The sequence below is a fragment of the Calypte anna genome, chromosome 7 (genome assembly GCF_003957555.1).
Source record: "Calypte anna isolate BGI_N300 chromosome 7, bCalAnn1_v1.p, whole genome shotgun sequence".
Lineage (NCBI taxonomy): Eukaryota > Metazoa > Chordata > Aves > Apodiformes > Trochilidae > Calypte > Calypte anna.
In genome coordinates this window covers 38,350,983-38,491,807 of record NC_044253.1, presented here as the reverse complement: position 1 = coordinate 38,491,807, position 140,825 = coordinate 38,350,983, and the positions used below count along the sequence as shown (strand labels likewise).

The 140,825-nt window shown below is 40.4% G+C and overlaps 1 protein-coding gene across 1 annotated transcript; it reads left to right on the top strand.

Moving 5' to 3' along the window:
- The first annotated feature begins 39,147 nt into the window (after window positions 1-39,147).
- COL5A2 (collagen type V alpha 2 chain) lies at window positions 39,148-135,476 on the top strand. The gene is made up of 54 exons (XM_030454370.1): window positions 39,148-39,743; window positions 83,391-83,615; window positions 84,992-85,005; window positions 86,559-86,591; window positions 87,259-87,291; window positions 88,463-88,516; window positions 92,065-92,175; window positions 93,187-93,264; window positions 95,310-95,354; window positions 95,898-95,951; window positions 96,590-96,643; window positions 98,143-98,196; window positions 100,218-100,271; window positions 101,055-101,108; window positions 101,708-101,752; window positions 103,641-103,694; window positions 104,546-104,590; window positions 107,187-107,240; window positions 108,630-108,728; window positions 109,171-109,215; window positions 109,322-109,420; window positions 110,217-110,270; window positions 111,304-111,411; window positions 112,059-112,112; window positions 112,605-112,703; window positions 113,391-113,444; window positions 113,869-113,967; window positions 114,077-114,130; window positions 114,224-114,277; window positions 114,584-114,637; window positions 115,190-115,243; window positions 115,577-115,621; window positions 116,675-116,773; window positions 117,595-117,702; window positions 117,827-117,880; window positions 119,531-119,584; window positions 119,702-119,755; window positions 120,772-120,825; window positions 121,624-121,731; window positions 121,840-121,893; window positions 122,102-122,155; window positions 123,762-123,923; window positions 124,026-124,133; window positions 125,273-125,380; window positions 125,538-125,591; window positions 125,908-126,015; window positions 126,130-126,183; window positions 127,493-127,600; window positions 128,454-128,507; window positions 129,076-129,183; window positions 129,810-130,101; window positions 130,867-131,054; window positions 133,401-133,625; window positions 134,442-135,476. The coding sequence occupies exons 1-54, from the start codon at window positions 39,641-39,643 to the stop codon at window positions 134,586-134,588; spliced, it is 4,491 nt and encodes a 1,496-aa protein (XP_030310230.1). The 5' UTR covers window positions 39,148-39,640; the 3' UTR covers window positions 134,589-135,476.
- Window positions 135,477-140,825: the final 5,349 nt, after the last annotated feature.

The window sequence follows — 140,825 nt, the reverse complement described above, 5'->3', positions numbered from 1 at the left end:
AAAAACTTGAGTGACATCTCCTGAAGTAGCTGGGGTACCTAAAAAAGATCTTGCCTTCTCTGTTAAGAGGAGGTGAAACCTCATCTGTAACACTGACTGGCCAAAGTCTTCTTCATTTTATTAGTTGTGTCATGTTGATGCCTGCTTCCCTGCACACACATTCAAAATCCTCAACACTTTTCTGCATTTTTTCCTGTAAAATACAAGGCCCTGCATAGTTCTGGAATTTTTAATTTTTAATTAATAAAAAAAACCAACAACAAAACAAAGAAAAAAACCCTCTAACAACCAACCACAAGTACAACTCTCCCTCCCCAAGCATTCACATAATGTTCTTCCATTCATGGAACTTGCAGAGCTTGTTACTGTTCCCATGTTTTGAAAGGAAGCAGGGTTACCCAAAGTGTTCCCTTTGGATACAGGCTTGAGGGGTTTCTTGCAATTGAGTTTCACCCGTGTACCCACAGATTTTTTAAGCTGTGTGAAACTGGGATTCTTAAGGTAACAGAAACCTCTCTGTCTGAAACCTTCAAATTCTAGAAATACCAAAATCCCAAGTGCAGATTAGAAAAAAAAAATAGAGAGAAAAAAGAAACATCTGTTAGGTTAGCATACTGTCTGCGCTGGCACAAAGATGCAATAGTAAAAAGCCATTTTTTTCCAAGCCTGTTCTTGCAAATAATATTATTACAACAGTCTGCTGGCTGCAGGGTGCCTTATGGGAATGAGAGCACAGTGCAAAGCATTTTGATGCACAGAACAGCTACACTTTGGAAGTAGTTCTCTGTTGGCTGATAGCATGAGAGAAAAGTGAGGCTGGCTTGCAATGGTGGTAGGTTTGGGCAGCTTTCAGAGGCAGACTTGATCTAACAGAACCAAGCAGAGTGTAAAAGTTTAGCTCATTAGCTAAGACACACTCGCTGTGCTCTTTTGTAGTTGTGTTCTTCACAGCATTGGGAGAAGTCATTGGGTTCCAGTGGAGCATCCCTTCTGGCTTTAATATTCCTGGTAGCAACAGGTTGTGTCCTGCAAGAAAACACTTTTCAAATGTGCAGGTATTGGCTGTAGCAAAGCCCCAAACCCTGCTGGGCTTACTGATAGAGATGGGGCTGTGTGCCCCATTGCCCCAGTTTATTCTGGGCTGGTAACCAAAATCCTGGCAGAGGATGGGGCACGTAGAGGTTGTGGCTGTGCAAGGAAGGTAATGTCCTGGCAGGCACAGTCTGAGAGCCAACTCTTGTGCTTCTCTAGGATGCAAGCTCTGCAGATCCTGGCAAAGATGGTTCTAATGCTGTTCTCACAGAAATAGTGGGCTCCCTATTTTAGTAGCAGCTAGCATTATTTTGAGATATCACAGCCAATACCAGTTTGGAAAAAGTACATTAAAAAAAAAACAAACCAAAAACCCACCCAACCAACCACCACAATCCTCCCAACCAAACTATGATTATTTGTCTCTATCACTTTTTTTTTCTGTTGCCCTTAAGTATGGCTTTGATGCTTTTACTTTTTCCTTTCCTCTGGTCAAACTCTGATGTGGTGTGGTGCTGAACAGGAGGTGCTGATTTATCTTAGTGTCAAACCAGTGCTACTTCAGTGAGCTGCGGAGGTGAATCTTTGCCCCAGTGTAAGGTGGCTCTGCTGGCACCAGATGTCAGTGTTGGTCTGTGCGAATAAGGGGAAGGGACCTCTGAGTGTCCCCTCTGCACCAGAAGCTGAGCAGTCAGCTCAAAATGGTGAGGGCCTGGTGATGAGCTGATGTTGCCTACAGCAGAACTGTGTAGGAAAAGTGCTCTTGAAATGCAATCGCTGCAATAGATTTCTGAACCAAACTCGGATCAGAAAGTGGTGTCTGGCCTTGTAGAACACTGGGAGCAGAAAGAGAAACAGAGGTGTTTTCTGTGCTCTTCCAAACATGATAATCCTCAAACTTTGACAAGTTTCTCTTTAGTTATTCACTGCTTTGATTCCAGTAATGAAACAAGCTAAAATGCGTGCTATTTTTTTAAAATGAATCTTTATTTAAAGAGAAAAATCATATTAATATATGGCTTATTTTTAATTAACAATCTACAGTTATTGTAGGATTCAACAAGAAGACTTCTATGTGTTCCCATGTCTGTAATTGTCTGTAATAGCCTTTAATGACAATGCTCTTTCTGAACAGACATTGCACTCAGATTGCTGCTACCATTATATATTTCTTATCCCCAGAATGATCACAAACCTGTTCAGTATTATTCAATACTGGGTTTATGATTTCAGTAGATTGGCTTCCAACAGGCACTTGATACTCATAAGGGACATTTGGACAGCTGCTTGGGGTTGCCATGATCTAAACAAACCAATGGCTGAAAATTTGCAGCTTACTGAAAATTTTAATTTCTTTTAGATGTAGGGAAAACATCCCATTTTTTTTTTTTTTTACTAAAATAATCGCATTTCATTGTTATGTAAGTGAAGCAATTCAACTTTTTAGAAGGAATTCAATTAAAAAAGGAGCTGACTAGCTATGAAATCATTAGGCAACTTTTTTTATCTAGAGCAAACAGGAGAGAGAGCTCTCTCAGTTTACATCATTTGGAGACTTCCTGACTGCTTTCCATTTGTCTTGCTGAAAGTGATGAAAAATCTTTGTCCCCTGTGGTCTGAATAATTTGTTGGGATGAACTTTTACTTAAAGAAGCTGAGAAGGTTTGAGACTCATGTTTGGAAGCAGGTTCCCCCAAGAGCCTTTCTAGGGTTGAAAGCCTCTCCATTAGAATCCAAATCAGAGTAAGGCCTTCCAAAATCCAAATTTTCTTCAGATGTCAATATTGATCAATGAACTTCAGAAGACTCTTAAAAAGGCACAGTGTGTACTGTGTATATATATAAAATCCTAGGCAAAGTGGATGGAGTATGGGGGAGGGTGTGAAGGAAATGTTTCAAATACTTTTTACAAACTTCCAGTATTTTTCCTCACCCCACTTCCCACCCATCTTATCTTCCATTCAACTGAAATTATATTAATCATTCCCCAGTGTGGGAGTATTTATATTTGTAAATGAAAGTTGGATTAGGTCCTTGGAGGAGGGAGAATGTGAAGAAAAGCAAAGTAGTAACTTTAGCTTAGTGGTACTGGAAAAAAAATTCTCTTTGGAAAGAGGGAATAGCAAGAGGGAAAGAATTGGAACATTGCTTTAATTGAAAAGAATGCTAAGCTAATGTTTATGTTAGAATACATTACTGGGAAGAAAAATGAAGAGAAAGTAGGAAAGTATGAAAAAATATCTAGACCACAAAGTCAAAATAGATTAAATTTTAAGAGAATGTAGAATGGAACCTGAAACTTCCTGTTATTCTCCTGTGTTAGATTTGTAATAGAAATAAGATGATCTTAGCAAGAAAATGTATTTCTTCGTCATTTCTGACTTTTCTAATATTAACTTGGAAAACCATCATAATGAATAGTGAAAACAAGATCTCCATAGGCCCTAACTACATGCTTTGCTGGTTTTGTTGGTATTTTTGTTGAAGCAATTCTAATCCATATTATCTCTGATACAATTGTAGCTTGAAGTTTGTGGAAAAGTTGCTTTTCCCCTAGTTGAGAATGGAGTAGAGGGAATTCCATACCTCAATAGCAGATCTGGACACAGAGCAAACCTTATGGCTGAAGGATATGAAAGAATGGGAACTCTAGAGAACTCTGGGGCTCTAGAAATTAAAAAAAAAATAATTAAAAAGAAAATAAAAATCATTACCTGATGCTGTTTGATACTGAGCCCCTAAAAGGAAGGTCTTGAGTTATGACAGACTTGGTTTCTTGGAGGTGACTTTTTGTGATGATATCTATCAGGTCTTTTCTATTTGGTTTGTGACGTGGGAATTTCAGCAAACTTGAGCTTTTGGGGAAATACCAGGATTTTGTACCTTTTTGTGGGGAGGGTAGAAAAAATACCTTCATGCAAAAAAGGATTGAACAAGTGTGTAGTATGCTATGGACATAGTCACATCAGTGACAGTGCAGTTTGTCTTGCATTCAGAAGCCTGATTTCCTGATGGCAAAGTACAAAGTGTTTTCTCAGTTAGAGAGATTGTTTCTGGGTGTTTAATCCTGCCACACTCCATTTCACAGAACAAATTTAATGACTTTCCTATCAGTGAAGATGTTTTCTCTGATTCCCTTTCTCAAATGAGACTCTTGGTTGGAATATGCAGTCTATGAATGAGAGAGGGTCCAGGTAGTAGTACTGACTCTTTGGAAGTTATCTTTCATACAGTGTTTCATAAACAAGTTCTGTGTCAAGAATGTAAAGACTTTATTTATTATATTAAGCAATTAACACTACAGCATTAAAAACTTGGTTCTGGCAAAGCTGGTCCTGGTGTTCAAAGAGAATTTTCTGGTAACTCATAAACTTAGAGTGCAATGCAATAATAACTGATCTGCTTTGATACCACTAAAATCTTGCAACTTTTTAAAATTTTCCTTTAAGGTGTCAGCAAAAATATTGCAACTCAGAAAAAAATATAAGCATTCCTATTTCTGTCAGGAATTAGAATGCTCCATCTCATCTTTCCCATAGTGGAAATAGATGTATGACCTTCCCAAGGTGTCTGCACTGAATGTTTGCTAACATGATCTGACTTCTGAGCCTGTCCTGGAGAACCTGATGTTTCCTGTTCACTTCCCCATGTACGGAATTGCCTTTTTCTGATTGATGGTTCTGGTGCTTTCTGCTTACTTTAAATTAGCATTCCTTTTAATTGCTCTTCATTTCCTCTTTCACTTGTAGTTCAAGGGCTTCTGCTGAAATTTTGAAATTTTGTCTCAGCTAAGTGTTGTTAATAAAGGAAATTAAAATAAGCTAGAAACTTTACATTTAGGATTACTGATAAAGTTTTACATCCACTTGAAATGGTTGATGGTTCAATCCCTTTCTGATTTTTCAACTAATGTGTTTCTAGCTCACCTACATCACTTTGCCACCAGTTATGTTCAACTTGACCCCTTTTTTATTTGCAGCAAGCTCTCTGCTTTTCCTGAAGCCTGTCATTAGGAAAGCTTTCTCTTTCAAGGAAAAACCAATACCAATAAAACAAATGAGACCCCCAAACCCCAAGCTCTACCTGCTGGCTACCCTTATAATTCTTGTCAACCCAGAGACACCTTCAAGTACCTCACAGTAGTTAACCAAGGGATGAACTCCAACTTTATATTGCTTATTACCTTGTAGTTCTGTGGTATGCAGTCTCATCTCTTGCACACACTTTTTCTTACTGTTTTCTATCCTCACCACAATGATGTTCTGAATTCATCTTTTACTCATTCTTTTAAGCCCTCCTGCAAAATAAAATGAAGTTATGCCTTCTTTAAGCATATTCTGACAGAGGTAACATAAAATATATGAAAGCTGTAATAACCTGGTTAACAAATGGAAATAATGATCTACTTTAGAAATATGTAGGAGCCAAAAAGTAGCCACAACCTATATTACAGCTTATTATCCTTGAAGAATTACAACCTGTTAGTACATTCCTAGCCATGTCATAAACCTGCAAATTAAATACTCCATTTACTCAAATTTTCCTGCTTTGGGGGTCGTAAGGCTGACTGATGTTATGGGAATGATATTTTAATAATGCTTTGAGAGATGAGGTAATACTTTGATCACTGAAAGAAATTGTCTTCTGTAAGGGTTTTTTTTTTTTATTTGCTAAAAAAATAAAACCCTGAAGAGCTCTCATTTCTGTGGGTTTTTTTGTGTACTTTATCCAAGGAAAAAAGGGCAGTGAAGAATTTATTTTGTCAGCCTGTAATTCAACAACACTGATCCAAATCCTATAGAAGTTTAGGAACTTTCTAGCTATTTCTGTACATTTTTGTGTCAGGTTAAAATAAGAAATATCCTTTTGCTTTTCAAGCTAGTGAACAACTCATCTGTCAGCTCATAAATCTATTTACCAGTGGAAGCTGGACAGAAGAATGCCCCTTTACAGGTGTGCTGGTGTCTAGGACTTTCACACACGTTCTCTCTTTCTGTGTGTACCTAATGACTGAGCAAGACTCAGCTTTCCAAAGGGGAGGGCTAATGACTCTCTGGTTCCCCATTTTTTCCTCAGGGAGCAGACAGAGATCTTCCTCATTTCCTAGGGTTGCCCAGCCTAGTGTCCTCCTAAAAAGACAAGAATCAGAAGCATGTTTTAGGACACTTCTTTCTCACATTTCCTCCTTTCCTGGGCTTTGTGCTTTGTTTTCCTTGCACTGGATTTACTCCAAATTCTTCATCGTCAGCACAGAGTTTTTACTTAAGCCTTACATCTGTTAAGAGAATTTATTTGTGTGCTGCAGACTGCTACCATGATTAATATTTCCCATCCTGGTGTGGACAGTTGATGCAAAACACAGGATAATATTTTCAAAACTGCACATTTCTAACTAAAATCCTATTAGTCATCTTTTCTAGACAGAAATGAAGGGCCATGTCTGCACTCAAAGTGAGGTTACTTAAAAAGCAGACAGAAAATAGCATGTAGGTTTACAGCCTTTTCAGAGAATGCATTGATATATATATATAGCTCTAAAAAAAATTTCCAGGGTGTGGGGTTTTTTTTTTCTTTTCTGGAAGAAAAGACAGCTGTTGAAGTTCAAACATTAGCCACAGCACTAGTCATGTTTTCCAGGTTGGCTTCCTAGATGAACTGTGGCTTCCAGTCTGTTCTATCTCTGGGATTCCTCTTCTATTGCATCAACAGCTGGCCTTGTGATTTGAGACAGCTCTGTGATTAGTTTCCCTCTTTAAAATACATACACCATTAGCATTAAAAGGTGGTGACACATGTCATACAAAGGCAAAAAAAAAAAAAAATCATTGTGGCTGTAAAATGCTGCCTCTGCTTCAATGGGTAAAGATGAAGTTTTAGTCCTGGGATGTTATAGAGCCCAGTCATAACTTATCCTTGGTTTTATTTTTTTTTCTTACATCTGACAACAGTGAGTGACAAGCCAGGCCAAGCAGCCAGCTAGCAACATGGGAAGCAATGTCAAGCTTGGTGACATTTAGGGTGGCTATTGTGGCCCAGCCCTCCCTTTAGCAACACCTGAAAAATGTTACAGAGGTCAGAGAAGTGCAAGCAAATAATCATTCTTGTTCTTTCTGCTTATAAATGATAAATGAGCCATATGTTGCATAAAACTGAGTTTTGAGCAGGAAAATCATAGTGAATTTGGGGCAGATAGGAATGTGACAAAATCAGCTGAAAGAAGGTGACTTCACAGAATTACACTCTTCATCACTTTGGATCCAGACTTCTGTGTTTATGAGCTGGAACCACCAGGCTGCAGGGGTTTTAGGTCAGCCTTAGATCACTCATACATCAAAAAAGCATTGAGGTCCTATATTTCCATTGCCTTTCTCAATTAATCATTTACATTTTTTTCTTAGGTAATTTTATATGGCACCAGGGCTATTTAATGTCATGTCATTTCTTCTAGTTCTGGTTGGTGTCAGGATTTCTTTGGTGTGCAGTTCCCTGTCCTCCAGGTGTGATTAGCAGAGCTGCCAGAGCTGTGTCTCTACTGAAGTGGCTGTTCTGCACACCAAGTGTAAGGGCTCAAAGACCTGGAGTTCTGCATGGCTTAGAAACAGCCTGAATTGGGTGAAATTCTAAGTTTCTAGGAATACAGGTGAAGAAAACCTGCCTCTGCCAGGCAGATTAAATGCTTACATTTTAAATTATGGAAGAGGAAAGTATTAGTTTCCAAAGTTTTGCAATTTAATTTAATTGCATTTTAGCATACTGTATCATTAAGTTAAATCATTGAGAGCCTTAGAGGTAGATTATTTTTTATTGGCTTAATTTAAAATTAATAATATATTAAATGAAATGACAAATTCTTGCATTCAACCTAGTTCAGGCTGATCCATAACCCAAAGTGGAAAGAGTAGCTTATGATTTCATGAGATTTTATATTCTACATTTTAAATTTAATTTTCAGTCCTGCATGTCTGTCACTTCAAGCAGTATGAGGTATTTGCAACTTCTACAGGATGAAAGGGGTCAGTGAACTCTGAGTACGCACACCTAACACTACTTACACTCCTTAGCAAGGAACACCCACTCCAAACCCTGTCATTCAGAGAGGGATGTCCAAAGCTGCCTGCAAACACCCACAGAACATGAGTCCCAGACACTAAATCTAGATATTTTCCTCAACAAGAATGCATGTGAATAAATCAGTTAATAGTAACTAAAAGCTTAGTGCTCACAAACTCTCACATCACTGATGTTACTGCAGTGTCTTCCTTCCCTGTCCCTGCTGCATTCTCAAAGGATCCCACGTCCAGCAGGGACTTACTGCTGTAGCCACTAATGTCTGCAAGAATTTCTTAACTTAAGACATCTCTGTAGCTGCAGTCATGGCAAAGTCTTTTGTATTGTGCTCCCCTGAGAGTGCCTCTTATTGGGATTCTTGGAAAATAAATCAGTGACTGTTTCAGCCCACGTTCTAGAGAGTGGATGACCTCTGTATCCCTTTGGATAGCTCTGTAGTGACTCACAAGTCTTGGCCAATCCTGGCTTGCTGGACATTTTTCCATTCCCTTTAACTTCAGAACAGTGGTTTTTCTGCAGTTCAGCTGTCAGAACACAAGGGAATTTTATTTAGCACAAATTAATTTTTCTTCTTACAGGGCTCTTCGTGTGGCAATTTATTTTGTTTTTCCTGTTAGGAATTTCTGTTTTACACAGTGGCAAAGTCAGTGAGGTACCTCCTGGCCATCCCCAGGCTGTGCACTGTCACCTTTGTCTGGCACTCCCTGGCTTGCTCCCATTTTCAGCCTGTTTTAATTTATCAGTTTGCACAGATTTTATTGTGGAAAAGAAATTTGGCCCTGCTCACGTGTGAAACTATTAGATCACAAAATGCCTGTGTCACAGAGTGGGAAGACAGCAATCTGACTGCAAAAAAGAGAACAGTCTGAGTAGTCTACACAGCCAGGACATGAGATTTTTAAGGGTAGAGAAAACTCCCAGGAATATAGTAGACATAAGATGGAGAGTGATTTCTCACATGGTATTTCCAATAATAACCCTGAATGGAAAACCAGCTCCAGAAAATTATGGTTTGTTTCATGTGCTACCTGAGTGCAGATAACAAGACTAAGCTGTGGGGCTGAGAACTGAAAAAATAATTTCTCAAGCCAAGAGTTTCACAGGGAGAGCTGTTCCATGGGGGTTGTGGGGCCATCCCTACCAGATCCTATCATTAGGAAGCCAAACCATCAGCATTGACTCTCCTCATTTTGGGGAGGAAATAAATGTCAGTGTTAGCCTTTTATGAGACTGCTTTGTCCCATCTATCCTGTATCAAGTTCCTGTTCAAAGCTTCCATAAACTCTGTCTCAGTATTAAATACCTTATAAGTTTCTCTAACAAAGCACATTATTTCTTGTAGAAACAGAATCTTGTGGTGGTTGATAATCTATAACAATTTATTTGTGTTTTTCAAAATTTTTGCGTTCTTATAACTTTCACACTTTGCCAGATAAAAAAGAAAAATCATTAGTTGAGATTTAGAATCATAGAATTGTTAAATCCAGGTTATTAAAGATATTTATCATCTTAAGATTTATATAAGATGCCTAAGGGCAGATTGTGAGGACAATAAAATCCTGTTTGTTGAATGTTTTGGGGTTTTTTCCCCCTCTGGAAGAGTTTCTAATATAAGAAATATCCATTTTAGTTTTGTTCTGGTTTTGAACACAGCCTGAGTGCTGGTGTGTTATGTGTAGTTTTTAATATCATATTGGAACAGGGCAGTTTATCAAGAGATTTGATCAACTGGGCAAGAAGGAGCTATTTTACTGAAAAAAGCTGGACTTGATTGAGTCTTGATCTGCAGTCTTTATTCTGAAGGAGAGATTAATGCAGTAAGTAGAAGAAGTATTTTGCAGTTCTAATCTTATTCCTATAATATTTGACTCCATCAGAGTGTGCAATAGAAATAGAGGCACAGTCACTGATGCTTCATACTGCTGGAGTGGCTCAGACTCCATTTCTCTGAAGGGTTACCTGCCTCATGTTGCTGAAGTTAAATCTGCACCCCCTCTCCTTTATTTTTTTTTTTTTTTTCTTTACCAGTTAAATATTTAACAAATGTTTGCTATATAGCTTCACTGAGTGACTCCAAGGGCACTGCTGCCTTTCTGTATTTATGGTTCCTGCTGCATTCTGACAGCTCTCACTTCCGTGGGGTGGGTGAAAGTCACTGACTGGGAGGACTGGAAAACAAAAACAGCTCTCAAGGGTGGCTACAAACAAATATCTGAACACTGTCTTAAAAATAAAAAGCTGTCTTCCATATCACAGCCTGCACTGAATTTCACGTGTCCTACTATTAAATGAGGCTTTTTATGCTAAGTCCCACCCTGTTAAAATCTGCTATTTTTTAAACAGTAGAGGAGCTGCAGTTACTTGATTTTATCCATTTTTTTTTTTTTTCTGAATGGGTTAATTTTCTGTAACTAACCTATGCCTGCATGGTGTGTCTTAAGAATAATCAACAATGCTAGGAAAGTTTTAAAAGATACAGCAACCCACTGTAGCAAGATTTTAATAAAAAAGGTGGCTTGACATCTGCAACCAATTAAATTTCTGAGATTACTTTGCGTGAGAGCCAAGGAATGGTGTTCACTTGTTAGCAAAAAAAGAAACCTCCGTGGCTGCTGTGAATCATCAAGGCTGTGAAGAGGTTAACTCACAAAGCAGGGGGGTGAGATGATGAAGAGGTTTTGCCAGGCTCTGCAGGAGCTCTTCCACAAGCAGTTAGAAGGAGAAACTTTCTGCACTGTAGTGCAACTTTATGTCAGCTGGAGGTTTGCTGTGGGTGAGTTGTAGCCTTCACCTACATCTTGAAGAGATAATCCTTGAATGTTCTGCCTCTGGGCTCCTAAGTATCCCAAATCTTAAAGAAATCATCAAAGGGAAGCAACAGTCAAGTAGAGGAGTTGAACTCTTTCTGTTCTTGAGCAGTGATTAAACCAGCTTCATTGCTGATGTACTTTGCTGGCCTTAAACACAATCAAACAAAAGACAAAACCAGCACCTGAACATCTATCCACATTTTTTAGATGTTTACCTTAATAAAGTTCATTTCTGACAGAATGAGGATCTGCAGTTTCAAACCTCAGCTGCATAATCTTTTTTCAGACAGAGACCCAGACTGATGGGTAGTAACCATGGCAATAAGAAATTTCTAAAACCTCTCCTTTTATCTTGCTGAAATAGCCATAAAGAGCTTTTCTGAAAGATTCTGCCTTTTTGTCTCATTTCCATTTATATGGACCACTTGGCAAACAACACCAAATCCCTTAGATTTCAGAAATCTAGAGGAATGTGGGTGATGTTGCCTACAACATGTTAAGATGTTGTAACTGAGAATATCAGTTCTGTCCTCATCTGTCTTCATTCTGAACCAACAGAAGGTTAGAAATGGGCAGTTCTTAAGGTCTCCTGTTTGTCAGACTTTGAAGCTTATTTTGTAAAGTAGGGGTAAAAGTTGAGGGGAAATGCCAGCTGATGTTTTGGATGTTTTTTAGAAAGTGAGTTATCTTTTTAATCAAGAAGGATTAAAACTTGAGGACTTCAACTGTGAGAGAGGACAGCATAGAAATCTGAACTGTAGCACTGGATTTCTCCCTTCTCCATAGGCTTGTATATATGTGGGAGTATTTGTGGAAACACACTGATCATAAATAGTACTAAGCCTTTAATTTTTAAGATTTTTTTTTTCTGCTGGAGTCATAAAAGACCAGGATTTCTTGTGGTGGATAAGAGACCACTCCAATTTTTAAAATTTATTTTGAACATCTCTGAAATTGTTTTCCCACCCCCCTCTTCCCCACGGTACTCAGCTCTGTCCCAGAGATCCTAATCCAGCTGCTATGGCACTGTGGGATCATACAGTGTAACAAATTATAGCCAGGGGGATTAAATTTGTAAACTTCTTCCTTACTCTGCATTAAAACTGACTGGAGATGTCAGTTCCCACTGTTCAACAGAGTGGTTTTACAGCAAGGACAGGTTCCCCCAGGCACTTGGTTAGACAGGCTTTTTCTTTACACAAAATCCTGTAAGGGCTTGTTAAATCACTGAGTTTTGGTTTTATGTGTTTTGGGTTTTTTTTCTCATTCAAGGTTTTGGAAATAGAGGCTCTTGCAGGACAACACTTGAAGCTTGTGAATCGGGGCCGTGACACACATAAAAAGAAACCCCCCAGATTGACTCACCATGCCTCTGGGTATTCTGAAAGAACACTAAGGCATAAGTGGTAAAAATGGTATGTGATCCATAGGTAGTAACAGTTGTTGTGGATATGCCAACATTGAGCAGATTTTTGAAACAATGATGTAAAAACCCTCTTGTGTTTGAGCTTCTGTGTAGCACTGCTGAGCTGCATTACCTAATGTACATTATTTTCCAAGTGGGATTTTCTGTTTCAAATTGACACAGCTATTTATATACAATTTTGTAGGTTATAAAGAGACAAGTGGACATTTTACATGAGCAATATCTGAGAATGGTTGTGTTTTATTCATTCTGAAAGCAGTAAAGCTTGCACAAATTGTTTGCATTCACCTTTGAAGTCTGTCTTTTTAACATCTTGAATTCTTCTGTGGCTTTTTGGCTTGGTGACAAAGATGCTGTCTTGAATGATAAAAGAATGGTAGCAACTACACTTGAGTCCAGCTGCTCTGAGGAATCCAAGTTTTGGTATATGGTCCTTATGGCTTCCAGAGAAACTGTAGTTTAAAATTAATAAGAATGAAGGAGTCTCATTTGTAACATCATTGAGAGAGGACTATGAAGCTTGAAACTTGTGCCTGCTAGGAAGTTGGTAGAGATGGACTCTTATGAATTAGTTCTATATTTATTCTACAGAAAATTCCAAACCTATTGCTCATGAAATTTGAATTCATGTTCTTTTATTCCCTCTCTCCCTCACTCTGGAGTTGTAACCAACAGGCACTTGAAGCATTGCAGAAATCACTGTGGGATGGATGATTTTCCATGCTGCACAGATGTGTAGTTTTTTTTCCTTAGCTGTGATTCTCATCAGGGAGTTTGGACTCTTTACTAAATTTTGTAGCAGAGGTAAAAAGGGAGAAGGCTTTTGAAAAGGAAGCCATCTGAGTTTAAACCAACTAATAAATGGGAAAGAGGAGAGCAACTTTCTTGCCTTTTTTTTAAAAAGTATTTTTTCACTTAACCATATTTGTTAGGCCATTGCCTAACATCATTTTGCATTCTCTAACATAGCAATTCATGGGAAAATCCTTTCAAATGCTCTAGAAATCAGATTTGATTTGGGGAAATTTTATTCATAAAAATCATGGGTTTGGATTTTTGGGGGGAAATAGATTACTTGTGTTTCCAAAGCACTTCTGAATTCCACTGGGTTTTATGAGGAAGCTTTTCACAGCTGTAGGGTGAGGAATTCCTGTTCAAATTCAGCTGAACACTGAACTCCTTTGCTATGAACACTTCCCAGAGAAGCTGTGGGTATTGGGAAGGGGCTGTGTGGCTCCCTGCCTGCTTGTGCAGTGACTGCCTCACCAGGAATGCAGCTTTGTTTGTGGCTTCTAAAAGCATTCCAGATGAGAATGTGGAGGGAATTGGGATGAAGGATCTAGAACAATTCAGAGAACTGCAGATGGCACCCAGTATGAAGGAACTTGTAAGGGGAGGCATAGAAAAACATACCAAACCCAGCAACAAAATGGCTCCAAACTGCCTGAAATGCTGACATAATTGTTCTGCACTTTTACTAAAGAAAGAAATACAACCCCTCTCACCAAATGCCTTCAGATCTGAAGTTCTGCAGTGCTGCAAAACTGCTGTTTTTTAATGTGAATCTGAATGCTCACAGTGGCCAAATTTTGTATTCCCCCATGCCAGACCTTTAATAAACTTACAGGTAAACAAAATGCACTTCCTAAAAGACTGAGGCACAAAAGCTTTTTTTTTTGATTGAGTTAAAAAAGCAACAAATTTGCCTGAAGTGAGGGTTCCAGTTTCAATGGTTTTGAACAAGAAACAACTTACTTCTTTGAACATCCCTGGAAAAGTGAAATTCAATAGATACTTAAAAATATATTTTTTGAGGGTAGAAAAGTTTAACAAATACTCCACCCCTGGCAGGACGAGGAGGATGCATCCTGCCAAATGAGAAACGTGGAGACCACAGAGGGAAACACAGTGGCAAAGGGTGCCCAAGAAGCAGTGCTTCCCCCACCCCACTGCTTGGTAGGGCAATGGGAGCTGCTGTAGCCTTGTAATACTTTGTCCTGTGTGAAATCTGCTGACAACCAACTTTATAGCCATCAGAAGAAAGAGTTTAAAAAAGGCGTTTTGTGAAATGACTTCAGTTCCCTGCTTCTATACGAGGTCTCAGCAATTTAACCCTGGGAGCTGAGCTGCAGATGATGTGCCTTTGATGTCAGGTGTTGAAAACCCATCTGGGCTTTCCTCCCAGTTTGCTCTGAGGCCTGGCACGTGTTTCCAGGTATCCTCTGGAGGTGAGTAAAAAGGTCACCTTTCCCTCAGCTGCATGGAGCATGGCTTTGGTATGCCAGACAAAGACCTAACTGTGTGTTATGTAGTGGGAATCACGGGGAAGGAAATGAATCCTGTGGATGTGGCTCCCCTTCTGCTGGCTCTCAGCAGCAGGTCCAGGTTGCTGCTGTGCAGAAGCTCTCCAGCTGTTACCACTTTGCAGAAGCATCATCCTGGAGGTCTTAGGGCCTGGTGGAGGGGAAGCTTAAAGGTTTTCTCAGGTCTGGAGCTCTGCTTTATAAAACCAGTAGGAAAAGTCAGTCATCCAGGATCAAGTGAAAGAAGTAATGAAGAAACTGCAACAAGATCAACAAAATGGTGCAGCATCTGCCTGCCTGGTCCTTTCTTGCTACTCCTCCCTTCCCCTTCTGAACTCCTGGAAGCAGTCAGTGCTTTTGGGCTTTGTTCAGTTTGTACAATTGCTGCACTGCTTCTCATGTTCTGATGACCCCTCCAAGAAAAAAAAACAAACCACAAAACATAACTGCTAGAAATGAAGAAGCTCAATTGCCTCCACTCAGGAGTGGAGTGTAAAGGTGAAGGCTAGAAAGGACTTTCAGAATTTCCATCCTGACCTCTTAATGCTTTGTCTGAAACTGTATCTGACTTTTCCTTCAGCAGGCTGGGCAGCAGCTGACTTATGAGATGTGCACTTCTCATCTAAAGCTGTGCTGCAGTAGTGAGCATGTAGGACAGGGTTTGCTTTGGTGATGCAATTATAAAAAAGCAGTGCCTGGAAGCAATTTCAGGAGTCCCTGCAACATGTTCTGTACTCTATAAAGGCTTTCTGATTTGGGAAGTATTTTCTGCTCCATCAGTCTTAACCCCTTGGTAGCACTTGACATGCTATGTTCAGTGATGTGAACTAACAGTGTGTTTGTCAAGTAGGACATAAGGGTAAGAAATAATATAGATACTGGTCAGAGATACTGGTGTTCCAGGAATGGGAGGAAAACTTATAGGATCTAAGTATCATACTGCAGGTTAGAATTCCTAAATGTATTTTTTTAGTTGCTGCTGTATATACTGTATGTATATATGTATGGCGAGAACTGGAACCTAAAGTATGGACTTCATGCTTTAGACACATTTTTCATGAGTATTGAACTGGATTTGCAGTCTACAAAATGTTTATATTTAAATGGTTAACACTTTCAAGAGAAAATTTTCTTTCTAGAAAGCTTTTGTGTAAGTTGAAAATGTCTTGCTGATTTTACCACCTGTACACCACATGTACACATGATCACCACGTGTACAAAAACAAGATGACAGATCACTTGTTTTGGAAAAAGAAAAGTGACCTGGAGAAAATAGCCACAGTTTGTGAAAAGGTATTTTCTATTTTCTAGATTCAAAGTGTTTTGGTTTGGTTTTTTGCTTCCTTTCCATTGGGAAAGAAGTGATACATCTCTCAGTGATTCATTTCACCAGCTCAAGGGGTTTTACAGACTTCTTGGAGCAGAAGGGCTGCCTGACAGAGATGTGTAAAGCAGCATTTGTGAGCAGCTTGTGGCCAGCTCTAGCTGCAAACTTCCTGCTGTGCCCAGGGATGCCACCTCTTGTTACAAGACTGAAAGTAATGGATGCTTTCTTCAATGCTTTGGTTTCTAAATTGCATTTTTAATCCAAACAAAAGATGCACCTTGCTTGGAGTAGCTAAGGAGATTGTCATTCTTAGCTACATGTGGCCAGACCTGCTCCAGAACTAATTGAAACTACTTGCCTTGTAGCTTTTTAAGAAAGGCAAAGTGTTGGGTGTGTGGCTGTTGTGTGAATTGTGCCAGCTGAGGAGATGATTGGTGATGGCTCAGGTGCCCCTGATGTTTTGGGGACATCCCCAGCACTTGTCCCAAGCCAAGTCCCTTGTCCTTGCAGTCACTGAGCTGTGGCTTGTTTCTGCTTTCAGGTATAACTTGGATTTAAATGGACAACACCTGCTATTGCTTTTTCTTCATCCCTATATTCAACTCATGAATTGCAGTGCTGCTTCACTGAGAGGAGGATTGCAGGCAGGGGGGGTGGGGAAGGGAAGGCAGCTGAAGGCAGTGGGAATGGCTCCCACTGCTGGATAATCCACTTGGAGGAGGGAAATCTTTCTTCATTGAGGCTTTGGCTGCCCGTGTCATTGGATAGATTGTCTTCAGCTTGAAAAGCAGAAGGCAGAAACCCACTGGGTTGCAGGATATATGAGTAGAAAACATACACATCTGGAGGAATGTCCCTTAATTTAGTTCACAATCTCTGCTCAGCAGCAAAGGGGGAGAGCGGGTGCTTTCTGCAAGCTAACACCCACTCCTGACATGCCTTTTGTTGCAATCTGAGAAGCTCATGAAATAACCATTTACTGTGTAGCAGGTTTCCATGTGAACTGGAAGAATAACTCGGCTTCGCCCTTACAGCTATTACTTTAATCCAGTTTCAAAGCTGAGCGGCATAAAGGTCTATGTTTAGTCTCCCACAAGTAAGAAATCAGCTCACTAGTCTTACTGCAAGCTCTCATCTTTTCCAAGTAATCCTGAGTGAAGCAAAAGATGTGCTTGAGCAGTGGAAATGACAAGAGCTCATGCTGTGTGTTGGCTGTGACCTGAATTTGCAGAGGAGTCATCTGGGCACACACACAGAGCTGAACATCCCTTCACGTGCCCATGATAAAGCAGGATCCCAGAAGGAATCAGTATCCCCAGGGTCCTTGCTGCCTGCCTAGAGGGATGTGTCTAACCCTACAGGAGTAAAGGCTAAGGACTGAAGTTTAAAGTGGATTCCTTTCATGAAATGTGCCCTGTGGTATCTACTAACTCCTCTATTTGCACACCACTAAAGCACCTCGCTGGGCTGTATTTAATTAGAATTTTTTTTTCTTGCCAATATTGAACCAGTGATTTTTGATCTTTTTGGTACTGGTTTGTTTTGACTTAATAACTACATTTAGGTGTTCAGGCATTTTAGAATTAAAATTCTCTAGAAGTTAAAAGAAACAATAATTCTTTAGGATATTATTTATTTGAAGGTAGTAATGAGATTTGCTATATGGTTGTGAAAAGAGTTTTAGATGATTGGAATCACAACTGCATTGTGTCTTGATAGTTCTGGAACAAAACTGGGATATTTATCTGTCATCTTAGAGAGGTGGGAGTTTTACACATACCTCCTTTGGGTACAAATAAGTCTGCAGAGACCAAAGCAGATGAAAATCAGTTTAATGTCCTTTAATACCTCTAGTGTCTGATGCTCAAGTTCTCCAGCTGCTTTCCAGAAAAGGAGGGCTGCTAACTGCAGTGCCCTGGCCCCATTCCAGCAGGGAACTCCATCTGCAGAACTCCCTCCCACGGTGACAGAGGGGTAACACTCCTGCCTAAATAAAGCATCCACCCAGAGCCTCCAGGATCTCCCCTGAGTGTGTGAGGACAATATGCACAGGTTCAGTGGCTTCATGGCTCTATCTAAGCTTTATGGTGACAGCACAGCAGCTTCTGGTTTGTGTTACATCATGACATGGATGTTTGACCCCCCCAAAACATTCTGAAGTGTTGAATTATTTTTTTTTCCTCCTTATCTTAGAGTGGGCCTCTCCTTAGAACTCGATGAGGAATTGGCTGTATACATGCCTGAGGGATAATGGGTCAACAGGTATTTTGGTGCTGGAGAAAATTTTTGCTCTCAAGTTCAGTACTGAAGAGGAATTTTTTTTTTTTTTTTTTGTGACACTGTATAGAAATATCAACTGCAATATGAAATATTTGACTTTTATGAGCTGTCAAACTCTGTGAGAGAAAGCAGAGAAGTCCTGGCATCTCTAAGCCTGAGGGTACTGAAAGGGGAGGGAAGCTTCTCTCTTCATCCAAGACCAGGATTTTGGTTTTGCAGCAGACTGCTACCTTTGCAGACATGCTTTAAAGAAGCAGTTTGTGTCATTTTACCTACATAAAATTCTATATTACTGATTCTCATGCCAAACCCAAGGTGTGTGTCTCCAGCAGGCTGTGCCTGAGCATCTTCTTCAGGACTGAATCTCTGCTTCACTTTGCTGCCTCTAAACTGTCTCCTTTGACCAGGGGAGAATAAGAAGCTATACAGCAGCCCTCTAGGAAATCTTTATGAGTTTCAGAAAGTTCTCCAGTGATGTTTTTCTCAGTAAAAGGAGAGAGAGGGGCTTACTGTGACACAGGCACCTGGGCTGAAAGGCACTTGCAGAGGGTTGTGTGAGCCATTGTTAACCCAACAGGATGCGTATCCTGGGCCAACCTTTTCATGTTTGATGGCTGCTACACAAAGCAGAGAATTTAACCCAGTTAGTCCTGAGCATTTGGTGTTAGGTATATGGTACCTTCAGGCATTTTCTGATACACAAATAAGTATAAATATAATAAAATTTAATGCTGAAAATATATTTGAAGTTACTGCTCAGAGGTCTGTTTCTGCTGTAGTAGGACTCTAACAGAATTACAGAACAAACACCACGCTAGTATTCCTACTGTTTTTGCCCAGACTGAATATAAGTGAGGGAAAAATAAAGTTCTTAAACTTTAATTTCTAATAGATAATGTTTTCCCATTTTTGGAAGGTTTAAGGAAGCAGTCGCTCTTTAGAAGCTATGTTTGTGAACAGATATCTTTGGCAAAAATGTGCCTCATCTATGTTGATATTCTCATTCTGTTGTGAAAGTGGGCAAAGAATAACTGATGATGATTTGAAATTCCCTTAATAATAAACCAGTTATTCAGTCTGTATTTTTGCCCTAGATTTATGTTTGGAATCACCACCAGACCCCTGCAGAATGCAATCATTGACAAACTCTTTCTAGTTGTCTTGGAAATGGGCTGGTTTGAAACCTGGGCACCTCAGATTGAAGGAGGATTTATGGCTTTCCCAGTGGCAGGATTTCACCCTTGGATTATGCTGTGAGCTCCCACTCAAGAGATGTCTGAAAGCTTCAGTGATTTCTTTTTATGTCCTGGGAAATAAGAAGTCATTTCAGGCTTATGTCAGAATCCATCTAAGTGGGTATGGAAGCAGGCAAGTTCTCAAATCACTTTAAATTAAAAATCAGGCCACTGATAGTTGTGTTCCCTGTGAGCTGCCTCCACGTCTCAGGATCCAAATATAGCTTTGAAATCTGTGGCCGCAAGGAAGGATTAGTACCATCCTCTGATAAATATGATTAAATAGAATCATCTATTTGAAGTTCCTCTGGAATTTGCCACTCCTGTATTTGTACACCTTTAGCTACTCCCGAAGTAAAGTGAAGAAAATGATTCTTGAGATTCATATTTGCAAGCTGCTTTTCTAAGAACCAATGGCTCTTTGATGGATTTGGAAAAAGAAAAAGGATGCTGTGCCTTTTTCTGTGTTTTATCATATCACCAATAAATAAAATATTACAGCATTTCATCAATAAACCTGAAGAAACTCAGTGCTATAATGCCATAGAAGAACAGGCAGTTGGATGAGCAGTTTATATTTTCAGTAGTAAAGTAAAATAAGAGGAAAATGAATGGGAAGAGTAGGTAGGTTGAATTTACACTGGCAGTATAATAGCAAAACGATTGAGGATTAAAGGGATTTTCTCAAGATGGGTAGGCCTCAGGTTTTTATTTTTTTAAATCAGATGTAATATTTGTGAGACATGTCAGGTTGATAATGCAAAAATATAAAATTTATCTGTGTTGAGAACAGACTTGGTACAGACAGGTGTAGCTCATGCTGCTCATTTACTCATCCTAATTCAGAAAGACAACTTTAAAGCATGTTTCAGCCCCCGGGGCATCTTTTGATGGATAGTTATGACAGTTTATGTACTAATGACACTTGTTCTCTAGAAAATAATTCTGAAAACATAGATCACCTATGTAGTCATCCTGCAGTTTAACTTGCAGTCTTTGTTGGAGAGGATTACATTTGGATTAGAAGCCTACCAGTCAATAAATTAACATTTCATTATCAAATCTCTGAATCCTCTTGTCTCCCTGAAGTTGCTTTAAGGACAAGAACAACCCTGTTGTTCTGATTGTGCCCAGGGTATGAAAATCAAAATCTGGTCTAAGGTTTTGATTATCACAGGATGAAAATCCTTTGCTATTTGAAGCAGGCAGAGTTGTTCCTTCCCGTGTCACTTTTTTCTTCTGAGGAATTACAGACAAATTGTGCAATATTTGCTGTATAATTTTACTATCATCTCCTACATTGCTTCACAGTCAAGTTGCAGTTGTGGGTATGTTGGTGATGCAAGTTTAGAGTCATCTATATTTAGTGCAGTGGTTTTGAGAATAGCATTGCTTTCTTTTTTTTTTTTCTTTTTTTTTGCATATTTCTCTCTGGACAGGCAGAGCTTGAGGCAGGACTGGGCTTTGGAACAGGATTGTGCAGAAGGCAGAGGTTGCTGAATGGAAGTTTCATTTTTAGCACATCCAATGGCACCAGGTCTGTGAGTTCTGCAGGCACAGCTGTATTTTTTTAAGCACTACAGAACATTTGTAGAGGACCAAATACAAGGATTTTAGTGCCACTGATTATACTGGCAGGGAGGTCTTATTAGTACCTTAACTAAGATCCATTCTTAGTCTTCTCCTTAAATAATTTTTAGGCTCAAAGCAGAAATAAAAAGTGCTTCAAAGCTCTGTTAAATGACTTCTGCATTCTCTTGAGTCACATCCTGCCTTTTTCCTAAGGAGAATGAACATGAGAGGCAGTAGGTTTTGTGCCAGCAATTGTATGTTTAATGTGAAACATTTGGCTGTAGCAGAGCTCATTTTCTTGCTCATGCTGATTTTGCAGATTGGGAACTCCAGTTATTTCACTGGCACTAGTAGTAATTTCATCTTGGACACCAAAGCTGTGTTCATACAGGGTAAACCACCACCTTCCAAAGGCAGTAACAGTGCATTTGGGAAAAAAGAAAAGTTTTTCATTATCTGCTCTAGACAGAGATATCCATAATTTTTTGCACTAGACTATGGTAGCTGAGCAGGATAGTGTGATTCCCTTAATGTCTGGATGTAGGAGGTTGTTATCAAAATACAGCTAAAAGCAAATCATAATGGGCATTGGTAGCAAGTCACAACAGTTACTGTGAGGTTCTGCAGGAGCTAGACAGACAGAAATAAAATTTAAAGGTATATATTTTTGTGTCTCTGCATATTGTTCTGCAAACAGCTTTTTTCTTTTTCTCTTTTTTTCTTTTTTTCTCTTTATTTCTTTTTTTTCTTCTTTTTTTCCCTTTCTCCTCCTTTCTCCTCCTTTCTCCTCCTTTCTCCTCCTTTCTCCTCCTTTCTCCTCCTTTCTCCTCCTTTCTCCTCCTTTCTCCTCCTTTCTCCTCCTTTCTCCTCCTTTCTCCTCCTTTCTCCTCCTTTCTCCTCCTTTCTCCTCCTTTCTCCTCCTTTCTCCTCCTTTCTCCTCCTTTCTCCTCCTTTCTCCTCCTTTCTCCTCCTTTCTCCTCCTTTCTCCTCCTTTCTCCTCCTTTCTCCTCCTTTCTCCTCCTTTCTCCTCCTTTCTCCTCCTTTCTCCTCCTTTCTCCTCCTTTCTCCTCCTTTCTCCTCCTTTCTCCTCTCCTGTTTTAGGGAATTTGTTGAGAGGTGCCTTTTCTTAAAGGTCAGGGGATCCTCCCTTATTTTAGGAAAATTGCTAATTGCTCAGAAAAGTCTGTTCAGGAGGAGTGCAGGAGAAACATCCAGCAGAGTGCCCAGCACAGGGCAGCTGTGACTCTGCTCTGCTTCCCTTCTTGCTCTCCACCTCCTCCAGAGAAGGGGTCTGTGCCCAGCTGGTTGTTCCAAATCTCACCTTCCAGTCAGCGTACTGTTCAGGTTTTGGTCACCTGAATGATTATTTTATCTGTTCCTATTACTATTTTATCAACAGCCTGTCATTTAGTCATAAATTATATGACACATATATGACACCCATAATTTTTTGTTGTCCCTCTGATGAGTTTTAGTTATAAACCATACTGAAAGGAGAAAAGGGAGGAGGTTGATAAGGTCTCATAGTAATTACAGAAAAGCTTGAAACAAATGTTAGGCTTCTACAGGACCCTAATCATGGAACCAGGGAATGGTTTGGGTTGGAAGGGACCTTAAAGATCATCAAGATCCAACCTCCCTGCATGGGCAGGGACACCTCCCACTGGGCCAGGTTGCACTTAAAGGATAACAAAAAGACTGGAATTCAGAATAAATAATCTGTCTCCTAGTTAAAAAGATTTACTCTTATATTACAAATAAGCTGGTGCATAAATATCATCATTGCCTGGGATAGCTTTGAACGTCCATTTAATTTTCTTTTTAAAACTTGTATGAGATTTGTGTTTTGCCTGTGTTTTCTCAGCAAAGGTATTTTACCAATTAGGCTGTGAAATGTAACCACCACACCCAGTTTAAAACATTGCATGTATTTTTTCAGTCAAGCAGCATGCCAAAGTACCTATTCCAATTTCTTCTTTTTTTGAATAGGTCTCAGAAAATCTCATTTTTAAGACAAAGCAAATTTCATGAAGCAGCAGTTGCACTGATTCTTGGAAACGTATTAAAAAGATAGGGAAAAAGTGAATGAGCTTTGTCTCCCCAGGACACTGGAAAGAAAGGCTATTTTTTAATAAAGCTTTATGCCCTTATAACTGGGGCCACTTTCAAAATACAGTTCTTCATCCCTTCTCTGTTTCTTTTTCAATTCCTTCACTCGGACATAGTTGTGGAGAAGCATAACCACCCTGAAATACCAGACTGCTTGGGCAGGAACAGAAATGATGACAGAAGCAACTATTTTGGGGAATGAAAACTGCTAATCCATGTCATTGTAAAAACATATGGAACTCAATAATGGATTTATTTATTTTTCTTTTTTTGTACACTGAAATGAATATGTCTAATTGCTCACTTCTGATTGACTCTGAGCTTAATTTTAGGGACTCAGCACTTCTTAGGAATCTGTGCTACCCCCTAAACAGGGCACTTAAATCTGAGCTGTGAAGTCAGTTTTGCTGTGTCTGTCTCAAGTAGAGTTGCAATTAGAAATAAAATGTTTCCTGAGGCAGAAAGAATATCTGTATGACCCAGATGAACTCTCTTGGTCTTACTTTCTGCAATGCCAACCAAGAAGCATCATTACATGATCTACAGCTGCTCAACAAGGTCTCATTCTGCACCAGAGGTAGGATCTTGATTGAATGGGAAACCTGGGCACAGAAAAGGACAGACTGCTGGTTACCATCCCCCAGTTGCTCTGTAGAACTACTGTTTTGTTAGGAAAGGAATATTGAGGTGTTGGTGAATTACTGTAAATTTCCATATGACTTGCCTCAGGTTCTGCAGTTGGCTCAAGGTAGTTTCTAGCTGCTTTTTTTCCTTCTCTCAGCTTCAAACCCTCATTTGATATTACTTCAAGACTGGACTAAATGAAGGATGTTTGTTATTAGACTATGAGTGTATAGCAGAGTTTTCAATATGTCCTTTTGGAATTTTATTTTGTTGAGTGAGCTAAAATACACATTTGTAAAATTATTTTTAAAACAAGGGGGAAACCAGATTCATTTCCTCCATTCATCTTTGCTATGCCAAACTTGAAGATAAGAAAGGAACAGACTCTGAGTGGAAGGCCTAACACCTAAACAGGTCTGTTTCTTTGTAGCTCTGTTATTACAGTTTCCTTTCCAGTCTAGATGGCAATTTAAGGTTTGGGATTTTTAAAAAATATTTAAAAAAAATTTTTTTACTGCTTTAATGGTGTCTGAGTATATCCCTTCCTTTTCTTCCATTTGCAGAGCAGACATGTGACAGTGGAAAAAAATCTAAGCAGTAGGAAAGACACATAGGTCACAGTGGCATTAGGTCAGTTATTTCTAGTTAAAGACAACAAACCCAACAAACTAAGAAACCCACCTTTGCAAATAGCCTGCTTCATGTGGAAAGCTCAGTGCTTTAACTCATCATTCTTGTGTTTTCCTTGGATGACTTTATTTGGTCTTTAAACACAACTAATAGCTTTGGGAAACAACATCAGATGCTTTGCAGCCAACTCTTGGGTTTTTCATCCCCAGACCCTCCCAGCTCCTTTGCACTCTGTTTTCATTTGTGTGATTGCTCTTTGGTGGCAGCTCCACATACCTACTCTGTTAGTTCCCAGCCCTTGCAGCTGGATTATAGCTGTTTGCTAGAAACATTAGTAATGCTTGAGTGCCCTCAATTTGGATGTGATTAGGAAATGTTTTATCATATATATTTCCTTATTTTGTAAGGAAGGAGCAGGATGCCTTCAAACTATTCAACCATATACCTACTAATTTATGCTGCTGTTCTTTAAGGGCTCTGGACTTCTTGCCAGCCTGTGAGTCCCTGGTAGCTGTTAGTGGTTCACGTAGCTTCATGAACTTCAGAAACATTACAGGGATTTGAATGAGGTGTCTTTGCTGTTTTGCTAATGAAAGTTCAGAACTCTGTGGGCTTGGGGCATTTCTTTGGTACAACATCTGGAAATTCTAATTTTTATTTTGCCTGTGCAGAGGGAATTCAACTTTCTGTCTGACTAGAAATTTACAGCAGCAGTGGATATTTTCTCTTTGATTTCTTGGTTCCAGCCTGTTGCTGGAGCAATATGATCTTTTAAACTGAGCTTTAAATTTAAATGTCCTGTCACAAGGCTTGTGTCATTTCTTCTGCAAATCACAAAAGGTACCGTTCTTTCCTCAGAGCTTTCTTGAAGTCAGGAATACCTAGCCACTGAGTCAGAACCTCTTCACATTTTGCCTTTTAATAATTTTCCATTTACAATGGTTGCCTGTGTTTTTTTTGTTTTTTTTTTCTAAACCCCATAAATGTAAGAAAATAAAATAAAATTGTAATGAAGTGAAAACAGACTGAAAAGTGACTCATCCTACTCGGCAGGGACTGGTTTGCTGATGTAACTTCACTTTCTGTAGCCAAAACCTGGGAAGACTTAGAACTCCTCTAAGATGATATTATGTTCCTATTCAACTAAAAGGAATCTCAATACTCTTTAAAAGAAAGGTTTCCTAGGAATTACTGTCTTTCAGTCCTCCTAGTATTAAGTAAATGTGAGCAGTCCCCAGATCAGACCCGTGTGTCCCATGAATCCCTTATTAGAACTTACAAATCCAGTGGGAAATTTTCAAATGAAACAGCAGTTTTTATACTCCATCAAGAGGGATTCCTCAGAGATGAGGCTGCAGCTGTAGTAACCTCATTTTTCAGTGCATTAGCATAAGGCCAGATTTCCAGTCTCCCTTTGTGTTTTCTGGGGTACTTGGAGAAGAGAGAGAGAAAAAATATTTTTAATGTTGCATTGCTTAAGAAATACACAAGAAGTAAATGTTTTAAAGCATAAGTTCTTTGATCCCAAAATTCCTTAGCTCACAGGCACTTTGCTTGCTTGATTATTTTATTAGCCTTGCAGGGAAACAGACTTCAGATTTCTTATGGGAAAAGAGGAGGGGGGGAGAGGGAGGAGCAAATAGGTTAATATCTGAGAGAGAATTACAAATAAAAAAGGTGAAAGAAAACCATCTTTTTGGACACCACTGTGAAGTGAGGCACTCGTGGAAGGAGGGACTGTGTAAAGGGGTCATCAGTCTGTGAGGGATGGCCTGAAGGGGAAAGGGAGAATGCTTGGCCCTCTGATGAAAAGGGGAAACCTCAGCCATGTTTGTTGCTTGAAGGAGAAGGGCTGCTTAAGTGGGATGATATATTTCATGTTTTTCACTTCTTGTCACCTGGCCAGAATGATCTTCTTTGGAATTTTCAGACTTTAGGGTCTCTCAAGATGGGTCCCTGCCCTGAGCCTGCAGAGAGGAGCTGGAGCAGTAAAGCCTTGGCTCTCTGCTGCCCCAGGTGCACTCACAAGCCTCCAGTCTCTTTTCCTTATCCCTCCTGCTGCCTTCCTCCAAGGTGGAATCTTACCCATGGGTGTTCACTGACACATCTTGATTCTCAGATCCAGAACCCTCCTTAGCCAGGGCGTTAACCCTGTGCCCTGAGATTTTCCTGGTGTTTTACCACCCATCCCCATCTGGCATGGAGTAGAAGTTGAAGCCATTTGTGCAGCTTTCCTTGTAGATATAAACTCCATCCTTTAGGAATCCCCCCCCCCGGCAGCTGTATTTCTGTGCCACAGCCTTGTTTTAGAAACTGCAGTACTCTTTAGTACCTGGCTAGCCAGATTTCAGGACATGTTTCTGTCTCTCCTTTCAGCTGTCACCATTGCTGGGAGCCAGAGTGCTGCTACAGCTGGAAAGGAGGCAACGGAGGCTGGAATGACAGAGAGGAAGACAAGGTATGGATGTGGTCAGTAGGAAGTGCTTTGTGGGTACACACCATCTCCTTGCTTGCATCCTCTGTGTTGTTAAACAAAATGTCTTGGGGACTGAGTCTGCAGAAATAACAAATTAGCACAAAGTTCTGAAGTTCAATTGTACATTCGAGTGACTTTCAAAATATGATTATGTGATACAGCACTGCTCATTAGGGAAAAGACAAACATTAATTGCAGTTTATTAAAGCTACTCAGCTGTCCATGCAGATTGTGTCAGCTGCCCAGTTGTTAAAGAGAACACACCTCTCATTCACAGAAACAAGTATCTTTGTCATCTTGTTTCACTGTGACAAAATTTAGGCATGACTGTGATGTGACCTGCAGTTATATTAAGTAACTTGACCTTATTTGTTAATAAATGGTATTAAAAAAGCAACACCACACTTACTTCCTTTATGGAATAATCATATAGCTAAGTTTTGGCAGATGTTCCAATACTGTGAAGATGGAGCAGGTGGTAAAGGAATGTGAACAGAAATATTAGGGCTGAACATGTAATAACACATGATGTGCAGTCAGGCAGGGCAGTAGAGCAGGGTGGACTGGCAGGAGACAGAGTGTTGATTTCTTGGTAATTCACTCAGCCTTGTGGGAGTGATGGATCAGCCTGTGACCAGTTCCCAGAGCTGTGCAGAGGAACTGCTCATGGTTGTTCCCCCAGCCTTTGCTTGGCTCTCTTCTTGCCCTGACCTGCTCTGAAAGCCCTTGCAGCTTTTCTGGTGGCTTGAAGTGATGTATTTGAAGCCTTAGCAAGAGGTAAAAATGAATCCTAAGGAACGTTTGCCAAACAAGGGATCAGTTGAGCAACCTGGTCTAGAGGGAGGTTGGGGCTCCCATGGCTGGGAGGTTGGAGCTAGATGGACTTTAAGATCCCTTCCCACCCAAACCATTCTGTGATTTCTGTGAATTGTGTCCAACTCCTTTTGCTGCTGCATGAGCCCTTCCTGGATGTCATCACTGTGCCCAGGTCTCCTCATTCTGAACAGATGGGAGGGCTCAGGGAGCAAGAGACACACATTAAGCTACCAGCCTGAGCCCTTGCTGTCCTCCTGGCAGCATGCAGGCAGGCTGAAGGAGCTGCAACCTTGTGAACCACAGCTGTTTGCAGCCCCAGATCTCATACCCAGAGCTAAGCCTCAAGCTGATGTGAGCCCAAAGCCAAAAAAAGTCGATTAGTCTGCTGAAACAGTACAGGTTTTGCCATTTTAAATGGTAATCTGGCTTATGGTCATAAAAAGCCATGAAAATGAGCAGTCATTCAAGAAGAGCTGCAGCTGTAGGAGTGTTTTGCCCTCAACAAATGTGTGTAATGTCTATTAATAAAGTTTAATAAGACTCACACGGGTGCATTGATGACCTTGAGATTTCAAAATATGTTATTTTTTTTCTTTGTTTGAACACTGGTGACTGAGTTTTCCAAGCCTGGCACACAGCTGGTTTTCTTTCAAAAATATATATCTCCAGTTAACCCCTTAAACCCTTCCTCATTTTCACAATGGGACCAGAGGATTGCAGAGATGGAGAAGGGCACTGGTTTTATCTGAGTTGCAGAAGCAGGTTCTTTAATTAGTGGTTTCTGAGTATACACATAATTCTAATGCTGACCTATTTCACAGATGTTTATTGGATTAAAAGAGAAAAAGTAAAGTTTACATGAATCCTTTGCTAGCTCTTTTTGCTTTTCAAAGGATGCTGCAAAATAAAACCACATTTGCTTTTAAAGGGACACTGCAGAAAGGATATGAAAAGACATTCACTGGGAACTTGGAGCTAGGTTGCTAAATGACAAATTACTGAAATGCCTCGGGCATGAATTTTTCTTTCAGAGATGGAGGAAATCGGTTAATTTTGAGAATTCCAGGACCAATCAAGGTAACTTGCAGAATGACCAAGTTTCATAGGCCAGGTGTTGTTCATGAATGCTTGCTAAACAAGCAGTTAAAGTTCAGTTTGTCCATAATAACATAGATGAATTGACTTTCATATAAAAATGAGACAAAACATTGAGGGCACGCTTGGCAAGATGAATACAGCTGTAGGTGTAGGGAGGAATGTTGTAAATGAGTCAAGGTTTTACAGTAGCCCCTGCATAAATGTAAGTCAACAAAAGGCAGAAGTATTTTTGTAATATCCTTCTTATAAACAGTGGAAAATGATTTCCATGAAGGCTGGTAAGCATCAGAGACTTCAGTTTAATATCACTTGGAGTCGTTGTTTCTGCAGTTTCTTTGAATCATTTCTCACCATAATTAGAAAAGCAGAAATTTGTCTTTGGCTCTCTGACATTTGCTGACCTCTGTGTTCAGAAAGGGCTCTTAGTGCTGGCTTGAATCTGACTGTGGAACTGTGACACTAGATAAAGCTTGGAAATAAAAAATTGCAAATAGTTTTCAGATGGGTTCATGGATTTAACTGAAATATCCAGTCTTGTCGAAGTTAATGGTCCTATGGGAATAACGTTGTAGCTGGGGTTTCAGAAATGTTACAACAGGCACTGAACGAGTGTGCTGTGAAAAATGATCCAACTTTAAGAAAATAGAGGGATAATTCTAAATTATGTATCTCTTCTTGTCTTTCCTATGTAGTATAGCTTGCAGCAGTGTAATTTTTTTGGTGATGTTCAGATGCCTTAGATCTTCTTGTAAAAATGCAGAATTCAGCTACGTTGGTGTTTATAGAGCCTTGTCCTCTGCCAAAGCAAATATTTGTCTGTGTGCCACCCTAACTAAGTGCTTCCTCTTGTCTCTGTGTGTCTTAAGTTCAACTTGGACGTCTGCTGGTCTGTTGTAGCCTGGTGGGCTTTAAAAGCTCTTTGGTTTAGCTTTAGCAGCAAACATTCAAATAGCCATTACAAGATCATAACAGCAACAGTGCTCTGTGCTGTCCTAACATCAGCCTGAGCATTTCAAAGGCTCCATCTGCCCTGGATGTTGTCTGCAGAATCTGGTTTTGCTTTACTTGACAGGTGACACACAGGCTCTTTGCCTTCCACCAGGATGGAAGTGCTCTAGCAGGGCAGTGGGCTGAGTTTCTACCAGTACTGATGTTGAAGCCATGGTGCAGCCAGCCCCCTGTGAGCTGTAGGTCCCACCCTCATGGGAAATGCCTTTATTACACATTCTAAAAGGTGATTTTTCAAGGGCATAAACATTCTCTTACAAAGGTATAAATAGGCTCCTTAAAAGTCTGTGGCACTGAAGAAAGAAAGGTGAGGAGTAATCTGATGCTTCCCTCTCCCACTCTGTACTTTAAATACATTAGAATATTCTCACAAGGTTGTTCAGAAGAGCCTGGGTACAAGCCTGAATCTACATTTTGAAAATCTAAGATTCTGAAAAGGCTAATAAAAAACAGAAAAAAGACAAGATATAGTAAATAAACTAAGCAAGGCCTGGAAAGCATCCAAACCCTAGGAATATTTGACTAAATATTGGTGACTTTTAAAGACTTTGCCACACCCTTGAGCCAACATCTGCATGGAGCCCTCCTGACCTCACTGGGGCTTGTGACAGTTTTGACAGCTATTCCCATGAGAGTGTTGTAGGATCAGACTGGAATAAAGGTCTGGTCCATGGATGGGACTCTCCCTCTGGCATGTAAGTGCTTGCTTTCCTTTCAGAGGGACACGGTTACAGGCTTCTCAAATGCAGAAAAACAAGGCCAACATTTTACATTAACATTTTTAATTTATTCTGAGTAGAACAGGGCTAGGAGTTCATGTCAGTCTCTTAATTCTTTGGTATAATTCTAAAACTCTAAAAATTGCAAGAAGCAGATGAAAAAAAAAACCTTCCACCTCCATGAAAACTGTGCATGGATTGTCACGTTTTCTGTTGCAAGTATTGTAAGTATTTGTAAATTAATAATAATAGATATTTAAAACTTGTATTACAGTTGCAGAAGGTAAGATTTATTACTACTGAGCAAAAGCATCTGTTCCATCCTGCTTCAAAGTATCACTCCTGCAATTTAAACTTATCTCTTCAGTAGAGAATTTTTGCAGTGTTGAATATTGGAAGTACACAGAAGCTGAAAGAAGCATTTTCATCTCTTTTCTACCTAGTATATGAGTTGCTTAAATATGAGCATAAGAATAGGCTTTTACAATCAAGCATTTAATTTCTGACATCCTGATAGCTGTTGGGCATCAATGCTTTCTATTCAGGCCTCTTAATAAGGATGTGATTGGGAATGTATTTAAATTCCAGTATGACATGAGGTCACATTAAATAGGTAAAGCCAAATAATTCTTTGGTAAGTTAACTGAAGGATTGGTAGGAATTCCATAATCAAAATGCCAAGACAATAACCAACAAGCATGACTGCAATCAATTCCTACCTGTAATTACCTTTTGTGGATGTGTTTGTGCTTGGATTAAATGACTAAAGCTGATTCCACTGAGGCTGGAATATGTGTGGCAATCAAAAGTATGAAATAGGTGCCATGGAACAGAGTGGGCACAATAAGTGTTAAAATGGGGCTTTTCATATTGCTAGAATGTAGCTGAGTCTGTGTGGGCTTTGCTCTGTGGAGCAGTGTTTAGACTTGGTTTGAGTGCTGACCTGATGTGGATGGAGATGGATGTCCTGGGGAATTTGATGGAGAGTATATGAGACATGGTCTGGTACTTTTAAAGTACTCGAATATAAATCCTTTATAAACCTTTCTGTTAGAAACTCTTTCTCATCAGGACTCCGAATCTTTCCCAGGTATCAAAAAGCTGCTGGCTGAGGGGAAAAAAGAAGGGTCCAGTCACACACTGTGTGGCTATTCCTTATCTCTGCCTTTGTTTTAAATCAACCCATCACTGAATTGAGGGCTACCGGTGCTGAGGTTGTGTTCCTCTTGTGCAGTGCCTCCAAGTTTAAGTATCAAACTGTTTGAACAGCTAAAACTGCTCTCAGAAATGACATAACTATCAGGAGATAGAAGGAGACAGCTTCTAACTTTTTACCTCCCATGGGAATTTTAGGGCATAGGGATCTTTGAGAAACAAATTATGCTACTGAGGAAATGTAAAATGATCTTTGAGCATTAGTAACTATTCTATAAAGCACCTGAGGCTCATTTAAGCTATCAGTCTTTTAAAAGGGTAAGAGGCTGGCTTCCTGAAATACATCATGAAAGCTATCAGCTGAGGCAAAAGAAAACATGCCAGTCAATACCTCTAGAGGGGAGGTGTTCCCTGAGCAGCCTGTTTCAGCCCACTAACCAGATGGAAATCCACTTGCTGATGGGCCATAGCTTTGAAAATAAATAAAGAGTTCTGAAACAGAATTTTTAAAAAAGCTCAGTTAAAAGGCTTTTTTCACAGCAAAACCAAAATGTAAACTTGATGGATTGTTTCTGAGTAAACTGTTTTCAGTCAGCACTTCATCTTTAGAAGCAGTGGGAAATGTGCTCCACACATGTACTCAAATCATGGTGCAATAAAGCTCATAGAAGCTATAAAATATTGGAAAGAAGACAGCATGGAAAGGAAATGGAAAAGTAAAGTAGGCAGAATGAACCTTTCTCCTTCAGAAATCTGTTTTGCATTCTGTATTTGGTTCTAGCATAAGTAGCCAGGCAACTGAACTGACATTTATGCAACACTGTCCTAAGCTGATAGTTCTAATGGTGACACCACCATCCACAGTGCTGGAGACATAGCTCCCTTTGACAATTTTTTAATAGTTTTAGCTTTATGTGTGTCTGCATAAATCCAAATCTTACATCCTTGACTTACACAACTGCTGATTCCTTGCTCCTTTTTTTCTATTACTTCCTTCTGCTGTTGTTGCTCTCCCCCTTTCTTCTATAAATCATAATTTGGTCAACCTTGGCACAGCTTTTTCCTTGCTGCTTCCCAGAAAGAGAAATGGAATGTCCCAGTCAACATGGAAAACAGTAGAAGTATTTCATGTTTTCCTTTTTCATGATTTTTTTTTTAAAAAGCTTTCAAATCACCTTGTATTAGTTCCTTGGTTTTCCTTTTATCAGACCTTATTATCTGATATAATGGATCCTATTTTCCGGAACAGGACTCACTTTGGAGGAATCTCAAGATGCACATGGAAGAGAAAAGCTTCCAAGTAACTCAATAAGCCATGAGCTGGCTTGCTATAGTGCTGCTGCAGTGATGAGGTGTGTGGGTATTTTTTTTTATTGGTCTGCTTCTGTTTCTCACCTCAAAAAATGTCAGGATTCTACACTGTCATTCTTTGGAGTGCTCAAGAGGAAGGGAGTGGTATAGCAAAAGGTGGCCAGGAACACCAAGGGAGTGTGAATTGGTGCTTGTGCTGAGGGTTTAAACCAGTTTATTTTAGAAAGAGCAGAATGAATGGAGGGGCTCTGCTGCTGACACCACCATGGGCACTTGTCAGAAGGGTGTGACACTCAGTGCTCTAAGCAGGGCTGTGCATGCATTCATTTTCTCAGTTAATCAACCAGGGTGATGAGAAGATTGTTGGAGAGAAACATTCATCCTGAGGGAAAACTAATTCAGTACCTGAACCACTGCTGTTAATGTCAAGCTTACACCATGGTTTCTACTGCATTGATATGGTGTCCAGGATACCTGCCCCAAAATTCTTAAACCTGTTTCTTCTTTCTTATTCTTACAAAATATTAGATGATGTAGTTTAAGATTACCTTGCATAAACCTGAGTAATTCCAGTAAGATGCTCTGAGCAATCTAAGTCCCTTTTGTCACTGGAGCTGAGGCCTTTCCCAGTTTCAGTGAGTGAGTAGAATCATATGCTTTTTGGGTATCCAGGACTAAACTGGTATGATTAAAAATAGAGGTTTTCTGGCAAATGTAAATTTAATGTACAGCACTATATCAAACATTCACTAAACATCTGCCAAGGTTTTTTTTTTTACATGTGAAACAGCATCCTGTGGAAATAGGATACTGTTCAGTCCTGCTTTATAGTGTGTGTAAAGTCACACTTTGTTTGACATAGATGTAGCAATGCACATGTTTTTTTAGGGGGAACAAAACATTTCTGTAGTTCAGAGACCCTTTCCCTTAGTGGTTCACACCTGAGAAGGGGAATTCTCCTTGGACCCATCTCTGCTTCTGGCTTGCACAGTGTCTCATCTGCTCAAGATACTTCTTTCTGCTGACCACCCAGGGTGGTTCCCCTGGAGCTCCCTGGCAGCAGCTGCTGAAAAAGTCAGCCAAATTCCAGTACCTTTGGTTACCTTGAGGTTGTTACAGACCTTGAGGTTTTTAATTTGGTAACTTAGTCTGTAGAGCTTGATCACTAACTAACTTTCCTTGGAACATATATATATATATGTATATATTTCCTCTGAGATATATTATAATGTGCATTTCTTGTGAGTAGGCTGGTGATTCTGAAGTCCCTCCTGGAGCACTGCTGCTGCTTTAGCCAGTCTCAGTTCAGATCTCTGGGCCAGCTCTGTTAATTGGCACAGAGTATGTAGAGGATTTTTCAGCATCTCTATTTTGCTAGGAAATCAGATGTAACTTGGAGCAATGTAAGGCTGCATCCTCAGCTTATTCCTTTTGGTGGGATGGGTAGGAATTTTGCTACAGGCTTCAAGGCTCTGTTCTCCAAGTCTGCCTGAAATGAATGACTGTCAGCTTTGGACAGTCCACAGGTTTAACTCTGAGGCTGAAGATCAATCCTTTACAAAAAGTGAATAAGGAAAAGAAAACAATTGTCTAGTGAAAGATAAAAAAAAAATACTTAAGATTTTACTCATTTCTTTAGCTAATACAATTTAAGCTCTAGATGACAGTATTTTTTTTTTCTTCAAGACATGATGTGTTACCAGTAGGACACAACGATGAGTTAGCAGAGGGCTCATTTTGTGCTTGGGGGCTGCACTGAGCATATTAAAGCACAGTTCAGTGGACTGATACCAGTGACAATAAGATGAAATAGTTCTACACAGCCTTAGACATGGGATTTTCAAATAAAAGCCTCAACACAGCTTGTAACAAGCCTTTTCCTGAAAGAGATGAGAATAGAAAATAAACTTCCATCCAGATTCCATCTTACAGTCCCACTGATTTCACTTATTCCCTGGGTCAGAAAAAGAACTGGAGATGTGAATCTGGTTGTTGAATGAGACTTGGACTTGACTGTTTCGTGGACCTCCAGTCAATGAAAAATTACAAAGTAATTCCAAAGTCTTAGGGTCCTGTGGTAAATGAATCTAATATTGAAAAAAAGAGGCAGAGACCTATCATCAGTTGGGGCTTATTTGCATTACAAATCAGCACATGCCCTGGCATTTCTGTGGGTGGCTTACTGTGACCTTTTTTATGTTTTCACTATATCAGTTTGAATTCTTAGGTAGACGAAAACTAGCTTGACAATGAGTTTCTGACAAAGAAGCAATGATACTGTTTTGCCTGTCCTAGGTAAACAATGAGCATAGTTTACAAAAGGGATTCCTGCAAGACTTTCCCTAATTATTCTTGATTTTTTGCTTAGGCTAACGTTGAGTTTCATTTAATTGAGGCATTCTGGAGGAAAGGCTGCCAGTGCTAACTTTGCTGAGCTTACTGGGTTTGGAATTGCCCTCAGCAAAAGCAGATTTATGGTAACTGACATAATCCAAGACTCCACACTAGCAGTTTAAAAGCAAAACTCTCATCTTATTTCCCCAAATTAAAACTAGCTGGAACAACATTACACATTTTGAATGGAAGCAAGAAAGATACATTTCCTCCCTTATTTTATTAAACCTTCCCACTCAAAAAGCTGATGGGAAAAACCTCCTGCAAACGGGCAGTAGCATTACTGATGTAGCATTGTTTATATTTCTAGCTGGTAGTGTTTTCTTGGTGGATTTCTCAGCAGGAAGATTAGGATTTTGAGTTGATGCAGTTTGGAACCTAGTCCATTTAAAGATCTGATTTAAAAGCAGTATCATGTTCCTCTGTTTATATTCTTGACAATTTCTGTAGTTTCCTATTACATTTTCTTATTTTATATGATGGAATTTTCTGTCCTTTTACTACGTGAAAGACCTGCATAAAACAAGAAAAATGACTCCTTATGCAGTAAAGGGTATTAAAAGTGCCAAGTGAACACACTTCAAAGGTTAAGAGCTATTTTTCTCTTACACTCTGGTGTTCATTTGCATGGCTAATTCTAAGAAATAAGTGTAAAAAAATTTTATGTGGACCATATTCCTGTGAGTTAAAAATGGTGCCTACCTCACTCCTGCTTCCTTTTTTCCCTTTTATTATTAATTATTTTTTTTTAAGCTAAGTGTGTGATTGATGAACTTACACAAGGTGGAAATTTCAAACAGCACTTACCCTGGATTTAACTTCCTACATAAAACTTGGCAGCAACTCTCAGGCTGGCTGAAGCTCTCTGGGGTGAAATGGCTTTTGAAACTCTTGCTCATTTTTGAACAGATGCTTTCTGAGTTCAAGTACAGCTTCTTATCAGTTCCCATGATTCCACTGCTAAAAGACTGCTCCAATATCTTATTTGTAGCAGACAGCTTGGTCAGTTATATGAAGGAAATCTTTGTCAGCTGGGTAAAAATTAATTTAAAACAGGGGCACTCCTGAAAGGGCATGAACCTTTATTGAAGAGAAACCATCATGGATATTGGAATTTTAATTACTTATACATATGCATGCTCTGAAGCCTCTTAGTCTAATAATTGCTTGTTTTTCTAGCCTGACTTAGAGGTTGTGAAAGGTTTAAGCCTGTGAATTATGCTTTAATAAATTATGGAGTCCTGAAAATTACCCAATAGTACTCCTTAGCTTCATCTGTTACTCAAAATGCTCTTTGAATGATAAGTAACCCGTACTTTGCATGTGATTTTTAGGTCAGATAAGATACAGAAATGGGTATCACCAGACTGGGTATTATGGAGCATTATTTTCAGTGGACTGCATCTTGACATTTCTAGAATTGCCCTGCTTTGAGGGCAGCTGTTGTTTCATGAAGACTTCTAAGAGCATACCATAAGTAGGGTAACAGGTTAGGATGAGGTTGGACTCCATGATCTTGAAGGTCTTTTCCAGCCTGAGCAATTCTATGGTTCTGTGATAAAGGAGAAGACACTGCTTGTGCATGAAGATTTTCCTCTTGTTTTCTGGTTTCCCTTATTTGATACAAAGATCCTTCAAACTTGAAAGCACCTGGTTCCTCCAGTGGGAAGCATGAAGCACTAGGAAATGATCTTCCCGTCATGTCACACCACTTCTTAATTTTCTGGGGGTCAGAATTCAGCCACAAATCAGTAGCTGAGACTGTCTCAATTTCAGAGTCTCCTTCTAGTAGAAAGTGACTGATTTTGAGTCCTGTGTTTCCAGACCTATTGCTCTGCTGAGGTGGATGAGAGGAAGAGGAGCATTCAGTCCCACCACTCCTGTAGTGGCTCCATCTTCTGCCTTTTCCTTCATTCCATACCGTGAGCCTAATATGTAACAATGAGCAGATTGGGGGTTCATTGGAAGGGAATCAGCTCCAGGAGTCAGGGCTTGGATTCTTCTCTCAACAACTTTCCATCTTGTCTCATTTTCCCTTGGCACAGAAGAGAAATGAGGTTCAAAAAGTCTGGATTTGGTGTTACTTCTACTGAATGTATGACCTTAATCTAGTTTGCTCAATTCCATGTCCCTCTGTTCTTGCAGAATCCTAAAAGTGATGGAAAAAGTGGAAAAAAAAAGTTGGAGAAGTTGCTGCATAAATATTTAGCATTATTCTATGCATTGCTGGTTTCTCCCCTACAGAGAGAAGGAGGGGGAGGTGACACTGAGCCTACTTGGAATTATTTATCTGCCCACTCTTCATGGCTTAGTCTGACTCTGTCTCCAGTGGTACTGATGAAAGAATTCCTCTCACTTGTATCCCGTGTGATGCTAACAAATGGTTTAGGTATAGATGTGAATTGGTTTGAGTGAAAAATGATAGACTTAATGACTAGTTAGAATATTCATGATAAAACCTTTTTATACTTGTGAAAACCTCTTTAAAGGCACATCTGTGGTGGGAGGGAATATTTATAAGGAGGCATAAGGGGATTGATTCACTGAGCAATTTACATCCTTTTCTCTGCTCTTCCTCTGCTTTCATTAAATGGCATAATTTCTTGGTGAGACCAAAGCAGAAATAGATTTGAAGGGCAACTTTTAGATCTTGCTGTAGGAGTCTCTCCAAAGGAGAGACTGGACTTGAAATGGCAGAAGGTATCTTTGGAAATCTCTCAGATTCCTCAGAAAAAAGTTCCACTGGAAATGGTGGAAGTTCTTACAATGAGTTTTCATGGGGAAAAAAAAAAAAGTCACCAGAATTCAACACTGTTCTTCTGGTGGTTTTCTTCAAAGCTACAAGAGGTGCTGATGGTCAGGTTCCTTCTTACTGTGAATACACAAGGAGTTTGCCAACCTGTTGCAGACCTAAGACTGGAAGAGGCAGAGGAACCCCTCCCAGGCTTTAGAAAGTTGTGATATTATTCCTGTGACAGCCTCAAGTGATGCCAAGCTGCCCAAAGCCAGGTGAGGAGGTTTACTCCTCTCTGCCTCGACCTCAAAGGAGATTGTACACAAGCTGAGATATCTAAAGATAAAAAGCCCTCAGGAGATGAATCTGCATGTCCCTGCAGCAGGTACAGGCAACCCCATCCTAAGTAAATGAGGGGGATTAGTGATGGAGCTCTGCAGAGCTCCCGCAGCCATGGGGGGGTTTGTAAAATCCCTTCTCCCAGTTGCAAGTGGTCCACAAAAGTGAGATTTACTGAATGCCCAGGCTAGAGTGCTAATTCAGGTGCATTTTAGAGGGCTAAATACTAGGCTGGTGCTTAGGTAGGTTTGCAGTTGTCAGGAAATAGAGGTGGAGAGCCTTGGAGGAAAGCAGGAACTTGCTGAGGGAGGTCTGGACTGTCATTCCTGGTTTAGAAGTGCGGAGCATCTCCCAGGGATTTGCAATTGTCTTCCCGAGTGGTAGGAGAGTAAATACAGAGCTCATTCAGCACTTGAGGGAAGATTATCCAGAAGAGAATTAATTCGAGAAAGAATCATCCCCTTTGGGGATGAAAGGCACTTATTTTCCTCAAACAAGCTGCCTGGGTAGTAGCTCTGTGACCCCGCTGAAGGGACTGGAGGGGTGTGCGATCCTTGCAGCTCCAGCAAGCAGGGCACAGTTATCAGGGGAGAAGAGGAAATCCTCCTCTCCGCAGGCTGAAAAAGGATCAAGTTCCTAATAAGGGAACGAGCTCCAAATGGGGCTATACCCTCCATTCCCAGGAAGCGTGGGCTGGGTGTGTTAAAAGCAAAGCTTTCTCTTCCTGGCAGCTTCTTCCAGAGCTCCGCTTTCCTTTCCGAAGAACGGGTCCTGACACAGCACACGCACTGCACAGCAGCAGGCAAGTATCCTGCTAGCGTGCTCCTCAAGAGAAAAGTTCAAGGAAGAGTGAAGCCAGCCCCTGATTCGGTTATTTACCATCAATCAGACTGTTGCTTGGCAGGGAGTGGATGATTAGGAGCCTCAACGAGCTGAAAAGGGGCAGGAAGAGAAGTGGAGGCAGCATTCTTCCTATTTAAAGCTGCATCCCCTGAAAGGAGTGTTTGCAGACTGCCCTGGAGCTGGTGCTGAAAAAAAAAGGGCTCGCAGACTTTGTCCTGGAACTGATGCTGAAAGGCAGGAAGACTCCGCAGCTGGCTTCATGGTGCTAAAATAACCTCACCGTGTCCGCGCTCTTTGCTGCCCAGCAGGATACATGTCTAATATCTGAGGCATGATGGCAATCTGGGTACAACCGAGAACTTTTTTCATCCTCGCTGCTTTATTAGGGCGATTTGTAACCATAAAAGCGCAAGGAGAGGAAGAATATGACGGTGGTGAGTTTCTCTCCCTCTAAAACAAGAAAAAGATCCTCACCCCCCCTCTCCCTTTGCATGCAGTCTGCTTATTGTGTGTGGTTTGGAGGGGGAAACCTCTGGGATCCGAGAGGAACAAGACTTTTTTTTCTTTTTAATAAGAAGGGGGTAGCGATGTTTTGAGCTCCCGAGCAGCACAGGGAGGGAAGGCAGGAGGCTCCCAGAGCCGGGGTGCTGGCTGCGGGCAGGGGGGGGATCGCTGCGGCCCCGCTGGGGGGTGGGTGGGGGTGCGGGGGGCTTTAGGGGGGGTCTGCAGCAAAGGGCAGCGCTTGGGACGGGAGGAGGGCAGAGCCCCGGGGGGAAGGAAACACAAAAAAAGCCTGGCAGGGCGGAGGCGTTTGCGCTGAGTTACATCTGCATTCTCACATTCTTTGTTGTGGAGAAATACCGAAAAGTGGGTTTCCCTCTCTCTCTCCTTTATGTTTTCTTATTCACCCTCCCCGGCTTTTCTTCTCTTCCTCCTTTCCTCCCTTCTCCTTCCTCGGGCTCTCCGGGGGTACCGCCGTCCCTCCCTCCCTCTCTCCCTCCCGTTTCCCGGAGCTCCCCGCAGGCAGGAGGGCTGGCGAGCTGCCTCCCTCACCCCTGCAACCTCCAGCTTTTTTCCTCTTTTTTTCCTGAGGCTGCTCTCTTTCTGCCCGTGTTTGGATTTTTTGTGGTTTTTTTTTTTTGTGTGTGTCTAATATAATTTCAATGCCTGCAAGAGAAAGGTTGCTGGTCAGAAGGATGCGCCGTGGCTGTGCTCGCCCATCACCCGGGATGGGTGTCCCGTTGGATGGGGGTTTCCTGAAATCCGAGAGGGCTGGTTTGGGGACAGTTTGCGGCTATTGTGCTCTTGAACACCCTTCCTCGGCTTCTCGTGTGCAACACTGGCTTCTTTTCCAAAGAAAGCCCGACCAAGGGGCTAGTACCTTCCCCTACAATACACTTCGAAATGGTTTTATCGCCTGTTTTCAAGAGTTTGATTTTTCTTACGACCGAACCCTGGAAATAGGCTGCGTTGCACCACCGAGGAGGAGTCAAAGGCTGATGAATAAAACAGCGCAGTAGTTCCAAAACTTTTGTTCCAGCGAGTGAACGGAGACTCCTGCACAGCTGTGTGAGGAGTCCCATAGAGGGGGCACTTTGCATACATCTTGGGAGAATAATTCATATACTTGCCATAAAGGGAGGCATATATTCTACATTATCCAGATACAGACAAAACCAAAGAAAACACTTGTGAAAATATTGACTTGTGTTTCTATTTCTTTTTCTTTTTTTTTTTTTTTTTTGGTATCTCTTTAGCATAAATGATAGTGGGTTTTTTTGTTTTTGTTTTGTTTAGTTTTTTTAAAGGTGACTTTTATGTCAGATTTCTGTGGGTTTAAGTTATTCCATATCATTTACTAGTTTGTTGCTAATAAGGAAATTATGGGAAGCTGTATCAAGCCCTCCTGGGATGTACTTCCCAGGCACTGGTGGCTGAAGAATAATCCACTGTAATAAATGGCTAACAGCTGTTTGCACTAACTTCACTTCTTCATCTTCCTCTTTGAGAATGGAATAGCCTTTTTCCACCATGTATGCAAAAGAATTATTTCTCTAATGTTCAAGGTATTAAAAATAAAACCCAAAGCTGTTTGAGTGTGTAGTGAGGGACAGTGCAGAGTGAGGAGGAAGGGGCTTACACCCTACATGTTGCTGTGGTTTGATTGCATAAGCAAGAGGGGTTCAGTTTTGATTTAGCTGCTGGTTGATGCCCAGAAATGCTGCAGAACCAGGAGGTTTTAACCCTTAGTTTGCCTTGGTTTTAGTGCTTATGCAGAGAGAGGTGTAGGTCAGTGTGCACTGTATTGAACTGCAGGTGATTTTGTCTCTTCAGCTGCCTTGCTTCTCCCCCTTCAGTTGGTCAAATGTGTCACCTGAGTATGGATGTTATGCTAAACAAATCTTGGATTTATCTGGTGAAGCAAGGTAGGCACTGCAGGAATCTGTAGGTTAGAAAAAGCTGTCAGACTTTCAGAAAGCATGTAGAACTATTGTACCAGCCAGCTCTCATGCCAGCCCTAGATAAAATGAGAGGGGTTAAATACTGGTTGTCAACCTTGGCCACAGTGGAAGGGAGAAATAGCTTTTGCAATCATATGTTACCACATTTATAATGGTGAGTGATGTTGCTAGCTAAATTGAATATAATAAAGTAGGTTAAATTGTTTTTTAAAAAATTACTAAAACAACTGTAATACTTCTTTAAGCCACACATACCCTGTAACGATTTTATTTTTTGGCACTTACCATTGCTGTTCTTTCAACTACTGCCAGTTTCTATATTCGTTTTTTTTCTTTTGGGAGCATTGCAGATTGATCTGTTTTGCTCAAGAACACTTGGCTGGTAGTGCTATATAGCACACACACTTAAAATGCATGTAAAAATGTGAAAAACAGACACTTTCAAACCCAGAGCAACAAAACTGGTCCTTTTGAGAATAGCTGTTTTAAATGTGCCTGTTTAAAAGTTATTTATGTTTAGAGTTAGTGCTACAAAATCCTAGAAAAACTAAAAGGTCCTGGTTTTAATTTCTGTGTAGGGGGCCAGACTAGCTCAGAAATGAGCAGGGCAGAAGAAGTGCCCAGAAGGTGGCTGAAATGATGAGCTCTTGATGTCTGGAAGCCCCAGCCCTTGGGTGTTAAGATTTCCACACACTGTGCAATCTTTCTTTAGGACTCAGGATAGAGGAAACCCTATGCAGGCTGTGCAGGCTTCTAGGATCCTTTCCTAGCCACTCTTGAGTGTAAATGTAGCTGCTTTCTTCAGCAAAGTTATTTAAGAAAATTAGAAAAGCACCTTCAGTGAGAAACCTCTGGGTAAACATGAATCAGAGCTGAAACTGGGGGAACTGTCTCCTTCAAGAGGATTTGTCCACACAAACTCCACGTGGACGTGGCAGTGAGAGTCTGTTGCCACCATCTCCCATGTTTCTCACTGCCATACCATATTTAATTTCTCATTTCTTTCTGCAGCACATCCCTCTCTGTGACTTTTGTGGTTATTTACCCTTCCTTGTCTCACCCTTGTGGTGTCAGCCCCACTTCAGCTGAGCTCACTGTCAGCCCTGGGACTGACTGAGAAGTCTCTGATTTGCTTTGTTCCACAGCCTGAGCAAGCAAAACCAAACACTGGAGCCATCTGAATTCAGTATCTTCTCTGATTTCTTGGAATTCTCAAGGCTTTGTCTGGAAACCATGCAAAGGGGAGAGGAGAATGGAGTGCCCCTAATGGAGAGAGGAACAGCTGAGCTGGTTGAATTGGGGCTAGTAAAAAACTCCCCCATCCCCTCACTGATGCAAGAAACATTCTCTTCAGGGAGAAAAGAGGTTACTAGGTGGCAAAGGCTCCTCACTGGGGCAGAAGTCAGGAATATGATGGCAAGGGAAAGTCCTCTGTAGCTGGGAGGAGGTAAGAGAGTTATTGAGCATTGGTGCCAGGTGCTGCTTTGACTCTTTCATCTTTGTACAGTCCACAAAGCACCTAAGTAGAAATGGAGGGGAGTAAAAGTCCCTGTCTGGTTAATTCTAAACATTTTAGTGAGGATCTTGTGACACTTGACTCTCCCCTCCCTACCTCAAGGTTTCAGTTCCCAGGATCATTCACTTACATGTTTATTCCTATTTTCTCCATGAGGAAACATGCACACGTGTGTCTGTGCACATAGGTGTCTCTGGTTTTGGGTCTAATCATTCATAACTAATATGAAAATATAACTGATTATACCTCTAAACAAGCAGAAAGTCAGAATTCATTATTTCTATGAAAATAAAAAAAAAAATCACAGTAATTTAGGGACTGACACACGAATTCTGAGTATTAGTGATTGGCTCCCCTGCCTGTGGAACTTTGGGAAGGAGATTTTACACAGGAAGTTCCACAAGCAAAAGTCCTCAAGAAGATTCCTCCTGCTCAAACAGAGTATAATTTTGCCCAAACTTATGTAATGCATAAAGCTTTGAGGGTCACATTAAACTATCCACATTAGCTTGTTGTATTTTAGAAAATAATTTGTCATTGAAGGGTAGTTGTGTGCAGTGGTTGTTAGTGCAGGGATTTCCCCCCTCCCACCCTCCCCATTGTTTACAAATATAGATCATTGCCATAGAAACCAGATGGTCATTTCATGCTCTCCTTTGTGTTCTGGCACTCTTACACTTCATTTCTTGATCAAGTCCTTGCCTCTTTGCAGTATTGTTTCAATATGATAAAGTTCTGTTGAGTTGATTTCTCTCTGTAAAACTTTGCAGGATTGCTCCTGTTTTACAGTTAGCTTCAAAAGAAGCTTTTTGCTATTTTTTAACTCTTTAGAACTTTCCAGGGAAAACGTCCACCAAACCACTCAATTTATTATTAATTCATCTAGGAAAACCCCACTTCAGAACAGCACCTGGAGTTTTGGCAGTGCTTACTATCTCTTTCTGGAAATAACCAGAAATTATATATTTTTCTTGTAGTTTGAATTAGAATGGGTCAGCTCACTCCATGACTTGAATTCTGGTGAGTTGAGAGAAAAGAAGCACAGGGATTTGTGTGTGTTTGTGTGGGGAAGCAGCAGCTCTGAAGGCAGACCTTCCATGATGCTCTTCAAAAACCCAGCAGATGTTCATGGCATGTGCACAACTATTTTTCCATATATAGAGAAAAGCAACGAACTCGGTGCCAAAAAATAATAAAGTAGTAATAAAAAATAGCTTCAATTCCAACCGGAGGCATGTGATCTGTCCTTATCTGAGCACTGCTTGTTTCACCCCTGTTTGTCTTTGTGACCCTGCACGTTTTTGGGCGTGAGGTCCTGATGATACAAGTTTTTTGTCTCACAAATTCTTCTTGGAAAGGATAAATGTAATTTATTTTTGGAATTGCCAACCCAATGGATTCTCAGTTGGGTCAGCGAGGAGAGACTGGGCTCACACTTCAGTTTATTTTACAGACCAAGGAACTTGTTCTTAATCTAACGCCCAGGCCACAAACAAGTATCCTTGATTGTAAAAGGAATAAATTAATCAGATTAGCTTGGATTTTCAGGTTTTGACAAAGGCTTCTTGGAGTTTGGGAGCACGAGGAAAGTTTGCTGCTCTCAATGCCTGGAATCTCCAACTGCAACAGACCCACCTTGTGCAAGTGCCCTGCTACAGCCCTGGTGTTGTCACGTGCAGGAGGTCAGGTGCCATTTCAGCTGGAATGTCTCAGGCATTAATTCAAAACATAATGAGAAGGGAATGAGGAAAATGTGTCTCAGTAGCATAAATTAAGTGTTTTTCAGTTATTTAAGAACCCGGGTACTTTGGGTACTTTCAAGCTGGAGGAAAATGGTCTATGGGTCATGTAACTCTTTGAAGATGAGGGGTACCTGAGGTGCTGTTAACTCTGTGCTGGTGACATCTTTCTGTGCACAAAGGACACCTCGGATCCCTGTTTTTTCTCATGGATTATGTTCTGTGATTTATGCTTTTCCTGACAAGTCCCAAGCAATTGGAAGAGTTCATGCTGCACTGCCCCAAAGTACAAAGCAGGGGAAAACAACGAGACAATTTGTTCATACAAATTTTTGGTTTGTAGGTTGATTTATGGTTCTGAAAAGAAGAGCAGGCAGGAAGCTTTGGATGCTGATAAGCCCTGGGTGCTGCGGTAATTAAAATATCCAATCCGTTACATACAATTATCTTTCCTGAGTAAGCAACATACATTTTTCATAGCCTGCTGTGCTGTCTTTTATTCCTGTAGTGAGAAACAATTCCATTCTCCCACTATCCCACCCGCATTTGCTGCAGAAAGGTCATGTGTTACATAAGCAGGCAGACTAAGAATGATTGTCAGAGGGCCAGCGGTGGGATGCTCTCGGTGCAGGGAACCTCTATTCATGCAGCCCCTTGGGATTCTGCTGGTTTTAGCTGCTGCAGATAGGTCTGGTCTTTGGAGAGCTCTTTGCAGGTTGTTCCTTGGCCATGCTGCTGCCAGCTTGAAGCTTGGAGTTGTGGAAGAAGTTGTGTTTTTTGGCAGCTCTGGCTAAATGGTGCAGTTGGGAGGATGGTATAATGGGGTTGGGTTTATACTGAAAGGCTTCCAGAGTGTTTTGTGTCTTCACTATTTTTCATTTATAGGCTCTGGAGTATGCAATGGTAGCATGGGAGGACTAAATAATTACTTTGAATCCCTGGGCCCCTGTTCTTTCCATAGTGGGGCTGAATAGAAACACAAGCTGCTACTCTGATACTGCTGGCAGGAATTCAGAGTTTTGGACACGAACTCATTTAGAGTAGGAACAGAAGAGTAAACTGTCTCACTGGGGCCTGTTCCCTGCTGTGCAGTAGATGTCTGGCTGAGAGGGTCTGTACAGTATCTTCTCCAAATACTCTTTGGTCATGAAATACTTGCCAGCACCTTCAGCAAGCTGGCCATCTGAAGTGGAGGGCTAAAGGCACAATGAGAGTGTAGGGCAGGAAGAGATTGAGAGGAGAAGAAGTATCATCTGGAGTCCGTCCTGGCCCAATTCCTCCAAGATTAATACTGCACATTAAAAAGGTAACAAAACCACAGGCTAAACCAGGAAGAAATTCTTCCTCCTTTGCAGAGAGCTCTCTCATCTGTCCCTTGATAGCTGTATTACTGCAGATTATCAGAGGTTTTCTTGAGAGCGTTGTTTAAAGCAGTCCTCTTTCCTAGAAATCATGGAATACCTTTATTTATTTATTTATCTATTAAGAACTTAACAGTCTGAGGTCATTGGAATGGGCTGCCCAGGGAAGTAGTGGATTCTCCGTGTCTGGAGATCTTTCCAAAGAGCCTGGATGTGGCACTGAGTGCCATGGGCTGGGAACTGCAGCGGGAGTGGATCAAGGGTTGGACTTGATGAGCTCTGAGGTCCCTTCCAACCCATCCGACTCTATGATTCTATGAATTAGTTTGCATTTTCCCACTGCTTCAGAGGCACAGACAGAAAGCAGTATTCCTTTTCATCTGTATTCATTTCCCACTGGAGGAGTGGCTGCTGTTATTACAAACCCCTCAAACCAACACACCCTATTGCACGCATTGAAAAATCTACTGCTTTCTAAAAGAAAGGGTAATCAGCTTCTTAGCTTCATGGTGCAGTTAAAGAACCTCCAGAGCTGAAAGTGTATTTTATTTAACTCCTGCAGAACACAGCAGAGCTTTCCACGTGCCTGGCAGTGTTTCTTTAGGCGTGTGAGGCATTAAACCAATGTTTTTGCCAAAAGACTTCCAAGCCAGCATTGTTGCATCATGCATACTTTTTATGCTGTGACACAGAGCATCTGATTTGAGAACCATCCTCTCTTTTGTCAAACTGAATCTTCGAGAACAGCTTGAATTGTCTGGTGGATGCAAGCAGCAGCATCTTTTGAAGACATGGTAAAGACTTTCACAGGCCTAGTATTCAAATCATAGCACTTTTATGTCATCATTACAGGCCAATCATACAAAGGAGACCAAGTTTTCCATCTGAAATCTCATTTTTGTTCATTAAAGGCTTTTCTTTTTTTTTTTTCCAGGAAATCCTAGTGAAAAAATAATAGATTTCAATTTAAAGGTGTACGCACTGGGAAAAAGAACACAACTGTGAATGCAATGTATTGCTGTGTAAATATGTCGTTTAGAACTCTCAAATCAGGCATGTTTTGTGTTGTAAACCTTAGAAAAAAGTAATATACAGTGTGTTAAATATAAGTAGTGCCTTTATACATCTACACCTGAGAAGTCTGCTGTTCTATGGCCTCAGACATTCCACTGGATGGGAACTGCATCCCCTCTCGCTGGTGAACGTACTGGAGGATGATTTCCAGATGTTTAAATGCTTGCTTTGGCCAGAGTCAGAAAATATTGGAACATGCATTGGCAACAAAGGAGGGGAAGAACCTGATGTAAGAGGCATCAGGCCTGGAGACAAGCAAAGCAGAACATGGAAAATGTTGGGGAAGGAAGAGCCAGCTCAACAGTATGGTTGCTGTGACAGCACTGAACACTAGAATTATCCTAATGACTGCCAGAGTGCCAGAAGCCTGCTTCAAAAGTCAGAACTGAGTTGAAACGATCATTTTTCCTTTTTTCTGTTTGATATGTTTACTTTTATTTAAACTGAGATTGAGTAGCTTGGGCACGCTTTGATTTTTTTTTTTTACCTTCCTATGAATTTGTGCAGTGCTGAACACAAAGCATCCTTGATCTCAGATGAAGCCTTAGGGTACTACTGAAAGACACATACTGAGTCATCTTGCTAATAATATATCTCTTGAGTTGCATGGATTTTCATGTTGAACAGTGGACTGGTTTCAAAAGTGGAATCAGAGACCTCCACAAAGAACCTGTCCTGTGAAACACACAGCCTGATGCTTGCTGTAAGGGCTCAGTACAAACACCTCTCTGTTGGGCTGGCCATCCTTTTAGTGCACAGATCAAAACCTTGCAGCTTTAATACATTTTATCAAAATATTCACACTTCTTGGTTTGGTTTCTGTAGTTTACTTGGGGTGCAGGGTGGGATGATGAGGACAGAAGTGTTCAGTTGTGATTTCTTCAGGTTGTGCATATTTGCTATTTATGAACAATGCCAGGGCCAACCAGTGGGAATTGCACAGTTAAAAAAATTTTTTTTTTTTTACTTTTTCCAGATGTTCTCTGTTTCTTTGAGCTTTCCCTGGTTTCCTAGGAAACCTCTGCAGGATGGAATTTGTCTGTTTTACAGGCACTGTGCAAGATAGTTTGTTTGGTTGTGTTTGAATCTAATTAAGACAGAAAATAAATATTTGGTGGTTTAAATCTCCCATTGAGGAGAGTATTTAAAACGTAACTTGAAGCACATGAATAACCTTACTTCTTGTAACAAGATGCCTGGCACCTTGTTATGGCTGCCTAACTACCTTAATGAATTTGGTTATTTCAGTTTTTCCTTTGAAATAGGGCAGCAAACCTCAGGATTTATTCATCTGCAGGAAGAAGTAGTGAGGAGAAATGATGGAGCAGTGAGCTAGTTGTAATAAAAGAGTAGCTTTAGTAGAAAGTTTTAGTTAATTATAGTGAAAATAATCAGGTGCATCTAGAGATAGTTTTAGAAGGGAAATAAGAAAATTATGAAAGTTTTTGCAGTCAGCTGCCATGCTGAGATTTGCTGTCTTTCTGCCCAAATTCCTGTGATTTTGACTGATGGTTGTTTCCAGCTCTGAGCAAACATCAAGCCACCAACTCAGCCCAGTTTCTGGTTTCAGGGGAAACGAGGAGAATCTCAGTGGCTTTGCTTGGAGTTTGCTGTGTGCTCAGACCTTGGTGGCAAAGAACAAGCAAGGTGAAGCTTTCAGGGTTCTAAAGATGATCCGTGCACTTAATATGAGAGAAAAACTCCCAGCACATTTTACATCAAGCTCCAAAATGTTCAGTAAAGACTTTAACTTTGGGGTAGAAAGAAGCCTGCCCAAAGTGGATGCTGAGCAAACCTTTGGAGTGCAGCATCCCCATCTGTAGCTCTGCCTGGAAGAGAGCTTGGGGGAGCCCTGGGCTGGAGGGCTGGTACTGTGAGGGAACGTGACTGTGCCTGGAAAGGGGAGGCTCCTGCTTCCTAACAGGACACAGCTGTGCCTTAGCCTAAGTCCTATAAATGTCAGGGGGTGTTGACTCAATGCCATGAGAAGAAACTTTCCTGATGTGATAGTTCCCTTCCTTTCTTTGCTGTGACAGGAATCACAGCTGAGCAATTCATAACACACGGTTTCAAAGCTCTGCTTTTCTTTCTGCATCAGAAATCCTTGCTCTCAGAGCTCCAGTTCCTTCCTTGGGACAGCTTTTCTCTCTTGAGAAAAGGAGTAAGACGTTTTGCTTTGTGCAGCTTTTTTTTGTTTAATTTTCTTTTTTTCTTTTATGCCTGCTTATTCCATAGGTTCAATGTTTAAACCTCTGGAAAACACGAGTCTGAAAACAGAGCTGAAAATACATCACTGCTTTCAAGACAAAGCTGATCTGTGGGTTGAAAGACAACTGTGCAGCAGTTATAATGAATTCCAGTATATATATACACTGAGCCTATGTGTAAACTCCATTTTCCACCTTGGTCTTTAGTTTCCACCCTCACAGAAGAAAAAAGCAGGGTTTTAATAGATCTCTGTTATCTCCCAGTATAATCAATTTCATGGATTAATGGAGTGGTTCAGCTTCTGACTTTAAACCAGGGGTTTGGGGCTGGTTTAGCAAAGGGTACATTTTTACAAAACTAGTTTTCAGTGATTGCCTGTTAGAACAACCAGCTTATAGCTCTAGTCACAAAAAAATAAAATCAGAATTATTTTTTTTCCTGAGTTGGATTTTATTTCTTTAACAAGATGGCTAAATTCCCTCTGTCCTATTCTTGTGAGTCTGTTCACATGCTCTATCTTTTAAATTTATTTATTTTAATCTCCCCTTGTGGAGGCTGTCTGAAAATCCTCCTTGAAGTATGCAAGACTTAGAATTTTCTAAGTCATTTATTTATACAATGGAATGTAGTTCACAATGAAATGTAAATACCAGGAGAGTGATGCTCCTCTGCTTGCAGATAGCATTGACTGTTAGCTCTTTATTAACATGGCAGAGCCAGGGTTAGGACATTTTTGTCCTAGCAAGACAAACTACTAATTATTAGGAGCCCTTTTTATACCTAACAAACTGAAGTTTGAGGTTAGAACTTGCTAAGACCTCTCAGTACTTGTCTAGAGGAGGTAGAAGGAAAGTTTTTTCCAGAGATGGTGGTAGTGTAAGTTTAGTTGGCTGCTGGGGATAGATTTCTCTTAAGATTTTTTTCTCCTCTTCTTCCTGGACTTATGTAGTAGAAGAAAGATGAGGTTTTGGCAAATGATTTTGGAACAAACAGAGGAGAAACTTCTTTTGCCCCTTTGTGTGTCCCATAGAAGTAAATACTTTTACTACTTCTAGCCTTGCTCCAAGCTGAAAACAGCAAATTGTGTCACAGAGCTGTGATGAGGACACATTTAATAAAAGAAATTTAAAAGAGGCTGGCAGTAGCCTCTCTCCCACTGATAAACTTAGCTCATGTCTACAGTTTGCTTAGGAAGAGCAGTCAGTTTTTCAGGAATACAGATACAGGAAAGAAAAAGTAACTGCTGCCTGACATGTAGGTCATCACTGATGGTATCCAAATAAAGATACTGCATTCATGTGTTTGTGCAATGCAGCACCATCTACTCAGGCATCTGGAAAGTTTCTTTCAAGCTTAATGACCTGTACATATGCTCTGTTCCTAAAGGTGATGTAGGCAAGTATCAGTCTTACTGTGTAGCTCTGCTCCACATCTTTGTAGCCCAGTATTACATTTGGGGCTGGAAGAGCTTGCAGGTTCAGCCATTAACCCTACTGACAGACAACCAAAGAACACAGAATATGACATTTTCCTCTGTTCTTATTTTCTTGTTGTGTTGCAAAGAGTCTGACAAGCTTGCACAATTCAAGTATTTGTAGCTTGTGAAGCTTCTGGTGTGTCATATGTGATGGTTTTCTGGGTATGAACATCCCTTACCTAGTAAAAAGAAAAATATGAGAGTGAAGCCTTAAACAGGCTGGTGTGGAGGAGACTCAAGCTGTTGTGTATGTTACTCAGGCTGCCCAAGAAGAAAAGAACAGAGAGTAGAAAAAACCCTGAACATACGACAGCTCTCTGGGATCCAAACTGACTTTGCTTGTCAGATCCAACAGTATTTTCTCTGAGTTGTGATGCATTTGAATTCTTTGCTTTTATACCATGTGAATAGTCCAGCAGTTCCCTGAAATGAATCGGTTGGTTGGACAGGAAGGTTTTCCACTCATTGTTTTCCACTATGCTCATAATAAATTTATAATAAAAAAGATGATACCAGGACTTCAGGGGCTTGAGAGGTGATTCAGAGGGAATACATTTGTAAAGCAAGTTTTGGAGGCTGGCGTAGCGTGGGCTCACTGCTCTGCAGTGCACCTCTGCTCAGTGGTACAGCCTCTTCTGAGCAGGAAAGTTTTTAGATAGCAATAGTGATCTTGTTCTCCAAGCCCTGATAGATTTAAAACAGGACACAGAAAATGGAAAATTTTCTCAAGATCTAATGAAGTGCCTCATTAATCATGTTTTCATATTCCTGTATTATGTGAACTTAGAAATGGGTCTTATTTCTGGATTATTTTGAAAGTGTCATATTGCTACAGCAGAGTAAAATGGCCTCCTCTGGCAAGCCATCTATACAGGATGTTATACAGAATTCTGCTATACATGATTGCTATCCCAGTATGTCATACAGAATTCCTTCATGCACTAATTTCAGCATTCCCCACTAGGGGAACGGAAACCTGGAGTGATGAGAAATCTCTTCCCAGCTGTCTGCTGATGCTGAACATTTCCTTGGGATACTGAGGAATATTCAATAGGTTCATTCACCCAGTGACCACCTTCTGGATGAGGCTGTTTCACAGTCAGCTCTGGGCACCTCTTTTATGTCAGGAATGTTGAATTACACATTTTTCTATTCTGTCACCTTTGGAAGAAGATTCTTCTGTTGCCAGAGAGATGATGTGCATTGATGCTATTCCGTTCTTTTATTGTTAATTACCAGCTGTGCATCTGGGATTTTATTAATTGCCCTTGAGATATTCTGAAGGGTAATTATTTTCTGAATGCAGCAGGCTCTGTACCTTACCAGTTGGCTCTTCTGCCTCAGTCCCAGGTCCTTGGGAACCTCAGGGTGTGTTCTCTTTGCAGAGCTCTTGCCAGTAATGCCTGAGGCCTGTTTTCCATATTGACCTCAAACTCAGCATAATTACCTTAATCCAGCCAGCTATAACAATGAGATGGGCATTGAAAATATGCTTCATAGAGGGGTTTTATAGAGCTTACAGTGCAGTTAAGTTGGAATTACAGAGCTATTTATGGGAAATGTACAGTTAGTTATGCCCTTCACTGCTCTTGCCCTCAAATCTACACCGTGGAACAAACACAGCATCTGTATCTGTATCAGCACTGCTGTGAAATTGGCTTTTTCTAGATTTTGGTTAGAAAAACTCCTATTAAACAGTAGGAATGGCTTTATCTCACTCTCTAATAATTTGACAATAATTGTAGATTTCAAAATACAGGAAATTTTAGCACAATACAAATGGATTATTTGTCTTTTCAGTTCAGTCAATCAAACAATTCACTGCTCTGTGTTTATGAACTACTCCTGCTTGGTCGAGGCTTGGCTGGGAGCCTGTTCCTCAGCCCTCAGTGAAGGGCAGGCATTAGGAGACTTCAGAAGGTGCAAGTTCTTTCCAAAGTATGAGTAAGATGGCAGAGATATTCACTTGGGCAATATGACATTTACTTAGGGCAGGGGAGGAGGATTTGGACTTGAGTTTGGCCAAGCTGGTGCCTTCTTAGGGTGAAAAATTTTGGGCAGGGAATTATTTGAATTAATTTACTTACTTGTATTTGGCAAAGACATTAAATTTCTTCACTTCCCATTTTCCTTGCTCTGAGCAAGACCCAACAGCAACCATTGAGAGCTCACAACCCAACTGGCCCCACCTCCTTCCAGGAATTCCCTTATTCAAACTAGGAATCCCCAAATTCATAATTTATCATTCTCTCCAAAATTATTTTCAGTGAATCATTTTGAGGCTAAAAAGAGAGAATGGGTTTATTTAATAGATATCCATTTAATGATAGCCATTTGTGAGAGAATCAATTAGAAAGACACAAACTGATTGATGGTCCTATTGACTATTCCAAGTTGACTTCTCCATTGGAAAAGTTTAATAAATGTGTCCATTTTTCTTCTCATCCTTGACAGATTAGCAGGAAATTAAACAGATGGATTAATTTCAAATAAATGTTTCAAACAGTGGAATTTTATTCACACAACTAAGCTGATCCTGAAGTGGAAACTTAGCTACATGTGGTTCTCATACATGTTGGCACTGAACTGGCAGCCTTAGATAAATGAAATCAGATATTAGATAATTTCCACAAGTAGTGGAAATACTTCTCATGCAGTAATCATGGAAAGAGCTCACAGGAGAGACACCTGTGTACAAGTGAGATGATCACCACTTTATTTAAACACGATATTAACAGGTTTATTTGCACCAGAAAATTTTTTTGGCTGAGAAAATATGGACTGAAACATGATTTGATTTTTAGTTGGCTTTTCTTTTTTCTTCTGCTTTGCAAGGATGTAAGTTCATAACTTGGGAACTGGTTTAGGAAAGTTGCTTGGAAATCAACATCTCTTTTAGCTGAAGAATTGATGCTGACACCCAGAAGCAGCTATTGCTCTGAGGGTGTAAGGATCCTGCTTCCTTCTTTTGGACTGGTACCTTGAAATGTGAAGTGGGTCTTGGTTGTTTCTGAAACCAGCACAGAACCAATGCAAGAAAGGCAAACCACAATTTATCTACTTCAGCTTCCATGAAGGAGGCCTATCCCAAGCTCCAGGCAACCTGCCATCAATTACCCACACAAATCATAACAAGAAAAGCAAAAAAAAAGCCCCAAACCCCATACCCATGTCTGCCAACTGCCTTAGCTGAGGGGAAATGAAATCATCCAGCTCCTCACATTCCCTTAGGCCCTGCAGCTCAGCCCCTATCAAACATTTGTTCCAGAAACAAGCTCTGTCTCTGTTGGAGTTCAAAATGTACATGTTAATATATTCCAACAGATCATGAAATTTCCTAGCTTAAGAAAGCTGGCTGTGCCAAGCTCCTCTTCTATAGACTATAATTTCCTTTCTAAAGAGAGAAGGAGCATCTGGACCTACTCAGTGCCTGCACAATATTCCTTCTCCACGTCAGCAAGCTGGAGCTCCCATGCAACTGGCCAGGGTCAGCTGTGGACTGCCTGGAATCTTCTTATTAAACAAGCCCCGAGTTTTGGATCTGGACCAACCCCCCAGAACTGAGCACACTGGGACATTTGCAAAATCCTGTTTCTGAACCAGAACTTGGTTGCAAAAGGTCATGGGTGCACAGTGCAGACCTTTCCCTGGGTGCTCTCAGTCTCAGATCTCCAGTGCAGAACCTTCTCCCAGCACAGCTAGGATTAAAAACCCAGTTACTGGAGAGGTCTGCTTTCATTCAGTTCTGCAAAGGACAAGGGAATAGGCTATATTTAACTTTTGGAGCTGGAGATTGAGCTGGCAGTTTAGGATTAGTTCATTTGACTTTGAAAAATTAGTTTAAAACATAGGTTGTCAGCAACTATCCCTTGGTAGAAGTTTTCCAGTGGCTACACTTCTGTCAAAAGCCATATCTGGATTGTGACACTAGGAAACTCTAATGTAATTGGGTGATTGTGAGGTTATTCATTTAAGGAAGAGAATGGTGTGATGCCTCATTTCAATCCTGGCCCTGCCTCCCTGGTTGTATGTTATTTTTATGACTTTGCTAAGAGAAAATACAGGAAGATTATTCTTGGCACCACACTAACCTGAGGATTGTGGGCTGCTGACACGTTAGGGTAGATGGAGGTGCAAAAATGGGGCTCTTGGTGCACATTAATCAGGGAGATGGGAACAAGATGCTGCCAGTGGAGAGGAGTTGTCTCCTGACCTTATTGACATAAAAAACCCCAACAAACCACCCACCAAATCCCCACACTGGAAACCCAACACCTCCACCCCCTAAAAAACCCCAACACCATTTTCTGGTTTTTCTTTTCCAGCACTTTTCTGAAAGGCTTAGTTGAGGAGTAGTGCAACTGGTCACATCTCCAGGGTGAAAGCTTTGGGGTTATTTTTCACCAACATGCAATTTTGCAGGGGATTACAGCATCACACTAGGTAACCAATGCATGAAATAATGCACTGTCAGGTCAGAGCATCTGGCTTGCTGTCATCAGAGGTCTGTGTGGAGGAGGCAGCTCTTGGAGCAGATCTTATTATCAGAATAATTTATGCAAGCCAAAGGTCTGCAATGTTACCCAGAGCCCAGGTGTGCCCCCCGTTGGGTTGTTCCCCCACCCCATTGCCTGTAAAATCACCAAGTACCTATTAATGAGGGGAGAGTTTCTGGTGGGATGCTGAGCTGTTTGGTGTGTGTGTGTGTAAGGTAATGCTAATCCTAGTTAGCAATCACAGTGCCATGAAAATACTGTCCCTGCTAATGCTTACCTGGCCTATAAAGCACATACATAAATTTGGAAGTGTTCTATAACCTCCAGGCTGTAATTTGGGGATAGGAGAAACTCCCATACTGCACACTTTTAAACTGGAAAAACAACAAGAAAAAAATGTAACAATCCATTGTTCTCTGCTTTCTGGGTCCACAGCCAACTGAGCTTGAAACATCTGATTTAAAGCTTGGATTAGGGCTCTGTTTAGTTGTGAGGATGTTGTTACTGAGCAGTTCTTCATGTCCCAACCAGAGAATGTGAAAAAGAAAACCTCTTCCCTCCCCCTGGATGAGAAAAGCTGGGCCAAGGTTTGACCTCCTGTGAGTGATCAGTTGATGCTGCTTCAGGTGTCATTTACCACTCTGCATGAGCATGGCTGAGTGTAGAGCCCTGTGCAGAGATAGAGACAGTGAGCAGTGGAACAGGCAGGTCTCAGTGCAGTCATTCCCAACCTCTAGCAGACTCCTCAGTGCTTCCCCTGACTCCACTGGAAACTTCTTTGAGAGAGGACCAGATCTTTTTTTGCCTGATGCCTCAGGAATTGAAAAAATCCTTTCTAGGGCCACAAGTGTTGCTATAAAATCAATTCTGATGATACAAAACTACCAATAATACTGCCTCAGAGTCACAGGAGGCAGGGTTTTCTCCTCCTGGCTGAGATAAATAATAAAACCAGGTGGTTTTATTATTTAAATGAAGTGTTGAGATATAATCAAGCTTGTGGGCCAGTAAAATGAAGGAAATTTCATATGGCCACAAACAACTATGCTATTCCTTCCTGTATTTCATGTCAGGCAGAGGAGCAGCTGATAAAGTTAAGATCCAGATAAGCTAATTGTGTCAATTCAAACTTCTTGAGATCATGTAATCTCCTGGAAGTACAGACATTCCCTGATTGCTGCGTGGCACTGTGGAAATAGAGAAGGGTGGGGAAAGCTCTAAAGCAAATATGAAGGAATCTGTGTGTGCATATGTGGGACAAAAGTGAAAAATGTTTATTCTGTTGATGAATTAATATTAGGCTGAATCATTTAAAAAGAAAAAAACAAGACGTTTTTGAATGTTGGCACACTGAGGTGTTATTTCTTTTCTTTACCAACTTTTTATCTCGTTGGGAAAAACTAAGCTTCTAATTTCATCAAACTGTATTTCTAGAAAAGAATTTACTTGGACATCAAGCTTTCTGCTACTGGGATATTTCTTTCTTGATTTCCCTGTGTATTTCTCAAAACAATGAGATAACCTCCAACTCTTCCACAATGTCTGTAACTGCTGTCCCAGGAATATCAGTGTCCTTTGTACAGCTCTACCATGGGTATTTCCAGTCGTGCTGACTTGGTGTGGGTGGGAGAAAATAAACCAAATAAAATACTATAAATCCAAAGCATTCACACTGAAACTGGAGTGGAGAGAGAGTCCAAGTCCCAGGTAGGGAGGAGATGTGGTTTTGCTGGTTCCTTGCTTTGCAGGCACTGAAACCAGAAAGGGGGTGAGGAAAGGGGAAAAGGAAAGTACAGCTTTCCTCCAGCCTTGCTCTAGATCAGTGTGCATTCCCATTAAGGGAATAAATCCCCAAGGGATTTATTTGCTTTTTAAAGTCTTAAATTTCTGTGCTAGTTAGTGTTCTGTAGAGCTGGCTCAAAGCTAAATGCTATGGTTGGATGTAAGGTATTGTTTAAGAAAAAAAACTAACATTGTGTATTAGTTGTTAATGAACTTAGTCTTCTAGAACAATAATAACCAAGGAAATGGACATTTAAAAAGGTGATGGTATGACCTACTTTTGCTGTTATCATAATGAGACTTCTAATAATTTTTTTCCCTCAATAATTCTTTTGTTCATTTGTGTTTTGGTTTTTGTTTTTTTTTTTTTTTTTCTCTCTTTTTTTTTTTTTTTTTTCTAACTTTTTTTCTAGCTGATAAGATAAGACTCACTGGAAAAGAGCAGAGTAGTCAGGGAAAATGGAAGTACAAAGTATGGCTCTGACATCAGCTTTCTAAAGTTCCATTCTGACAAGCATTTGCTTTAATTGCATCAGATCTGGACAAAAGCACAATCCAAATATTTTGTAGCTGGTCTGGAGAGGCAGGAAAGGGTGTTAATCTTTGTGGTCTGTGGTGTTTATTTGTGTAACTGTGGATTAAAGCACTCTCATAGAGTTGGTATGTTGAAGCTGAGAAGACATCTATTTGATAACCCTTAGCAGTTTGGCACCACATCAGTTTCCATAATTGCCTTTTCATTTATTTTACTGCTGGTTTTTCTTTTCCAATGACCCACAGTCTCAGTTACCTGGGGAAATGGAACTTGTTGCTCAGATTAATGAGTGTCTCTGTTGTGGGTATAATGGTGGCAAGTCCCTTAAAAAAAAAAAAAAGAAAAGAAAAAAGCTGACTTTCATTTTATGTATATTTATAAATGAATTAAAAATGCAAAATGTCATTGTTATAGCTAATGAGGACATTATTTGACTGCAGTGCTAAAAGCTTGAGAACTTGGAGTTCTAAATCAAAACGTAAGGAGTGTAGCTCTTCATTTGGAAATGTTTCTGAATTTAGGTATGTTTGTGGTTGGGGTGCAAATAAAAAGAGCACAGGTTCTGGCTTGTACTGCTGGAGGGTCAAAATAAATGCTTAACTAAAAAACCAAAGCCATAACCCTACAAAAACAATAAAAAAGGTTTTATTTCCCCATTGTAAGTGATCTTTGGTTGCAATCAAGGCATTGTAAGGAACTGAGTTGATGTGGACACGTTACATTTCTTTTAGAGATATGGGGAGGAACTAATGAGAAGCCAAAAGTTTACAGATTATCATCATGGAATGGATTTGGTTGGAAAAGACCTTTAAGATCATCAAGTGCAAAATATAGAAAAAATTTACAAAAATAAACAAAGCTAATATGATGTATTTATGAGTAAAATGTGTTAAAAAAAGTGTGCCTAGCAAATGGGAAAACCACCTGTGGATTATAAGTGTAGGTATGAAAACTGTGCTTTGCACCTGAACTACATAAAAAATAACCCTTTTTTTTCAACTGAAAACACCAAAGGATGGGGTTTCTTTGGAAAGGAATGGCTTTGAAGGAAGATAAGGTCTAAAAAGCCTGGGGACTGGACATGTTTATTTGGACTTAATGGCATTGCTACTTCATGAGAAGAAATCAAACTGAAGCAGTACATTTGGTTACCTCTTCTGGGACAAAATATGAAGTGCAGTGTTATTACAGAGACTTTTGGCTGTGAAGAGCATGGATTGGTTGTTTTCTAGTAAAACTGAAAAAAAAAAAACCCAAACAACAACCCAACTTGTGGAGTGAGTGTCTCAGAAAAGAAATGATTTTTTTTCTTTTTCCAGTGGATAAAAAAGGTAAGTGGTTGGATGCATTCTTCCAGTATTAGTGTTGGTAATGTTGCATCTGATAGCTGTATGTGTAAGTAATAGGTATCTCACTTAAAGATCTCTAAAACACTTAAAAAAAATGGTTAGTGCAATGTACTCAGCAAATTTAAGTTGCTGTCCTTCATTCCTGCAGTCCAATTAGTCCTTTTATTGTCCATTGCCTTGATTTCATAGACATGTATTTTAAAGTAAAAGTGACCTGGAGTCAGATTGGTGAAAGAGAGAAACTGGGACTAAACCAAGTGGTTATAGAATGGCCAGATGATGGAAAGCTAAGGTGTGGACTTGTTCTTCTAGCAATATTTTTTGCAGTGTCCTTGCTTTGCTTTAATAGAGAATTTAGAGGAGAGCTGAAGTGTGGAGAGAAGAGCTTCCTGAGGCAGGCAGGACTGGGCTTTATTCTGCTTCCTAGCTCAGGTGGACTCTGTAAAACCAGAGGCCAGTGGGCTCAGTTCTCTCAGATGTTTTGAAGACACAGCCAGAGAGGCAGAGGAAATTCTGGGAATTTCTTTTCATGGAACAGAACTGCATGACTTTCTCACCAGATTTGTTTTGGATGCAATCTTGAAATAATCAGAGGGTATCTTGAGTATCTGTTCTTGAGTCCAACTCCCACGTTAACACCAAAGCAGTTTTGCTATTCTGAAGCAAGTAAATGGAACACAGCAGTAGATCCCAGTTTGCTCTTGAAAATGCATTCCAGTTTTATGAAAGCTAATAATTTAAATTAATTAAATAGAATCTGGCTTAAAAAAAAAAAGAAAAAGAAAAAAGGTGATTTTATCTTTGCAACTCAGTGAAGACTGAGGTCAAATTTCTGGAAAGTGACCTCTAGTTGGTCAGCTAAATAAAAAAAGAAAGAAGGAATGTACTTGGTGAGTAGCTGTCCCTCACAGTATCTCAAGATGAATAGGCCTATTATTCCAGAGAGGTAAAGATTTCAGCATTCTAAATTGGGAGACTTTTGGGCCTGGATTTGAAAGGAGCAATTTATTTGCCCTTTTTACTTCAGGTTGAGTGGTAGTTGTACATCATTTCATTAGAAAACAACAATGAAAGAAGTCCTTCCAGCTGAACAACCAGAAACAAGTGGCAACATTCAAATATTACACATTCCCCAACTGTAAAATAAGAACAAAGTAATATTATATAATTTAGGGTTTTGGTTTTTTTTTTTGAAACTTCAAACCAGTATCCTTCACATGGTAATTACATGTTTAAATTATTTTATGTAAATTTAAGGCCAACTGAAAATATTGCTGTTTCATGGTATCATGGTCTCCTGAAGTTAGGGATTTCACTAGAAATTGTTACTAAAGATATAGCATACCCAAAATATATTTACACATTTGAAATACTTCAGCAATCTGTATGAGATATGTATAATACAGAACTTATGGAATGCCAAAAGTCAGCATCCTAACATCCTGAGGGAGAGATTGTATGGCAGATTTAGCAGTCTGTCTTCTCTGAATCCATCCAGTGGGCAGAAGATGGAATTAACAGGAAAAAATAAATTTCAGAAGAGGTATCTGAGTATCATTATTAGGCTGTAGGTGTGGTATCTGCAAGTTGTGCCCCTGATTCTATGGTGTGTGTTGCTACTGCAGAGGTTTCAAGTCCTTCAGAGAAAGGTAACAAACTCTGCCCCTTCCCCTGGAGGCACTGCATATCAACAAAGTATTTCCAACATCATTAAAATCTGGAGCAAATGGTTCATGTCAATGATGCAAAATAAATACCAGGCAAATGATTTCCATGTTCCTCATACAACCCAAGACAAAGCATGGCTTAAGGCTTTCAATAACTGTACAGCCATTGGGTTTGGATTCAGACATCAGGTTCTTGCAAAGCCTGTGCAAGCTGGAACTGGAGTTGAGTCAAGCCCAAACACAAGTTATTCTTGTGAGGGTGAAAAAGAATTCCCAGCCCTCTGCGTTTGGTATTCAGAGGCAGCACAAAGCTGGCAGACTGCTGCCAGCCCTGGTGCTGACTTCACAGCATGACCCAACCTGCTAGGGAAACCATGTGGCAGCAAGATGGGTGCTTCTGCACTCCCCAGAAGACAATTTCTGTGAGTCAAGACAGAATCCTAAATATTGTAAATAAATCGAGGGTCACTAAATACAGCCAGATGAATTCCTACCATTCTTACCTCAGCCCAAGTGGTTCTGCAAACAGCAGATGTTGATCTGTTTGAAGTGGTTTTCTCTCACTTTAATGATTTTCACTTCTTTAATAGATTGATAATAAGTGGTTTCATTGAAAAGTTAAACTTTAAAAAAGTTTAATCCTTAGCATTATCATTCTGTGGATGCAGAAAACACATGAGCTGGCAAGCTGGGGCAATTAAATCACCTGAGTATGCAAAATCAGATTATGCACTTTAGATATGCTGGCACTGAGATAAATTGCTGCGTGGAGTCAGGCACAAGGGCACTGAATTGTTTTCCCCAGTAATTTAATTTTATTTAATTTTATTTAGTTTTAATTAATTATATTCAATTTTATTCCATTCAGCAAAATATCCAAATGCAGGGTTTACTCCAGGGTCACAGTGAGATGCTGTGCTGGGGGGCAGATGAGTTGCCTAAATGGAGGCATCAGGGGGTGCTTGAGAAGCTCTGTTCTGTCCTGCTTTGCCTTCAGCTGCCTGTCCAGAAGTGTGGGTCCTCCTGTAGGTATCTGCTGTCTGTACCCTCCTGTGCTGCATCTGGCAGCCTCACTTAGAGGTCTTGCTCACTTTGGCATCTAAACTAGCACTGGGTGAGCTATATTTAAGCAACTGAGACAAGCCAAGGACACTGGTGAATGTTTGCCTGCACCAGATTTTTCTTCTGCACTCTCTGTATGTCCCATGTTTCTGTTTTTATGACTTTGCACTTGAATTATTATTAATACTTCTTGTCGTTTGCAACCCTGCAGTTGTTTTTTGAGGAGTGATTTCTGTGACTCACTGAAGTTACTAAAGCATCTATTGCAAGATTTTGAATCCTTTAAAATGCCAAGAGATTCCTTGGCTAAAGAATGGATTTTACCTGAAGTTTTACTTGGGGTGTAGAGTTAATGAGATCGTTGGGCAATTAGTAATTGGTGCAACTACAGAATAAAACCAAGCAGCACTTAATGCTTTCAGATGCTAAACCTGTACTGAGAGGATAATAGTAGTGATCCAGTAGAAGGTTGGACAACGTGTTGTGAGAAATCCAGAGCCACCCTGGTTTCTGCAAGGGGAGGTCAGCCCCTGAAGGGAGCCAGGGATGGATCCAGGATGGATCCTCAGGTCACCAGGCAGATGTAGGAGAGCAAGAAGCCAGAGGAGGAATAATGAGAGCTCAGGAATCCGGAGTTCTGCTGGACCAGGATGTGTATTAAGAAGCAACAAAGCCACTGGCCTTCCCTTATCTAAACTGTGGGGATCTGACATGTCAGGATTTCAGGTTGGGGAAGATTGACTGGGAGCAGAGCAGACCTGCCAGAACCTGACAGTGAGCACACAGCTGGCAGCAGGCCAGCACCCAGCATTGGACCTGTTTCTGTTCTCATGGCTTGGAAAGGGTTTTACAGCAAAACACCTGAGCTCCTTTTTATTTATAATTGAGTTGTTTTCCACAAGGTGAACTAAGTTCAAGCTGCTTGATAATGGACAAAAGGAGTGTTCTCTTTGATGTGTTTAGATCATTGCATCTGATGAATGCTTGGAAGTTGAGTAAATGTGGATTTATTAGCCATGGGATGCTTTTATGTTGTTTTGTGTATGTAGATGTTTTGTGGGAGGAGGATGTAGGAACAAAGATAGGATTTGAAACATGTTTACATGCTTTTGATACACATAATGCTGATGTTAGGCTGTTCTTGGAAACTGGGGAAACAAATATGCAATTAATTAAAGCTTGATTACTAAGAAAGCATTTTGAAATGGAAAACTAGAACTAAACAAAAAGGAGGCCCAATCTGATGCTGATAATAGTAGATGTGGCTAATGTCATAGAGCTGAAATGCAGTTAATGTTGTGCTGCTTGTGAAGACCTCATTTAATTTCATCAAAAGTTAGCTGTTACAAATCTGAATCAGGAGTGGATAGGACACTTGTTGCCAAAGCTGCTTGCTATTAAGGCCATGTTTTCTATGTAGTAGTGTGTAACCTCCCAGAAATGACAGACTGAAAGGATGTTTATCAGCCACCATATGAGAGTTTGCAGGTTCTGAGGTGAAATCAATGTGGAAACTAGTTTTGAGCCAAAGTGACCAACAAGATAGCTTTGTCCTCATGGCCAAGGAGCTGTGTTTTCACCACTAGATAATTAATATGCATATACTCATGCCAATGTAGAAAACCAGCCTGGATTTTATTGTCAAGTAACTGTGTGGGATTGTTACTAGAGTGCTGGTTGATCTTGGCTCTGTTGGGATTTTACAGTGTTTTTAATATTAGTTTTCCCACTGTAAAAATACCCAAACAAACACACAAACCCCCTCACCAAAACACAACCTAAAAATAACTATTCTGCTCCCAATCAAAGGAACCAAATTTGTATTTTTATAGGTCTGTATTTTGAGTAAGAATTATATCTTGAGCTCTATTATTTCTTTGCCAACCAACCCCAGTTCTATCAGGTGAGGAGGAGGAATAGGGAAGGACTAATTTAAAACTTAGTAGCCTAGACAGGGAGGGAAAGAGTGGCAGATCTTGAGAGGATTCTTTCCTTTCTGAAAGAACAATAGAGAATTTTAGGAAATGGTGAAGGAATATTTTAGGGAGTGAATGGGACTGAAATTCAAGACACAGAGGAATGTACTGGGATTTCATAAGAAAGGGTATGAAGTCCTAAATACATCCTTCCAACGGCATGACTGGAACAGAATTGTATCAGGATTTCCAGTCTATAGCCTTATAAAAACATGAGTCATGTTAAAAAAAATAAATCGTAAGTTTAGTGTTTTCATTGCCTTCTGTGTTTACTTAGGTTTTTAATCTCTCTCACCTTTTATTAAAAAAAAATAGTTTTCTTCTGAGAGCTTGGGACTAGAATTCTCTCTTTTCATGACAGCTTAAATCCTCATAAAATATATGACCCAAAATCTGTAGTTTTCAGAACAATACCATGGATCTTCAGATGCATCATGGGAACAGATGGGAGAACACATCCCCAGTACATTACTCCTTGGTGTTCATAATCAGATGTCATTATGTTTGGAATATCCCTAAGCTAGAAACAGGTAGATTAATACTTCATATTAATACTGGAATAACAATTAGACTTCAGAACAAACTTTGGAAGGAGCGTTATAGTTATGGTAAATGTGTTCTCCTCAGGAAGAGCAGAAGAAATAGATGATTTGATATACCTGGAATGTTCCAACCAAACTAAAACAAAATACAGCCTGGTGTAGAACATCTTCTAAATACCTCTTTGTTACTTGTACTTTTCAAAATTTCGAAATCTTTTCAATTAGGCTGTTTTGGTGAGAAAGTGTCATGCTGGCCCACCCTCAGAGGGAAGTGACAGCTCTGAAATAAGGTTCAAGGGTTTTAAAATAACCGATTTGAAATACTTTGGGAAAAGTACTGCACTACACCTTAATTTAGGGTGTGTGAGAGACATGATCTAACAGCTGTTTGTTGAAAGAAATTCTAGGAAACTATTCTCAAGTGTGTGTCTTCAGCAGTGAGCTTGTCTGCTCGTCCTAACTCCACTCACAGATCAACTCAAGACCTCCTACTACAGGTTGTTTCTTGCTTGTGCATCCAGACCACATCAGCTACACCAATGTGGCTGCCTTTTCCCTTTTGGTGGTTTCTGAAAGCTGCTGTCATGGCTTGGAGAGCTGGTTGGTGGTCCAGAGGTGAGGAGTAGGAGAGAACCTTTCCTTCTGTGTCAAGCTAACAGGAAGAGGAAGGTTGCTGATAGAATTCAGGATGATCTGGCTGATAGCTCCAGGCCCCACTCTGGGTTCAGTGTTTGCATGGGTAAAACTTTGTAGTGGTCTGTAGAAAATTGTACTCTTTGGACTTTGAGAATCCATTTCCTTTTCTCAGCATTGCTCCCAACATACTGGTTTGTGCTTTGATGCAAGATGTAAGTTGGAAGTTGTTTTTTCCTTAGTCCAAATAGAAGATAGAAATAACATAAGATAGAAATAACATTTTACTGTTAGATAAGGGGAGGGAACAGATGTGATCATTTGCTGCTTCGTTTCATCTGGGTAGGAGTTACTTGTATAGCAAAATGCTCTTCAGAGACATCCAGACTGCTTACAAAGTGTCACTTGTGGGGAATTTTGCCACCCATGATCCACTGCCTTGAGTAACCTTTATGAACTTGTAACTTGTATGATTCTGTGTCAAGAAGTGCCATGTGTGTCAATAAACCCACAGACCTTTTCCATGTGGCCTGTAGTGACGAGTGAGACTGGGAAACTTTCTTTGCGAAGGGCAAGTCCCAAATGTTCTTTTTACAAATTGAAAGCCTGAAGAGGTTGAAATCCAACAGGCAGCAACCAGATGGGCATTGCTGCAGGGGAAAAAATAGCCCCTTTCTACCCAAATCATCCACCTGGATGTTCTGGTGAGGCACATTTCACTTGCTTTACAACTTAGTGTTGGTTAATTCTCCATGTGCCCATGAAAAATGTGTCCTCTTGTCACCTGCTTGGGACTGCTTGCTGGCTGGAAACTTTGCTCCCCCTAAACTCTGCTTTGGTGATGCATTTGAGATGAAAAAAAGAACAGTGCCAAGCAAGCAGCTGATACAGCATGAGCTGAATAGTGTCAGCTGGATGATGCTTTTCTCTTATGTTGGAATAAGAGAATTTCAGGTGTCTTTTTTTTCAGGATGTTTTCAGGTGCCAAAGCCTAAATCAGGAATTTTTCTTTTAGAATGTCAGGGCACTAACATGAAATAGAAAATGCAAAAGCAGTGATCTGTTGAGCATAAATGGGAAGTAAAATAAACTCTGGCCAAAGACTGAAAATAAATCTCATCAAGCCTTGCACCAGCCTGGGCCTTCAGGCTGATTTTTATTCCACATTTTTTGGATTTAAATTGTCTTGGGATTTGGGAGGTATTTTAAAAGAAATGGAATAGTTTTCTGAGCTGTGGAAGGCTGAAGCTATTTCCGTATGAAGCAGCCTTCCTGGCTACGTCTCAGGTTCCCATATGTATTAAAATACTGGAAAATGTGCTTTTGTTCCTTTGTACTACAGTGGGATGTAATCAATTAGAAAGGCACTTGAAATGTAGATTTTATTTTTGAGGGGGTTGTATTCTTGGTGCAGTAACTATCTCTTTCAGGAGTGTTGCCTTAGTGAACTGTCAATGTATTTGCCTGGCTCTGCGGGTACAAAATAAATGGGAAGTAGAATTGTATTGAAGAGAGATTTGCTAATATCATCTGATCCCTGGGACAATGTTTTTTCCATAATTTTTTAATATGTGAGCCCTTAAAAATGTTGGGCATAACTCTGCCTGGATTACTGTGCCCAGTTCTGGAGCCCTGAACACAATAAGGCCATGGAGCTGTTGGAGCATCTCCAAGGGAGGGCACAAGGATGATGCTCCTCTCCTCTGAGGAAAGTTGGGGTTGTTCAGCCCTCTGGGCAGGGCTCAGGTTTGGAATTTTAGGACACCTTGGGCAGATCCTTTTACATCTTGCCTCCTTGAGAAAGCACAGCTAAATATTTGCTGGTGTTTCACATGGATGGATAAACACCTGCTGGCATGAAAGCAGTAGTTCAGACTTGGACTGGTTCTTAGAAGCTGCCAGGGTGAGAAAATGGATACTGAGACTTTTCTTTTCTCCATAAAGAAATGGAGACTTTTATAAGATAATAACATTCATCACTACTCACACAGAGACACTCTGTGATTACTGTGCAGTTCAGTACAGTTACCATGAGCAGCTGGATATTATTTCTGTGCTCTGTACATTACCACTGATTACATGGAACCCATTTGGAAGTATATTTAAGGCTTTATGTAAATAACTTGGGTTTCAATATCTTCCTATTGATTTCCATGCAATTTATTGTATAGATTTAATATGCACTGGGGCTGCTATGTTTTACATAGTAATTTATGTGCTCTATGGAGGATCTTGTGACTTTAAGTTTGGTAGACCCATTTATAATGGTTTTACAGGTTACAGTGGAAAACTGCTTGGAAAAAGATCTGCATCATTAAATTAAGAAATGTGTTTGAATTGAGTATTGCTGGACATTGGTGGCCATGATAGCAACACAGGAAAAGGAAATTCTTTTCCAAGAATCCCCCTGACCTGCTGATTTTTCCCTTTCTTGGAAGGAAGTATCCAGTCTACTAGACATTGACCACAATATGTCCCACCCAGGCTCCTTCATAGAACACAAAGGTGTCACTTGCTGTAGTTAACTTCTTACATTTAACTCTAAATATTTGGGTAATGAGGAGTTTTGCCCCAAGTGTTTATTTCACTTAGTGATGAGGTAACTGGGGCAATCTAAACCAACAGGCAGAGAAAGGAAAATGGAAGGTAAAAATGATGTTAATAGTTTGGTTTCTTAGCCATCAGCTCTTGGCAGCATGGCATTACAAGGAATTATCTTTGTATTTTTTAAAGAGAAGATCCAAGACTGAGCAGTAGTCATGTTCATACTTTCATGTGAACATTTGATGTAGAAGCAGAAATTAGACCCTTAGGTTGCAAAACTTCAATCAGTAGTTTACTTAAGTAGAGAGTTTTGATACTTGTTAAACCATAATTCCTCCTCTGGTTGTTTTGAAGTGTTCAACCATGACAAGCTGCAGTATGAATGGGTGGATCTGGCAGGAAACTACCACTTATAGCCCAGAAAAATGAGCTTTTATTATATAAAAATAGATATAAAACGTGGCACAGAAGCTCTTTTGTCTCTTGAGATTGGCAGGCTTTCTGTGAGGATGGAAATTCATGTGAAAGTGCTTGTTGGAGGTGGTAATCAGAGGTTTATGAGCCATTCAGGGAAGCAAACTGAAACAAGAGCTGTACAGTGGCTTTTGGATGAGTGGGGATTTGGGAGCCAAACAATACTTCTGCAATAACTGAATAGAAGTCTAATCAGGCCTTAAATTGAGCTAATCTTACCTTAAACAAACACAATTCTGCTGTTTTAAACAAAGCTTAGTTACTTCTCAGAAATGCTTTGTTAGAGGATTCAGCTTTATTTTTAAAGCCTTCAGAAGAGATTGTCATGAAGGGTGGGAGTCATTAAAGAAAAATTAAGCTAGATTTTAGCCTTTGCCTTGGAAATGGACTCATCTGTTATGTAGCAGCAGCAGAGCAATTTAGAGGACAATATGTGGTTCTGGTTTGAATTGCAAAAGTCATTAATTATCTGTGTCTCATTCTTGTCAAGTTTCTTACGGGCTGCTCTGTGAGATCTGAAGTATCTGATGGGTCTTGGTAACCACAGGGCAATGTTCTGGGTTCTGGATTGTGCTTCTTAGTTCCATTAACTCAGGCTTTTAGATGAAGATGTCCTGCAAAGCAAATGGTGACAGTCTAATTAATGTAACTTTTCTTCAATATAACCAGTTTCCATATAATGAAGCTTTTATGCACCGAAGTGGCAATAGGCATCTGTAGTAGGGGAAAAAAATGTCATCAGTCTTAATTTAATCATTAAATCCTAGTAAATTTATACACTTAGGGTGCTGGCTCTTCAAACTTGGACTTGATGATCTCTGAGGTCCCTTCCAACCCAGCCAATTCTATGATTCTATGATCCCCAAACCTTGCCTTGGTTTCAGTTTTTGGAGGATGTGTTCATGCAGCCTGTTGTGATTTAGTGAAGTTTTGCTTTCCTCTGGTATTATCTGGGGTGGACTCTCTGGTGCTGAGTTAAAATAATTTCCCCCTTGGTAGAAACTGGGATGAAATGAAAAGTATTATAAAATACCTGTGTTCAGGCTGGATCTCATGATATTTCAGTGACTGCTTAATATCAGAAACTCTGCTAGATACATTCAGGTCAGGTTTCAAAAGGCAAACATGGAATAAACCTTGTTTGGTTCCATATATAATAATAAGTATATACACAATGAATGGAGGAAATGGAGTCCAGGTGTATTTACCTCTCTTAAACCTAAAATGGTAGGTCTGCCTTTCAGAGGGAATTTCACCACAATGAAGAAGGCACCATAGTGATAATCTGCAAGCCATGGGTATTGCCCCAGAACTTTTCTCTAGTGTTTAAAGAAGGATTCTTCCAAGTATTTAAGTGAACTACTTCTGTAGCATACTACTTCTTCCCTGTAGGATTATAGAATTTGGAATAAAAAGAAGTAAATCATGTTATCCAAATGTAACCAAGGAATAAACATATAATTTCTGTGACCCTTTGCTAAGCTGGGTTCTTGTATTTGGAGGTAAAAGTGGCTGTCTAACATCTGTCCATCTTGCACCAGCTGTGCACAGTGGGCTGCAGCTCATCTTGGCAGTAAACTTCTCCTGAGTTCTCCTACAAATTTGTCCTTCCCAGTGTAAGAGAGAAGATCCACCTTGTGCCCTAGAGGAACCACAAGTCTGTCCCAGTTTCTCCTGGTCACACTTTACTGATAATGAATTGCAGAGGAGACTACACCCCTGCCAAAGTGTCACCAAGTTTGGTGGCACCAATCACCCCAAACCAAAGCAACAGCCTTCAAGTTTCTAAAAGTTGTTTCTTTGGGGGGTTTCCCAGACACTTAGCTGACTATATTATTTCTAAATATGTATATAAAATATATATACGCACACACATTTTAATATAATTGTAATATTTATATAATGTATAAGACTGTTAGCTGGCTTTAGGTGTGTGTAATCTTTACACTTTGTACATTCTCTTGCTTTATATACTAGAGGCACTGCAGTAGCTTACAGCTTCTGATGCAAATTCCATCTGCCACATTGGCAGTGTTTAATATATTATTAATTTTCAGTGCCTTCCACAACAGTAAAAAAACCACCCCACCAACCAGAAACAAGAAACCCTGCCAAAAGCCCCCTGTCAGGCAGTAAGCACATCGACAGATTCCCTGTGTAGATAGATGGGTTTTGTGGTCAAAATAGAAGAGGAAATATGAATAACCCAAAGTTTCTTAGCACAGGAAGGACAGAGAGACAGTGGGAGGGGAACTCTGTAAGTGTACAAAGTAGAGCCTGATCTAAATTAAATGAGGTTAAATTTTGTGTGTGTGATTGTTTAATCCAAGGAGCCTAAACTGTGATGTTAAATTCTGGGTTGGATCCAGAACTGGGTGGGAAGAGAAGCATTGTTATGTCTCCTTTTAACATAAATAGCTTTTAAAAATCCATTAATTTTCAATAGAAGCAGTGTATATGCATTAAGTTACCAGAGATAATCATCACTTCTAGATCAGATTTTGCTTCCAATTCTCTGTGCAAATTCTGTTCTGGAGCAAGAAGCACACTTGACCCCTAACTTCTATGTTTAGAGCAGTGTTCAGATTTTTAATACTTTTGGCAAGGGCAAAGCTAAGGTTCTCTGAAATGTCTCTGAATGTTGGTTGTGATCTGACAGAGAGAATGTGCTGTAACATCCTGCATCAGTTGTGCCTTCAGCATCTGCAGAAGCAGACTGAGAAAAAAATGAGTGAACTGCTGGGGTCCTATCTCTTTCTGCCCCCCAAAACACCTTCCTTCTCTTCTCTCCAATGTTACCTCAAGAACATAATTTTCCCCAATTTTTCCAGATTACTGCTGGTTCTGAACCTTGTCAGTTGATGCAGAAATGTTGCCTGTGAGCCTGAAGAATGCTGGAAACAGGGAGGGCTTTGTGGAAATGCTGACACAACTGTATAGCCTAGCAGTGTAAGCCATCTGTTTTGAGTAAGGTGTTGTTATCTTTTCTTGTCAAATTTATCACTACAAAAATATTTTCCTCTCTTCTTCAATGTCTATAACAGACAAGAGTGCAGCTCCTGACAGAAGCATGAGCTCTACTGCAGATAGATTTTCCTTCTGATGCCGTGCAGTGAATATGTTAATTTTTCTTTTTTGCACGTTTCATTCTGAGAGGCAAAAAATACCCTTTTGATATCCTCCCTGCCCATCAGTCTTAGTAGTTCTTCAGGGCTACACCAAGAGGACCACACTTAGACATGCACCTCATACTGCAGCTCTGAACATTGCTGCTCATCCAGTTGCTTAAAGGTGATGCAGAAGATGAGTGTGCTGAAGAGCTGTTGTAAGGGGTGGGAGAATCCATTGGTCCTGATGTTGATGCAGCAACTTCAGGGCACCTGCACCCATTCCTAGAAACTAAGGGTGAGGTTCTGTATCTTCAGTCTGTGAAAATTGGTCTGTTGTCTTTTGCCAGTGTCACACAGTTCTGTCTGTTGGCTTTGCCACATGCAATAAATCCATGACAATGTGTAGATGTTAGGGAACCATCAGCCTGGGAAGGTTTTGCTTTAAAGTTTGAGTAAGAATTAAAGCAGAGAGGAATTTATTCATACTTTGTTGCCAACTCAATGCTGAAGGCATGAAAAAAGTCCTGTGGGTGATCAAGGGGTATAAAACAGATTTATTTTATGACATGTATCTAGTATACTTTGCAACATAACTGAAAGTCTGAACTCTCATATAACTTTTTGAGAAGATCCAGGAGGCAGCAAACCAGCCTACCAAGGAGATGTGTGTTGGTGAGCTAGCAGCTCTCTTTTAGATCACTGTTTTCTTTCACTCAGAGGTTACATTATACTTGAAGACAGCCAGAAAGCTGCTCTTGAGTGCTGGCTGTTCAGAGAGCATGTGGGGGGTGTGAGCCTGACAGTTCTGCCTGGCATGACCTAGGGCTTGGTCATACTCCACGTGCAATATGGAGCCTGGGCTCTTGTTCCCATCTTCCTTCTCTGCACCTGCAGCTCAGTCCTGGGGCTCACGGCTTGGAGGTCCCCTCTTGGCCACTCATCCCTGGGGGTGCTCTCTCTGTCTGTGTCTGGAGTAATCACTCCTTGTTCCCTGTAGGGTTTGGGTTTTTTTGTGGAAAAATAATATGGTGTTAAACAAGCCATTAATTAACTTGATTCCAGGGGTGAGGTTACTAACCTGAGAGCTAAAAAATGATTCTGTGATGACATATTTGGCCTTGTTTGCATGAAAGCTTCTTGGGAGTAGCAACCTTTGCACAGACCACTGGTGGAGAAGGAGGTCAGGAGGAAGGACACTGGTGGTATTACTCTTCTTCACTAGTTTGAATAAATTCAGCAATAGGACATCGGGTGTTGGAAATTATCACGGAGTACTTTGTGCATAGATGCCTGCTATTTCTAATCCTCTGGGAAGCTTCTTACAACACATAAATAACAGATGAGTGAGGGACTGAAAGTCAAAACCTTTAGCTGACAAGAGGGCAGGGTCTCAAGTTGTGCCAGGGGAGGTTTAGGTTGGAGATTAGTAAGAATTTCTTTCTGGAGAGGGTGATCAGGCATTGGAATGGGCTGCCCAGGGAAGTAGTGGATTCTCCGTGTCTGGAGATCTTTCCAAAGAGCCTGGATGTGGCACTGAGTGCCATGGGCTGGGAACCACGGGGGGAGTGGATCAAGGGTTGGACTTGATGATCTCTGAGGTCCCTTCCAACCCAGCCAATTCTATGATTCTATGATTCTTCAGTCACAGATTATTGCTCCACTGAGAAACTTGTGATAATTCCCTGCTCAAGTACAGCTCTCTGGGCCCTAAAGAGGACCAAATAGGTCCTGTATGAAAAGCCCTCAACTGTAAGGTTGAAAGAAGCAACCAGGTTGTTCTTATTTTTTGCTTTTATTGCAATCTCAAATACTGTGTGACAGATGGGATTTGTGATGCATTTGATGTGCCCTGAACAGGCACTTCTAAAGATCACAGAATCACAGAATGGGCTGGGTTGGAAGGGACCTCAGAGATCATCAAGTCCAACCCTTGATCCATGTATTTTCACTTGTAGACTGAGGCAAAGGTGATTTGCAGGATTCCTGACTCCTAGTTGGTGATTTCCTCTTCAAACACCACACCAGGTTTGGTCACATAAGAGCCTGGCTGTATGTCAGCTCCCTGTGTTCTTTCTACAGATTTCTGAGTGCAAAGCCTGAATATTGGACACCAGCAGTGGGGCACAGTCACACCACACTGCTCACATGCCCTGAATTGTTCCCTAGAAGTTATCTTGAGACTGATGTCCAAATTGCACCCTTTTAGCATGGATGATTCTGTTACCTCCACACAGATTTTCACCTTCACAAAAGGATAAATACACATTTTGTATTTTATGTGTTTAAGTGCACCTGACTGCAGCTCCTAACTCAGCTGTCAGAGTGAACTCTGCTGCAAAATGTGTCAGTATTTGTAGAGCTTTGCTTTGGGAAAAAAAATGTGCTTGTAACTTGGATGCTGCTTTAAAGGCTCATATCAAAGAAACAATAGTAGGATAAAATCAAAAAGACCTGAAAATGATAAAAGTGTTTTGAAAAGAGGAAGTAAGAGAAATGGCAAGTAGATTAAGTTCAAAGCAAACAGTAGCTGGAGGTGATGACGGCTGGTTTGTTTTAAACTACACATCCCTACTTGAATGTTAATTAATTCAAACCTTTTAGTATGGAATACTTGCCTGACAAAAGTTCATGAGAAGGATGCATGGAAGGATATCCAGTGAATAAGAGCATGGGTGCCTGCAGGAAAGCCTTTCATTTCCTGTCCCAGAAAACCATAATCCTCTAAGAGAGCAAAGCAATGGCTGGTATGTGTCTTTTTAAGGACATTTATCAGTGTTATGCATCTAAATGACAGGGTAGGCAGAATTTCTTCTTTGCTAACTTTTTTTTTTTTTTTTTAGTCTTTTGAATGCTCATTTTTAATATGTATGAACCAATAAGTGGGACAAATACCAAAGCCAAGTTAAAGATGAAATTGAAAAAAAAATACAGTAACTTTATTCAAGTGCAAAATGCAGCAATAGGGAGGGTACTTACAATTCTTCTTTTCTTCCTGGGTTTTTCTTACAAAGCTTTATTAACATTCCAAGTTTAATGTTACTATTTCCCACTGTTGTATAAAAGCAGCATAAGAAACTGGGTTTTATTTAAGTTTCCTTCTTAAATTTAATGAAGTTATGGAAGGCTCTGAGGATGGAGTTGGGATACTCTTCCCCTGGCCTTGCTGTATTCTACTGCTAGTAAGAATTAAAGGCTGTTGTGAGAGTCTTCTTGAAGACCCTGGAAGTTGTAGTCCACAAGCACCAGCCAGAGAAGAAGCTGCTTATAAATATCTGGCTTTTCCCTAGCCAGTCAGGGTGAACTGAGGCAACTTTGATGAACTCTCCTGACTCAGAAATGATGAAAAAGATAGAATTGGGTCAGGTCAACGAAAATATTTTTCCTCAGCTTGATTTGGATGCCTTTTTTTTTTTTTTTTTTTTTTACAAGGCTGCTTTGGTATTAGGACTTCTTATAGCACACCTATATAGTGTTTTCTTGATAGACATAAGTTCAAACATCCTGAAAAGGTAAGAAGAGTTTTCAAGTGGGTGTACCTAATGAAAGCACCTTCCTTGGTATTTCAGTAACTCAGTGCTTTTCAACAAATGTATTTAGAAATATTCCTGACTGGTGCTAAATGTCTTTTATATTCATTCTCAAGGATTTTTCTCATTCCTAACCTTTGTTGAAATGAACTGAGCTCTGCTCACTTTTTACTTACTAATGTGGTTGTTTTTAGGCACTGGAAGGGAGGACATTGCTTATCAATCCTCTATCTGTAAGTAATAAATACATTTCAGTTGTGTAGAAGTTAAACTCTCTCTTGGGCATGACAAGCACCTGAATCACCCAACCATGCACATGATTAACTTTAGATTACACTTAAAAGTAAGCTGCTCTCCTTTATAACCTTCATCCCTGATGCTGTGCAGAAAACAGCAAGGATGCCCTGAGGGCTGCCAAAGCCTGTTCCATGTCATCTGGAAACCAGAAGTTGCTGACTGAGCTGTCTGAAGAGTGGAGAAGGTAATGGTAGCAGAAAAGAAGCAGAGGCTTTGTTCCTGGAATTTCTGCAGCCTTTCTTCTTTACCATTCTTCTTTTTTAATTTCTCAGAGGCCCAGAGTTTTCAGCAAATGAGTAGCTTTGCTGTACAACCAGCATATTATGAGTAGAGCTTTCCAGCAGTACCTTCCTACTCCACCCAAACTCTGGGTAGTTTTCAGTCCAGTTTGAAATGCTGAGCCTCTTGGCATGCAAGGAGTTTTAATTATGGATCAGAATTTTCTTACTAATTACAAATCTTTTATTTTTTAGCTGAAAAGGGTGATATTAGCCAGCAAGGATGCATTTAGGGGTTTACATGAATGCACTTTGCAAACCACAATGTAGAGAAGCTTTGTGGAAAAGGCAGTGAGCAATGATAGGTTTCCCTTGAACTTTGATGTGTATAGCTTCAAAGAATGGGGTTGTTTGGGCAGCATCAGGCGTGTTTCTCTTACATGCAATAAAAAAAGACATCCTTATACATTTTGTCTGACTTCAGAGGAGCTAAGTCCTACAAAAGAAGGAGGGCAAACCAGTTCTTCTGCAGTAAATGGTTATTTTATGAGTTGGAGTATGAGAGTATATGTGAAACTAGAATAGTGGAGCTTGCAAGAGCATGTAAGAACTTGGATAGATGGGTCAGAGAAAGTCAGGTCAGACTACAGTTAGAAACTAAATATTTAATTAATTTCCCTTTGCTATTGAGTTGGCTGAATCTTGTCCCATAAACAAACTGGGGAAAGTATTCAGCCCCATGTACACTGTGGGACTGAATGGGTGGACAACAAGGGGGATGAAAACTTGATGGAGCTATTGAGTTCAGAGAATACTGGTTGGTAGTTCAGTGTGCAGCTGGTGGGTATATACTGGTGACATTCCTCAAGGGTCAGTGCTGGGCTGACCCTTGTTGTTGGGCTGGCCCAACAAGAAATGGCTATTTTAGGTGGAACCTGCCCCTGATGGCTTGTTGCTTGGGCAATTGGTTTCTGGCTGGCTGGACAACGAAGGTGGCTTCTTGTGAACTGCAGCTAGATTTACTGCAGGAATCCAGATTTACTGTGTCTTTACTGTGGAAACTCTGCCTTGCTGATACTGGCAAAGGAAGCAGCTGAGAGAATTTTCTTGACAGCCAAAACTCATTATTTTTTACTGATGCACACCAGTCCAAGACTAGATTTTGGAAAGAACAAGATCAAACACTGATGGATTCCAGAGCAGTGAGCCAAAGTAGACAGTAGAAGAATATCACATTTTCATAGTAATTGTGCTGGTTTAGACTTAGGTTTAAATCCACCAGGCATAGTTCCTTCTGTCCTGACAAGGTTTGTTTTAATCTGTAATACCAGCAGTTGGACTGAATTCCCCCATGTGGGGTGTGTGGGTGTGTTTGCTCCCAGAATGAAGCCCCTTCCATTTGGGGAGATGTGCTAACTGCACTTGCAATTCTGTTTGAATCTTAAAGACAATACCCAGATTGCTGAGCTTATTGCTGAGCCCTGGTCCAGCTCTGCCTCTGCTGCCCTGAACACTCTTGCAGCAGATTCTCTTTGTTAGCTCCCCACCAAGAGGGATCTGTCCTTTTGTGGGACCAGCCTGTCTGTCTGCAAATGAAAGTGCTTCCACTTTAAAAATATCATCCCAGAGTCAGGAATGTGCTCTGACACTTGGCTTAGGAAAACAAATTATCTCTGTTGCCTCATGCCTCTTTTGAAATAATAAAACATAAGAATTGGCCACAATAAATACTCCATTTAGGCTTTTTGTTACCCTGAGTCAGGAAGAAAACTGAGGTACAGGTGGCTATAGCTGAACATCCTTCATTTTAACCACCCTGCAGGACAAAACTCTGAGCAGGACATTTGTGCCCAGACCCAGCACCTAGTACAGGCTTCAGCTTTCGAGTGATTTCTTCAGCTGCTGAAATCTACAGCAGTGTTTCCTCAGGCAAGCCCTGAGTGCCTGTATTCTCCCCATTACAGTGTCAGTGAGCAGCCTGAGACATTTGTAAGGAATTTTATTTCTTGCTTGAGGCTTGATTGCTGTCATCAGAGAGCATTTGTATGAACCCTGCTGGCAGATAGGGCTCTTCGTGCTCCTTCACCCCATTCTCCAGCAGGCACCAAGCAACATGTCCATCCTCCTTGTGAACTGCTGGGAAAACAGGGAAAAGCAAAGAAAAACCTGTTCACATCCACCCTCAGTCATGGGATAGCTGCATGCAGATCCAGGGCTGTGGAGCAGCCAGCAGGCAAGGACCAACCTCACCAGTCTTTCTGCAAAGTGTCACTGCTGGGGGGTCCCCTGGCTCTCTGTACCAAATGGTGAGATGTTTAGAAGGGTTTAGTCTTGTTCAGGGGCTCAGGAACACTGAGGTTCCCAGTATATTCCCAGTATTTTGAAGTGATGCCATTATATTCTGCCTTTTTGTCCAGCATGTGTTGAATATTGTTATAAACAAGTTGTTCTTGGTTGTTGTGTGTTGGGAATTTTATCCATAAAAAGTCAAGGAAAACCATTCACACTAATGGAGACAGAAATACATGAACCTAGGAGCTGGGAAAACATGGGCCAACCAAATGTAGAAGGTAGTATTGTTTCCATCCAGTTGAGGAACCAGTGGAGAAGCAGTTGTGTATTTCAGGTGTGAATTTAGAATCCATTCAGAGGAGTCTAACAGTATCCAAAGCATAGTTTTTCCTTTTCAGTTTTCCCCATTCAACCAAAGCTGGAATCACAGCTCTGAATGGAAAACAGAACCATTTATTTTGGCACAATTTCCTGGAAGAGTCAAACCCCAGTTGCCAGATCCCACTGGGAGACCTCTTTACTGGGGAGATTACTTCTCCCAAGGCTGGGTAGAGTCTTTTTCTGCTGCTTTCTGCCTTTGGACTGTTGTTTAGGGCTTGATTTGCTTGGCTGATGGCTTTCAGAAGGTGTATGCCCTCCCCTTAGTGCCAGCCACAAAGTCTTCAGCAAGGCTTGGGATGACTGCTGGAACAATTTCAGCTGGTGATGAAACCTCTGCTTGGGAGCTGACTTGCATCTTGGTTCTAACAGCATTTGTTCATATGTAATTCTATTTGTGGACTCTGCAGGAAAAACAGTTTCCCAGTCCTAAAATACATCTTTTAAAATGATTATGCCATTTGGCATAAAACCCTGGAACTTTCTTACTTCTGAAAACAAAGCACAGAGAGTTTCAGCTCCTTGTCTAGATGACTGACCAATCAATCACATTGAAAACTCCTTTGGAACTAAGGCCATTCATCTTAGTTTAATCTGTGAAGTGCTTTTAAAAATACTCCCTTCTGGTCAATGTTGCAGATTATCCAATAGGATTTTTAAGGAGGAGCTCTGCAGGCTGAGTTAAAAAAAGGCCACTTTTACTAAGAAACTTGTTTCCTGCATGTACGTGTTTTAAACTCTGTGCCTGTGCCCATTGCCAAATGTGTGATGAGAGAGATTTGTTATTGTTTTTTTTTTTTAAAAAGGGAACTTTAGTGGGGTACTAGCTCTGAACTCCCTTCTCCTCCTACCAGTGTCTGATCACAAAATTTGGAGGAGCACCTCCAGTGACCTGGTCTCTCCCAGGGTCTCTGTCAAACCTGACTGAAATCAGGCACTGGAATTGAATGGATTTGGGAACAGAGATGTCACAGTGCAGTCAAAGCAGCTGCTCATAAGCTTCATTTCCTTAGGAAACTCTAAGGGAAATGCAAAATGAAATGTTCAAGCAGACCTTCAGCTGGCATAAAAATACACAGAGCAGCTTTGAGAAAGTCACCTTGGTTTAGGCCAAGGAATGTCTGTGCTAGTTATTCTTTTAGCCAGTCCTGTAATGAATAAATCCTCTGCATGACACTGCGGATGAATCTGTGCTTGTCATTCATTGCTTATTCTCTTGGCTAGGCAGGAAAGCTTAAAACTGGATTTGAAGCCACCAAGAGAGCATTCATCTTCTATAACTCTTAATGAATTAAGACTGTGTTGGAGACCTGGGCAGTGGTTAGTATTTCTAAGAGAGCACTGAGTTATTTGGGTTCAAGTGTGTAGTATTGTAGCTGTTACCTAAACACCACTGAGGTGCAAGATGTATCCTGAATGGAAATTCCTGAATGAAAATCTGACTTCATTTTGACAGGCAAGTATCTCAGATTAAGTGAACTGTGAATCAGTTCAGTCTTGTATTAGCAGGGGATTCCAGATTCAGCCTCATGTACTATAACATACTTACATAAACTGTGTGTGCTAATCATCATTAGGAAGAATTGCTCCTGTGGAACAAATGCAAAATGTGGTTTTGTATTTAGCAGCACTCCTGAAAAGTATCTGATTTTCAAAATAATTGGTGTTTACATGATAATTTGCATGGCACAGTCATTCAGATAATACTGTATTACCTCTCAAAAAAAGTTAACAAAAGATAAACAAAACAGGCAGCCTGATTCTTATTGGAGTAAATGAGAGGTTTTGCCCATTCATTTAATGGGAACTGGATCAAGCCCTGCATTACTGGTGCAACAAGCTGACAGGCACAGATTATTAACACCAAGCTCCTCTTGTCCCTCTCTTGGCAGCCTGTGCACACACACAACAGTGCATCTGAAGAATGCACACACAACCCTTCAATCTGATTTGCTTCTGCACCTCTGCTTTGTGAGTCAGCAGGATCAAGTTTTGTGATTCAAAACCTGCAGGCTCAGCTTTTCAGATTCTAGAATCGTTTTTAAATTTCAAACCCCACCCTTTTTATGTACTCTCATATTTTCTTACACTTTCTGCTAACTAGCACCAAGATGCCAGAGGATGGGAAGCTACCTGCAGGAGCACTTTTGTTTCCTTCTCCATTAAATAACCCCACCTTTTCTGTTCTGGTCTTTTTATGTATCCAAGTGTTGGGGTTAGGTTACAGTATGTATCAAGAAGGCCTCCATGGCAGAAGGAAGCATAAAACTGTGCTTTGAGTGCCAGGCATCATCTTTTCTGCCTTTGTTGGACTCTGTTCCCTGATGCCCTAAGTCCAGCAGCCTTTAGGCTCCTTTAATTACCTCAGTGGTAGGACTAGTGAAAATGAAGTGAAACGGAGCTCCTTTACTCTCAAATCCTTTTCTGCCCCTTACTTAGGAACCAGAGTTAATATCTGAAGAAGACCTATACATCTGCAAGTTTTTCTTGGGCCATTTTTCCCCCCCAGTTCAAGGCTGGGAGGTAAATTCCCTGCCATCATATGCCTGCTGTGGTCACGGTGATTCACTGCTTCCATACTGGGCTGTCTATAAGCAGAGGCAGCTAACAAGCTAATAGCTAATACTCTGGGGCTTTGGGATTGTTTCTGCAGGGGAAAATAAGCCCTTAGGATGACAGCTTCAGCAACCCTCCCTGTTTGCACATGGGGAGTAGGTTTTTTTTCTCCCCTCTCTTTTTCATCTTCTTTTTCTCTCTCCTTTACCCCCCCCCCCCCCCCTCTTCTTACCCTTTTCTTTTGAAATACTTGTGCTCAAGACACCCTGTTCCTCCCCAACACTTCATTATTTTATGGGGTCATTTTCCTTCTTTCTTTCTTTTTGTTCTCCCTCTTTCTGACTTGTCCTGCTCACACAAGGTGTGAACCACAAGTCAATGGGAGCACTAAGGGTACAGTAAAGGGGAGGAACTTGCAACAACAAACCCAGGAGCAGTGAATTTCCAGGGGTTGCTTTGAGAGTAATGGATAGGTGGGGGTGCAAGATTGATGCTCTTGCTGGTGATGAGCGATGGGCTTTGACAGCCATCTAGTGGCTGGGATGGGGGTTCCCTCTCTGTAAACCCCCCAGTAATGAGTACACAAAACTGTGCCTGAGTATGATGGGGTTTTCACTTCTAAAGTGTTCATGTGCCATCTCCCATTTTGATGATTTACGTATCTGACTGATTTTGTTCTTTAATGCAAAACTTGTACTCCACCAGCTCAGTCTCTAGCATAGAATAATGACATTGCACTCCCTGTGCTTTTCATTGCAATCCCCTTCATCAAAGTCCTTTGTGCTCGCTCATGAACGAGTCCTGAACTACTTCATAAGGTATTTTTTCTATCCTACCTTTTGCATTTTAAGACTACTTTGATTTTCATTGACTTCCATTGATTCACAGCCTGTAGGTCCTCTAGGCAAGTCCAGTACCAGTTAGACTGGTGTTTTTTATTGGTTAGAATGGTACCAGTTAATGGGCCAGCAGGTCCTTGTGCCACATTAAGATTTGCCAAAGCAAAGCCTGTGTTACAGCTGCAGAGGCTGGAGGGGCACGAGGCACAAAGAGTTGGTGACTTGGTCTGTAGTTAAAAAACACTTGCAGATTTCCACACCAGGGAAGAAATGGTAAAAGAATTTTCTTTGCTCCCTTTCCCACTCTGGGTGAAGATGGGTAACGTGCCTGTAGTCCAGGCCTGAGAGTAGAATGTCAAAATGTACTTGTGGGCTGAGTTGTCTTTGAAATAGCTTCTCTTTTTGGGGCACTCCCTCAGTGTAAAGAAAAACTAGAAACACCAAACCTAAGCAAAAGATTTAAAATGATTAATGTGTTTTCTGGCTGTGTTGGGTGGGTTTCTCTTTGGGTTTTGGTGAGTTAGCTTTTGTTTGTTTGTTTGTTCTTGGGTTTTGGCTGTTTTTTATTTTTTTTGTTTTGTGGTTTTTGTTGTTTTATTTTAAAATATTATCATTACTACCATTATTGTCACCATATCAGCAATCTAATGAGAAAGTAGACCTCTTAGTGCACTTCCAGAAGTTGGTCTGTGCTTTTCCTTCCCCTGCCTTTGTCTGCCTCTTTCTCAGCCACTGAGCAGGACCCAGGCAGAAGCTCCTCACCATCTGGCTCAGCTCTGAGTTGCCAAAGCAGTTGCTGTGTGGTTTATTTGAAGTTCTGACAGAATGCTGACTTGGGGCTCGGGTAACTGAGAAGTTTCATTTATGCAAACTGCTGCTCTTCTGAGCAGCACGAGGAGTTCTGCGGGTGCTACGTTAAGGAAGACATAGACCACATGCCAGACATCTGAGGAGGAAAAAAAAGGCTAAATATGTCAGACACTGCCTTATGTCATGCTCACAAGGGAGAAGAGAAAAGAGGGCTTTCCAAAATCCAAACTGCAGTTTGGAAAACGATTCCCACAGTGTCACAAAATGAACTGCACAGCCCACTAGGTTGTGGTTGATGCCTTTACTTCACCCTGCAAACATTTCCTCCTGAGCTTCTGCACCACCCCTTTGAGTCAGTGGGGCTGATAAACTGGTTGAAGAGAGGATTTGAGCTGCCATAAATTTGGATTCCAGTTTTTGTTAGAAAGCTGGAAACTTGTGCAGAAGTTGGTGATGGCAGGCAACAGTTAATGACACATCTGCTCCATTTCTCTGAGCTTTGACATTGATGGAGTAACTGGACTTGAGCTAAGGCATGAAGCTGAAATTCCAAATCTGTTCGTATTTATTGCTTTGTGATTTTCTGTTTACATCTGGTTTAAATTAGGGCAGAAATGCATAGGTTTGATTTGTCTGTGTTCATAATAACTTGCATCAAGACCCCAATAAAAGAGTTCTTTTCAACAAACACTGCCATGTCTCTTTAACACTTTCACAAGTCTGGCTGTGTAAGGAACCTGCAGCAGGGAGCAGGTAGTGATTGCCATTTCATACAAAATCTCATTGCCATTTCATACAAAAATCTTGCAGGTTCTCCTCCCCAGTCAGATGCCTCTGATGCCCCCTGAACAAAGAGCAGGCAGAGGGCAGGAGTCCCTCAACACAGAGTTAGTACCCACTGAGCAGAATGCCAACCAGAGACTTGTGATGCAACTGATACTTCATTAGGCTTTGTGCACTTAATGGTGGCTCCATTTTATTTCTTTCTGGTCAAGAAATAAGGTGACAGATCTTTAAAAGCCCTTAATAACACTGTCAGCTCTGCTGGTGGGCTGTTTTCTTTGTGTGGGTGATGCTGCTTCTCATCTCCAGATGTTCTCTTTCCTTGTCCAGACTTTCACTGTTGGAAACCTTGTATATTCTCTCTCTTATCCCAGGAGAAGATGGAGAAGAAATAGCCTGCACTCAGAATGGCCAAATGTACCTGAACAGGGATATTTGGAAGCCCTCACCCTGCCAAATCTGTGTCTGTGACAACGGAGCAATTCTCTGCGATGAAATCCAGTGCCAGGATATGCTGGAGTGTGAGAACCCACAAGTGCCCCCTGGAGAGTGCTGTCCTGTGTGTCCCCACACCACACGGGATTTTGACCCCACCATTGGTAAGATTACCCTCCAGTTTGCTTCTTAAAAAGGAGAGACAGCCCAAAGGAGTAGGAGCCTCACGATGCTGACATTTCCAAAGGGTATTTCCCTGGTGAAAGTTTCAGTCTGAAGAGTGCAGGTACTTGGCTGTTGTCTCCCATCTTGGGCTGCACCTCAGCTGGCACTGGACACAGTTCTCTTCTGACTTCAAATCTGATATAAGCCCAAATGACTTTATAACTGAAAGGTTGATCTGAATTCCATCTTGATATTTCAAGGATGTTGAATTCTGGCTTCCTTGGGTGGTTCACCTGGAATGGAAAGTTAAATATTTTAAGCTAGATGTGTATTAAGGTATATATCTATCTTAATATATATATATTTATTATCTAAACATATACAATAAAATAAGTGTAGGCTTTATTAAAATGCTCAATTTGGCCCTCTCCATTAAGTGAATAAGTGTAAACTCTGTGTAAGTCACATGTGAACAGTATAAAGTGTTTTGCCAAAGTGGAAACATGGACACATGATCCTTTTGTGAGACTTAAATAAAAAAAAATCCCATGAAGTATTATTAATTCTTTGTTTTCATGATGCACACTTAAAGATCAGGTCTTTTCCAGCCCAGTCCTTCCTCAAGAGACTTGGAAGAGGCAATCTTTCCTCAATTTTCCTAAAAGAAAGCTTCTTAACTTGCAATTAATATTCATTAATACTAGGTTTTGCATTGTTTGAACTACAATCTATATATAGTAGTTAAAGAATTTTTTTGGGGGAGCTGCAATTGCAGTTGATTAGCTTACTGTAGAACAAAACAGTGGCAAAAAGCAAGGGACTGGAGCAATTGAGCAGTGGAGGAAGCATTAATATATAGATGGAGCATCCTGCTGTGTTGTGTGAGGCATCAGGCCAATGCCAACAAGGTACACCCAGCAAATATAAAGGCAGCATGGATACATTCCAGAATTCCTTACTGTTATTCAAGGTGTTAATAAAATATTCCTCTGAAGGATTTTGATGGATAGGAGTGTGGCTCTGAAGTCAGGAACTTGATGTTGTGGGTGCTTTTCAAAGAAGAAAAGGTCAAATTTCACTTATTCAGCTCTGACTGCTGAAAAATCCCATGGATCAGGATGGATGTTGTGGATCCATCAGCACTGCTTGTTGTGAAGTCAGTGATAAATCTGCCTGTGACTTCACTGACAACCTTTAGGCCAGCTGCTGGCAATGCCCCACCAGGTACTTGGCTTTCCTAAATGCTTTTTTCTTATTCTGAGCTGAAAAAGGCTGAGAATCAGAGGACATGACTGAAGACTGATTTTACCATGTTCTGTCTCTCAGGGTTAAAACATTAATTTTCTCTTTTTCCTTCTTTTGTCCTTTCCAACAGGTAGAGGAAGAAAGGTAAGATTTCCTTTTTTTATATATGTATTTTTTATTTTTTAACTTAAATGTGTTACAACTGATAAAAGAATCCCTTGCCTTTCCTTGGAGCACTTCACTCACAGACATGTGATATAAGCTCTGTTAAAAGCACTCCATTCTTTCCTCTCAGTCTTCCTTAGTGGATAGGGAGATGGAAAAATCACTGAGGTGCAGGCAAAATCCTGGTCTGAGAATAGAAAATCCCTTGACTGCAAATCCTTGCAGTCTACATAAAAGCAATTCCAGTTGGTGTAGTTTGGCTGTTTCATCTGCAGCAGTGACAGTAAGTCCTGAGAAGCCAAATTAATAAGAATTTGGGTTGTTTCTTTGCTGAGGCTTAGCTGCCCAGTGTACATTAGGTAGCACAGCCCCTCCTTTAATCATTCCTGATGGATTTGTTGGAAGTTTAGTGCAGGAGGAATGTCCATGTCATGGAATGGTTTGGGTTGGAAGGAACCTTGAAGCTCATCCAGTTCCAACCCCTTTGCTGTGGGCAGGGACACCTCCTCCTGGACCAGGTTACTCCAAGCCCCATCCCAACATTTCCAGGGATGGAACAGCCACAATTCCCTTGGGCACCCTGGGCCAGGGTCTCTTGCAGGAGGGAGCTCACCACCCCAGGGCACTGATCTGAGGAGCTCCAGTGCCAAGTTCTAATGACAAATGCAAGTTTTCAAAGTCCTTTTAGGCTGCTCTGTGGTCTAAATGGTGTTTTGAAGAGGAATTCTGGTTTTCTTCAACTTGCTGTTGTGTTTATTGTTTCATATACTTGATTGTGAATAATGGAGGTTTATTGCAGAAATATAAAAATACTCCTCACTAAAACAGAGCAACTTTCTATGCAGAGGTAGTTCATGGAAATAAATGGATTGTAACCAGCTTATTATTACTTGGCAAGATAAGCAGCACATTTTTTATCTTCACAAAGTTCTCTTTTTTTTTTTTTCCCTTAATAAACCAGTTACCACCAGTACTTATTTTCTGTAGCACAAAATTGTTGTGTCTACACATTCAGCTCAAAAAAAAAAAAACCAACTGGCAAATGCTGTGTCCTTCACTCTGTGGGAGCTGTGTGATGTAATTTTGTATTCTGTCCCAGCACTGCAGGTGGATATCAGGTTTTTTATGTCCATAGATTTAATGACATGCATCTTAATGTCAGACCTTGAAGAAATGGAGTCTAAATGCTGCACTGCTGGGCTCTGCTTTTCATATGAATCAAATCATCCAGTAACAGATCTACAGCATTTTTTTAGTTCTTGAATATGGTATTTTTTTTTAATCTGACTCTTCTTTTGGCCACTATATTATGCAGTTAAATTCTGTTTTATTTTCATTTAATTAGTGTCCATAGTCAATAAAAAAATGGCTCACCTATTGCAGGTACTTTATCTTAGTCTCAGTTGTTTCCTTAGAGAAGTCTTTGCATTTTGTCACAGTCACAGGGCTGGTATTGGTGATACTGGTACTGTTAATTGAACTTTTAATTGTTTTCTGCCATCTAAGGCTTTTTCTTTTTTAACTTTCTGCAGGGACAAAAAGGAGAACCTGGAATAGTGCCACCTGTAAGTTCATTTTTTTTCTTCATGTATCAGCAGAGCTACAATTGATCAGCATTCATTTCAGTGCTTTAAAGCAGAATTGCAGTAATTAAGGAAAAACAACAAAAAAGTACAGCCCTAGGAATGAAAAGAATGTAATCAATAGCTCTGTTTCACATATGTTACATTGGTAATTCTTATCAACTGCATTTTAAGAAAAATTCTTACTGAATTAAGTCTGTCATGATCTTTCTTATAGTTAAAATTTTGTGAAGGGGTAATTGTAAAGTAGTATTTGGGAAGTGTTGAGATGCTTGGAAAAACTGCTGAAATACATTGTCACATTCTATGTTTATTGCCCCTTTCCAGCATGAAGACAAACAAATTAAAATAACTGATAAATGGAGACTAAGCCAGTATAATTAATGTACTTATTTAATCTTTTTTTTAGAATAACAATGATACTTCCAAGATTTTGCTTCTATTTTTTTTTATAAAACTGTAAGGAGATAAACCAGTGGAATTTATAATTTTATTTTTTTTTCCCCAGAAAAGAAGCCTTAAAACTTACCTAGTGCTTCAGTTTCCTCTCCTGCCATTTACTTCTCAATAACTGATTTCCTGTAGGGTCATGATAGCAAACACAGCCCCAGTGTCGTGTGGTAACTGGAATTTTTGTTCTCTTCTTCAGGTTTCTGGCATCCGAGGCCGCCCAGGACCAGCTGTGAGTATTTTTTGATCTCCTGTTTCTCTGATAATTGCATTTTCCACTTCCTGCCATTTCTCTGTTAAATTCTGAGGATGATATGAAGGAGAACTCTTCATGCCTGCAGTGGATATTGTCTGCCAAGCTGCAGGATTGCAGGAGGCAACAAGATGATAGGATTTTTTGCTAGTCTCAGGTCAGCACATGCTCTAAATAAATGGATGTCTGCTTCTTGCACATGCATGTCTGAGGGCTTTGTGCCAGGCTGGGCCTGGGGAAGGCTTTCCTAGCAGAGATCCACCAGGAGAGAAGAGGAGAGAAGAGAGAAGCGAGAGGCGAGAAGCGAAGAGAAGCGAAGAGAAGCGAAGAGAAGCGAGGAGAGGAGAGGAGAGGAGAGGAGAGGAGAGGAGAGGAGAGGAGAGGAGAGGAGAGGAGAGGAGAGGAGAGGAGAGGAGAGGAGAGGAGAGGAGAGAAGAGGAGAGGAGAGGAGAGGAGAGGAGAGGAGAGGAGAGGAGAGGAGAGAAGAGAAGAGAAGAGAAGAGAAGAGAAGAGAAGAGAAGAGAAGAGAAGAGAAGAGAAGAGAAGAGAAGAGAAGAGAAGAGAAGAGAAGAGAAGAGAAGAGAAGAGAAGAGAGGAGAGGAGAGGAGAAGCGAAGAGAGGAGAGGAGAGGAGAGGAGAGGAGAGGAGAGGAGAGGAGAGGAGAGGAGAGAAGAGAGAAGAGAGAAGAGAGAAGAGAGAAGAGAGAAGAGAAGCCAGTTCCTGAGCCAGCCCAGGATGCCATTGGCCTTCTTGGCCACCTGGGCACACTGCTGGCTCCTCTTCAGCTTCCTGGCAATCCAGACTCCCAGGTCCCTTTCTGCCACTCTGTGCCCAGCCTGGAGCTCCCCATGGGGTTGTTGTGTTGAACCTCATCCCGTTGGGATCAGCCCAACTCTCCAACCTGTCCAGGTCCCTCTGCAGAGCCCTCCTGCCTGAGTAGAAGGAGTAGTAGTAGTAGTAAGGGTGTCTCAAGACCTGTACATCAAATGCACTAAATACTTGGTGACTGCAGCTGTTTTCTTTAAATTAGGTGGTGGGATAAAAAATTAAGGAAGTGATTTTCAAATAAGCATTGCATCCCATATTTTCAGAGCTTTATTAATTGTTAACTAGTATGAAAGATAGTTAATATTTCAAATCTTTGTTGTAGGGACCTCCAGGCTCACAAGGACCACGAGGAGAACGAGGGCCAAAGGGAAGACCTGTAAGTTGTTCAATGTCTCAGAAATTAAGTAGTGGACTAACCTCATGTGGCTGGATGCCTTTAAACTGTCTCCATGTCTTCTAGAGTTACTACAACTTTCCCTCATATTTTCCAAGAATCAGGTAACAAATAGAAAAGACATTTCTACCTCAGTGGTAGATTAAAACCTGAATGTTCTGAGGTAATTGACAGAGGTTTAGCAGCAATATTTCCACCAAAAAAACCCAAAACAAAAACCAACAAACCAACCAACCAAAAAAATATTTCTCAACAACTACCCAGCATAGGGTCTGAGCTTCCTCTAGGATCTAGAAAAGGAATAAAGCTGGAACATTATATTTGCCTTTTAAAGAACTTTCTGACTTTGTGCTGGTTGCTGCTGCACACCAGAAGCAGTGTGAGCAGGATGACCCAGAGTATTTCAGAAAAGGCAAACCCCAGGGAAGTTGGGAGGAGTTAATGTGTGACTACATATGTTGGTATGCTAGTGAATAATATAATCAAGACTGGTCTGTGGAAATAAAGACTTCATAAGGGAATTTCAGTGTCTGCCTGTGGAGAACCACAGAAAAGCCAAAAGGGAGTGCTGAAAATACCAAAGATGACATGTTCCTATTGAAAAAAGTAAGCCAAAGAGCAGAAGCTGCTCAGAGCAGATTTTAAGGGGTTGTATTGTTGTAATTTCTGTGTGGATATTTTCCTGTCTCTCAGGGGAGGGTGAGCTAATACTGAGTTTAGGCAGAAACCTAAAACTGACTCCTTTCTGCTGCTCCTCCAGTGAGTGCCTCTTGTCCATAGATGGAGCATGAGTCTGTAGAATGAATATCAAGATAGCTGGAAGAATTCTGGGAGTAATTATGAAATCTTGTGGTGTGCAGTGGAATCTTGACTGTGTTCACAGAGATGGCTGAGGTGCTTCCTTAGTGTGCAATATTATCCATGAGGTGCTAAATAGTTTTGGATCCTGTGCCACGCATCCCTTGTGTGTCCCTACAGAGAGGGGCTAGAAGCATCTAAGGTACCAAGAGGCTGTAAATCATTCTGAGTTCCCTTGGAAGAAGATATTATACTGATTTCAGGGAATATCAAGGGATTAGGAGCTGGTCAGCTGCTTTCAAAATGCTGCTTCAAAAGTTCTGGTGAGCTGTGGGTGTGTCAGAGTGTAGGCTTGAGATCAACACTGCTTTAGGAGTACAGACTGACTGCTAGTGCAGGATGTTTTATTTATACCTTCTTCACCAAGATAAGTTGTCAGCCTATCCAGGGCAGTGGTGGAGTCCCCATTCCTGGAGGGATTTCAAAACTTTGTAGATGTGGTGCTGAGGGACATGGGTCAGTGGTGGCCTTGGCAGTGCTGGGTTTATGGTTGTACTCCATGATCTTAGGGGTCTTTTTCAACCCAAGTGATTCCAGGATTCTGTGAAAACAAATGCTAGCTCACCCCTGCAGTTTATTTTGTGAAAACCTCTCTGCACATTATTTATGGTTTATTTAAAATACCTCATGGAGGAGGTAACCTTGCTCAGACACCCATCATAAAATCAGTAAATACGTTACTGATTGCTGACACTACAACTCCACTAAGCACATTCCCAAGATTGTTATTTCTTTCTATTTTTTGTTGCTGTTGTTTTGTAAATGATCTCCTTCTGCCTAGTGAGCAGAAGCAGCTCAACCTTGCTATGGATCTGGGAGTTTTACAAAATATAAGGGATGTAAGGGCAATTCAGGATTATTAGTACCTTTTTTACTTCAAATTCCTCATTAATGTGCCAATGCCAGAGAAACAGGGAGGGAATGGCACCTTTGTATTTGCAAAATGCATTTGGGGAGAGGGAGCTTTGGAGCCTGATAGAGCTTATGAATGATCTTTTGCAGACTGAAAATCCCCTTGAGGATCCTCAGACCCATGGATACGTTTTGTTTCACTATGGACATAAACCCGACTGTAATTGCAATAGCATTAAAAGAGGTGGTAGCTGAGAGGGCTCTACCGGGAGCTCCTTTTTCTTTTATTCTGCTTCAGGCAAAGCCATTTAACACATGCCTCAGCAGCAGCACTGGGGCAGAACGCGACCCTTACGTGTTTAAGTGGTGCCACCTCGTGGCATAAGTGAGAATTTTATCTTTTTTTTTTTTTAAAAAAAACAACCCACCTCCCTATTGAGCTGGTGACAGAAAATGAGTGGGGTTTTTAAATATATATACACACATAAATAACTCATTCCTTTCCTACTTAGGACAGTGTGCACTTTCAAGTTTGACAGTGTGTACTTCTATTTGCAATAGAAACATTAAATATTTAGCAGAAATATTCTGCTGAAACCTTCTACTTCCATCTAGTATGCCCAAATCTTCTCAGTCCTTTCCAAATATCACCTGTTCACGACTCTTTCTGCAAGCAGGTGTGTGTGCATGCATGCATGTCTGGTAGCAAGATTTTCCCTTGATTGCTTATAAGAATTCCAGACCCTAAAGATATATTGATAATTAAGAGAATTAGCTCATTCCCTGGGAAATTTCAGGTATCAGTGCTTTCTCAGCACAGTCCTTTCCCAAGGGAATGTTTTTTCTTTACCATGTGAACCATACCAGTTGAAACCATAGTAATTCACACAGAATTTCACTGCCATGTGCAGGCTGCAAGGAAACACAGCCCCTCACCTCATGGGAACACAAGCAATGCCTGGTTATCATGGTCTTCCCAAAGATGACTGACTGAGCCAGGCTCCCCAGATTTTGTGCTTCAGGATCTCTAAACCAGAAGAACTCATTACACAATACAAAATATTGACCATAAAATAGTCAAGCATTTCATTTTATTAGGGACAAGCACTTTAAAGCCTGCATTTATGATGGAATTATATCTTCATTGACCCAGTGCTATGGATTTCCTCACATTGATGTTTGATTTGCTGCTTCTGTATTTGATTTTAGTTCTGACACGAGAGAAGATGAATGAACTTTAGGAATCAAAAACGGGTGATCACAGTGGACCATGGGGATGACCTCCTTGCTTGTTCTGCAGATTCTTGGTAGAGATAACATTGACACCAAGGGAGTTATTCTGAATTTTGGGCAGTGTGACTGCTTTGAGAATTCAGCAGCAGTACATGCTGTGTAAACCATTCATGATGTCCCAAGGCTGTAAAAATCCAGCCTTACCCTTGGAGTTTCTTGAGCATGTGTGTGTATGTCCACTGACCTGAGCTTATATGTGTTTTAGAAGTAAAGCTGTGATATTCCATATTGCCTGCAAAGGCAAATAGTTTTTCAGGACTGGGATACTCTAGTATGGAATGATGGGAAGCCTGAGTTTCTACAAGAGCCTGCAAGAGAAATTGCTGCAGTTTACTTGTGTGTTGGGCTCTTTACAAATTTTAGCCAGTGCTTCCGATCTGAAGGTAGGAACAGGTCTTGAGGGATGCTTGTTTGAAGATCTTTCTGCAGAAATACAGATTTATCTCAGTCAAGGCAGTTGTTTGCCAGTTACAATGACTTTAGTGAATACCTTTGAACTCTGTTGGCATTTCTGATTTTCTTTCTAGGGTCCTCGTGGTCCTCAAGGGATTGATGGTGAGCCTGGTATCCCTGGCCAGCCTGGTGACCCGGGTCCTCCAGGGCATCCAACCCACCCAGGACCAGATGGAATAAGCAGGGTATGTTTTGCACTTGGTTTAGCAGAAAAAACAGGGTGTTGTGCCAGGTCCACAGGACACAAATAGTAACTTCTTTGCTCCAGTGATTGTGCAATGCTGTGCTCATAGTTCCTGCCTCCCAGTCCCAAGGGACAGCAGCAAATGGCAGTGTAAGTTCTGCCCAAACAGGGGATGATTTGAATGTGAGAAACACTGGGAAGAACACATCTTATCCAGTGAGTTTTGGCATCTATAAAAGCCAAGGTGCCCAAATCTGAAACTCTCAGTAGGGTTCTGCTACTTCCACTTTACTTAAACACAAGGGATATGGACAATAGTACAGGGGAACTGGTGTACTACATTAGGAATACAGAAAAGAAGAAAATAAGGTGAATTATAAATAATAGAACAACTGATGAGAGAAATGCAAATGAGGTTAAGTGTGCTTCTTGCTGAAATTGTTCAGACCAACACTGAGGTTAAGTAAGGAACTGTGTAAAGCAGTGCTAACCAGCCACTGAAACAGAGAAGGTGTTCTTCAACACTGCTCTTTTTTTTCTTCCACCCCCCCACTACAAATTCTATGGAAAACTAATTATGATTGGAAAAGAAGTATAAATTTTAATTCCTCAAGTGTGCTCAGTTACATTTTTATTGCTGTTTTGAAGATATCTATTTTGATTTCTTACTCCATTGTTCCTCCTACGTTACTGAAAACAATAGAGTTATACTGGCAATAAACTGAAATGTTCATGTTAGGCCAAGAGCTTGCATGTTGGGGCAGGATTTCTTGATTTAATCATCTTTCCATATAGTTTTGAATCAAGCAGATTCAGTGTAAGTAAATAAGTTTGGTGCAGAGGAACCACACAGAATCCCAGAAGCACCAGGATGGTTGTCAGACCAACAACCCTCACGGATTTCCATAGAGAAGGGAAAAGCCAGTGTTAATAGTGAAGATGCAGCTACATGGATTTTTGCCTTATGAACCATGAAAATGCCTAACAGTTAAAATCCCTTGGTTTTTTTCAGCCATTTTCAGCTCAGATGGCAGGACTGGATGAGAAGTCTGGACTTGGTAGTCAGATGGGACTGATGCCTGGTGCAGTGGTAAGCCCAGCTTAGCCCTGTCCTGTGGAACTGGGTGGAAGTGGAGTGCACTGGCAGAAAACCAAAGGGGAATTAATCCTCTTCAACATCCTGTGCCTCTAGGACCTAGGTGTACAGAATGTTCTAGTGCAGTTTTGTACAGTACTTGAAGAAAAGTGGAAAAATATGTTGAAAGTTTTTTTCCCCCACCTCTAGCCTTGTTTTCTTCCTTTCTCTCCATAAAGGTATCATCTACTAACAGTAAGGTAGGGGAAAGAGAGGGAGTGCTTGATTTTCTCATATCTTGAGTCACTGAAGAGTAACTGAAAAGTGTCAGGTATAATACAAAGCAGGATAAACAAATATGTAACTTTGAAGGCTTCTTTTCACATTGTGACTTCAAAGAGAGTTTGTTTTGGTAATAATTAAAAAAGATTTTGAATTTCTGGAACCAACAGTTAACTGAAAATTGCTTTTCTGTTCTCAGACAGACACTCTAGTGTTACCCCTGGCATCTCACTGTTCAGATATGCCCTTCACTTTCGGTGTACTGAGGAATTAATGGTATCCCTGAAAATCTTTACCATCTGTGAAAGCTGTTTCATCACCCAGGGCTGCCTCTGCTCGACTCTTGGGGTTATTTTTGAATAGTTATCTCCTTTTACTACAGGCATTTATCTCATTGTGATATCTTGAAGATACCATTGCCCTTTTGCTGTTACTTTTAACATTCATTCTTAAGGAAAGCATCCTTTAGGGATTGCACTGTCCATGAGTTTGTCTGCCTGATGTTATCCCTCCACATCCTCACTAGTAACCTTCAAACTCGATTTCAATACCATTTGAAAAGTCCTTGAGAGAATCTGTTGTTTTGCTCTAGGATTAAGTTCTGCAGTGATTTCTTCAAAGATCTCTCCTTCCTTATGTATGCAGTGCACACACCCAGTGATTTATTCCACAAGTCTGTCCTCCTCCATTTGTTGCCTTCGGTCATTTTGCTTAATCCTTTCACTTGGGTTGTCTTCAGGCACTGCATCTCTTTACTACCTCTTCATTCCCAAATGAAACTTGTTTTAGTTTTAACATCTCTTCTAGGATATTATTCAATCTCAAGGTCCCTAAGGCCATACACAAAGGCTGCAAAAGTCAGTTGGCACTCATTGTCTTTTGATTGATTCATCATTTTGATTGATTCAGCCATTTTTTTCCTTCCTTCAAAACTGAGTAACTGACAGGCATTCCTCCAACTCAGTATTTTTTTATTTGTTTTTAGTGTTTATTGGAATTTAAAATAGCCTATTACTAACTCCTCTTCATTTGCTTTGTAAAAAATTAGTAAAATTTGGTGAGCAATGTGTAAAAGACATAAGTCTCATGCCTTTGTCAAAATACAAGTTACTGCCTGCTGTAGATGTTTCTGTATTGCTAGAAGGAAGAGAATTGCATTCAGACATGATTACATTTACTTTTTGATATAATTCACAATTAAGCATGATTTTTTTCCTAAAAATGCCCTGAAAGTTTTTAAGGGGAAATTTGAATTTTCTGCAACAAACCACAACTATTTGGAAGCTGTTTTGGTGGTTTGTGTGACTTATGAGAACACATCCTCCCATTGCTGCTTCTTTCTGCTCACGGCTGAGAACAGCAGCATGAATTTATTTTGTCATTTACTCCATTACGAGATGGATCTGAGTAAGAGATTCCTTCAAGGGAGGACTGTTCCTCCTGACTCTATTATGTTGTTATGTTTTTCCAAGGGAGCCATGCAGGCAAGCTGGTTATTCCAACTGGTTCCAAAGGCTGGGAGGTTCCAGAGAGCAAGCAAGCCCATATTTCAGCTGCTAATGAACTTACCCTGCTGTTTCTTTTGGAGTTTGAACACTTCCATTCTCTGTACTTTTGCATGTCATAACATCAGCCACCTGAATAGAAGCTTTTTTGAGAGTCTGACCATAGACATGTCATCTTGGAGGTCACAATCTGGCCATTCTGTTGTCCTTGTAGGATTAATGTTACCCGGGGAGGGCTGTTTACTAGTGTGTAACAAGTTCTGTTTTCAATAGGGTCCAGTGGGTCCAAGAGGTCCTCAAGGTCTCCAAGGGAAGCAGGTAAGTTCTTCACCCCAGAGGATTTAGATCATTGCCCAGAGGTGAAGGTGAGGCCCATAGTAAGTGGTGTGTATGTGCATCACTGGGGCAGTGTCCATCTTCAGTGACACGTGGGGGAATGCATCTTCATCTAGAGGGGAATCAACATGCTGCTCTCAAGAGCTCTGCTCCAGAAAGACTCTACATGCAGAAACAAACTCAAAAAGAACTATCCTTTAGGGCTTAGGAAGGTTCTAAACCAACACACGTTTAAGGAGGGAGCAGCAATGAAAGTGGGAACTGTTGTGGTGTTGGTTTTGTGTAGGATTTGTGTATGAACATGACTTACCTAAAGCCTGAGGGATTTTAGTGTCCAGCTTCTACTCATTCTGCAACATGAGCTTGTTCTGAATTAGAATCCAGACTGTCCCATGGGCTGTCATTATCCTAGTCATGGCTTTTAATTTAAATCCTTTTTTTTTTTTTTTTTTTTTTTTTTTTTTTTTTTTTTTTTTTTCCTTTTCTTTCTGAATTTGTAACTGTATTAATCTTGGTTAATTTTAGGGTGGTGCTGGCCCTGCAGGCCCACCTGGTGAACCTGGGGATCCAGGACCTATGGTAAGACCACTAAATACAGATATTCCTACAAGAAAATTTGCAAAGCATAAATTCAACCTGCTTCAGATGGGGTTTTTGTGTGTGTGTTATCTCAACCAAAGCTATTAACTTCATGCAAGAATTGTGGTGTTCAAAGCATGTTGTCCTGCATTGGTGAATTTGTACATGCATGATAATGGTTGTAGAATAAACAATCATTTCTATTTTTCCAGCTTAGACCTCAGGATGGTTAAGCAGTGGCAAAACCATACCTGGTGGTGCATCTTAAACAAAGGACTATGAGAATATTTATTTTTTCCAAGGGATAAAATCATTCAAAAGTAAAAGCAAGAGCTGGAGATTGGAAATAGCAGCAACTGTGATTTTTAGTGTGGTTTTTTTTCTCCTGCAGAATCCATCCAACACTTTTATATAACATAATGCTGGTTTCATGACAGCATGGTTAGGAAGAGCACTACAAAATGAAGGCATAAACTCATCCTTTCTCTACAGCTGTTTTTATAAAAGCAGACTCTGAAATGGAGGACATAGATAACTTAGTGATAGGCTACATTGAATAAACAAACAAGAACACAAATAAATAATTACAATATAATGTATATATTTAGAATAAGTAAATAAATATTTTTATTTCTTAGGGTCCAATTGGTTCACGTGGACCAGAGGGACCTCCAGGCAAACCTGGTGAAGACGTAAGTTTTGTATTCTTTGTGTTTTGTTTTATTTTAAATAAAGAAAATATTGGCACCTTTGAGACAGTGACTATCCAGCAGATGTGCCTCTTGTGACTACTTTTGTCTCTTTACTTTCTTTTGTCATTTTACTCCTCATTAAATGCAATGTTATAACCATGAGTTATAAGGTGTTACCAACACCTTTTAAAACCCTCCTATCTTTTCTTCACATGTCACCATCATACCTCAAGTTTAAGCACTAACTCTTTTATTTCTTCCCCCAGCCAGTTCTTCAACTGAGATTTCTTTTTTGAAATCAAAACCTAACAATCTCCCACAGCTGCATCTCCTCTCTTTGCCATCACATGAGTAGTTAAAAGAACTGATGGTAACATTCCCCTGGACCTGACCAAGGAAATTTTAGTCTTTAATTTTCTTTAACTTCTTAATAATTTAGTAAATTCAAAGCTGCTTTTATGGCTCTACCCATGGGTGTGCACATTTGTGTAAGATGTGTGTATTGCTCTTATTGCATAACTATGTATATACTGCACAACAACAGCATAAGAATTTACCAGTAGATGTATATTATTTGTTTACAAACCACACTAAATCCACCTGGATTTAGTAGTAGCCTATATACTTATATATAGTATATATATATATTAGCCTATAACTTAGAAATGAGTTTACAGCTCCAGAAGCTTGATATTTAAGCACAAGTTTACCATATCTTGTGTAATGGCTGTTTTCCTTTTAAACACAGAATTATAAGAATCTGTGGAAACAGTTAACTCTCAGTGCACTGCAGCCAAATCTACTTTGCTTTACTACTTCACTACTACTTGAATAACTGCCTCAAATTCAGTGTACACACAGGCTTCTTTAATTGCATTTGTGAAGCACTTTACTTTCTCTCTGTCCAGAAAGCATTTTTCTGAAGCATTTCATATCCCCTAACCTAGAGTCCTGGATGTATTTAAACTGACTGTTGCATATAGAGCAATGTTTGCTTGTGACTCTGGAAGACTTGGAATAATCTTCCAAACAAGCTTATTTGGTTGTACCACATTTTCTTTTGCATCAAACACGGAAAAGCCACCAGCCTAGGATGAAGTTGTACACCTCTTAAAATGCCCGAGCAGGACAAACTACCAAGCTGCAATACAGGCAGTTTGAGTTTGCTGTTCCTATTGAAACTGACAGTAATTTCACTCATTCTGTGGGTGAGGAGGATAAAAGATTGGCTCATTAATTCACAGGAAAACTGTATTTCTGTGCCATTTTGTGATGCTGAGATGCCTTCAGTTCCTACAATTCTTTGCTGAAACCTTTTAAAAAGTTAATGCATCAAAGGAACATTGTTAGTGGTGTGCACAGGTGGAACTGTTACAGGAAAGACAAGAAATATAACCCTGATGTGAATGTCTTCATTTGAATGGAAGAATGATAAATTACTTTTCATATTTGCTATTTTCATGTGGTTTTATGTGGTTTTTTTTCCCTTATTTCCTTAGGGTGAACCTGGAAGACCAGGACAATCCGGTGAGCCTGGATTTCCAGGATCTCCAGTAAGAGCATGGTTATTTGCTTTTTGCAAAACAATTATACTTCTGTCATCCCTTTTCATGAGTGCAGAGCTGTGCCACCCACTTTCTGAGGTACTTGTGGTAACTTACTCCACTGAACCACATCAGTGTGATAGCTCAGAGCCAAACAGGTAACCAAACATCCTTGAGTTCATCCCACAAGGTGTTTCACAGGTGCATGTTTCAACTCTTTTGTAGGTGAAACATGCATGAAACAAGTTGTACTCTTGTTTCCCAGCATTTCATGTGGTCAGTCACATGCAGGAAGTGTTCAGAGAGTGAAAAATGATGTCAGGCTGGGGTGGCACTGCTTGCCTTTCAGTCAGTCTGAGCCAGGGGAAGAAGGGATTTCATTGTAGACATATCTAATTTCTTTTTAAATATGTATTCAGTATGCATATGGGATGAAGAGGTTTTAAAATAATATGTACTTGGTTCCCTCTAGAAATAAAACAGGTATCTCTGAGATCATTTTAGCCCATATTAAGAGTTATACCAAAACTCAAGTTTTTGTTCTTGGAAGGGAACTATAAAGTGGTTGAAAAGTGGAGAGAAAGATCCCAGAACTGAAGCCACCTGATACACATCTCTTAAAATGCCTCCCTTTCTTTTAGTGCAGTTCTTGTCTGGTAGTTTTGTTAACAACTGGAGATATGATCTCTTCAAGAGAGAAATTATATTGTAACAAGGCAGTGTGGTTTCCTCAGCTGTCTAAGTTTTATGGAGCAAAGACATTGCTTTGTAAGCTGCTGGGGGCTAAATGTAGTCTGCAGAGTATTTCTCTGTTCAGATCAAGCTGATTTGGTCAAAAAAGAATATTTAGAAGATTTTGTAAAGAAGGAAAGCAGTACTGCAACTGCACACACACAGATCTCACTGGTTGCTGCAGTGGCATAGAGCTGTAGAGAGCAGCACAGGTTACCCTGATAACTTATCAGAGAAATGTGCCATATCTCCTTCCACAAGACCTATGGTCTGCTGCAGAGATCTCTGAGATCTGTGTCCATCCTTGCTGTGGAACTTGTCCCACACTTCATCATTTGATTGCCCTGGTTGTGTGCACCACTGAGCACACTCCAAGTAAATGGTGGTTTTGGGCTGCATTCAGTCTAAACAAGCATAATTTGTACAATTTAAGCTTGCCATGCAAAGCCTTGTATGACAGCAGAGATTGGTCTTGACTGAGAAGGTCAAGGAGTATAAATAACTTCAAGCAATCAGTTTATTTCAGAACTTTCGTGCCTTGGTGAAGTAGTTTTGTCTTGAGGAGTCTGCAGTCTCTGGAGTGATTTCCCACTGAACTTTATGATCAAACATTGGCTCTATAATTGGCAATGGGAAGACAAAGACCTTTCTTATGCTAATAAGATGCTAATAAAGAAACATCCTGTCCAGGAAGTTGTCCTCTCTGACATCTGAGATGACGTTTTTTCTCCTCAGTGTATCAGTGTTGCTTCATGATGCTTTACTTTCTATATGTATCTCTATGATTATTATTATTTTTTTGTTTGCTAGGAACTATAATCTTTTTGAGAACTTTGGTTCAGAGTTGCCATACTGAAAGAAATGATGTTTTAAAAGTTTCTTGACCTATTACCTGAGAGTATGAAGCTGTTAATGTGATTTCCATGATAATTTCATGTGACCAGTATTCTAACATGAGGCATCCAAGCTGTCTCCCATTGCTTAGTCTGTCCTGAAAGAGAGATGGGGATACTTGGTAGGAAACTCAGTGCAAGGCAACTTTAGTTTAATTGCTAAATGTGTTCTAATAGCAGTTGTTCTTCACACCACATCCTACAGATGTACTCTCTCATAAGAGGTACAATTTACCCCCTCAGATGTCTCACTATGTATCTTACTATATTATATCACTGAGGTGAGGGGGATGAGGGAGGGAATTTTAATATTAATGCTTCCCCCCTCTTCCTTGTTGGCAGCATCATCACTAGGTTTAGCTGCAGAAATCAGGATTTTATGTGTTTTTTCTTTTCCCCACCTAGGGGCCTCGAGGCTTTCCAGGTGCTCCAGGTCTTCCAGGTCTAAAGGGTCACAGGGTAAGAGCAAAGGTTTTGGACCTTTTTGGATCTCCCTATGGATGATGTTTGCAGGTGGTTTCAGTATAAAGATAGTTAACGTTTTAATTTAATTTAATTTGATTTAATTTTACTTTATTTTATTTTATTTTATTTTATTTATGGTGGATTCTAGACATTAGACACCTGCCAGTTGTAGCACAACCACTAGAATTGAAGAGAAAGAGGGCCTTGCAGAAAATCAACATGATTTCCCTTTAAGCTGACCCCTGTGTTGTATTCTCTAGTGCTTTCTTGATTCTATTTTCAAATGTTCTGAGAATCTGGAAGGAGCTTGCATGATCTCTGCCAAGCTTCAGGAGCCACAAACCTGACAGTTCTCTCACTTTGTTGGAAAGTCTTGAATTAGGGTGGGGAACTTGAGAGGTGGCTATGTTTGCAACAAGGACTGATTATGAATTACCAAGTTTCTGCCCAGAATTTGACTTTGGAGGGGAATAAATAGGTTTCCTATGGCTCAGAGCCTTGTCCTTGTTATTTCACAATTTTATTTTTTTTTTTAAAGTTCTTGTTTTAGAAAGGAAACCAAATCCAAGGAAATGTACCTTGTACAAATGGTTTCCATTTAGGAAATGTTTAAAAAATTTATTCCATCTGCTGGTGTTTTTTATATAGTTTTTTTTCCTTTCTTACTCTTGCCACCTCAGATCCATTCTTAATTTAGTTATTTTAACAATAATAGTAGGAATACTCTCTGGATGTACATGTATACATTTAATTTCTTCATATTTTTATAACTTACAGGGATTGAAAGGACTTGATGGTCCAAAAGGTGAAATTGGAGCAGCTGGAGCAAAGGTATTTTCATAGCTTGAAGTACCAACTGCTTAAGCATGTTTTCTATAATGTCAAAAAATGAAAGATATTAGGTCTTTGTGCCCTCTCCTGTCAGTGCTGATTGTGTTTGGTTTGGGTTTTGCTGTGTGTTTGGTCCATGTAAACTCTCTGGGCTTTATGCAGGGAGAGTTCCTGAGTGCCAGTCACAGCTGTAAGTTGTCACAGGGTGAACTGGCTGTGACACCTGTGTAGTACTGAAGACAGCAAAGTCTGTTCCCAAAGAGCCCATGCACATCTTGCACATCTTGTTCTCTTGGGAAGTTTGTAGATCTTGTTGGTTTTAAGTGGCCAAACTGAGAGATGAAAATTGGTTGTCTAACAATTTGATAATAAAAATAACTAAACTCAAATAAAGCAATGCATAACTGAAACCTAACTCTTCTTTTTTGGATAACCATACAAAATATTGACTTAAAAGAAACAGACATTGGGGAAGAGAGAGGATACATTTTATCCAGCTGACTATTTTTCACCTAACAATTTTATCCTCTTAGAATTCTTGGCTCACTGGTACTGCTCCTCTCTTTCCTCTAATTGTATAATTTCTTCTTCATTTCTAGGGAGAATCAGGACCAACAGGTGCCATGGGGCCAACGGGTCCTCTAGTGAGTGTCCTGCCACTGGATATTATAGAACTGGCTTTAAGACTGTAAATGCTATTACCAAGAGGAATTTCAAGGGTTTGATATCTGTACTTGGATGTTATGAAGCTGGACTTTCTCTTAATTAGGGCTTTGTTTTCTGCTGCAATAAAGTTGGTCAGCTCTGAGCTGTTCTTTGCCATTTGGTTGGAGAGCACAGAGTGGCAGAAAGGGAGCTGGGAGTCTGGATTGCCAGGAAGCTGAACAGGAGCCAGCAGTGTGCCCAGGTGGCCAAGAAGGCCAATGGCATCCTGGGCTGGCTCAGGAACAGCGTGGCCAGCAGGTCCAGGGAAGGGATTCTGCCCCTGTGCTCAGCCCTGGGGAGGCCACAGCTTGAGTCCTGTGTCCAGTTCTGGGCCCCTCAGCCCCTCAGGAAGGAGATTGAGGTGCTGGAGCAGGTCCAGAGAAGAGCAAGGAGGCTGTGAAGGGATCCAGCAGAATTCCTGTGAGGAGAGGCTGAGGGAGCTGGGGGTGTTGAGGCTGGAGAAGAGGAGGCTCAGGGGAGACCTCATCACTCTCTGCAACTCCCTGAAAGGAGGTTGGAGCCAGGGGGGGGTTGGGCTCTTTTCCCAGGCAACTCTCAGCAAGACAAGAGGGCAGGGTCTCAAGTTGTGCCAGGGGAGGTTTAGGTTGGAGATGAGAAAGAATTTCTTTCTGGAGAGGGTGATCAGGCATTGGAATGGGCTGCCCAGGGAAGTAGTGGATTCTCCGTGTCTGGAGATCTTTCCAAAGAGCCTGGATGTGGCACTGAGTGCCATGGGCTGGGAACTGCAGCGGGAGTGGATCAAGGGTTGGACTTGATGAGCTCTGAGGTCCCTTCCAACCCAGCCAGTTCTATGATTCTATGATTCACAGCCATAAATAAATCAGAAGGCTCAACAGAAACTTGAAAGTAGGTTTTGTGATTACCTGCTCATTTAAGTTTAGGGTGATGATGTATTTTTAACATGTTGAGGCTTCATATGGAGTGGGTTTGATATGATGAAACCTGGGTTAGGTTACTCTGAGATAGGAATGGAATAACTTAGGCCAGAAATGCACTAGCAAAGAACACCATGGATTTTGGAGGTTTTGGTGAGGATGACCATGCATGAAGCTGAGGAACTTTCATTCAGAGTAATTTTTATTCAGATATGGTTTTGGACAAGTGAATACTTGTTAGCAGTGTGTAAAGGCAAAACCTGACTCTCAGCAGTGCTTCTGGAAGGAAAGCACCTCTCTAATATCAGGTGATGGCATTTCTGTGTGCTGCACATCTTGTGTCAGGTGGGATGTAATATCCCTGAAGTGGAACCAAGTTTGTGAATGAGCCATAGTAATTATTAGCATTATTGAGTCTGGTGAGTCCATACAAAATCTATTCCAATGTATCTGAAACTGGAAATACTGCTGGGACAGAAGAAGAGACAGTCTATTAAATTTCCACTGGGCAAGCCTGTGAGGCTGCAAGAATTTGTGTAAAGTGGGACTTCTTTCTTGCTGTGGGACAAGATAAGCAATACCTGCAGGGAGACAAAAAATTGATTGGTTCTGTAACTGTTGCTCACATCATCTGTCATTATCATGCTTCTGGTCTCAGTGAACATAACCATGTTCTTGATAAAAACAAAGAAGGCTGAGGAGAAAACAGCTGAAGAGTGATGCAGTGCAAAGCTTGGTTGAAACAAAAGAAAAGTCAAGAATTAAAACAAAAAATGTAAAAAAGCAAAGAAAAACAAGGAAAAATAAAACAAAGATGGAGTGACATGTGTTCCCTCCACTCTGGGGGAAGAAGTCAAGTGAACTATGTAACCCTTGTCATTATTCTGCCATGACAGGCTCCTAAATAATGCACTTTTCTTCTCTCCTCAAGGGACCTAGAGGGATGCCAGGAGAAAGAGGTCGGATTGGACCACAGGGTGCCCCTGTAAGCAGAATCTTCTTTCTGTGTCCTTCCCTTCTTTTACTTACATTTAAATCTCCAAGTCTGAAAATATTTCTTTATGTGACTGCTAGTCACTTCCATGCTGTAGCTTAGAGAACCTTAGGTCCTGAGCAGAGTTTTCTGGGGGTGAGACCTTTATTGTAAAGTTCAAAAGTCAAAATCAGTCTTAAATGGACAATGCTAGCTGTATGTAATTGCTCATACCAGAGCTGAGCATGAGGCCAAATACTCTCACAACTTTTTTTTTTTTTTCTGTGATAAGGAAGTTTTTTCTTCTGTGGTCCTGTGAGATTTCTCTTGAAAGGCTAGTTTCACCAAAAGTTATTGAATTAGGAATGGTATGTATTGATTTTGTCTGGAAAAAAAGTTTAAAATAATTGAGATTTTTTGTTTCATTTAAGTCTTATCACTCAATTCCAAGTAATAAAGCCTCATCTTAAAAACTATTCTGCTTTTCAGCAAAAAGAGGAATTGGCCTTGACATGACATCATATTTGAGTAGAAATTTGTTTCTGCAACTTTATGTCCAGGGTCAAGAGTTGATTTTTCTGGCCTTTGTCCCTGTGACTTTTATGTGCTCAGTTTATGTTATGTGCTCTATACAGTGACACTATCAAAATATTGGCCTCTGAAAATAGAGAAATCCATAAACTTGAAGAGGAACATAATTTCTTCCAGAAGTTTTCTGTGCCAGTGTTTGGAGGGCTCTGCAATTCAGCATTTCTTTGATTGCTCTAGCATGTATAGCCGTTATCACAAATGCTAGCAATAAAGAAATAAAAACAAGTAGTTGGAGTTGTTATAGGCATTGTCTTGTCTATTCTCATCCCTAGGGTGGACGTGGCCAGCATGGCATGCCTGGGAAGCCAGGGCCAATGGTGAGTTTCTTTTTTCATCATCTATTTTGTTTCTCCTTTCTCACTTGCCTTTTGGCACTAGCAAAAGAAGCACAAGGAAATTGTTGGCAACAGTTAAGTGCACCTGGAATTACTGGTGAGTGATTCCTTGTTCTGCACATTTCAGCTTTACTGCTGCCCTCTGGGAAGTCATGCTTTGTACTTTGCTGCAAATAAAGGTCTTAATTTGCAGAGAAGTGGCATCTTCCCTGGAGAGTGGATGCTTTGCTGCTATTGGGAGTTGAGGTCCAGTTGTAGGGACGTGCAGGGTGTGTGCACTGTAATATCAAACAGTTTATAGTTTCATATTATCTGCCTTCTCATATGTATATTCAATGTAATGAAGTGCATTCACATGACTGTTAGGAAGCCAGTGGGGTTATTCACATATACACAGTTAATTAAGTATTGCTTTTGCAAATGAAAGCTTATGGAAATTTTTGTTTTATTGGCCAGCTTCCACTTGAAAAATGTGATATTGTTTTTCTGTTTGCTTTTTTCTTTTTTGAAAGCATAACTTCTGGGGTGTATTTAACAATTTCTGCCCTGTAGCTTTTCCCCTCTGTGATGTTCAACTTAAAGAAAAGCACCCCAAAAATACCACACCAAATTAACAAAGATTATGCACATGATTGCAGGCAGGTTTGTCTGAGCATTTTGAAGGGGGTTAAGAGAGATATAAGTCCTGAGAAAAAATAATTTACTTATGTCATATCAGAGAGCAGAATGTTCTGTGAAAAACTGCATTAAAAATTGAATTACTGTAATAGAAACTCAAAAAATTATTGTAAGTGTCTAAAAGCTGCAAAATGCAGTAATTTAGTATATCATGAAGGAAGGCTGACTTATTGGAAGACACTTTCAAACAATGAAAAGATTTTTCAGTGTTGAAAACAAATCATAAATTTTAAACAAGACAGGATCTGAGCCACGGAATTCTACATGAAGCTTGAAAGTTTTCTTTGGAATAAAGTCTGAGCTCATCTTTGCTGGCCATGCTCAGTGGTTGGCTAACATTTTTGGTAAAATCCCAGGTAGTGTCACAGGGGAGATCCTGGCACTCAGTCCATCTGGTTGTCATTGGAGAAGTGTTAATGAAATGTATTGGTATTTGAGTCAGTGCAGTGGATATAATTCTGGATTTTTTTCCTTCGACAAGAGAGAGGGTTGGCTGATATTTGGGGTCCAATAAACTGGGACATAGGTTTTCAAAAATACACTTTGTGAGCTGTTACATCAGTTCTGCAGAAATCCAGAGCAAGGTCTTGGCAGAAACATCATCTGTAATTAATGCTCAGTGGGACAACTTGTTCTGATTAAGCTTTTCAGCTCTGCTTTTTCTGTTTTTATTACAAAAACCATTTTTTTTTCTCAGTATGCATAATATTTTACAAAAAGAGAGCAAAATCAGGAAAAGATAAAGAGGAGTCATCTGGGAACAGCCTTGCAGTGAATATTTGTAACCACTGTGTGCCGCCATCCAGAGGGTTTTTCAGACCTTAGCAATGTCTGCTGAGTGTCTTGTTCAACACAAGGAGTGTTAGGAAAGTGTGAAAAATTGACATATTTATGCTAAACATTTGCATCATACCATCCAGGTAGAGTTCAGTGAATGCCCTCGAAGTTTCCTTTCACTAGAGCATCTTTAAAGTCCCTTCTAACCCAAACCATGATTCTGGTGAGTTTGCACCATCTGCCACATAAAGCAGCCCCAGCAGTTTGCAGCCCTGCCCAGGCTCACGTCCTGGCAGCCTGCACTCTGCATCCTCAGGTACCAAGAGTTTTGGATCTGGAACCAGAACTAGTGTAGCCACACCACTGCTGTGGGCTGCTAACACCCTTCAGCATGGGCTGTCTCTAAATAGAATGCTGTTTGGAAGAGCTGTACTGGTTTGGGGAGCATCTGCACAGTATTGTCTTTGTCTACACAGCCTTGGAAATTTGATGTAAAAATTGGTGTTTTAAAGCTTGCAAATTAATTTGGCTGGGAATTTGGGAACTCAAGGGGGCAGAAGAGTAGGAAGCAGGGTAGCTGCATGCCCTTTAATTGTGTTTTCCCTTGTCATGTTGCATACCTGAAAAATCTAGCAACTGTTTCAAAGTAGACATGGCTTTTGCTCCTGTTTCTAAAGTACTGTTTTTAGTTTAAAAGAATTAAAAGCTCTCCCTTGCTACATTCTGTAGGATAAATTGTGAATGCTTAACAAATATCTGATCTTTTCAATACCATACCACAATAACACAGATATGAAAAGAGGATATAACATTTTTCTGAAAACTAAAATTGTAAAACAGTTGCTGTATCACTGTCAGCATTGCAATTTGTCATTAGCAGCTGAACCAAGAGCTGGAACTTTGCTGAAGTCAGCAAATATGTTATTAAGGTACTGCACCACAATTCCATAACATGTATGTCACCAGGAAAAAAATTATATTTATGGCAGTTTTGGTTTTGTTACAAAGAAATGATTTATGACTAAAAAATATATTTATCCCAGAATCTTATTTGCCCAGTAATTAAATTACTCTGTATCATCTGAACTGCAGAATTACAGCTTTGTGTCTCTGACTTTTCTAGGGCCCGCTTGGCATAACTGGTTCTCCAGGTTTTCCAGGTATTCCTGGTATTAAGGTAAAAAACTGAAATAAAGATCTTTAATTTTTTGCTTTGTGATTATAACATGACTGTCATGCTGTGCCTCAGGAATCTTGTCCAGTATATCCAAAGAATACACAAGATGCATTATTAGAAGCTAAGTTGTGAGGTCTGGTTCAATAAAGTATGGAAGCAGTACCTTCTGGTGCTGAAGCTTCCAGTTTTGGGTCACAACACTTTTTTGAGGTGACCTAAACTGGGAAGAAAAATGCCTCCATGCCTGCAGAGATGTATTGCAGTTCATCAGAATAGATGATGCTGACTGCTTTATGTGGCTCTGTGTGATTGGGCTGAAATGAAATGAAAACTTCCACTGGCTTTGTGAGCCTTTCCTCTCTTGTTTTGCAAGAAAGCACCCAATTTTTTTTATTTTCCTAGCCTGGAGAATGTGTCTGCAAAGAAGACAGAAAAGGGTTTTCCTACAACTTCCTTGTACTTGTCTGATGCTTGCCCTCCACCCAGCTGCTCCCCTTTGTTCCTTTGCACTCCTAAAACATGATAGGAAAAAAATTGGACAATAAGAAACTCTCAATTAGTCAGGTAGCCAAATTCAGCAGATGTTTTGTGTTGTTGTGAAGCTGGGAACAATCACAAAACATTTTTTTTGGAAACAAGTCTTAATAAGAGGATTATCATTATGTATACAGTTAAAGGATGGACCTTTGAGTGCATGTCATAAAATGTTTGGTATGGGTAAGCACTACTTAATACCTGAATAAATATTTAGAGAAGCTGCCATGTGATGAATCAATGGAAGCTTCTGAAAAGGAGGAGATCAGGGCTGATCATCAGATGATGTAAAGTTGGAATAGCTGATTAGAACTCACAAAAGCTAAGCAGACTGTGAAACGAAGATGAGGACTTCTTAGGAAAACATGGTACTAACAGTAATCAGTTCCAAATGGCAAACACCATTTATAAAGTTCTACAGAATGTCCAGGAGGAAGTTTCTTCTTGTACTATGCAGAAAAACCTCTAGATGTCCTATAATTTTGAAACCTTAAGCTTTGGCTGTTAAGAAAGCTAAAAAAAAAAAAAATAAATTGTCAAATTACAGTTAAATACTGGGATTTTAGAGTGCTGTCTAGCTAAAATGTTTCATCTGATTTGGTCCACTGGATATAGTGCTGCTTCTCTGTAGAAAGTTGCCTTGTATACATTGAGGAAAAATTATGTTTGTACTTTGAAAGTTTATGTTCACGTGGAAATAGTAGAATTAGGTAAAATATATGTATTTTAAGGATAAGCTGTTTCAAAACCTGAGCCATTTTTCTCTTTTAAACTCAGTATTCCTTCTTAATCACTTTGAAGTGTTACTTTGTAGAGCAAAGTAATCTCCAGCTGTTTTCTCATGTGAAATCTTAGGGTGAAGCAGGTCCAACAGGTCCTCGTGGTCCTGAAGGTCCTCAAGGACAGAGAGGTGAAACAGGTCCCCAGGGCCCAGCTGGATCACAAGGTCTTCCTGTAAGTCCATGAAACTCAGCTCCTCAGTGCTCACCTGGTGCTTGGTGCCTCTTTACAGGGAGTTTGATACTGTGGGTGACAGGCAGTGGGTTTTGTTTAGCTTATTTCTTTTCCCAGGAAAGGAAAGGTCTCATTCATTTGTTTTTTGCTTCTTTTGTTGAAAATGACTTTTCATCGTTTCATTAAAACAACTTGGAAAACTGAAAATTACCCAGCCTGAAGGGATTTCAATCCCAAAAGTGCTTAGAACCTTAAACATAAGATTTTAAAGATTAAAAATCACATTGACTGAGATGCTTTGCTCCCCAGCTAATGAGTTGCTCTATTTATTTAATAGCCTTCATTGCATGGTCTTGAAAGATGGGACACAATAACTATCTTCTTTTTTGATTGGTCCCCTCCTCATGAAAATTAATCTTAATGATTGATTCATTATCTTCAGGGTGCTGAAGGGACAGATGGCTCCCCAGGTGCTAAGGGCCCTACTGTAAGTAGCCATGTCTCCTGCTGAGCAACTTGTGCAAGTGAATTCATTTGGTTTCCTTATTTTTAGTATGTTTCCTGACTGTGCTTGCTGTTCATTCTCCTTGTAGGGATCTCCAGGCACTGGAGGACCCCCTGGTCTCACAGGTCCTCCTGGTTCCCCAGGCCCACAAGGCAGCACGGGCCCACCTGGCATTCGAGGCCAGCCGGTAATGTGGTCTTTGTCACAGTGGAAATTGAAATGTCCTACAAAGGTGTCACACTGGGAAACCAAAGCAGTGCTTAGCAGTTGGATTCCTCATAAATTAATAGCACGATAATGAGTGAGCTGAGACTCAGCTCTTGTGAGTCTTCTGCGTGCCCCAAATACTGGTTGTGTCTGAAATGCCCAGGAAGAGTGTCTGTATAAACTTGGACAAACTAACAATTGTCTTGGAGTTATCTCTGAAGTTTATGTCAATAATGGTGATCAAAGGGCTGCACCATCTCTCCTATGAAGACAGGCTGAGAGGATTGGGGTTGTTCAGCCTGGAGAAGAGGAAGATCCAGGGAGACCTTATAAAGAGCCTTCCAGTACAGGAAGGGGAGCTAGAGGAAAGCTGGGGAGGGGCTTTTCACTAGAGAGGATAGTGACAGGACAAGGGGTAATGGTTTTAAACTAAAAAAGGGTAGATTTAGGTTAGAAATTAGGAGAAAAAGTTTCACTACGAGGGTAGTAAAGCACTAGAATAGGCTGTGTGGGGAAGGTGTTGATGCCCCCTCCCTGGAAATGTTTAAGGCCAGGTTGGATGAAGCCTCGTGCAACCTGGTCTAGTGGGAGGTGTCCCTGCCCATGCAGAGGGATTGGAACTAGGTGATCACAAACCATGACAAGCATCCTATCTCATGGCTTACAACTGGTTATTGAGCTAGGCAATGTTTTTCTGCTTCATAGCATAATCCCAAATGTGCATGTGATTTCTGCACTTTTAAACTTGTGGGTGTTATTAATCTGCTTGTTTTCAGGGAGACCCTGGTGTCCCAGGTTTCAAGGGAGAAGCAGGACCCAAAGGTGAACCTGTAAGTCTCCATATGCTTTGTAGGATGAAAAAGACTCTCAAAAGCTTTTTAGGAGTATCTTGAGTAGATGCCCAAACTTTTCAAGATGCTTCTGTTGCTTGTAATGAGTAATTAGTGAGGAAGACAAACCAGAGTGAACCTGGCAGAACAGGACTGGCAATGAATGGTGAAGCAGGTTATAAACCACCTCCCCAAGACAGGCCTCACAGGACTCAAGGAAACTGAAAACAACTCTTGCATCTTCTGAGGATTCCAGAACACACTGGAAAAGAGTATTCTAAATTTCTCCATCTCTTATGAAAGAGATCCATTTGATCCTGGACATTTCAAAGCACACAGGTCTCTGTGCTAATGATTTTTATTTTTAAGCTTATATTTGACACATTTTATACTTAAGCAATTCTGTAGATATTAATAATATTTTGTTTACACATTAAAATAATAAATATTTATACATCTGTGGTATGAATAGCTGTTTAGCCCACAGCTAATCTTTGTGACAGATTATTTGAGAACATGGCTAACTCTATGCCATAACTACGTGAATTTGGGGAGAAAAGTGGTTTTGCAGTTAGACTGATTTTGACTTGTCAACCACTATTTGGTTTTTCTTTCTCACTAGTTAAATGCTCAGGTAGTAACTGACAAAAAATATGGAGGTGATGGTTTCCTTACCACTGGCTGTAGTCTCTTTGAAAACTGCTAGTAGGGTCCCACTGAAACTGGAATTCTTTGATGCTTGTCCAGTTGGTAATCAGAAATACAAAATATTGTGTCTGAGCAAATAGGTGATTGTAACAAGCACTGCAGCTTCACTTTATGCATAGTGCATTTCTGAAACCTTAGCTTCTAAACATTGTAGAAGAGAAAGCTGCTGCTGAAAAGTTGCATTTTTTAACTGATTAAATACCTTTTTTTTTTTCTCCTTTACTGGGAGAAGTATCTGTGATGTTTAGAAGACAACCTGTCTCAATATACCTAAGAAATGGAGAGCTTAACAGTTATTTTTTAAAAAACTTTTTCCTTTCCCTAGGGTCCACAAGGTTCCCAGGGCCCCATTGGCCCTATAGGTGAAGAAGGGAAAAGAGGTCCTCGAGGTGATCCAGGGTCAGTAGGTCCACCAGGTCCTGTTGGAGAGAGGGTAAGCAATCCCAAGGAATTGTTTGTCTTGGGAGAGGCACTGCTAAGCTGAAAAACCTCTTGACCTAACCAGGAATATCCTTACAGCTTTGTTGTGGGTGTAGTAAAACTGTTTTCTTAACATCAGTTAATTTGTGTCTACATCAGGTGAATGATGTTAGGATGCTGTCTTGTGTGATATATTATTTTTGAAAATGATACCCTGAGGATCAGGATTTAAAAATATGGAATGATTATTTTCTTTTTACATCCTGAATAGAAATCACTTCAAATTATTGTTTTGGGGGCAAAGAAATCCATCATACTATGCATTATTTTTTCCTTGAGTATTTTAGTTTGTTTTCTTAGTATGGTAGCAGAAGTGATAGAAACATGACATGCTAACCAGCAGATTGTTTCTGCTTACCTCCTATGAAAAGACCATCTTGTTTTCAGTGGGGAAGTTCACATATGAGCTGTTCAACATGTGTGAACAAAACGTTGATGTTTTTACCCCTGCAAGTGGTTAAAAAAAAACAAGTGTAGAGTATTGAAGGAAGAAAGTAGTAAGGAGATAAACTGAATTCACAAATCATAAATCTAGTACTTTATTTGCAATAAGTAATGTTGGAATTAAGGTTATAATCTTGCATCTGTGGCTTTTCCTAGGGTCCTCCTGGTAATCGTGGTTTTCCAGGTTCTGATGGCTTGCCTGGACCAAAGGTAAATGAAGTTGAAAAGTTTGTCTTTTATTTTGGTAATTAAAAAAATGTACATGTATGCAGACATATAGAAGGAAAGTGTTCCACTTAAAAAGTATGCTTCTTGCAAATGGGCCAATCCTCAAAATCACTGGAGGAAGCAGGATCAAAAGGAATTGACAAATGCCAGAAAGGGGTCTTAATGTTTTGAAACTAACAAATACAAATATGACTCTAATGTCTAATTGGAGTCTAGTTTTTCTGCCTAATATTTCTGTGAATTGCTTCTTGGTAAAAATACAGGAATTCTGAAATCCTTATATAAGTTTGTTTTATGGCAGATGCAACCTCTAAGTAATAATTATAGGAATAAGATGATAATAAGTATTAATGATTAGAACTCTGGTTGCAAAAACAGGTCCTGTGTTAATCTTCTGTTACTGTTGGTGTTCTCTTGGGATCACAACCTGTTAACTAGTAGCTTGGTATCTTGGTTAACTTGGTATCTTTTTAGGGTGCCCAAGGGGAACGTGGCCCAGCAGGATCTTCTGGTCCCAAAGGAGGTCAGGGAGATCCCGGACGCCCTGGTGAACCTGGCCTCCCAGGTGCAAGGGTAAGGAATTAACAGCACTGCACTCCAAACCATGGCATTTTTACATCTTCAAAAGGCAGCAGTGAACTTTGCAAAATTAAGAAGCTGTGGCAGAAGAGCAGACTTGCTTCAGTGGGGCTACTTAGTGAGTCAGGGCCAAAATACTTGGCCTTTTCACTGCTGAAAGCACAGGCTCCATTTTTCTCCAAAAAAAAAGGAGAAAGAGCCCTGGTGGAGACTGCTAGTGCAAGTGAAGGATATGTGTTTTTAAAGCATGTAGTTGCCACAGTAATAGGAGTTGAAGGTTAGATTGGTGACAACTTGCATTATTGAGTGGTCAATGCCATCTAAAGACTTTTTTCATGAAAAAGTATTTGGGGAGGATTTGGAATACTGCAGGAGAGGAAAGGAGCCACAGGTGTAAGATATGTTACAGATCACTACTTAATGTTGGCAGCAATAAAGATGAGACTGTGAGAAGCTCAAGAGTGGTAAAAGTAATAAAAGGAAGAACAGGAAAAGGGAAGATCAAAGAGAGTGGGGGATAAAGCAGTGAAGTGATGATGAGGAGTTTGATAGAGAGAAGATATTATTGTGTGAAGAATATCTTAGTTTTTGTACCACTGAGCATATCTTTTGGATTTATTTATATTTTTCTGTTCTAGAATTGTGTGCACAACTTAACACCAATATTGTTCCCACTTTTAGGGTTTGACAGGAAATCCAGGTGTTCAAGGCCCTGAAGGAAAACTTGGCCCCTTGGTAAGTGGCACAAAAATGAGTCTTTTTGGGAAGCACACAGTAATTTTGTCTCAACTTATTGAAATTACTTTTATTAAGTTGACTTTCCTTGGTTTCTGAAGGTTCATCTTCTATGTGTGCAGTTTAGATTCCTAACGTTTACTTCTGTCTGTGTAGCAGTATCTGTTGTTTAGCAGCTGCTAAACCATTTTGAACTAAATATCTTTCCTAAATATCTTTTTAAGAACTAATAAGATATTTGTACATAATAGCTCAGTGATGACAATTTGGTATTTAGTTAAATCCAGCAATATGATTAAAGCTCTGTCTACTTTAAAGATATTTTTCCTGATAATAGCAGCATCACCCCAGATTAATGTGGTTTTTTTTTAAATTCATACAAACATTTTTCCAATTTGATGTGAAAAATGCTTTTTCTCTGCAGGGTGCTCCTGGAGAAGATGGACGTCCAGGTCCAGCAGGTTCAATAGGAATCAGAGGTCAGCCAGGCAGCATGGGTCTTCCTGGGCCAAAGGGTGGTAGTGTGAGTATGGCATCTGGTACCCAAGATCTATTCAGCTCCAACCACCTGCATTTATTTTAGTGGATCAAAACAGTATCTGAAAATATTCACTTTTCTTACTGCAAATTAGGGTGATCCTGGAAAACCTGGAGAAGCAGGAAATGCTGGTGTGCCCGGACAGAGAGTGAGTGTGGCTGTCACTTGATGACAGAAAGTGATGTTTTTCTGTTACACTTGTTCACTATAAAAGACTTCTTTCCATATTATTTTAATTTAGGGAGCCCCTGGTAAAGATGGTGAAGTTGGTCCTTCTGGTCCTGTTGGCCCACCAGTAAGTTAATTGTTACTACTCACCTTGCTCCCTCTGTTCATGATTCCTTCCTGCTTCTGTTTATCTACCTTCATTGTCTGTTTTTATTCCAAACAAAATAATCCTAAGATCATTAAAAAAAAAAATTCCCTGAAAACTGGGGGATCTTAAAGAAATATGATACCTCTTGCTACATCTTTTAGGTAGGGCATATATAAAAGAAAAAAACAAAAAAAGAAAAAGAAAATGTACATATTAGGAGAGAACAAATGTTGTGAAATCTACTTGTATTCATCTACTGTGTACTTATTAATTTCTTTTGTGTAGGGTCTGGCAGGAGAAAGAGGAGAACAAGGCCCTCCAGGTCCTACAGGGTTTCAGGTATGTGTGTTCATTGGTTTTGTTTCAAAGAAAAAACCCAAAACAGCCACATCTCTATCAACTTGAACTGGAGAAATTCAGTCGAGTAATGTTGAAGAAAACAGCTTCAGAACTGAGGCAGTGATGCTCAGAATAATCAGAGATACTTAGCTTTCACATCAGCTCTGCACTAAACTGTCAGAGGCTTAAATACCAGCTCTGTATCCCTTGAGAGAACCCTTGTGGGCTTTCAGATTTGGAGATTTTCCAAAGATGATCTAAATAGGGAGCAAAAGAATTGTTTAGTAATGAAATATCAATCAAATCTCTGTTTAGAGAGAACTTTATTTTTAGGGCTGATATGCATCTGTCCTACAAATGTTAAAGCACTGCCATCTCAGTTGGAGCAGGGACAAACACTTTGGTGAAATAGTCATAGAACTATTTCACATTGGGGTTCTTTCAGGGCACACTCTTGTATGATATTGCATTCATGGTTTTGGTGCCTTAATTAAAGCTAGATTTACATCATTTTTTGTCATGTTACTGACCATTTTATTTGCTTTTCTACAGGGCTTACCTGGGCCACCAGGTCCTCCAGGTGAGGGAGGAAAGCCAGGTGATCAGGTAATTTCTGTGTAATTTAACAAGAATTCACTTCATAAGGTGGTGGTTTTACCTTTTCTTCTCTTTGTAGTTTAATTTCTCATTTTATTTCAAAATATGTACTCATGTAGCCTGCAAGCTGTCTCAGAACTGCTTTTGGATAAAGTAATTACTAGATTCCAGCCATCTTTTTGTGCTGAGTTGGACTACCCACTTACCATGGACAGATAACACTCAGAATTCACCATCTGCATTCAAAGTACCTTGGAAATTAAAGTGTTTATCTCTTAATTTCCATAACTATAAAGCTATGAACAATGCTTTCATTCTAATGCTGAGTTCTGTTCTGCTTAGGGTGTGCCTGGAGATCCTGGAGCTGTTGGCCCATTGGGCCCTAGGGTAAGTGTTTTTCTTCCTGAGTTTAAATATTCATAACAGTTCTCTGAAGTTGAAAATTGATATATATAATATGGACTTCGGCAGCTAAAGTGAATATTTGACCTTTTTTTCCCCACTAATAAAATGGTTGTAAGCATGGATATGTTTTAAGGTGGCTTCTGTGAAAACTTCAATGGTTTTATAGCTCAAGTGTTTAGTACTAGCTGCTAAGTGTTTTGGTTTACATCTGTAAAATGACAGCTTTCAGTTTGCTGAGCAATATGCTTTTCCCCTACCTTAGCAAGAAAAACTTACATCTTTCCCTTTCCCTTCTTTCCCTTTCCTTTTCCTTTCTTTCCCTTCTTTCCCTTCTTTCCCTTCTTTCCCTTCTTTCCCTTTCCCTTCCTTCCCTTTCCCTTCTTTCCTTTTCCCTTCTTTCCCTTTCCCTTTCCCTTCTTTCCCTTTCCCTTCTTTCCCTTTCCCTTTCCCTTTCCCTTCTTTCCCTTTCCCTTTCCCTTTCCCTTTCCCTTTCCCTTTCCCTTTCCCTTTCCCTTTCCCTTTCCCTTTTCCCTTCTTTCCCTTTCCCTTTCCCTTCTTCCCTTTCCCTTTCCCTTTCCCTTTCCCTTTCCCTTTCCCTTTCCCTTTCCCTTTCCCTTTCCCTTTCCCTTTCCCTTCTTTCCCTTTCCTTTTCCCTTTCCCTTTCCCTTTCTCTTTCCCTTTCCCTTTCCCTTTCCCTTCTTTCCCTTTCCCTTTCCCTTTCCCTTTCCCTTTCCCTTTCCCTTTCCCTTTCCCTTTCCCTTTCCCTTTCCCTTTCCCTTTCCCTTTCCCTTTCCCTTTCCCTTTCCCTTCTTTCCCTTTCTCTTTCCCTTCTTTCCCTTTCCTTTTCCCTTTCCTTTTTTTCTTCATCTGGTCTTGTAGAATTGGTTCAAATAGCCATGCTGCACTTATGGTGTGATTAGGGTTTTGTCTATCTGTATGCAGACTTCTAAATAAGCAAATATAAAAGCAAATAATTTTAATATATATTTAAATATAATAAGCAAATAATTTAATCATCAAATTTTTCATTTGTAGGGAGAACGTGGCAATCCAGGGGAGAGAGGGGAACCAGGTGCATCAGGACTCCCAGGTGAAAAGGGTATGGCTGGAGGCCATGGTCCTGATGGAGCCAAGGTGAGCTGGATGGTGGTTGCAAGGTATAACTCTCATCATCTGCATGAACACAAAAGAGAGAGGTTTTTTGGTTATAAAAGGGAGGTCTTCTCAGGAAAGGTATCTTATTTATATAAGGGTTCTAGAGGGATGTACATCTTCTTCCAGCATAACAATATTAATAACATGCAAGATCTTAAAGTACTGAGAAGTTCCATTTTCATAGAGGTCTGAAGTTCAAAATGGTTTCTGTGTTTCTCAGTAGAAGGGGGCAAAGACCTTTCTGACCTGCAGAAAACCCTCTGGCAATGGCTTCTTTTTGAGAACCATGTCAGCTTACACAGCAATACTTGGCAGGGTTGTGTTTAAAAGAAAATACTGGAACCTGCATGCCCTGCTTTCAACTGCAATTGATACAATTTGGCTGAGGAAGATGAGCCCAGGTAGGGAGTGCCTCTAATAATGGACATGAGCTGTGAGAAACAAGGCATGAAGAAACCATCTCTGCCCCTGGCAACCTCTCCCTGTAGCTGCTTTGTGTAACACACCCATGTGCTCTTACAGTCAAGTTAGGAAGATGCTCAAGCTTCTTTTTTAGCCTATTCTCATCCCCAGTATGCAGTCAGGAAATCCTAATGCATTTGGAAGGGCTCAGTATTGCATCTAACATCCTGAGTAACACAACAGGAAAAGTATTTGAATGTGAACAACATCCAAGAGAAAATTATTACATAAAACTGTACCCCAGAGACTCCAGCAGAGGCACAGCATGTTCTGCAGCCTGGAGACAAAGATGAATAGACAACAACTTGTTCTTTGTTGTTTTATTTTTTTCTTTTCAGGGAAGCCCAGGCCCCAGTGGGACACCTGGAGATCCAGGCCCACCAGGTCTTCAAGGTATGCCTGGAGAAAGAGGGATTGCTGGAACACCTGGCCCCAAGGGTGATAGAGTAAGTCTGGTTATTTCTGGTGTCTTGAGGACAATCACCTGTCTATTAATACCATAGTTGCTCCAGGGTATGGACTACTCAGTATTCTGTGTCCTAATTGTGAATTTTTGGTTATTTTCCATAGGGTGGTGTAGGTGAGAAGGGTGCTGAAGGTACAGCTGGCAATGATGGGGCAAGAGTAAGTAAATCTATCACTCTTTTCAGACCTCCTCTCCACACTCTAAATAGTTTATTGTGCTAGAGGTACACAGATCAACTCATTCTCCAACTCAAGACCCTTTGGTCTTTGAGTTTTTCAAGACTACTTGGAACACAAGATGTTTTGGGAAGTATGTGTTCCAAGCCCATGTTTTGTGCCATCAATAAAGGGAATGAAGATGTCAGTGATGGAAGGGAGTCCCAGAAGCAGCATGTTCACCTGGGATTCACCTAAGCTGACAGCAGTAAAAATAAGAAAAAAGGGGCAGGCAGAAGTAAATAACCAAAACATGGACCCACCAGTTCTGACTCTTGAACCAAAGCAGGTGTCTCTTTATTGTTTGGATTGTGTTACTCGTGGTCTGTCCTGAGTTTCAGAGGTGAAAATTCCTGTAAATATACTGAAACTGACACAAACAGTAAGTCACTGGCACTTCTGGAAAGCTTCCAGCCTCCTGTGCATAAGCACCATGGCTGGTCTGCTCACAGGCAGGAAATCCAGTATGTTCAAGACATGTTGCACACACACTTCTGGTCAATAATCCCAAATATTCTGGCTTCACTATACACCTGCTGACTGTATTCTCTTCCTAGAAGCTGAGTTAGTTTTCACATAACTGCATCTGTCTGAGATTCTTGGGTTCTGCAGCCCAGTTAGAGTACTTACTGGCAGACATTTGGAAATTCTGAGGGTTCTGAGAGGTCTAAATTTCTGGTTAAAGGGAAACTTTTTGGAGAAACTCAAGCACTCAGAAGCACTAACTCACAGGTAGCAGCTCTAAGCTGGAATTTTTTGTGTGTGTCAGGCATCCCCATCCAGAGGTACAGAACAGTTCTTGGTCATGGAAAGGGAAATTTCTAGCTACTCATGTGGATAAAGTAATGGTGAACTAAATGTAAATCCCTCACCTAGAGCTAGCTGTCTGCAGATACCTCTGCTATCAATCACTAGATCCCTGCTGGTGAAGCTGTTTCCTTTCTTAATGCCAACTTCATTGTCTTTCTCTTCAGTTTGAACTGCATTCCAGTGCAGATTTTTGGGATGGGGAAATTCTGTGTAAAATAAACTTGATTTAGGGTACTTTGCTTCTAGTGAAAGAGAAGTGTAACTGGGGTATCTAAGTATAGAAGAAGATAATATGAAGAGTCCTGCAGGATCATTATGTACAGTTGATGGGTTTGGATGGAGAGATTTACCTGACTGCCCTGGGAAAAGGGACACTTCTGAAGTGTTTTTGAGATAACAATCTTCAAAAGCAAAAATGGACATTAAAATTAATTTAAACAATGAAATACTAGCAAAAGTGGGTAGAATTTCCTCCTGGGAGTGCAAAGTAAAGCCAGGGCTTTTTTCATTATTGGCCTTATTCATAAATGCTGCATAAAAGAGAAGATTAAGTTGGTGAAGAAGGAGAGAATGAATGACAGCAGTGCTTTTGAGATATGGGGTTTTGGTCACTGGGAGAGGAAATGCAAGTAAATTTTAAGTAAAAAAGGCCCAACAAGGTTTCAGGCATAAAGAAGAATTTAAGAACTAAAATCAATGGAAATATAGCATAAGAAAATTTTAAAATTCACCATTTTGAAGCATCAAATTTGTAACTTTCTTTTATCTTAATTTTTACAAAAGGGTCTTCCAGGTCCAATAGGTCCAATGGGTCCAGCAGGTCCCACTGGTGAAAAGGTAAGCAGATTTTTGTACCATTATCTACTCAGGTTTCTTAATATTACTGTAATTATTAGCACTATTGCTTCTTGTCTTATAAGTTACTTGGGAAATAACCTTTAATTTCATTTTAAGGGTGAACCAGGTCCTCGAGGTCTAGTTGGTCCTCCTGGCTCCCGTGGAAACCCTGTGAGTAAACATGTTTGGTTTTTGCCTAGCAGAAGTTAACAATATCAAATGCTGACCCAAACTCCAGTTTTTTTCTGATTTGCTGGGATATCTTCCTCTTTTTCTTTCCCCTGTTTTATAGTCTAAAACTCTAGTTCCTCTCCTGATGCTGTGCACCTGCAGAAGTATTGGCAGGTTTTGTTCCTCTGCCCTATTCTTGTTTTAGGGCAGTCTTTACATAGAGTTACCCTCATTTACCTTGCTCTGAAAGGATGCCACCACTTGAAATTGTTTGCATCTTTTTTAAAGCTTTCCCATACCAGCTGCTGAGGTACACAGGCAAATATTTAGGCAGATAAAGCATGGAAGTGTATCTTAGTTTTCATCTAATTACTCTGACTCTTGGCATCTTTGGTCTATTTGTGATTTTAAGGATTTTAAGGGTTGGCTTTGATTAGAGAGTTAGAGGCTCAGCCCTTCTAGATCCTTCATGCTGCCTGGAACTGATGCTGTCTCTGCCCTAAATCAGAACAGCCTCATTTCCAGTGTAAATTGGAAGAGCTTCCACCTCTCTGGGGAGTGCTGGAGTTTGGCAGCCTTCAGCTCCTTCTTTTCCAAACAAACACTGTGTGGAGAGCTCAGCTGAAGCTGTTAATAGCCCATCCTGACCTTGCAGAAGAATAAATCTCTGAACTATTAAGTGTGTGCCCTGTGGCTAATCCTGCCAGCACTGCAAGTGCTCGTGAGCAGAATTTCTCTGGTTGTGTTTTTTAGTGCTTGTACAAGCCTTCCATCTCTAAACTGGAACAAGTCTCCATGCAGTATTGAACAAAGGGCAGATCCTAACATCATAGTTAACATTGCTTATCTTGTGATTAAAAGGTCATTTGATTCTGATTAATAGACCTAAAACATAACCTCACTTAAGGCAGTAAAGTTGACATCCTTTCTGGTATATTTAACAGCAAATTATACTGTGTGTGGAAAGACTTTTGTATGTTAAATACAATTATTTTAATTTTTTTTTTTTTGCCCAGGGTTCCCGAGGAGAAAATGGCCCAACTGGTGCTGTTGGTTTTGCTGGTCCTCCGGTATGTGTTTTGTAACACTAATGAGTTTCCTTCAGTCATGCTCTGACATACTTCATTTCCTTCCCTATGAGTAATCTGAAGTCTTCTGGAACATGACCCACATTTTTGTTGCAGAAAGAGATGTTTCATTTTCCCATCAGTGTATCAAGTAAAGAAAGAGGCCAAAAAAGCCACCCTAGACATCTGAGCAGTGGTTTTGTTGAAAAGATTATGAAATTGTACACCAGATTTCATCTTTTCATGAATATGCTATGTTGCTCCTTTGAGATTAAACTGAGGCAAATTATCAAGTGTCATCTACTGGAGGCAGCAAAGATTTGCTGTAGGAGCAGGGAAAGCTGGAGTGAATCAACGAGCCAAATAGAAGGTTTGTGAGGTTTTTTTCCCACAGCCTAAATGTTCTGTTTCAGTCCTTTTTACAAGGAGTCAGGCACCTGCTTCCCTTGGTGGGAAAAATAAGACTGGAAAGGACAATGTTTGTGCAGTCCCTTTTGCTTTTCGGGTAGGCAATAGCTGGTGAGGAAAATAGAAAATCTGAAGAACAGAATCACATGAGTTAGATAAGAAAATGTTTTAAATGAAAATTCTGACTTCACAGAATTCAGAAAATCCTCTGTGTGATCTTTTAGGGACTATGGTGAACTTTTACAGTTCTCTTTCACTGAACCACTGAGCAAACACACTTATTTCTGGGCTGATTTCTTCTCTTATTTTTTACCTTCTAGGAATTCCCTACAAAATGACTGGAAAGATTTGGTATTCTCTGACCTGATTCCTTCTAAATGTTATTTCTTACAGGGCCCTGATGGTCAGCCAGGTGTTAAAGGAGAACCTGGAGAACCTGGACAGAAAGGAGATGCTGGATCTCCAGGACCACAGGGTCTTGCTGGGTCTCCTGGTCCACCAGTGAGTATAAGTGACCTTGTCAGACAGCCTGTGGCATAGCCTGATCTGGCTTATTAAAAACATCCTGGCTCTTCCCTATCACCCTTCTCTTTTCTCCTTTCCTCTTAGGGGCCTCCAGGTGTTCCTGGTCTGAAAGGTGGCAGAGGAACTCAGGGTCCACCTGTAAGTAGAATTATTTTTTTTTTTCATGGCCTGACTGCAGATAATCTAAAACTGAAATTTTACATAATGTTTGTATCATTCCTCATCTCATCAGCTTGTTTTTCACAGTCTGTAATTATAACACTGGCTCACTAGTTCAGCTGAAAACATTTGTTGCAACCAGTGCTGTAGCTCTTTCAATATAATTAGCAATGACATTTTTTTCTAGGGTGCTACTGGATTCCCAGGATCTGCTGGAAGAGTTGGGCCTCCAGGACCTACTGTAAGTCAACTGTCATATTATAATAGGTGTGTTTTACAAATTGGCCTTTGAAAACCTAAAGACTAAGCAAGAAAAGGTGAAGCAGTGTTTATGGCCTGATGGTCACCACTGGCTGCTGGGTCTGCATGCTTACATCTGACTTCATTAAATAAGACTCATTAGTCTTGGGCTTGATGCAGTGCAAGACTGGGTTAGGTAGAAAACCCACAGAATTTCTCATGTCTAAACATTTTTGGAAACAGTAAAAAAAAAAAAATAAAAGAAAATTAACAGTGAATCAGTAAGTGAGGATTCAATCCTACCCAGAGAACTGTGTCACTTTTTCTTCATCAGCCTTTTAATGTTCTGATTAGAAAAATATCTTGCAGTTGCAGTGAGTGTATCAAAAGGTGACAGGGGGAACATAATATCAAAGTCTTTTTACATGTTTGAGAAATCAGTATGGGTCAGTTAAAATACTAATTTGTATCTCAGGAATCAAAAGTTTGAAAGTGGACTTTAGCTTTATAATATTAGAAAGAATAGGCAAGGGTGAGTTTTCTAGCAGTAGTTGTACACTTGAGGTAGAAAAACGGAGTGTCTTTTGAAGCAGGGAGTTTGGAATTGCAAATCGTGGAGAGGAGGGGGTGGAGCTTGGACATAATGTGATGAGATGTTTATTCCATCTCAATTTATGATCAGATATAAGATTAGAATAGCTCATTCACACTGTGAGCCTTCTTTAGGGCAGGAATATTTGTAGTCAGCCAATAAAAAAAAAAAAAAAAAAAAAGAAAAAGAAAAAAAGGCTTCAGGGGGAGAAATTTAATGAAATACAAGGGCAAGTGTAGAATCTTGCATCTGGGAAAGAACAACCTATCAGTATAGGTTGGGAACTGAGCTATAAGGGAGCAGCATAAAGGAAAGGCACCTGGGAGTCCTGGTGGAAAGAAGGATGCCCATGAGCCAGCAATGTGCCCTGGTGGCCAAGAAGGCCAATGGCATCCTGGGGTGCATCAGAAAGGGGGTGGTTAGTAGGTCAAGAGAGGTTCTCCTCCCCCTCTCCTCTGCCCTGCTGAGGCCACACCTGGAATATTGTGTCCAGTTCTGGGGTCTTCAGTTCAAGGAGAGGGAACTGCTTGAAAGAGTCCAGCACAGAGCCTCCAAGATGGTGCAGGGAGTGGAACATCTCCCTTATGAGGAAAGGCTGAGGGAGCTGGGGCTCTGCAGCTTGGAGAAAAGGGTATAAAAGGGTGAGTGTCAGGAGGATGGAGCCAGGCTCTGCTCAGTGATGACAAATGAGAGGACTCAGTGCAAGCTGGAGCATAGGAGGTTCTGCATAAATATAAGAAAAAGCTTTTTCAGTGTGAGGGTGACAGAGCCCTGGCACAGGCTGCCCAGTGAGGTTGTGGAGTCTCTTTCTCTGGAAACATTCAAAACCCACCTGGACACCTTCCTGTGTGACCTCTTTTAGGTGATCCTGCCCTGGCAGGAGATTGGACCTGATGATCTCTCAAGGTCCCTTCTCCCTCTTCCCATTCAAGTGATTCTGTGAAAACAGTCTGTAGAGTTTAATTGCCCTGCTCAGAAAAACATCCAATGTAAAGAAATGTTTTAACCTTCTTAGGGAGCTCCAGGGCCTGCTGGGCCTATTGGTGAGCCAGGAAAAGAAGGTCCTCCAGGTCTTCGTGGTGATCCTGGTTCTCATGGCCGTGTGGGAGATCGAGGTCCCTCTGGGCCTCCTGGTGGTCCTGGAGACAAGGGTGATGCTGGGGATGATGGGCAGCCGGTACGTCATGGGCACCTCATGAATTCTCCTTTGACCAGCCCTTACTTCTCCTTATTGCTGCTGAAATGATGGTAATGCTGTTTTATCCTCTGTGGATTTCAGGGCCCAGATGGCCCTCCTGGTCCTGCAGGAACTACTGGTCAAAGAGGGATTGTTGGCATGCCAGGACAGCGAGGGGAAAGAGGAATGCCAGGGCTGCCAGGTCCTGCAGTAAGTAATGATGCAGTCAATGTCCCACCAGACTTGGGCATTCTCAGCATCTTTGTGGGATGGAGAGGGCAGAGGACATTTTTTACACAAAAGTTGATAAGAAACTGAACCCAAATTAGGCTTCTCAATAGGGCTTCAGCATTTGGTGTTCTGACTGCAAGGAGAGAGTGCAAGAAGAAAGCTGGAAATGCCAATTTCAGAAGCAGATAGAGAATATTAAATAACTAAATCATGCAAATGCGTGATGTGAGAGATTTCTTTTTACTGCCATAATGGAAGATCTGAACCTTGTTAAAATACCTGGGTAATAGCATTAAGATGTCTGGCTAAAATGTTCCTATTTGGTTTAAAACTAATCCTTGAAAAAAAACCAAAACAGAACAACCCAGACTCTTCATTTAGGTTCTCAAATGTCACCTCAATTTGAGCTAATACTCTGTAACTGCTGCTTCATTAATTGTGAACTACAATCTTCAGAATTGTCATTTAAATTCTCTTTGCTTTCATGTTACTACATGAGAGATATTTGGAGATATTTATTGAAGATATTTATTGGAAAGCCCAATAATCCAGGAGACCATGTAATTAAGTAGAGTGTTAATAAAAGGTGTGGTACTGGAGGATCTCCCATTACCACTGGATCCATAAAGTCAGTTTATATTTGAAGCTGACCAGAAATTGTTCCAGGTTAACAAGATTTGTTGGTGTTGAGACAGACAAAAAAAATCCCAAAACAAACAACAAAAACAAAACCCAAACAAACAAAACCTAAACCCCAAAAATCCCCAGGTTACTTATTTCATGTTGTATTACATTTTCCAATCAGAAAAACAAATGATACCTACAGACACCCATATATCAAGTGTGTGCTTTGAGAGCTGCTACCAGACAGACAGCTTCTGGCCAATGAAAGCCTATTTGAAAACAGCTGACACAATTAAACTGCTTGTATTTATTTTATAAATAGGTGTTCAAAATCAGTCAGACCATATTCCTTAATTATCAAGTTCTGGAAGTTAACAAGTGTTGATCATACTTCCAAGTGGATAAATGAGTAGTGTTTTGCAGGTAGCAGTTTTTCTGTCTTTTCTTTGGTTTTTGATTAAGAAATTGACATGATATTTCTCTTCTTTTTTTAGGGTACACCAGGAAAACAAGGCCCCCCAGGGCCACCTGGTGACAAAGGTCCCCCAGGACCTATTGGTCAGTCAGGTGCCACTGGACCTGTAGGTGAAGCTGGTCCAGAAGTAAGTATTAGATCCTTATAACATAAGAAAAAAGACAATGTAGTGGTTGTTTTCTTTGACCTAAAGTTAGAGGTGGAGAACAGCTTTCTAGTTCTTCATATAGAACTGCACAGATATGGAGCTAAACAATAACACTATTTTTATTCCATAATTCTAGGGACCTGCTGGTAATGATGGTACTCCTGGAAGAGATGGAGCTGTTGGAGAACGTGTAAGAATATGTTGCTAAGTCCTTCTGCAAATCTACATTTTATCCTTGACATATTGTACATTTTCTCTGCATTCTGTTAATCTGAATGGAGAACTTGTTCTGGGAGTGTCTCATAGCTTTGAGTGAGTGCTACCTCTCAACCTGGTTAGAGGCTAAGAGCATCTGTCTCCACAAACTCAGATGAGTTCTTACAGAATGAATGTCCTGTGAAGATATTCTGGTTGCTAGAAAATAGATCAGCAGTGCTGGAGTCTTGCTGCTTTGGTCTAGCCCAGCATCCTCTCTAGATAAATAATATTGCATTTATGTTTTGCAGGGTGATCGTGGTGAACCTGGCCCTGCAGGCTTACCAGGTTCCCCAGGAGGTCCAGGAACTCCAGGCCCTGTTGGCCTTCCAGGAGATGCAGGGCAAAGAGGTGAAACTGTAAGCAAGGCTTCCTTTTTGATTGTTTTTTTCAATCCTTTATTTATAAAAAAACCTGTAGTGTGTATGCTTTTGTGCCTTGCTTCACATACCTTCTCTGTGCAATCTCTGTAGGGTTCTCGAGGTCCCATGGGTCCCCCAGGTCGTGCAGGAAAGAGAGGTTTGCCTGTAAGTTCTCCATGCTCACTTTATCTGGGACATTTTTTACACAAAAGTTTATGAGAAACTGAACCCAAATTAGGCTTCCAAATGGGGTTCAGCAGTTGGTGTTCTGACTGCAAGTAGATGTAGGTAGATTCTGTGCTGCAAAGTATACAATGTTGGAAAACATTTCTTTTTTCTACACTTGCATTGAAAATACTTTGCAGAGAAATAACAAAAGCTTTGGAAGCTTCTTTATTCAGAGCATGTTGCTGTCTGGGTCATGGTAGGACCTGAATTAGCAAATGGCTGAAGTCTGAATTTGAATTCAGATGAGGGGTAAAGAAATGAATGCCAAACAAAAAGGCAGATTTTTAGATGCAAAGGGCAGAAATACAACAAAATCACCTGTTTCCATGAGGCCACATTACTCCAGCTCATGAGATTCTGACTTCAGTCCAAAGTGAAAAACAAACAAACCCCATATTTTTGTGTTACATAACTCTTTTATAATCCAAGCTTGGAACAAAAAATTAATTGCAAACTTGGGAAATTTAAAAGAATGTTGTCCTTTCCCTAAGCAGATGTTATATGAGAGACAGGAAAAGTTTATTGAGTACTTTAGTGATAATGATGCTGTTGATCAACTATTTGGAATCTAGCACTGAGAAATTCAGAATGCAGTTTGGGCTGAGCTATATAGAATTGAAAGCAGAAGAAATTTTTTCAAGTGATTCTTTAATTAATAGGAACAATTTGGAACTATCAAAAAATACCAAGAATGAAATGGTGATGGTCACAGAGCCAAGCTGTTTGTACTGAGGAGCTTGGGTGTTGGTGTCTGTAGTTAGGCAGTGTAACTTCAGCTGTACTTTAATCATGGCAGAGATGAAAGGAGCTGTGGGAAGATGAAGCTGAGGAGAATTTTAGGCTGAAAATAGGTTTCAGCATGATGAGTGTGTGAGGCATCCACAATATTTCAATCTTATCTACAAAAATAATTTGCCACTTTTGGTAAGGCCATGAAGTTTGTCAGTCTTAAAAGTATCATGGAAAGGATTTAGGATCATTATAGTAGCATGTTGGGCTTTTTCCTGCTGTATTATGAAGCTAAATAAACTAACTTTACCAAAACTATCATGAAGTACAACACAGTTTTCTCCACTTCTTTACATTTTGGTAAAAACATCAGGATTCTTGGAGCTGCCCCAGCACCTTCTTACTTTAGAAGAGAAGGGGACCTGAATGCAGTATCTAAAAGCCATTGAGGGGTCTTTGAGTTTAGGGTTTTTTTTTTCCTGTTTGGAATTTTACATTTCATCACTGGTATTTATAGGGTCCCCAAGGACCTCGTGGTGACAAAGGTGACAATGGTGATCGAGGTGACAGGGGCCAGAAAGGACACAGGGGTTTCACTGGGCTCCAAGGTCTTCCTGGTCCTCCTGTAAGTGTTTCTGCTTTTATTATGATTTTCTTTCTTTGATGGTTAAGTAATGTATCAGGATCATAGCTACTGAAACATTTTTAAAAATGCAAATATGACTAATTTTTTCCCCCACGAGGTGTTTTGGAGGGTGGCTTGGCTGTTTTTTCTTGCTGATTTTTTTTCATGCAGTATTACAGTATGGGTACCTGATGAGGTAAAGCTGTGCTTTGCCAGATCTGGCTTCTCCCACTCTTGTTCCATTTGTGCCAGTCCTGCAGTCACTCACAGTCTATCACCTGTCAGCACAAGGTGGTAACAGAAGGTGATAGTTTCAGGTCAGCACCTTAGAGTGAGAAATGCTTTTTGCCAGGATTTGAACTCCTTACAGTCAAGGAATCAAAGGCAAAATCCCATGAGGACTGATAGTAGCTCTTGTTAATATTTGCAAGACCTTCACTGTTTCAGTGGCAATTAGATATCAGAGCCATGGAAAACTTAATTCTTTAGCATTTGTTCTCTGACCCTCTGCAAGAGCTGAAAGTTGCAGGAAAGTGGTCAAAACAAAAGAACAACAACCCAAAGTATCTTTCCACTTCATGAGAGCACTGCCAGTTCCCCTTTTGTAAGGCAGTTGAACTCTCAGTGTCATGAAAGGAAGCACCAGTAAATTGTGTTAATCTAGATTGTGATTATTGTTACTCTGTGACAAAAAAAGAACAATAGAATGAAAGTGAATCATAACAGGGAGAGGTACTGCCTGTTCTTCTATATTATAATCCTGTTCATACACAATGTGTGTATCACACACCAGTTATTTAAAACTACATTAATATCCTTTAAATGTCTGAATGATACAATATCTTCTGTTTAGGGACCTATTGGTGAACAGGGCAGTCCTGGCATTCCAGGCCCATTTGGCCCTCGGGTGAGTACAATGTTTCAGGTTTCATATTTTTCTTGCTTTATTTTCTTTCTCAGTCAGGTTTCTATTTCTGTGGCTTTTATTGACTCCACGTGGTGAATACTCTGCTACCTTTTGCTGAGAGTAAAGTACCTGGTACAGTAAGGCTTTGAGAGAAGGGTAGTTTATAGCTAGAGAAAAAGGTCACTTAAGTAACTACAGGGCTACAGTCTGTTTTTTTACAGACACTTTTGCTGCAGATGATGCAAAGCCATGCAGGTGGCAGCTCTGCTGATCTCTAATCTGCTTTTCATACCATGCACATCATTCACCCAGAAGTAAAGGAGAAATAAAAATCCCTGGTTTAGGAGAAAACATAGAGCTAGTTGGCTAAAGAGATTGACTTCAGAAGAACATCACTGAAACTGCTTTCTTACTTTTAGGGAAGAAAAAGGGTGATTTTTAAAAGTTTGATAATAGGCCCAAAATATTGGATTACTTCCTGAAAAGGTACTGCTTGTATAGGGCTGCTTTGTGTATCTTTCTTATCAAATGAATAAAACACATTCCTTCTTTCTCTTGTATTTTCTAGGGTCCTCCAGGTCCAGTTGGTCCTTCTGGCAAAGATGGAAGTCCTGGTCCACTTGGGCCGATTGGACCTCCTGGTGTTAGAGGGAGTGTAGGAGAAGCTGGACCTGAGGTAAGTTGAGAATATGGAGGGAAAAGGTTACCTTCAAATAATGAGATTTTTACTGCCTGTTGCGTCACTCTGTTGAGCATTCATGACCCAAAACCAAAAGTAGTAAGATTTGATACAGATTCTCCACCAAACAGCCAGGATAACTATACATTGAAAGGCCTCATTTCTTACTCATTTTCATAAGCTGTTAAGTCTGAATTCAGGAGTAAGAAAAAGTTGAGCAAGGTATTGAGACAGGCAGAGAGGGCATGAAGCAGAGAGAATAAATACCTCACCTGCCATTCTAGTCTCTTACCCCATTTCCTGGGATATTCCTGGAAAGGTTCAAGGCCAGGCTGCATAGAGCTTTGAGAAACTTGGCCTAGTGGGAGGTCCCTGGCCATACAGGAGGGTTGGGACTAAATCATCTTTTAGGTCCTTTCCTACCCAAATCATTCTATGGAATGGGAATTGTTTATCTGTAACTGAATTTTTCCTCTTTATTAAGGTGAATGGCCATGCAGTTTTGGGTTGGTTTTTTTTTTTTAGTGACTGTCTTTGATATAATTTTGAATAGTATTTCCTCTGCTGTGCCTGTGGTGCTTTTTTTCTTTCTTTTTTTTTTTTTTTTCTTTTTTTAACCTTAGGGTCCACCAGGCGAGCCTGGGCCTCCTGGCCCTCCAGGACCTCCAGGCCATCTCACTGCTGCCATTGGGGACATTATGGGACACTATGATGATGCTATGGCAGATCCACTACCAGAGTTTACTGAGGATGAAGCAGCTCCAGATGACCATAACAAAACAGACCCAGGAGTCCACGCCACACTGAAGTCACTGAGCAGCCAGATCGAGACCATGCGCAGCCCAGATGGCTCAAAGAAACACCCAGCAAGGACTTGTGATGACCTGAAGCTGTGCCACCCATCCAAGAAGAGTGGTGGGTACCAACATCTCATCTCCTGGATGGGCCAGGTGGTTCTGTCTTATTTCCAGTAGATCCTTGGTCACTGTAAGAAAAAAAATGTGCAGAGAGATTTTTGATGGTCTAAGGTGACACTCACACTAGGAGCTTGAGAACTTCTTGCCACTGATCCACCTAATGGATCCCAGGTTTGTTCATTCAGACAAATATGACAGTGGGAAATACTTTATACTCCTGTGGAACACTGCTGCTCAAGGTCTTTTCATCATGCAGCACCACTTCCATGATGATGGAGCTAGGTTGGTACAGCAGCTGTGATTATTTGCTGGACTGCTGTTAGCTCAGACTGGAATCTAGAGAGAATTTGTGGCTGGGATTTAAAAACCCAGTATTTGCCCCATCAAACTGATTCCTTCAACAGCACCATTAGAAGGGGCTGCCATCACTTTCTCACGTGTAGGAAAAAAATGTCTTCTATCTGCTGCTGTATGCTCTTTATGCACTTGGAGCATCAAGGAGTTTTGCAGTGGTTTTAATCACCCTTAACCTCAAACAGCTTTCAAGTCTACATTGCCCAGCTTTGAAATACTTGAAATACTGATCAGTTTGAATCTTGGAGTAACATTATAGTGTGTACCCAATGCACACTTCAAAACATGCATCAGATTGTGGGAAACATGCCAATTTTCCTTGCCTTTTTACTGTTATGACATGCTTTTGCTCCCAAGTATCTGAAGAATCTTAATACTGGAATTGAATCATATTTTATGTTATTTGTAGGTGAATATTGGATTGATCCTAACCAGGGATGTGTTGAAGATGCCATAAAAGTATATTGCAACATGGAAACTGGAGAGACCTGTATTTCTGCCAACCCATCTACCATACCACGTAAAACATGGTGGGCCAGCAGGTCATCAGATTTAAAACCCATTTGGTATGGCCTTGATATGAACAGGGGATCTCAGGTAACTAAAAATATTTAATGGCAAGGATCTCAACCTCTATGACACAAGTTTCCTTCTGGTTTAGAACATTACCTGCTCTCCTGAGCAAATTTTGCTACAGTCAGAACACTGCAATGATTGACTGACCTGGCCTGTGTGCAGTTGGTTGTTGTCCCCCAGCAGTTATAGGAAAGAGCTGGGAGAAGCAGGTGATTCTAAGGCAGGATTGGCTATAGCTGTGCCATAGCTGGGAGAGAATCATTCCTCTTGATCCCACAAACTTCAGCTTCTCCTTGTCCTTAAAAGTGCACCTTTACCCCAACGTATTATTTAAATCACTGCTGTTTTAATTGACTCCCACTGGTTTTTTTCAGGAAGTTCCTTATGGCTAAAGAATACAAAACTTCATAAATCCTCTTAGCTTATCAGTGTTTTGCAAAGGTCTCATTGTTATTATGTGTTTCAGAATGCTCCATGACAAATACATTGGTCTCCAGGCAGGCAAAATCTTCCATTCTTAGCTTTCTCTTAGGTTTTCCCTTTGTTCTAAAGTAGGCTTAGTAGCTCTAAAAGTAGGCTTAATGATCCTACCAAGTAACAGAACTTTATACTCTGCAAAGTATATAATTAATTAACAAACTTTTACCTTTTTTGGCATCCCTAGTTTATCAAATCAAAAGCATAGAAAATAGTTTCAGCTTTTATTTCACAGGAAGTGATTAAGTATCTTTAAAATAAGTATTTGCTGCTTAAAAATAACAGTGCTCTTATCTGTTGGATTCCTGATGACAGTCTAAAACTTCAGCAATTGAGACCAGATGTGACATTGATTGCTTTTACTGAAATGCCTTCACTTTCTCTTAAATTCAGGGTAATTTGACCTGACCCAGGATGTCACAGTTGAAGTTTAGCTGCCTGCAGAGCCACACGTAGGGTTTCTGTAAGTCAGACACTCTTTGGAGGAAGAAATTACCTTCAGGAGCAGAAGAAAAGAATATTCCATTTTTGAAAATGCTGTCAGATTTGATACCCATCAGTATGATCTGTGCAATAGGCATATGCACTCCCTGCAGATTCCAAATAATAACTATGCCCAAGTTTACTGAACAGAACACGTTTTGTAAAAAGGGACAGTGTCAGTGCATAGTTATTTTTCATCACCAGTTTCAGAGAAAACTGTTTAGTCAGTCCTGACTGTTCTGTTTTTTTCTTAAGTAGCAATGATTCACAAAGGATGAATAAACTACCAGCACAGGTATGGAAAATATCTCAGGAATTGGAAAATTTTTTGTTATTGGTGGAAAAATGTCTGTTATTTATAGAAGCACTGGCATATTGTAAAATATTTTTCAAACTTATGCACAAATTAATTAGTTTATAAATCTATATGCAAACCTATGGCTATTTTTAGATAGTCAAACTTTCTGTTTGTGACAATTGTAAGTAAAATACAAAGCCTATAGCAACCAAGCTGCCAAAGTTGCAGTTTAACAGGTACACCATAAATGGTTTTTCTGGCTTAACAATTGTTACCTAGTCTGAGGACAGAATGAATTCCAAAACTCAGCAGGTCTGTGGAGACTTGACTGCCTTTCAGTTGTTCACCTGCAGAATTTTATGGTCAAGATTCTCCAAATTGATCCCTGTTAGAGTTTCTTTGTCCTCAACTGGCAGCACAGTACAAAAGAAAAGCATTAAAGTTGGATTTTATGTAATAGAGCTCCTGCTCATCACATCTGGAAAGTACAACAATGTCAGATGGTTCTCAGATTCATGAACTCTGAATGAATGAGGGAGGTGATTGTCCCCCTGTACTCAGCACTGGTGAGGCCACACCTTGGAGTATTGTGTCCAGTTTTGGGCACCTCAATATAAGAGAGATACTGAGGAGCTGGAGTGAGTGCAGAGGGGGCAATGAAGCTGGTGAAGGGTCTGGAGAATAAATCTTATGGAGAATGATTGAAGGAGCTGGGAATGTTCAGTCTGAGGAAGAGGAAGCTGAGGGGAGACCTCATCACTCTAATTACCTGGAAGGACATGGTAGAGAGGCTGATGCAGATCTCTTCTCAAAGGTAATGAGTGATAGAACGAGAGGGAATGGCTCCAAGCCCCAAGAGGGCAGGTTCAGACTGGACATTAGGAAACAATTTTCACAGAGTGGTCAGACACTGGAAGAGGCTGCCCAGGGAGGTGGATGAGCTCTGTTTAAAGGCTGTTTAGATGTGGTGTTGTGGGATCTGGTTTAGGTTAGAACTTTACAGAGTAGGAATGATGATTGGATTCAATGATTCCAAGGGTCTTTTCCAACCTGAAAGATTCTGTGAATTTTCCTGTAATAGACACTGAGCTGTTTCTTTCTCTCCACAGTTTGTGTATGGGGACACAGCAGTCACTCAGATGACATTCCTGCGCCTCCTGTCCAAGGAAGCTTCCCAGAACATCACTTACCTTTGTAAAAACAGTGTTGGGTACATGGATGACCAGACCAAGAACCTGAAGAAAGCTGTAATTCTGAAAGGGGCCAATGACCTGGAGATCAAAGCAGAGGGAAACAGCCGTTTCAGATACACTGTGCTGCATGACAGCTGTTCTGTAAGTCTGGGGTGTTTGTTTTGGAGAAAAGGGACTCTCATCCTCTAGGAGATTCAGTTTTCCATTTAGAAATTTAGAAATTTCACACTCCATGGGAGAAGTAACTAATCAAATGGGTATTTTACTCCAATTCAGGCTTCAGCTAACAGAAGTCTGCACTCTTTACAAATTACTAGTTAGATACACATCTTGCCATTTTGCATTTGTGCATCCTGTGTGGAACCACAGATAACCTCAAGCATTTGTCTGCCAGATGGGCAAGATGATTGCAGGAAGAAAAAAGGTTATTGCACACTGAAGGAAACTCAGTGTACTATGAGTTGGAAAGGAAAATGTTCCCCTGAAAATTCCAGGTGGGCATAAAAATGAGTTCATTAATACTCTCATCCAAGTTCAAGATACTGGCAAAATATCTCTAGAATTATTTTTGCACTTGTAATAAATTAGAGAGGTCTCTGTGCTTTAAAGCAATATATATACACCCAGGAATACAGGTGTGTATTAACACATACAGCAGAATTTTGTAACAGAAAGAAAAACCAGCCCAGCTTGAGGGGGACATCCTGCTGTGTCAGTCTGACAGATGCACTCACCAATATAAGAGCAAGGTATATAAATGTTAAAATAACCAAGGGGCAGTAAGGGCAGGGGTCAGTGAAGATACAGAGAGATCAGTCAGCTGAGTCGCCAGCTGGCGTTCAGGCTGTTTCTGACACGAGCTTTCTTTGGCTTAATTTTTTCTAATTTTTTTTTTCTTTTTCTTTTCTTTTTTGTGTGTGTGTGTCTGTGTTATTTTGTTTGCTTGTTTTTCTCCAGAAACGTAATGGCAATGTGGGCAAGACTGTCTTTGAGTACAGGACACAGAACGTGGCACGCTTACCCATCATAGACGTTGCAGCGGTGGACGTGGGCAGCACTGAGCAGGAGTTTGGAATTGAAATTGGGCCAGTTTGCTTTGTGTAAGAGGAAGGGGGCTAATTAACACACCACCCAGCAACAATTAAACACGTGGACTTAGACTGATTGAAGTTAATCCTGAGACTCTTGAAGTAATGGCTGATACTGGATCAGCATTGTATATACAGTCCTTTCTAAATGCCCAGCCTCCTCCTGAATATTTATTTTAGGTGCAAACCTTCCATTTTTAGTACAGCAGTACAGTTTTAAGAGGATTGATGACCACCTTTAAAAAGTAATATGAATCTTTTTCCTCGCTTTTGTTTCAAAATAATTTGAAATTTTACAGGCATTCAAAATAGATAGTTTTAATGTGGGACTATGTAAATCTCTAAGGTTTATTTCTTTTGCTTGGATGCAAATAACAGAAAAGTAGAGCACTTTTGGGAACCTTTGGATACGTTTTACTCAAAATTATTCCCCTGACCCCAGTTTGTCTTCCTGAGGTTCCCTCCAGTAAAATAGCCATGAATAGAAATCTGTGTCTTTTGTAGAAAAAAACACCTCTTGAGACAAGATAATCTTAATTTGGCGTTGTCTTTCCTGCACTTTCCTGTTTACTACTCTGCTCAGAAGAGAATTACTTCATAGCCATGATTAATTTATGAAGTAAAAATACTACTGGGGCAAATAAGAGCTTTCAGTAGGGGTGTCCCAAATCTTAGATTTTCAGGCCAGACTTCACTTCTCACAACATTATCTCTGTAATTGTATTAAATTCTCCCTAATCTTCAAAATACATCTGAAACCCACAATCCTTGCTGATTTTTCAATACTTGCCCCTCTAAGCCATTGCATATCAAATTATCCAGATGTCTCATAAAGAGTGCCAGTTCATGTATCTTGCAAATTGTTCACCATGTATGCCAGACCAATTGCTAATAAAGAGAAAAATACTAGAAATTCAGTGTTGTTAGCTGACATCCAGACATGCATCACCAAGAATTTGACTTGCTGACCTTGAGCTTTCAAGGCATGAAAGTTCCACCATTTCTTAGCATGAGCTACCTCACCTCTGGAAGTTGGGATGCATTTAACATTCCTGTTTTTATTTTATATATTAAAAGGTGCTGCGCTTCTGTTGTTACCTTGAGCAAGGAGATAGGCAGGGCAAAAACAACAACAAAAAATGATGGTGCTAAATGACTCTCTAGAAGGCTGATGAAATAAAGATGCCTGCTGTCAATGTCATTTCCAGAGCTTAGATTTACAGCATTTGAGAGAACAATGTTACAGTGCATTTATTTGTTGGTCATGCAGTATATAGGATGTTTTGTGCCTCTAACATGCTTTATTTTGTAAAGCACGTGGGTACAAACTTAGTTTTCTTGTTTCTTTATTGCATCTGTGCTCTCCATGTTTTTTTTCGTTTGTTCCTTAAAAAAAAAAAATAAATAAAATAAACAGCTGGGGCCATCCCTAAAGAAAGTCATGCACATAGCTTTATTCATGTATCTTTGCAAAGCATTTGATTAAATACATGCTTCTTGCTATGCAAGTGGTTTCCTTTTTGTAGAGTTCCTTCCACTGTGTCCCACAGGAGTTCATTTTCCAAAAGAAGAGAAAGACAAGTCTTTAACTTTTGTTGCTATTTGAATAACCCATTTGCAGTGAATTCCCTTAGAATGTTTTAGACATAGGAGTATAAAGGTAATCTGAGTAATGCCCTCTTTGTGTTTTTTTACAAGACAGCTGTCAGTTTGTATGAAGTGATCACCAGCAGTCCTGCTAAAGCTACTTGACTGTTATTGGAGATGCCAGAGAAGGAGAATTTTTATTCAGGACTGGGATAAAATGTGACTTAACCAATTCCCAATGTCAATGTAAGTTGTTGCTGATAGAATAGTTTTTGGGCAAGCCATAAAGTTTTTTTTGTAGCAAAGAAGGCAAGAATTCATGTTCCATTTGACTGGGAACTGGTGAGTTCCCAGGTTCATGCTGATGTTATCAGGTTGCTTTTATCACTCAGGAAGAAACTCTGTCATTTCTTTTTGATTAACACAGAATAGTTTCTCTAAGTATTTCTGTAAATACAGAGTTATTTTATTGGATCCTTGGGAGACTTTTAGATAACATTAATTTCACTGAATAATCTGAGGTGTAATGGCACACATTGATGCAAAGGTAGATGCTTTGGGGTTGTGACCACACCTCTACAGAAGACTTATCCAGGTGCACAAAATAAAAAGCATTTGGAGTATGGATTCAGGTATGGGAGTTATTTTTTATCTCTGATCTTTGTCATCAGATTAATATAAATATTTTGTGAAGCTGTTAAAGGAGAAGAGTATTTCATTATGAAGGGTATACTTTTTTATTTATTATTATTTTCAGGTCTCTCTTTGCATCTCTATCTCCATATGAAGCAGGCTGGGTGCCTTGAGCACTGATAAAGAGTTCATTTGAAGTGTGAGCTTTCAGGCTACCTCAGTAGTTAGCTGAGTCTCTGTACTCCATGTGGCTGGACATGCTTTTTTAACCTTCTCTTGGCTATCTTTATAGCATGCATGCATATCCCATCTCTTTCCCTGTCTAAGAATTCCTCATATTATTGTAGAGTCGTTTCAAGCAGACAAAAAAAAAGGTGGTGGAAATTTTCAGTGGTTTACCTCTTACCCAGGCAGTGTGGCACAGCCTCATGGACATGCAGCCTTGATTTCATTAATTTAGAACAAATGAGCTGATAAATTGCAAAAGGCAATTAATTTGAAAAGCAGCACAAAGCAAATATCAGCTGCTTGACATTTAGTGCAGCTCTGTGTTTATTGCAAATGACCTCAGTTGAAGAGGCACTTTAGAGTGGCTTCAGTAATATCAGAGGCTGCATTTAAATTAAGAGTTTGTTATTCTATTTTTTCCATACCTTCCCTGACCTCAGTGAGAAATGAAGCCCAGGACTGCCAGGAGCTGGCACCTTCTCTCCTGGTTTCTCAAATCCAGCAGTGCAGTGGCAACACAGAAGTCTCCTCTGGAAGGTGAAAGTCTGTTATTCACTGCTCATCATTTTGGTACTTTATTTTACATCAGTGGTGAGCTGATGATGCTGTAGTTTAGCTTTAACTTTTAGAAAAAGACGACATTTGGATTTGTTTGTGGTTTGATTTTAACCAACTCACCCGGATTTACTTGTTCTGAAGGTGCTTGTATCATCCCCATTTATTTTTACCCCTGTGCCACTGAATTAGAGAGAGAAAACAGATTTTGTATGTAATTACACAGCTGATAGAGACTTGGATAAATGTGAAAGGCAACAGCTTTGGTCTGTAGGGCTATGGGGGTTTATTTAGCATTAATTATTCACCTTCATGGCTTGGGTTTTAGACAGCTGCCTAGCAGAATAATTTTGGATTTCTTTTTTTTTACAGTTGTTTTACAGTGTATTTGATTTGTGGATTCCTCTCAATTTAAAGCTTTTAAAGAATATGTTCATGCTGAGGGAGAAAAAAAAATCTCAGTGGGCCTTGGAGGTTATGACTGATTTTGCCAGAAATAAAACAAATTATCTGCTAGTAGAATGGACAAGGAACTGAGGTTGAAGTGTTTGTTGCTGAGCACATCCCTATTTTGGTTTTGACTGGTTTTAGTGATCTTTCACCTTTAGATTAAATACCTTAGATTTTAAAGGTCTTTAGTAACAACTTCTCCAAGGCTTTTTCTCTTATTCCTGCTTGATGTTTTCTCTTAATTTACTTTGATCAGAAAGAGGTGCAGAGGAGAGACCTGAGCACAGTGCTACAGTTTATCAGCCACATCAGTTAACGTGCCCAGTGGTTTAACTGGTTTAGTACTTTGTGTTTAGGCTGAACGTTTGATCTTTTAAAAGCCTGCTGGAGCACCTTAAAATGCATCTTCTCCCCCCTTTTTCCTTTCCCTGCTCCTCTCCAGCTCAGTGGTTATTCTCTTTCTGGGTGCCTGAGAGCTTCAGGTCAAATCCCATGGGTTCTCCCCCCCCACCTCCTTTGCTTAGGTGTCAGCTTCCTTCCAGATACCAGGAATACTCAGCTCTTAAACTCTGAGTGCTACAAAAATTCTGTGCAGTCACAGTAGGAGAGTGCATCAAGCAGCACAGAAATGCAAGAAGGGAAGATGATATAATTACATATAATTATATAATTGCTGCATGATAACTAGAAACAACACAACCAAAGTGTACAGGACACAGCAGAGGAGAATGAGGAAGGGGTTTTGTCCCCTGTGAAGAGTCAAAAATGAGCTTAGAGGAAAATGATTGGTTTTCATATTACTGTAGGTAAGTGCCCCTAGGGGTTTTTTATGTTGGGTAGCTGACCAAGATTGAGCAAAGTAATTATTGGGCTGATAAACACTTTCAGAAGCTATAGATGTGTGATTTTTTTTTTTTTCCTCAGGAAATGAAAGCTATACTGAAGGTTGGATCCTTGCTAGGCAATTGATGTTGCTGAGAGAGGATATTTATAACAGGATTATAAAAGGATTCCAGGAGGGCAGAGTAAAACAATTACAAAAAGAAAACCAGATCCAAATCATAGAATGGTTTGGGTTGGAAGGAACCTTAAGGATCATCCAGTTCCCACTTCCCTGTGTGGGCAGGGACACCTCCACCAGACCAGGTGGCTTCATGTCCTGGACTGCAAGTGGAAATGAATGGAAATGTAGGAGTTGTAAGGGAAGAGAAGATTTCTTGCAAGTAAGCAAACACCATAGAGCAAATAAGGTAAAAGTTGTTATATAGGGCAACAATGGTGTTACTGAAAAATATCACAAGAGGTGAAAGAAAGCAAGCAGTCCAAGAGCTGAAATAGAAATACCAAAGAAACCATGAACACATAGACCCAGACTGCTGCTTATTTCATTGTTTAGCTTCTCTCTCTTTTTTTTCTTTTTTTTTCCAGCAAGTAAAGCTACTCATAGTTAGCCAGCTTCTAAAGGAGATACCAGTGGCTGCTCAGATTCAGAAAGCATCACTACCCCATTACAAGCAAATTTTTGCAAACTCACCACAGAGGTGAAGAGACCAAGTCACTGAAGGGCTTGGCTCTTGCCAGGAGCTGTCTGGAGGTGGCTGCCTCTAAAAGGGAAGGTTGCTGAAGCCAAGCTGCTCACCCTGTGCCCACTAAGGGGGGGAGATGCTGCTTTTGGGGCTTTTAAAGCAGTGGCTGGAGCCACTCAGCTGTTAGATGTAATGGCCATGGGGGGAGGTTGTGAAGGTGCCTCCCAGGTGTCATTAAATGGTTTCCCATCAGGACCTAATCAGGTGGCAGATTTTTTTCTGTTGGGTTTTGCTGGGTTGTTGTCATGTTCTGTGTGCTTTAAACATGATTTGCATCAAGAGAGCAGAGAGCAGGTGTTGGAATAGACACAGCCAAGAGTCAGAGAGGACACCTTCACCAGAAGGAAAGCTCTGGTGTCCCTCAAAAGAGCTACAGCTTCAGGTGCTCACCTGCAATTCACCTGACAGGTAATGGTCCAGAGAGTATTTAAATCTAAGTTAATGATACCTTAAAGCCATTGGCATGATCCAGGAAGATCTTTTGAGGTGGGGTTTTGTGGGTGAGTGATTGTTTTGGGGTTTTTTTTTTGTGTATTTCTTAGTTCCTTTTCTGGTTTTCCTCAGAGCAGGTGGTGCCATGAAGTGCCTGGGGAGCAAATGGCTGAATGTGGGTCAGGAAGAGAAATGTCTTTTATCAAGCAGTCTTACTGTTCTGTGGGCAACTTCTTGTTTCTTCATGTCCTTTCAACTTCCTGCCCCTCTTTCAGCCAGGTGGAATACAGTAATTATTTTTTTTTTCTTTTTTGCCACAGCAGTTAACATTTTCTATGCCAGAGGAAGCTGCATTTGAATCTGTACCAAAAATCCCACTCATCTTAGGGCTTGAAAGCAGGTGGTGATGTTCTTACACTGCTTTGAAAGGCCTCAGCTGGTTACCTGTGCGAAAGGGGGGGGATTCCCAGGGCTGCTGTGGTTTATGTACTTGATTTGCTGCTCTGCAACAATAATGGTGGTACTAGCCTGGAACTCACAGATATAATGTATATTTTTTTAATTTATACTTAATAAATACTATACTACAAAATAACTTTATAATATTATATGCTATAAGGTATAATATTATATAGTTGTTATATATACAATATAAATATATATAAATACACTTATATATTTTTATATATTAAAAATATATAAATATAAGTAATAAATATATAGTATAAGTATATAAGTATAAAGATAAGTATATATTATATAAATATAAGTAATAAATATAA

Bases quoted from the DNA above. Each gene is read 5' to 3' on its own strand.
- COL5A2 (XM_030454370.1), top strand. From the start codon at position 39,641: ATGATGGCAATCTGGGTACAACCGAGAACTTTTTTCATCCTCGCTGCT. The intron at 93,265-95,309 runs GTAAGCCCAGCT...TGTTTTCAATAG, and splicing joins GACTGATGCCTGGTGCAGTG to GGTCCAGTGGGTCCAAGAGG. The intron at 117,703-117,826 runs GTAAGTCTGGTT...TATTTTCCATAG, and splicing joins CTGGCCCCAAGGGTGATAGA to GGTGGTGTAGGTGAGAAGGG.